Source organism: Pithys albifrons, chromosome 4, assembly GCF_047495875.1.
Source record: "Pithys albifrons albifrons isolate INPA30051 chromosome 4, PitAlb_v1, whole genome shotgun sequence".
NCBI lineage: Eukaryota > Metazoa > Chordata > Aves > Passeriformes > Thamnophilidae > Pithys > Pithys albifrons.
Genome location: NC_092461.1, coordinates 50,757,607 through 50,873,018, shown reverse-complemented (window position 1 = coordinate 50,873,018; position 115,412 = coordinate 50,757,607). Strand labels below are relative to the sequence as shown.

Genomic DNA, 115,412 nt, shown 5'->3' with positions numbered 1-115,412 from the left:
GATAGCCACGATACTTGCTTTTCATATTAAAGAATCACGGGGCTTAGGCTTTTTGCTTTAAAGAATAGAATCAAATAATGTAAGTCTGCTTAAAAAAAAATAAATGTTTTAAATACCTCTATGGAAAGCTGATTGTTTATTCTGAGAACTACTATGTTATAGCTGTAAATAAGAGAGGATTTTCCAGTTATCCTAGACTTCCTGTACCAGTAGAATATGTATTTAGATCAGAGCCATTCAACAAAAGGCCCAGATCTAAACATGTAGAGTAAAACCTACAACTGGTCTCCACCTAAAGAATCATAAAGGTAAAAGTGAATTTTAGTCCCTGGCCTTTTGCAGAATGGCACCTACTTAGTGATAAAACATTTTTAGTGGAACCAAATGTGTTCTGTCTCGTTAGCTGTGCCCAGAATGCACTTTTTTCCAGGTGGTGCAGTTACATTTCAGTCTCTCACTGTCCCTTACTGTGGAAAACAGTGATGTATCCACACTCCTCCTACCTCTGAAGTCTCCCAAAGTGTCTATAAAGTGTTTCAATCGGCCAATGCACAAGTCAGCACACAAAAAAAATATCGAAACTGCCATCTACTGTTGGGTTCGAGGTTAGCAAAGAGGCAGCACGGCACAGGTAAGACAGTGGGAAATAACGAGAGGTAAGAAGGGACAACCACAGCAATTATACAAAGCTGAACTTAGCTGATGTTCAAGACTATTGAAATCGTCTGACTTATGGTGAACTTGAACTGCTTAAACTACTACAAATAAGTGAAATAATTTCCAACAAAGTAATTATATGTGAACGAAGCTGTAACAGCTGTAACTCCAAATGTAAATTAGGAATTAAACTCAATTTAAATGGAGTTCAAATGTAACTTAATTCAATTATATTATTCTTTATTATTATTAATTGACAAAGTGAAACAACATCTGCTGTGTTTCCTAGAATGTCATATCCATATTAGTACTAACTCCTTCCTAACAAGTCTGACCATTTTTTTCTTAGGTAGGATTGCTTATTGAGTCAAAGCTGTAGAGCACAGAAGACATTAACAGTATAGCCAAGGAGTCAGAACAAGAGCAGAAGCCAAAACTAATAAAGTTTATGTGTAGGAAGCTTATTTGCAGAAAGGTCAGGTATTTTTCAAAGATGGTTTGGAAGTTCACTCTTTGAAATACTGAAAGCATTATTTTGCTTCTAATAAAAATAAGTATCTCCTATTTTGTCAAGGGAAAGCAAGATAATACTGTAAAAACCCCATACATCTGTATACACTTGCTGTGACAAACTCATAATTAATCTCTTTTCTATAAAGATATAATTTATAAGCTCAATGAAAAGCAGAAATGGCTGCTTCACATCACACCCAGAAGCGGTAAATAGGGCTGACTGTTCTCACAACTTTCCAATGGCCTTTCTGGTGTATGGTAAAGTGAGACCAGGAATGCATGAAAAATACAAAATATTCTTACTCCAACAGTGCAACTGAAGTAACAAGATCTGGAAAGCAGAGCTGGTGAGCAGGAAGATAAGAAACCAGAAGTGGGACACTTACAGTTTATCCAAGGATGCAAGTGTGGCTGTGGTATGGAGTGCAGGGAGATTTTTAGACAAGGCAACATCTGCATGTGCCATGGCAAGATTGACAGCAACATGATGCTGCCAGATTGGATTCTTCTTGCATGCTGACCATATGAAAATCATTAGCCTGGTACAAGAATGCAAGAGGAACATCAGTAGGCCTTCTGCACAGAAGTGCACACACAGGAGAAATGAAGTTTGGGTTTACACTGTTGGAGAGCTAAATGCACAGTGGTGACTTGACCTGTGGCAAACCAGCATTATGCCTTCTCCTCACTATATTACTGATTTCGTGGCTTACCAATATTGAGTGTGACCACACATGATGGGACTAGAAATAGGTTTAGTCACGGCACTCTGGCATACAAACAGCTGCCTCTGGAAGGAGCAGCCTACAGGATTGCCTCTTGCAGTACATTGGATAAAGGAGGCACATGTATAGCTATTCTTATTTTGTACACAAAGGCAGTGAAGACACAGAGACAGTAGCATCCATACACAATCTGATAGCCATCTTCACAGAGGAGAGCAAAACAAGGTGTTGAGGTGGACTCAGACTATAACAGGGAAGAACTGCTGCTCATTTCCCCCCAGATAAACTAACTGTGTTTAGTTGTATGGCTGTGGCGAAGACAGGGAATCAACTCTGTCAGGAGGCTGTTGACTTTCAAAAAGATATTTAAAAACACAATATCCATTTCTGCTTGGTTAGAAGGTCAGTATGGATGGGATAACTCACTAGTAGCACCAGGTGAACTTCTCAATATGGCTTAATCACCCCATCAGACTCATGATTCTGATCTTAACGGCAGAGAAAAAAAATGACAAGAACTGTAATGCACCAGTACCTGAAAGCTTCCTGTCTTGGAGAATTCCATCCTTAGCTATTAGGAGAGAGTTAATAAGCCTGTTCTTCTGGTTCAAATTACTTCTTATCGAATAAGCAAGATGGAGACTTTTCTTGTAATGGAGTATCAAAGCACAATCAGGAAAAGAAGTTTGATCCCAGAATAGACAGGCACATTTTTGCAGTTGCAATTATATTTTATTCTCATTAAACTTTTTTTTTGTTGATTTTTGCTGAGTTTTTTTAAATCAAAACATAGTCAAAGTTGAATTGCTATGAAAAAGATTATGAAAAAAGTTACAGGTAGATATTAATTTACAGCTGATTTATAAAGTTAGCACTTTACTACAGAGAAGCAAAATTTTCTTCTTTCTGAAATTAATATTAACTTTCTCAAACAATTGCTTACATATGAAAAAAGGTGAGTCCCACAGTAATCCATTAAACAAAGAAAGAGGTTAAGACAGTTCAGAAACAGAGTATAGTTCCCTAAAAGTGAAGATATATGCTAACCAATTCGAGTATTCTGTTTTCTCATTTCTGTCATTTTTCTTGTTTAAACTTGATACTTACAAATCATTATAGTTTTCTATGTTCAGATCATCCATAGTATAACTGCCATACGTTCACCCAAATGTATCCCCTAATACTTGAATATCCAGTCACCATCACAAAGGGTGGGCCCTGTCCTGCAATCAAGCCAAACTGATTTTAGCAGGACTCCCACAGGTTTCAGGGTCTGCTGGCAGAGAACTCACTATAAGCTCATATTTTGAGAATCCAAGGCCCCAGTCCAGAAGAAAGCATCTCTCCTCAGTAAATTTACTGATTTCAACTGTATGTAACCACTGTTAGTCAACTGTAGGTATTGGATGTAAGGAAGAAATATTAATTAAATCTAAATCTCCCATTGTAGGATATCCAGTCTCTATTTATAGTCAGGCTGAAGCATCTTGAAGGGGTCCCTGAATGGCAATAGCTTCAATCTCAACACGGGCACCCTGTGACAAAACAATGAAGAAACACATTAGGAATTTAATACATCTATTTTGTGAAGCGATTGGATATACAGCACAGCCTTGTCAGGACAGAGTGGCATTTGAGAGAGATTATATTTCTGAGAGTTGTCTTTCTGATTTAGCAATGTTAAGTAATACTGAAAATTCACTTTATGCTTACTCAAGTATCATAACCCCTTATTTCTAGTATTGAGCCATCTTCCACCATAAAGAAATGTATATATCTCATACTCAGATCTCTGATAAAGTGTGGGAATAACATCTGGTATACTTAGAAAAATACGAATTTAATTAGGAGTCTTCATTAAAATAATTGTGATTCAAGCTATTCCAGAATAAGAAGAGCTGTCAGAATGCTTCAGAGGTAAGGTATTTCAGAAATTCTGGGTTTTTTTGTAGGCAGAAAAGTGACATTTACCTTGGGCAAAGCAGCAACTTGGTAGGCTGCTCTGGCAGGGAAGTTTGCCTTGAAAACTGTAATTAAAAAGAATCATCCACCAATCACTAAACTTTGCTTAATAAAACACAGTTCAAAGTAATACGTATAAAATGCAGTCAATTTGAACAATTCAAGGCTACAAGATAAATAGCCTTCTGTGCCAGCCCTCGTTTCCCCCTCACTTTGCTTTGGTCACTGACTGCTCTCATGTCTCAGCAAGCCCCCACTCCTCACCAAGAAGCCAACTGCAGTTGTGATCTGGTGATATTTGAACTCTGCTGACACTGCTTTAACACCAGCTTGGCTAGAAATGAAAGATTAAGTCAGAATGGTGGTCATACAACTGCAAGCACAGAAGGAGCAAGAGAGAGAAACAGGTCCCTGCCAAAAGTCATGAGCAATGACCCCAGATTTATGTAAAGTCAACGGAAGTCCAACCTTATTCACCCCAAATGAAGACAGAGAAAACATAGGCCCTTGACCTACTCCTCCATGCTCACTTAGACCTGGCACTCACAGCAATTAGAACAGAGTGTGAGGCAGGAGGAGGAAAGGTGCTGGTAAAGATAGGACAGCTGAATTTATATATCCATAGAATAGTTCAGACTAGGGTTGGAAGGAACCTTTAAAGATCACATAATCCAATCTATCCCCTTGTCATGGCCAAACCCATATTTCATTAGATCAGGTTGCTCAAAGGCCCATCCAACCTGAATTTGAACACCTCAAAGGAACTTGCATAGTTGAATGTAAGTTTTACTAGTGGGACTTATCACAAAGCTATTAATAATGGTAATTTTGGGGTCTTGCACTGAGCTAAATAACATACAACCAAAGAACAGCAACAATTGCTTTATTGAACTACATGTAGGAGGCAACATGTACTAAGCATCCAGCTGTTTTTTTTATCCTGCTGAAGCACACACACCATTCCATTTTGACATGCAGAAGACTGTGTTGATCACTCATCAGTAAAAGACTTCATTCATACCAGTTGTTGCTATCTAATTTAAACCAAAGGAACATAAAGAATCATGTACATATTGGCTCATTCTTTGGCACAATATGGCTCTATTTCAGTTTATGTTCAGTTTTGTTAACCAAGCATTGTCCATTTTTCCTCAAGTGGAGCTGCATGGCTCATCTTTGTATAAAAAGTCAGCCCTGTCCCATAACAATAACCCACAAATTGTTCAAATATATAAACAGACTTTAAAGAAAAGGAGATATAAAATCTGAAGTTAAGCATTTGAAGGCTTCCTACAGTAGAATTATATCAGAGACAATAGAGTATGTATCAGGATAAAGAGACATGGAAGGTCAACCTGGAGGGACAGCAGGAGTTGATCCTCCCATGACAGTGAGTTAGTGGGATGGCAGGACACAAACCTACAGGAGATTAGGCTCTTGATCTGATGCTTGCAAATGAATTTTTTTTTAATTTTTACTGAGATTTCAAACAATATGGAACCACAGCATCTGAGTCATTAAAACGCTTTGAATACCATGAATATTATTTGTTATATAAGCCATACTGGAAAAACAGAAACAAAATATCTACTTACATTGTTTATAAACATCATTAATATCATTGTAGTCCTTCATATCTGCCATCAAAACCGTAGTCTTCACAACTAGAAATTATATAACTGCAGTTATTTTAGACCTCTGACATGTATACAAAAGTTGAAAAACTTTAGACCATTTCTTGCTTTTATTTAATAAAATTTCTTTGAGTATTCTAAACATTTTGAAAAGTTTTGGAAATACTGACTGTGCTACAATTTTTTGCCCATGACTGTCTAAGCCAGCATTAATCCTGGTTTGGCTGCACTATTGGAACCCTCCCTGCAAAAAGTACTGAAAGTGTCTAGAATATTAACACCATAGATACAAACCTGCTTTTACCTGGAGCAAAACCTAAGACGATTAAAATACCTGTAGGCAGATGCAGCTGTGTCTATACCTGAGCTTTCCCAGTTGGAGTTAAAGTATTAGTACCATGGGCAGAAACTTCTGGTGAGAAGTAGTGTTCCATTGATACCCATTGCAAAGACTTGCATGTAGATTTAATTCTTTTATTTTTTAACCCAAACTCAGGATTTCTTATATTTCTTCCAGCTATTGAGAACAACTGAGTGTTCAGTAAACAGCTTTTTTTTTTAAAAGTCACTTGATTTTTTTCTATTTTTCTGTTAAAAATAACCACTTGTTTGCCACTATGATAGCACCACTTACCATTGCCATAGTCACAGCCTGCAGCTTTCAGGATTTCGCCCATGTTTTTTAGAGCCTAATGAAAAATTAAACAAAAATCTTTTAACCATCAGCTGGATTGTATTTATGTAAGTATGTAAATATGACTTGCAACTTGGCTGCATCCATGTTATACTGTAAGTTCACCCAGCAAAACCTCAACTGTCAAAACTGATCAAGATAAAGTTAATGAAAGGGAGCTTCTAATAAACCAAAAGTATTAAACTATCCATTCATTAGATACAGCTCCATTTCATCCTATTACCTCAGCCTCTTTGTTTCTGGGGAATAAATTTTTCCCTGACTGAAGACAGGGTTTTTACTGGGGTGTGAACCTTTGTTACAAACATTGATTCTTTCTTACTTTCTTATGTGAAACTTTGATTCCTCCCTTGGCCTCCAAGTTGTTCAAATGGAAAAAAGGGTTAGGATGGAATGACTTTTTCTTGCTTTCCCCTTATCTGAAGGATGTAAAATGTGCTTTCTTGTCTCCTCAATTTCTCATAACTCCACATTTAACTAAACACAGGCCAACTACAGTACAAGTTCATTGCTACAGGACTTACCTGCTTAGCTTCCTCCTTTGCCCCTCCAGAGACAAGCTGCCCAGTGGAAGGTTCTAGGCCTATCTGTCCTGCAATGTACATTGTCCTGTCCACCAGCACAGCTTGGCTGAAAACACAAGTCACATTTTAGGTTTAATGTTTCCCCATGAAAACACGTAAATATCTGAAATTTCAAATTTTCTGCAGTAGTTTATAATATCTCAGGAAGAGGACTGAGGTTATGCACACACAAGTCTATACAGGTTATGCACACACAGTCACACACTCAGTTTGGTGTATGCTTTTGGACGAGCTGGGATTAGACCATCTGTGCAAGTGCATAGATCTGTTTTTGAGGAAACAAACCCCAGTTCTTGCGAGGGCTCAAATTATGAATATAGCAACGTAACACTAAACTGACCAATAGATTCCTGCACAGAAGCAAGGCTAAGTAAATCAATGTTTATTTTTTGCATGTCCCCAGATAAATACTCCATCCTAGTTTTTGAGGCAGACAGTAACTTTTATGGACTTCTCAGCTGCAGAGCAATGAGGGGAATGAAGAACGAAAAAAAAAGGAAAAATCAAAAGAGGGCTGCTTAGAAAACTTAATACTTTTCTTCTCAAACAGACATCATGATAATAAGTTACAGCTGTGAGGTCATACCCTGCACACTAGTTCCCTGCCAGTATTCCTCCAGAGTTAGGAATTTGGTCAGTCAGCAAAACACCTTGATCACTCCATCCCCAGAACAATCACTCTCCTCTCACAAAATGACCTGAGTGATCTGTTGGCTGGGTTAATTCAGAAGAATGCAGAATTCAAGCTATTTACAAAACATTTTTACATAAATGTCAGGTGTATCTTTGCTGAAGTAGAATTGGCAATTATTAATGTCTCCAGTTACCACAAAGAGATTAAAAGATTAAAACAAAAAATTGAACTACCCAGGAAACATTATGCAAGAGACATGATTTCATTCTTTTCAACCAGTAATTAAAAATATTTTGCAAACAAATTGGTGAAAGATTTTCTTGAAAGAGTTTGTGGTGTGTCAACACTGTTTTTCTTCTCTCTCCCCATTCCACTAGAAAATGCATTGTTTTGACCATTCAACAAGTCTCTCAAGCTACATAAACTAGAGTCAAGCACCTTCCTGCAGTATCTGAATTAGGAGGTTAGCCTCCCTTTAATGTCAATGGCAAAAGAAAGGGACAATTCCAGTGAACATTTTTATTACATCTCTTCTCTAAGTTGAGATTGACTCAGTTGGATTATCTCAATCCATTCATTTCGCAGGGGACCAACCTGATTTAGGTACTCAGTAAAATGAATAGTGATAGGCAGTTCAACCAGGGCTGCCATTCCCATCTTTCCTTTCATGCCTGTCCTACAGGCAGTTCAACCAGGGCCGTCATTCCCATCTTTCCTTTCATGCCTGTCCTACAGGCAGTTCAACCAGGGCCGTCATTCCCATCTTTCCTTTCATGCCTGTCCTACAGGCAGTTCAACCAGGGCCATCATTCCCATCTTTCCTTTCATGCCTGTCCTACAGGCAGTTCAAACAGGGCCATCATTCCCATCTCTCCTTTCATGCCTGTCCTCCAGGTAGTCCAAACAGGGCCATCATTCCCATCTTTCCTTTCATGCCTGTCCTACATTCTCCTGTAACTTCATAAGGGGAAAAAATAGACAGTAACTTACAGGATATGGAAAAATATCTTACGTGTCAATTGTTTTTTCTCTCATCAACTAACAAAACTAGAGGAAATCAAAAAACTACACCATTTAATGAGAAACTAGTGAACAAAGTAGTTTTCTAGCTGACACACTCTTGATAGAAAATGTGTGTATGTATACACATGCTTCTTTAATTTTCCTTCCTACCATGTCCTGCTTTGATTGAGGCACAAGTCCTCAGAGCACAAACTTCTGTTCTGTCTGAAGCACAAAGAACAATGCAACAAGAAGATAGGAGCTGTCTCAAAAAAAGAGATTGTCTTATACAGCTTATTATAAAACAAATGATGTGACAAAATGTTTATCTCAACAGAGGCCTTTGGGCAGTCCTAAATCACAAATAACCAGGGAAAAAACAAGCTGAAGCCTTCTAACACCACCAGCAGATCAACATCTGCAACAGCCTTATTGGGTGCCCTTCCCTGCTCCTGAACTTCCTTCTCTTGGTATGGTTACTGATGGAATCCTCCTTTCACTGAGACTAGTAACAATTTACCAACCACGGGGTACAGTCCTACTGCAGTCAAATGCATGAGTGAGCCTCAGAGAAACTTCAAGCACACAAATCCCAAGCACTCTTTACTGCAGATCTACCCTGTAACCAGGGTCAACCACCGGTACTCATTAATCTCAACGAGCAGAGATCTGAGTGTGTGTCTGAAGTCATTCAGCTTTCAGTGTACCTAAATGCATAACTGGACAGACACTGTGACCTTGGAAGAACATTGCCCGTCAGACAGATGGTGCTTAAAGACAAGGACTGCAAAGTTAAACAGTAACAGTAATGATTTTCTGCAGTGTCTTTTAAAAGATTAATAACAGTAATGAGATATATGTACAACAACGACATACACAGATATGTCTTTTTATCTATCTATCTATCTATCTATCTATCTATCTATCTATCTATCTATCTATCTATCTATCTGTCCATCCATCCGTCCATCCATCCGTCCGTCCGTCCGTCCATCCGTCCGTCCGTCCATCCATCCATCCATCCATCCATCCATCCGTCTATCCATCTATCCATCTATCCATCTATCCATCTATCCATCTATCTATCCATCTATCTATCTATCTATCTATCTATCTATCTATCTATCTATCTATCTATCTATCTATCTATCTATCTATCTATCTATCTCAAGGCACTGACAAATGGATGCAGTAAAGGAAATAGAAAAATACAGTAAAAATATCAGGAATGCATCCTGCACATCCCAATTCTTCATTTCATATTAAGCCCACATTCCTGTGTGACCATGCTCAAAATTCACAGCAGAGATGTGGCAGTTATTTCTTATGCAACTTCTGCTCACTGGACTTTGACAAGTTTACTGAAATCTGATAAACTAAGTTAGTGATAAACTTATTGATGTTAGACCTGCCATACAATTAACAGGCAGCATAATAAGCAGTATTTCATCAGGAACTACCAGTAAGCACAAAATGTTGGAGTGCAGTTAAACCACAAGAGGAGAGCTATGTTGAAGGCTGGGCCAATGTACGTGTATACAGCCAAAGAATTGTCACCTTCCCGTGTCTTCAATGTTCTCCTAATGCCAGGCAATGCCAGGTCCCTGGCTGCAATCCAACAACAGGTTATTGTTTACAGAAGTTAACCTTCATGCCATGTCTCTCAGCTTCTACAATTTGTATTTTTCAATCTTTATAATGCCTGTAAGGAGCACTTAGTTTGAAGTTCAGAAAGTTCTGGAGACAAAAATGCACCTGAAGGCACTAAGGTGCTATTTGGAATACAAAGCTTGAATGTAGAATTAAAAATTCTTAGAAAATGCCCTCGTAAAAATTCCTCAATACCTTAGCTATGAGTCTACTATAGTGATCGAATATTTTTTTTACATCCAAGTAGTAAAGAGAAGTCCTTCTCTAATTAAAACTGTGATTTTTCTTTTTTTTTAAATTACATGCAGATCTGCTGCATCAACATACTTGTCATGAAAATGTTGAACAACATCTTACGCATTTTTACAGCAGTTAGTATTTAAACCAAAAAGCATTTATATACATTCAAAATAAGAAAAGATTTGCAATTCCCAGGCACTCTGCCCAAGCTTGCCCTGGCTCAGGCTCAGCCTTCCCTCTCCATTGCCTCCCTACTCAGCACTTTCTGTAACTTCCCTGAGCAACATACTTTTCTCTAGACAAGCACTTTTCCTGGAATAATTCTTCCTCTTGCATTTTTTATCCCGTTCACTTCTTGCCACTAATTTCAGAATTATTTTCCCAGACTGACTTTCTGAAGGACATTTTAAAATGATTAGGGGACACCCTCTGTGGACCCACTTGTGCTGCACGACTCCAGGTGTCCCTGGGGCTTACCAGGGAGGGAATCAGCCCCTGCCCAAGGTTCCTGCCGTTGCCTCAGCCCCAGGGCTGCCTGACAGAACCCACTGGAACCTGCCAAAACCCCATTGGCAAAACCTGATTCTGCTTCTCCTGAGAGACCTCTCTCTCACAGAATCACAGAATTGTTAGGCTTGGAAAAAGCCTCTGGAGGTCATCCAGTCCAACTGCTCTGCCAAGGCAATCACCTAGAGCAGGGTACACGGGAATACATCTAGGGTAATTTTGAATGTCTCCAGAGAGGGACATTCCACAACCTCCCTGGGCAGCCTGTTCCAGTGCTCTGCCAGCCTCAAATAAAGATCTTTCTCAGGTAGAAGTGAAACTTCATGTGGTTTAGTTTATGGCTATTACTCCTCATCTTGTTGCTGGACATCACCAAAAAGTCTGGCATCATCCTCTTGACACCTACCTCTGAGATACTTACATGTACTGATGAGATCCCCTCTCAGTCTTCTCTTCTCCAAACTAAACAGGCCCAGCTCCCGCAGTTTCTCCTCATAAGAGAGATGCTCCAGACCCCTCATCATCTCTGTGGCCCTCTGCTGTGACCCTCTGCTGTGACCCTCTCCAGCAGTTCCTTATCTTTCTCATACCAAGGAACCCACAACAGGACACAGCACTCCAGATGTGGCCTCACCAGGGCGAGGGGGAGGATCACCTCCCTCAGCCTGCTGGCCACACTCCTCCCGATGCACGCCAGGATCCATCGCCTCCCTACTCAGAATTCGTGGGCCCTCCTGCCTGCAAGGGCATTGACGGCTCACGACTCGTCATCCACCAAGACTCCCAGGTCCTTCTCAGCTAAGGCATTACCTGTAGGGACCCAGTGCAGGAGCCTTAGTAGTGCTGATTATTTTCTTTACGAGCGAGGCCATAGCTGGTGTTGGCGTTGGCGTTGGCGTTGGCGTTGGCGTTGGCGTTGGCGTTGGCGTTGGCGTTCGCGTTGGCGCTCGCGTTCGCGTTCGTGTTCGTGTTCGTGCCGGTGTTGGGATCCGCCCCTTCTGCCCTTTTGCCCTCCCTTCCTTCAGGGTCCCTCCAGGGCACGCGCCGTCCGCCACAGCCCGCTGGGATTCCTGGGAAATGTAGTCCCTTGGGGCTGCTCGGAGCAGACTGCGCATGCGCGGTACGGGCGCGCAGGCAGCCGCGTGTGCCGGTGGAGGCCGCGTCGCGAGTGAGCGCCCGGTCAGTGTCGGTGCCTGAGGCAGCTCCGTCCGCGGCTGCACCGCCCGCCAGCACCTCCCCGCCTTCCCCCGTCACGGAGAGGCTCGTCAGCCCCCGCCGGAGATGTCTGGGGCGCGGGAGAAGAAGCGGGCCAAGAAGATGAGGAACCAGCCGGCCAGCGTCACGCTGCCTGCAGAGCCGGGGCCCTTCGCCGGCGGCGGGGGCAGAGCCTGCCCGTCCCCAGGTACGGCCGGCCGGGGACCCCCTGGGGCGGGTGTCCCGGACTCCTCAGCCCCCGGTGTGTCCGCCGTGGGAGTACTCAGGGCTTCGTAGGCTCCCTTAGTCCTGGTGCTGCCATAAGTCCTGTTAATATGGGAGATTCGTGTAGTCTCCGTCTCTGGGGTCTTTCGAGATCCATTTGGGCGCATTCCTATGTATCGTGCTATGGGTGACCGTACCTTGACTGCGGGGTTGGAGTAGGTGATCTCCAGAGCAGCTTTCCAGTCCTATCGATACCGTGACTCTGGCAATACGTGCTTCTCTGTGCCATCCATTCGATTACACAACAAATCACTGCGGTTCCTAGTCTTGAAGTGAATTTGGATGTTATACGCCATCCAGTGGCCCCCTTTCTTTTTCTGTCAGACCGCGGAGCTGCAGAAGGGGCTGGTTTAGCCTTCTGGCGCTGTGATAAATGCACTGGTTTTCCCTCAGATCAGCGTGCCCAGCCAGTTTGCCTCTTGGGGCGTGTGGCTCCTGTGTCTGTGGAAGGGTTTTGGCAGGAAGCAGCAGCGCCACTAAAATTGCAGTGTCGCTGCAGCGTTTTGTACACAGGTAACCTTTGCTGCTGAAGACTGAAGGATCCTGTCAGCTTTTATGCCAGACGCTTTCTCGTCTGTGCGCTTTGACCTCCCTCTTGTATGCTTTACTAGGACCTCAGTTTCCACCCCCCACGCTCCCATTTAGATATTTTGTTTCCGATAAATGCCACACATAAAAGGGCTTGTTACTGTGAGGCCTTAAGAAGTTGACAATTTGCATCTTTGTGGTTGAACAAAAACTGCTTAAGAGTCACTGGGTGTTTAGGTGACAAGAGTTCCTAAGCAGACAGAATGACATAACAAAATGCTCAGCCATGTCTGAGGATTTTGAAATATCATTACAGGAGTACTGCCAGATTAAACACATTTTTCTAATTTTATTTATATTGGGGATCTTCTAAGTTTATGTGATTATGATTTTCTGTTCTGTTAAATAGCGTGGATTTTCATCCCATGTAATGTTCTCTAATGTTAGTTCTCTGTTTTACAGGGCTATTTCGTAGAAAAAGGAAAGTAAAATTCTAAGTAAGAGTTATAAAACTATGGATCTCCATAGTAGCTGAAATAATTTAAAATTTATTTAGATATTAAGCCAGTCGCTGTTTTTCAAAATACTCTTCCATCTTCTGATTAAAATTTTTAGTTCCTCCATTGAGATGGTCTGTTTGTGATACGAGTTAATTTGGGACTGTAGGCCTACAAAGGTTTGTTGACCGAGGCAGTTCCATCCCTCTTTCCCAGCTATTTCCTTCTCATCTTCACCCCAGTGCCTGGACAGTGCTGCTCTCAGCCATTTCAAAAACTCAGGTCAAGGAGTTGCCACATAAAAGCTGATTCCTGTTTGCACACCAAATGGCTTTTTCAGCTGTAGTACTGCAGTTCTGCATGATGTGTAGTTGCAGCAGGCTGCAACAGAATTGCTGCTGAACATAAAGCTTTTTGCTTATTTGAAATGAAAAAAGGAGTTTCTTTGCCATTTTTTGTTCACATAAGTTGGTGCTGGAGGTGAAACTGCTCCTGGCTATTCTTCATGCCAATGGTAGCATTTTTGGGACATAGGGACAGGCTTGTTTAAGAAGCTGATCAACCTGCAAACTTACTTTTTAGTCTCTCACCCCATTCCTCTGGACACACAAGCTGATTTTCACTAGAAAAGCTCACTGAACTGTGTGGCCCCGTGTTCATCAAGCACTCATCTTGGTGCAGTGGGTGGGGTGGTGGGAATGGCTGTCTGGACCCTTTTTAGTCGGGCTGTCCAGCTTGAACTACCAGAGAGCCACACCTAAAGTTGTACTAGAAATCCTAACCAAAACTTAACTAATATATGATGTTAGGCTGAATATACATTAGAGATTGAATATGGTCTTCAAGACCCTCTTAAACTTTAAGGACTGCTAGGTGTTCTTGATGTATAGTGCTAGACAAAAATACATTTGCTTATAGGAAAAAATATCAAGGGGCAAGAGAAAAAAATAACTGCTGGTTTGGTACTAAATCCCTCACTGGAAAATAATTAAAATCACTACTGTGTTGAATGGACCAATTTCATTCCGGCTCTCAGAGGCAAAGTCTGGATTGGGAACCATCTTCACAATGTGCAAAAGTTACTTAATCTACTGCAGGAATGCTGCAGGACAGCGTAAAATTCTTATTTATTCCTCTAAGAACTTAATTCTTCTGATTTCTGATGACTTTTTCAGTTACATGTATTAAATATAATAGGAGGAATCTGTGATGTAGTTTTATGAGGAAAGAATGTAAAGTTATCAGTTAGTCAGACTGCTTTGTGTTTCTCTAACCTCTTTTCATCTTTAAACCTTCCAGGAGATGTTTGTTCTGAGCAACAGCATCAGCAGCAGAAATTTTCAAATCAGTCATCTGGGCCTTCTTACAGGAAAGACCAATATTTTTCCAAAGGTCAAAGTAGAGGAGAGAGAGGCAGAGGAAGAGGAGGATGGCAAGGAGGACGCCAGAGTGTTTCTGAGGAAATGCCAAAATACATAACGGGTTTGTATATATGAAAAGGTCATAATTTATGTGTCCAAAGGAATTTGCTGGTGATTAAGCTTGCTGTCTGTCTTTGTTTTGTGCAAGAGCAAAAATTAGAACTGATGCTACATTCTTCTGTTTTTCCTGATTTTCTCCAAAACACAGAAGTAGTTGTGAGCTGGAATGAATGACCAGCTGTTGTTCAATAGGTCCTTTCAGACTTCTGAGTTGAAAAGTTGCTCCAGCTTGTAGTGAGTGATATACATTTTGGTTTCTGTTTGCCAGCAAAATAAGTACTGACAGTCATCTCCTTTTAATGTAGCCAGTGAAACTGATTTTACCCATAATGTAAGTTAGAGACAGCTTAGCTTTGCAAAATGTGGCAGCACTCTGATAATAAATACATCTCCTTAAACTGAAACAAGATCAAGCTCTGGATTTTAACTTGATAATTTTAAAACAGTCCATAATATGATTACTGCTTCCTTTGTTTTTTCATGCTGAACTTCTTTTCACCTCTCTGAATACCATCTGAAAAGATTGCTATTCTAATGTATCAAAGAACTGTTCAATGCAAATAGGACTTGTTGATTCTACCACAGTTTTCAGATTCATTCATGTATAAATATTTGCTTGACTGCATCTGTAAGCTTCAGGATATCTAGATAATTGAAATTTCTTGTAATAATGTCCAGTACTTTTATGTTCAAGAAGAAGGTGTTGGACTGATGTACTTGGAGTAATTCCATAATTTACGTACAGTATCCTCGTCTTTGATTTTTGCTGTTTATCATGCTCTGATGCAGTTCTTTTCATTCCAGCGTCTACCTTTGCTCAAGCTCGTGCTGCAGAGATCAGTGCCATGTTGAAAGCAGTTTCGCAGAAGTCTTCAAACTCTCTGGTTTTCCAGACTCTACCAAGGCACATGCGAAGGCGAGCAATGAGTCACAACATTAAACGCCTACCCAGGCGGCTCCAAGAGATGGCCAGGAAAGAGGTACAAGTGCGTTTTACAGTATTTGATGTAGTGGGCATAGCTAATGCACAGTGTTCAGCTGTATATTTATTAATGTTAAGGACTGAAATCTGCAAAGCTTCCCTGGGTACCCTAAACTTTGACTGACATTTGGATACAAAATGAAGGAACGCCTCAGTTCTAGGTGGTAGCTCAAATAGGTCTGACTAACGCATTGGCTTTGCAATTGCTGAACATCTTGAAAAGTTCTTAGAGTAGTGATAAAAGAGTCCACCACAGGAGGGCTTTTTCAGGCAGTGCGTTGGTCTCAGGTGGTCCAGGAGTCTGCAGTAAGACCTGTCTGCCTTTTACCACCACAGCTTTGGGCTGTGCCCACGCTGGCTCAAGCCAGCACACTGACTCAATGATTCACGTATGGGAGGTACACTGGGGTTATTGGCAGGCTGTGTGCAGCTTAAGACTTACTTACTAACTGTTCCTGGTAGCTCATGAAACTCATTTTGTGGCAGTATTTCACCATTAAGTCAGAATATGCCTGTGGAGTTACTTGCTCCTTACCCACTGTGGCCTTCCTGTGTGTATAAAATTCAAATTAAAGAATTGGTTCAGGAGGATTTTATTGGGAAATGATCTTTCTCATGTTTGGCATTGACCACTTTACCATCTCTAGAGATTTCTTAAAGTGATCAATTCAGCTTGCTTGGTAAATTGTCTGTGTATTGAGGCTGACTGATAAATGTATTTATTGTGTTCTTTTTTGACCTTGCGTTGTCTTTTTCTTAAGTTCTTTGAGACCTTACCCTCTCCACCCTGAGTTCCTGAAGATAATTGTTTGTGGTTCAGAAATTGCTTTGAGTACTTCCCTGCCACACACCGACTGCATTTTAATTAGGGTGTGTTTTATTGGATCTTCCTAACGTGTATCTCTTATTTTTCTGTCTTGGTTAGCATTCATTTTGCTTTGTCAGTCATGACAAGAGGTGCAGTTCGGCCTGTTTTCTGAGAACTGAGGGCGGAAGGCATGGGCTATTTTGCATAGTTAGTCTTGTGCTCCATCCTTGTTAAATGTAGCTTTCTTTAATGTTTATGTTCTTTCGTGTCCTGCCTTTTTAATTTGTTTCATATGGTAACCTGTCTAACTTCTCTGTCTGTGCTCACATTTACTCTACCATCCTTGTTTCTACGCCGTATATGACTCATGGATTTTTGAGGTTGTTTAATTGATCCTGGTGCAACTTTATTTCCTCTGCTGTGTTTTCTGTCTTCAGGTCTTTTGGTGTAGTTTGTGTGTTTGCACGGTCTGTTTTGTTTCGTGCTTTCTTGCAGCTTGTCTTACCTCCATTATTTGCTTTTGTAAAGATTCTGTCTATTACTTTTCAGTGTTTGAAGTCTGCATCTTCAAAGTTATCTGTTTCAGTTCTGCTGCATTTTCTTCATTTGTTTTAGATCCCTTATCATGACCATTTTAATTCAAACATTTACCCAGATTATCTCTTATCTCTTCAATAAGCTTAAAGTTGTGCATTTTTCAACTACAAAACCCCATCCCTTCTCCATCTGCCTTTCAGAACCAGTCACCTGCCATTCATTCAGTGGCTTGTATTGCCACCTCTGTGGTGAATGATGGGTCTGATGGGAAGATACTTTCTTTTTTTTTCAGTTTTATTTTGATTTCATGTGTTGCTTCAGTGTTTTCACTGTTCTTGGTACCAATCTTCTAGCATTCTCTTTCCTTTGCTGTTCTTGTAACCAATGGTCTGTTATCAGATGTTTCTTGGTGAGCTTACAAAGGATATCCTAAAAATCTTTTTGTATGCCTTATAGTCCCTATTTCTTTCTATCACTTCTCTTCACAAAAAGGCAAATCAAACATTGATCGAGTCAAGCTTTCCTCACCAGCCATGCATTCACTCATAATAATTCAGATCTTGACTGGGTTTGGTTATCAAAAACTTGGTCAATACACCACTACAGTCCTTTCTTGCCTGCATCTATATATTGTAGTACCCGTAGGGTCCTACGTGGCAGTCTGAAGGTCTGTACTGCTTCTGTATGAATTCAAATCTCCAGATGTTTTTAATGTCACGTGGATTTGTGATATTCACATGAATATACTGATGTGTGGGAAAAACTTTACACAGGAAGTAGAAGATCTTAGTGTTCACTCTTAAGTGTCTGAATGCGTGGAGATTTTGTTTTATGTACGGTTTGCAGTCAAACCTTGACACACTTTGTGGATGTGGCTTGTGTAGAAAGTTTCAAAGCGTTAGTTACCCTCAAGAATTATCCAACATCAGAATAAAGTATACAATAATGTTAATGCTTCCTGTATCATTATATTTCAGCCTTTTTCTTTTCAGAATTTTGTTCTTGAGATTTACCTCAATATCCTTTTTACAAAAAACAGGCAGAGAAGGCCGTACACCAGAAAAAAGAACAATCAAAGACTAAATGCCGCAAAGCGAGAAGGCGCCACATCAATTTGATAGCAGAGTTTAATCACAGGCAAAGGAAGAGTATTTGGCTGGAAACACACATCTGGCATGCAAAGAGATTTCATATGGTAAAGAAATGGGGGTACTGTTTAGGAAACAGCCCTACAGAGAAGAGCTACAGGGCTTGTTACCGAGCCATGACAAAACACTGCCTTCTTCAGGTACCATGTTTACATCTATTTTCTGTATTGTTTTGCCAGGATGAAGTAATCAGCTGTTCAATTGTAATGAGTATTTCTGTCTCTGAACTACTGTTGTGTCAACTGTTAATAAAACTGCTAAGTATGAAATGAAAGATTTTATAATTGTAATTAGGGGTGGTGAGTAACAGAGAGAACAAGATGAGCCTTTAAAAGACTCTTATGGTAACTGTGACTGAAACACTACATTTTCAGTCTTCTCAAAAGTTAAGAGGTTAAGTGAAATCCTGTATCATCTTCCTGAGCAGGATGCTATTGAAGAGACACACTTTGTGCCATGTCCTTTTTGGTCTCTTGGTTTGAGAGGCAGGTTGGCCCTCAAATGAGAAATACCTGACAGCTCTCCTATAACTAACAATTTTAGAGAATGAAAAATTACTACTTCAGTGTAAATTGTGAAGTCCTGTCTGGTCCTTTCTCACCAGGCTCACTTTCGAGAGTTATTCTCACTTTACCACTATCCTGTTGTTTCAGGACTTATCATATTATTGTTGCCTGGAACTGACTGGTAAAGAGAATGAGCTTCTGAAGCAACTTGCTCGAATATGTAGCATTGACACAGGTAAAATTTATGTAGCTCAAAGGAAAGATTCTGAATAGACTGAAGGATGACCCATCATTTTCATTTTTTAATAATGTACAGAGTTGATACTGAGTTTTGATTTTGGGTGGAAAACTAATTAGAATGTGTCATAGTAGGGCTAGACATTTTTATTTTCTTATTAGGTTGCTTATTAATGAGCTAATTATGGTACAACATTAGCAACTCAGGTGCCAGACTGAATTTCAATTTTATTTTGTTTATTGAACAAGAGATTATTTTGTTTGTCAGTAAAGATCTTCTCTTTTAGGATTAACATTTCAAGAGTCTTGTTGTTTATCTGGAAGATTTGAGGGTTCCCTGAATCTTTACCGAGCAGATCGCTATCCTGAGGATATGCTTGGTCCTGTGACATTTATTTGGAAACCCAGGGATGGGTCTGAACACAGACAGTTGTGGATATGGGTGCATCCAGCTCTCAAGCAGGTGTTCTTCTATATAATTGAACTCTTATTTATTTATGCATAGTACAGTATTAATGCTGAAGGTGTCATCTGAAAAGTATGGAAGAGGTGAATATAATACATGACTTTAGGAATTAAAAGTTGGAAAACTGTTTCCACTGTAACAATATTCATGTTCTGCAGCTTGTTTTAATCAAACTGGTACGGACAGTGGATGCTGCTGAGGTGTTTAGTGTTTGAGCTTGTTAAAAGTCTTGTAGTGTCATTTCTTCAGGCTGCATGTGCAGTATGATGTTCGTGATTCACATCCTTTCCATTGACAGCTCCACTAGGCTAAGTTTAGTATCATCAGAGATAAACTTAATTTTTTACTTAGCTATCAGGTTTTAAACAAAAAAAAGTAAAATGTTGTGTGGGAGCAATTTTTCTTTTTTTAATTTGCATGAGAACAAATTCTTTGTAACATTCAATATTACTTTCAGCTTTTGTTAGCAAGCTCTTAACTTCAGCAGAATTAAGTTTATTCCTTTAAATCCAAGTAGGAAAATTAAATAATGGAGTGTAATTTTTAAAAGTGTACTTAAGCTTTGCAGTGCACTATATAGCATCCTAATCCAAACTTTATTTTTCTTAAGGACATACTGAAGGAGTTAAAAGCTATTTTTCAGTGTTCAGAGCCTAAAGAAATCTGTATTATGGAGCCTGTTACAACATCAATTCAAGAGGAAAAACAAATGGAGGTTGTTATGAGACCTGGCAAGAAAAGAAAGAAGGAGGATAAAGAAGGAGAGAAAGCTGTGCCAGTGAAAAAAATAATTGGTGACGGCACTAGAGATCCATTCCAGTCCTATTCTTGGATCTCTCACACTACTGGCATTGTGATCAGGTTTGTTCATAGTAGAGTCAGAAACTGTGGCCCATTAGTGCATAACACAGCTGAATTCTGGCTTAACACTATACTGGGGGGAAAAAAATATGTGTTGCAGGATTGTATATTCACCCGAAGTTTTTCTATTTCAGTGACAGAAGCATGGAAATTCTCAGATATCGACTGATTGGCCCCTTATCACACTCTGTCCTTACAGAGACCCTGAAAGCTGCTTCTGTCCAAACAGTAAGGAAGTTGGCAGTTTGGATGTTAGTGTAGTTTTGGTTCTTAGGATGCGCAAGCTTGTTTTTGTCAGAAAGGACCATAAATTAGCCTTTATAACAAGTAAGACTAGATAACCTATGTATTCCTCTGTTCGCTTCTTGTATTAGGCCTCTTGACCAATGCTGGTCTCAGGACAAAGTCCTATCTGAATTTTAAGTGGGGGTAGGAAGAAAATAACAATGATGCTGTTGAGCAGGCTGTATAGTTTCTGCTGTAGTGTTGTATTGTGCTGAGAGGTCCAGAATAATTCATGTTTTCTTTGACAAACTCTAGATCATGTTTCTCAAGCAATGTGCTAGAGCACCTAGAAGTAAAGGCCAAGATGTGTAAAGTGTAGAAAACTTTCATATTTTTAATCAAATATGCAGTTCCTCCAGGATTTAGGGGTTTTGTCCACCTCTTGGCACACAGTATCACTGTGATTTTAATGGGGCATCTTTTGTCTCTTGCAGCAAACCTGATGGGGCCATGAAATCTCTGACTTTCTATAAGAAATAATGACAGATTAGGAAATGTTGTGGAGTGCTTTGTTTATTTTTTTGAACACAGGCTAAATTGAAGAGCTTATTAGGGATTACTGGAAAGTATAGGACTACAGTGCATCAGAAAATTATTTTGGTTTAAAACATGAAGAGGAAGAAAGCGCCCATAGTAGTTAATGAAAACTGAGAGCAAATTCATACTGATAGAAAATAATAACCATTTGAATGTAATTAATGTGTTGTCTTCCAGGAGATGGCAGATTCAGAGACAGAACTGAATAACTGGTGGGTGGAAAACTGCAAGGACTCTGAAAAAGTATCTCTTCATCAATGCCAAAGTGCTATCTTTGAGCTGTTACAAGGTATTTGGGCATGTGGGTGCTATGGGAGGAAGGGGAAACTCTTAAAATCTAGTGGTCAAAAACTGGCATGTTAATGAGTTGACTTCAGTGTGGACATGCTTATTTTTTGCATGATAAAGACAGTGAAGCCTTTGAGAATGTGCTTAGATAATTACCATGCCATGGCAAAGAATTGAGAAATGTTACATTGAGGTTTTTTAAGGGAATTTAAATCCTCTGTGTAGTCCAAACTCTTAATAGATAAACTGAATCTTGTTTGTTGTCTTTGTAAACTTATATTTGAGATTTCTGATGGGATACACAGTCTGATGTATGCTCTCTCTCCCCCCATATGCCTCAAATGAAGACAATACCTACCCAGATAAGATAGTAGTCTTCTACCCGGAGTCAAAGTCTTATACCTTGCTTTATGAATGTTTGTTTCTAATTGACAGTTGTGCATTTGGCTGAATTGTAAAGTATCATAAAGTTAACAACATCTCCACTTTCTAGCAGTGAAGCAGGTAAGGAACTGGCTTTGGTAGATCTCACATTATACTCAAGTTATCTATTCACTGTGAGGCACTGAAGCAGAAATGAGATAAAACTTTTAGAAAACATTTTAAAATTTCCTTTCTTTGGAAGACAAGGATAAAACAAAACTTGTTGATTCTTTGATATGTGCCAAGTGCAAAAGATGAATTGACTCTGTGAGCATGACCTCACTTTTGTGCTAAGCATAAAATTAATTGCAAACCAAGTCTTGCATTGCTCTTGTTGACTTTCTTGGTCTTGGACATTTAACAAGCATTGGGGAGTTTTCAAAGCATTAGATAGAGTACTTTGGATTGCTTTGCTGGCTTACAGTGGTGTCACATCCCTGCAGGCAAAAACGCATGAAATAGTAGCGCAGAAAAAGATAACAACTTAATTGGTGATTTCATGGCATTGTTCATCTGTGTGTTTTAAAGGGATGAGTTCACCATCAGAAATGCCACCAGGTACAATACTTGGCCTCACTGTTGGAGATCCTCGAGTCAATTTGCCAAAAAAGAAGACAAAAGCCATGCCAGACTTTGAAAAATACCAAGGTAAAACGCCTTGCTTATGTTATGGTTCTTGTGGAACTGACAAAGGCAAGAGGTCCAGTTTCTCTCTACACTTTTGTTTTCATCTACTGTCATCTTCTGTGGATTGTCTCTTGCTGTTTTCCTTTAGCTTTTGATTTCAGAATGTTTCCTTCCCCTTTCCACAGCCCCTGGCAGAACAGAAACAGCTGGAAAGTTGCATAGGTTTTAGAACAGCAGTTGTGAGGGAGGGACATGCACCAAAGCTGGTCTTGTGCTCAGTGGAAGCCTCTGTCTGACCATACAGATGATCCAGGTTCGAATCCTGGCGAGGCCAACCAGGTGCTAAAAGCTGCTTAGTAAGTTTTGTTTGGTGCTTAGTCTTCCTGTTGCTCTTTATCTCTCCAATGAGATATCTGCCATTTCTGGTTTAGTCCTACAATGATGAAAGTTCCCATTCTACTGGGAAAAAGAGATTACTGTTGCAGAATTAATATTTCAGATGGCCAGGATGCTGGTTATGCTAAAAAGTGAAAGACACAAGCATGACTTCTGAAATTTTCATTTCAGTGCTGACTTACACGACATTTCAGTGCAAAATTCAAATTCAGCTGTATGTGAATGTTCTTGAAAACTGCAAGAGTATGTAAGTGTGTTTGTGCACAGTCCTGTGTAGGCATTCCCACTTAGGTTGACTGGACGTAGGTTGTCTAACCTGAGAAACATACTAGCCAGCTGGCAGGCAATAGCACACAGGATAAGTTGAACCTTTTAGAGACTTAAAAATAATACTTAATTTCCTTGATGATGTGTCTAGTGCAAGACGTTGGAATAATCTAGTCTTACCTTTCACTTAAATCATCTTGAACACCTACTTCAGTTACTGTTTTTTAGCTCTCTGCACAACTCTGTTATTTTCATTTTCTTACATCCTCTTGTTCTACACTATGTATCCAGAACAGCCTTTCTGTTAATTAGTTCTGCTAAGCTAACTTTCTCATCATTAGTGTTCCTGTTGGAAATGCTGTAGCACACATGATCACTACTTTGGTTCCTTCCTTCTGAGAAGTAAGGTGAGCTGTGCAGCACTTGTTTACAGGTACTGGCTTGAGCTGATAGAGGAGTTAGCAACTGCAAAAAGTAATTTGGCTCCCTTCATTCTGCTTGCCGTGACTGAAGATTTGTTCAAGGAGGCAGGATCAAGAGAACACATCTAGGTATTGGAAATGTCTAACAGTAGTGTCTCTCCCACTACCAAAGCTGGTTTTCCCTCAGGATGGATGGCCATGGTAAGGCGGTAATGATATAAGGTAGGAAGTCAAGAGGACTTACGTGTTTTTTTCCTGTGGCTGGCTAGAAATGTCCATCTTCAAGATCTTTCTAGCTGGGGTTATCCTTCGCTTGCAAAAAATCTTTCAAACCACAAGTACTCAGAAAACCTGGTGTTGCTTTCTGGTTTCTTTCCCAGTCTTTTTTTTTTTCCCATGGAATTTAAACTGCTTCTGTCCTCTGACTTTTATTCAGCAGAGGGAGGAGGTCCTTGTTCAGCTAGCAAGGGAAGGTAAACTGCCCAATACCTTCCAATTTAGGTTCTGCTAATTGACTTAAATGTTACACATGACTAAAAAGTTCAGAAGGCAGAAGATTGAAAGAAGACAGACAATACAGCTGTCTTCCAGTGGAAAATCAAAAGGACATCGTGGTAAGGGAGTAAAAAAGGAGTTGACAGCCCTTTTACATTTTTGTAGTTAGGGAGAGAATAGGAGGGACTGAAGGTCCAAGCAACTTCCTGATGCTTTGTGGGAAGAGTTACAGAATCATTCACAATTTTTGCATACCTTTTACATGTGCAGTGGGGGAATCCTATGGCATGAAAGTTCACATCTCGGGACTGGAGTCTAACTGCCACTCTCCTGTTTCCCTCCATATTAGTTGGAAAGAGAAGCTATTGTTACTCTCCAAAGACTATTGTTCCTAACCTAATTTTGTAGTTGACTTTGTGTCAGCTAATACCTATGATTTATTTCTGCCTTAATGGGTCTCTTTCTTGAAGCAGTTAAAAGCAGAGAATTTATATTGTTTTAAAATACTTCTAGAAAATTAATCAGTTTTTGGATATTAAACTCAGATACTTAGATAATTTTCTGATCAGGAGAAAGCATTCAAGTGCATTTGTTTTTGAAAGAAAAAGTAAAATTGTATATGTGTTAATAAAAGGAAGCCTAGACATGATCAATTACTGTGCAGAATCCACTTTATGTCCAATCTGTTCTCTATGCAATCATTATTCTTCTTGCCACTATTCACTGTTTCAGGACCCATTTATAAGATCTTCCCAAATTCAGGCTAGTTTGTAATCTCATTGGAGCATGGGCTCTTGTTGCATGTTTCACTGCCTTTATACACCAGTTAGAATCATAGAATCCTCTAGGTTGGAAAAGACTTCAAAGATTGAGCCCAGCCATTAACCCAGCACTGCCAAGTCCATCACTTTTATTTATTCATTTTTCTTATAAGCTTCCTTGGTTGGCTGGCAGGTTTACAGAAGTTAAAATCAGTTAAATATATGAAGGAGAACCTATTGAGGGCCACTCAGTGCAAAAGAGTCACCTCTAACTGAAGAAGTTTGTAATCCACAAGTGGCAAGAAACTAGCAGAGTGAAGAAATGCGACACAGTGTACTGATTCTAGTGTTTTACTCTTCCCTAGGACCCTGTTATTGGCCACACTTGGAGTCAGATTAGTGAAATACCCAGCAAGAATTACATCAAAAACAACATATTCCTAAAGATTATTCTAGTTTGCCTTAGCATTTTCACCAACATTTTTCTAATCAGTTTTGTGCCCTCATTCCACTCATTCTTCTGCTAAGAGTAACCTGGATATGGAGACTGTCCTCTTCACTTTTCTGAAGGGCAATTTGTTCAGCTGAAAAAGGAAGGAATTTAATCATGGCACATAGCATACATCACTATAGCAATAGTATCATCAACATTTCTGCAGTAACACCCACCCCAAAAAACTTACACTTCTCTAAGATCTGTAATTCCATTTCAGTGGTATTAGTTTTCCCCTTCCGTAAGAAAAAAAAATTATGATCCTTAGAACTGCATAAACTTTCTGAGCCTTGATTGTGTTGTAGCCTTACTCAGATGTGGTAATATTTTGAGATAATCTCAATTTAAAATATGGTAGCAGTCATTAGTTTGCCTTAATGGCATGTCATGTTTGTTGAGCAATAAAAAGGCACCATTTCTGTATTACACACTTTTTTCCCTTTTTTGCTTCCTGGACATTCAAATGCTATTAGGATTAGTATTAGTAAGATTGAAATGCCGCTGCATATGTTACCAGATTCTGTATGTAGATTAGCCTTTCTTGTTCTTCAGTGTGTATAAAAGCCAACTGATTTTCTTAGAAAATCTTTACTAACTTGCATTTGTTTGTCAAATGAGTGAATAGTTTAGGTAAGTTACAGCCACACCTTTGCTTGTGGATTGTCATATGTGCAGTCTGTGAAACTGATACACATCTGTCCATATCACCTTTTTTAACAAAATGCTGTTCTAAGGTATGCCTGAGTAGTTCTGCCCTGTGAGTGACATGCGAACAAATCAAATGTAATTTCAGTCTTTCGCAGTCAATCTCACTTTTGAATGCATATGTGTGTGTGCAAGCTGTGTGTTATGGACAGGTGCTGATGGGATTTAATCAAAGAACTGTCCTCATTTCTTCAGGCTGGAGGATAAATCATTTTCCTCAGCAGCTTTATGCCTTCTGGAAATCAAGGCTCCCAGTAAGCAGCCAGTGCTTACTGCCAGTTAGTGCTGTTCTTTTCTCCAGTTTAAAGTCCACTTCTGGCATTTTGATGTGTATTTACTTTCTTCTATGGGAGAAAGCAAATTCCACTGCCTTAAAAACCAGTCATCATGGAGTATGGTGAAGCTTTTAAATGATGCATCAGTGAGATGCATAGAAGGAAAATACACCATGAAAGATACATGAACTGAAGTTCCTTCTGCAGACACAGAGCCTGGGTCCTTGCTGGTAAACGCACCTCTTACCAAGGTTTAGGTGTCTGTTCTCACTGATGCTGATACACACACCCCTATGTACATAGGACTCTGAAACTGCTTCCTAGTTTTTTTTTTTTTTTGCAAAAGGAAAGAAAATTTACAACTCTTAGACCTGTCTTCTAAGACTGTTCAGATGCAAATCAGATTAACAGCTTGAAATGGAGCAAAACGTCCCTCTGTCTGTAGTGCCCCTCTGCCTGTAGTGCGTAACCACCAGCCACTTAACACCAGCAGGAGTAGCTTGTCACTGAGCTTTCTGTGCTTAGTAATGGAACTTCCTATTTCCTGTACTAGCCCTAACATCTTTCACTGTCATCAGCAATTTATTCATTGGTAGGATTATTTCCCCAGCAATCTTAAAATGTGGACTGAAGAAAATGGGAAAGAGGTAAGAAATGAGTTGGTGTGAGGATTTGGGATTATGATATGCATTACAGTATGCTTACTAGAAAGAGTAAATTCTCCAAGGTCAGTGGGGAACAAAGAGAAAGAATGTACCAAGTTAGAGAAGAGTATTTTAGGCTAGTAAGGAGGATATTGGGAGGGTGGTGGTGATGGAGAGAGACTGATTTAAAAGGGCTTTCTATAGATTCATGCCATTATAGTATATAGGAATTGTGTAGGACTCCGAGAGTATAACAAGAGTAAGACTGCCTGAACTGTGGTAATAAAAATAAATGTTTAAAAAAAAGCAGAGAAAGTTACAGTGAATAATTTACATTGAAGGAATTAGATAAGTTTAAATAATTTAACATAAAGTGATTCTGATGTTCACAAGTGCTTTCTGCACAGAAGATGAGAAAATTTTGTTCCTTACCTTCTGTTTGCTTGTAATTATGTGCCTTTTCCCTTGGTCATCTCTAAGAGTCAAGAAGAATTCACCAACACCACCAACATCACCACACAGTTTTGTTGCTGTCTTTTCTCCCTCTGAGGCATTGATATTTGCTCTATCTCCAGACAAAATGGGCTTTTCCTCTATGAGTGTTGAGGTCTCTTAGGTTCCTGCTCAAGTTCCTATCCTTAATTTTTGGTCTGAGAAGGAATTTTTCCAGCTTAATTGACAAGGATTTCCTTTTTAGTTGTATTGCTTTAAATTTGAAGGAATGCCACCCTAATCTGATAATTTCTCTAGTATTTATTCTCACATAAATCTAACTCATTAGCAAGAATGCATAACAACTTGATAACACCATGAAACTGTCATAAGTGCTGCCCTAGTTAATATTTCTTGTAAATGATGTTGCAACTTTTAGCAATGGTGACATCTTAAAGGTATGGATTTAAAATAAATAGTTATTGCAGTTATGTTTGGCAGTACCTATTGTATTGTTATTACGACCGTATAGTCTGTATCGTCTGTGCTTGAAGTCTTTGTCAACATTAACTGGAAAAATTTGCAGAACTTTTTAAAAAATACTTAAGTAATTTAAAAAAGGTTTTTAAAACAAACCCTGACATATTATGTTCTTTTAATATATAAGACTTGAGTAAGAAATGAGGAGCAGTCCCTCTTAAGTTTTAATCACAGAACTATTAATAGGTTCATTGTATGATATGTTGGTAAGAATTATTTTACTTAAAATACGGATCAGCATGCATTGCATGGAGGCTTTTAATCCGTAGGTCACTAAAGGTAGGTATACATTTCCTTTGCTTAGACTGCAAAACTGAAGAAGAGATACGTTATTTAATACTTCAACAATCAGTTTTAAAGCTGGAAGTGTTATTTATCTTCAGGGATGTACTCAATTGTTACTTGTGCTGACATAAGCAAGAACAATCCCTTCCTTGATGCACAGAGTCTGAAAAGATCCAGAGTGGGAAAATAGTGCTAAATAAGTAGTTGCATGCTAGTCATATCCATACAAATATTTCATCTATGTACATTTCTTAAAGGTAATCCTTGGTTCTCTTACAAGTTTACTTAAATTTATTTCAGGCTTTTTAATGTTGCTGTTTCTGATTTTTGCCAAACCTGTTGAGTTTCACACTCTGTGTGAAAGGTCAAATTCCAGAACATTAAAGTTGGCATGTGAAGATCTAATTTAGATTGCCATGTCATTTGTAATAAGAAATGTGGTAAGAAAATGCCAGGTTAGTGCTTCTAACACTAACAGTTTATTTCATATTTGGTATTTGGAAAAATGTGTGATAGTAACATGCTCCAGAAGAAGTGATACTTGTTAAGCTTTTAATAATCTTTCCTTGGCTGTCTGCTCATTGTACTTACGATAGTGAAGTGGTTTTGGAAATTCGGTATTTAAACCACCAAAATTGTTTGAATTTTTTTTAAAGGTTCTCTTCTTTTCTAGATAATGCTAAAGTTAGGCAGCTGTACCTGAAGGGTGTACCTGTAGACTGTGCTCACAGCTTTATCTGGAACCAGGACATCTGTAAGAACGTCACTGAAAATAAAATCTCAGAGCAGGTAACTAAGTAGGTGAATTGCCACAGAGGAAATGGCTAATGGTCTGTAGAGCCCATAGAAAGAGGCTCTTGTCAAACTTATATAAATTCAGGGTCTATCAGTGTCATAATACCCAGTTGCTGAGTTGAAATGGTTTGTTGTAGCCTTTGCATAATGTTCTTGCACAACCATTGTCCATGACTCGAAAGATTTACTGGATTGTCTACAGGACTCAATAGTTACAGATTTATGCATCAGAAGGGCTTGGAATGGGATTTCCCTACATCACATTGACTCACATGCAGCAGGTAAGAAGAATGAATGACAGAGGTTCTGGCCTTTCACTTGTAGCCAGGATGATTCTTCTGACAAAAGAACCGTGGAAGCTGCAAGGAAATAAATCATCTGGTTCTGAACTGCAGCACATTATGCTGTGGGCATTCTGGCCAATAATTTGTAATTTGTAGAGAACTTTAAATTTGCTGTGGCAGGTTTGAAATCTATCTTGGCATTTTCATTGACAATGAAGGAGCAGCCCATAAAGTGCATGGGTAAATTGCACTTTATATAGTGGTCTAGTCACAAGAGGTGATAAACTTTTGGCACCATTGTATCAGAAAGAATAAACACTTGTATCACAGAAACATCTTTATAAATATTCTGTTTTAGTTTTGTGCTCTTTCAAAGTGGCTGACATAGTGTAAAAAAAGCAGAGTACTTAGAAAATATGACACTAGCACATGACAGTTAATCAGCACAATCTTTTTGTAGATGACAGTGTTTCTTCATGCTATCATGAAATATAATGTTTACCTTATAAAGCAGAGCATCTGATGGTCTATTTTTTTATAAATGTATTCTTAATGTTGTACAATGGAATATAACAACTGGTGATTGACAAAGCCTTAGTGCCAGCATGCTTTATGTGAAAGTGTTTCATGACCAAATGTTCTTCCCATCTTCTTGGACGTTGTTCAGATTTGCTCTATGTATTGACAAACTGTCTGAAAACACCTGTTCAGTCTAGTCTTGTGCACAAATCTGTAATATGAAATTGCAAAATGTGTTTTTCCTACTTCATCTGTATTGTACTTTTTTTTTTTGCCCTGAGTTTCAGTACCTGCTCTCCATCATGGACTGTGAAAGTAAGAAGGGGGAAAAAAAAGTACTTAATACTATTGAAATAATTTTTCATATCTTCATGAAATTCTGTTCAATTATATAGTGTATTACTAGTATATTTTTCCTAGCTGTAACCTCAATTTCTCTGTGTCTTGGAAGGGTATCTAGAAGAGGGAAGAATGGTTACTAACTTACAGGAAATGTCTCCTCCTTCACAGGACTTAAACCATTTGAGAGCTCAGTTACTGGTACCTGGATCACACCTTGATTTGGGTCCTTGTGAATCTAAGATTCCCATACTGTTGGTGCAGCAGCCAGGGAAAATGGCTGGAGAAGATCGACCAGGATGGGGGAGTGGCTGGGATATCTATCTCCCAAAGGGCTGGGGCATGGCTTTCTGGATTCCTTTTGTAAGTGACTTTGATGCCAAAGTGCAAGTAAATATGACCATTTATATAATTTAGTTTAAATTAATTTATTTTAGAGCATTGTATGAGCAATTCATAATTACAGGATCAAAATCCCCCTGTAAAATAGGGTATATGAACTGGTTGATGACTGCAGCTTGGCCTTGAAACCTTAAAAATAAACAATAGCTTTGCTGTTGGGTATAACTGCCTACATGGCAGTCTAAAGGCAGCAAATCAGTGGGGCATCAGGAGAGAAAGCTGAAGCTGTAGCTTCTGATTTTGTGGTTCTACAGGCATGTGCCCCTAAAAGGGAAATCACTTGGTGCCTGCTGCTAACCTGTTTCCAGCTTGGCTATCTCCACCTCTGTCAACAGCCTCGTTGCCTCTGATTTGGGAGAGAGTTTGAAACACAAAGTTTGAGTTGAGCTTGAATACTTTTCTGATGCTGTTTGGGGAATCCTGCTTTGAATACTTAGGTGGCAGTTTTAATACCTTTCTGCAGTTAAATTTATGCTTTTTGAATGTGCAGGGGTATTAAATGCAATGATAACTTGTATGGTTAAAATAAATTAGGCAGTGATTGTCAAAGTAATACAACATTCCTGGCAACGTACAAGATCAGAACTTGCGAAATTCTCTTCAGTTTTATTGATAGTTTTTCAGAATTAAAGAGCATGACTAACATTTTGTTGAAATGAGCAGGTAGAACTGTAGAAACCATACTTAACCTTAATTTTTGAAAACTAAAGTGTTAGACTTTCAATTTTCTAAGGTAGTACCTTCTGGAGAATTAATATTTTGTTTCGGTTAGGAACCCAGAATCAGTACAAATATTGCTTTTTGGGTATTTGCTTTTTATAACAGATATATCGAGGTGTACGAGTCGGTGGCTTGCAAGAAGCATTAAAGCATTCTGAATATCAAAGAATACCTCACACTCCAAATGATTTCCCAGACTGCCAGGCAGGAATGCAGTTTGCCAAAGAACTGAAAACCAGTCTTCTTGAAAAATTCAAACGGTAATGTTAACTTAAACATCAATTGCAAGAATGACAAAAGTGAATCCTGCTTAAAATATTTCCTTAATTATCTGTTGTGTTCACTTAAACTTGGACTTAATATTGAGAACTTTCACTAATGTTTTATATCTTAATATTATAAAAAAGAATCCTAGATATATTTAACTCTGCTAAACAGGGCATATGAATTAAAACCTTCTGTTCCTAGAGACATGTGCAGTTATAGGGCTGTAACAAGGCTGCAAAACTATAAAATAAACAAAGCTATTTCCAGTTCCCGAAGCAGCAAATGAGGGAGGAGGTAAGAGAATGGAAAGGCAGAATACCAAAGTACATGCTGAGTGTTAAAGAATAACTTAAGAATTAATTGAGGTACCTCTCAGTGTCTGCTCTTAAAATAAAAGGGATTCTGAAGTTTTCCTTCATTTTCACTGCAACAAACACAGAACTTAGCCATGAGTATGGCGTAGTTGGAAGTGTCATCTGCACCAACTGGTGTTGGTTCCCCTTCCAGCTAGGAGAGAAAAGTAGTTCAGAGGGAAAGGTGGTGGTGTCAGTCACAGCACAGACATTTCCAGCATGGCTCAAAGGATATGGTCATCAAAGATATAGCAGGGTTGTCTAGATTGTAACTTTAAAATTCTTGTTCAGTGAGATTACAAAGGGAATGCACAGGTAACTTTTTGCTCTAAAGACTTGATTTTGAAAACAGAAAACAATATTAGACTAGCAAAGAAGTAGAAATCTTTTTGAAGTGTTAAGTACCAAATAAGGGTGCAGGAAAGAAACATTCTTACCTACTTACTTGATTTATCGTTTAGACGTCCACCTGCAAAAAGGGCAAATTATGTCAAGCTGGGCACTCTGTCTCCTTTCATCTGTCCTTGGGGGCAGCTGACAAAGAACTGGGAAGGAAGAATGAAAGCTTCAGGAGGATTTGTACAGCCTTCTTCACATCCTGAGTGCTGCACAACTGAAGGGCATAATTTTTGTGACCCCAAAACAGAAGTGGTCACAGAAGCTTCCCCAGAGACTGGTGAGGTAGAGGAGACCATGGAAATAAGTTCTGAAGGTGCCCTAAAGACAGAGAATGTTATGAGCACCCAAGTCTTTGGTGAAAGAGATGAAACTAAGACAAGTGACTTTATTGTTCTCAGGTATTGCAAAATAATACACATATTTTTAATTGGGAATTGTTGAATTAGGAAAAGAAGAGCCCAGGCTTGATTATTAAGAAGAATTATTAAGGGAATTATTTGATCCAAATACAGTGAGATTAAATAGTTTTGCATGGTTCAGAATTTAGTGTGAGTGGAAGTCCTTCTGCTTTTCCCTAGCAAACCTTGTGACTAGATAAAAGTAAATTCTTGAAATTATCTTAGATTTAACACTCTGGAGTTTACTGTATTCTTAGACTTGCCATATTCTGGCTGCTTCCAGGTGGATGGAGCTTTTAGAGGCTCATGTTTTTGATTTTAAAACTGTTGCTGTGAACGTCGTCTTGCATTCTCTTCTCTAATACATCATCACAGGTGATTCTTGCACTGTAAAGAAAATAGAGAATCTCCTGCAACACATGAGGGCAGCAACAGTGTTTGGAAAGTGTTTGAATGCAAGTCTTTCATTTTTGTGCAGTTACTGGGGAAAAAACATTGGAAGTTCTGGACTGCATTAATGTCACTGAGGGTTTTATATTATTTGTGGTTGAACAAGTGTGGGGGTTTTAACAAGTGATGTTACCTTCCTTCTGAAGATGACACATGAATTCCACTCACCCATGTTCTTTTTGTGCTAAGACTCAAACGAAAACCCTAGGGCTTTTTTTAATCTTGCTCTTGCAAATATGTGGGCTGCTGGATTATTGTTGTACTCCTTGTTAATAAGTATCCATGATGTTTATTTTTGAAAATTTTTAATAGGAGTGAGAAACTATTGATGCAGTTATCAGCCTGGTGCTATCCCACTGCTGGAAAAGATCGGCGAATCCGCCTTATTTCTCGACTGGGGCAGAAGGAAATGACTGAAGATGTTTTTTTGCCAATCCTGATGAGCTACCCAAGGGCTCTTGTCTGGGTCAATTTGTCACTCTTGAGAAAGGGGAACCCTGAATTGCATGCCATGATTTGCATCCCAACAGAAGACGATTTGCTGCATCTAAGCAAAGACAAACTCTTCTGTGGTCCTCAAGAACCCAAACATCGTGACATATTCAAGGACAAGGTACAGAAACAAAAAGAGGAGAAGAAGAAGAAGAAAAAGCATAGCATGAAGGCTCTAGAAGGTGCCCCTCTAAGCTTTCCAGATGGAGAAACAACTGAGGACCATGATGACCTCATTCTTGGCCTTTGGTCAGATGCCCTTCCAGATGTTACTTCCCACTGCTCCAGGACTGTCTTGGGATATGTCACTCAAGGGGATTTTTCATTGGCTACAGGGTGTGGAGAAGCTCTGGGTTTTGTTAGCTTGACAGGATTAATTTATATGTTATACTACCAGCCAGCAGATAAAAAAGGGCTTGTTTTGCTGAGGACTCCAACATCTTTACAGTACAGATTTGCAAGACTTAATATTGAGGTTTAAGTATCATTGCAATGCAGTAGAATGCCAAAAATACCAAAGAATGTCTGTTTTATGCTCTGTGGCCTTCCTAATTTGTCTCAAATTTGAGGTTATTCTGAGCCCATACCTCTCTAAGATTATGAAATAAATAAAAGGCTTTTCAGCATTATTCAAGAAAATAACTAATGCATAAAAATAGTATTACTTTTGATGTCTGCACTGCTAAGGATTTCTAACAGATCATTATCATGATCCCGTGTGTCTCGAAAAAAGCATATTCTTCATTTTTCTCCTTAAAGCAGTGGATGGTATAACAATATACAGAAAGCCACCATTTTCATTTTAGAAATCTTAAGTCAGGTGGACTGTAACTTTTCAGTGCACTTTCACATGTAACTGCATGCAATCTGATCCCATATATTTAGCAAGTGGCATTCCTGGTTCCTCATACCTGAATACATGTGGCTGCAGTGCAAAGCAGCTGAGTAGAGAAACAGCACAGAAAGCTGAATGCTTAAATGAAATGCAAATAAAATATAGCCCAGCTGTATAATTTTTATTTACAGTAACTAGAGCTTTTAAATTGGAAAGCAAATCAGTCTATCTCTCTAGTCTGAAAGGTAATAAGCCTTTCAGATGTAAATTGCTGGTGGTGGGTCAGCATACATTTTGTGTTAATAATAGGGGATATTTTTGTTCCTTAAAACAGATTATTTTTGTATGGAATGTGCCAGGAATGAAGGTTTCTTCATGTTACAGTATGGTTCATAAATGTTCAAACAGTCATGAAACTTATAAAATATGCTGGGGGATGAAGGGAGAAAGGTGTTTGATTTGGCTGGGGCAGTATGGGTAGGTTGTTTGGGTTTGGTGTTTTGTTGGGGTTTTTCAATGATAACCTTAAGCATCTAGCCATTCTTGACTTAAGCAGCTTAAAAAGAAATTTACAGTCACTGTAGTTTAGTAACAGCATGATACAAATATATACCAATTGGTAAAACTACTCTGATATTATCATGTACAAATAAAAATGTAATCTATTCTTGAGTCAGCAGTCTATTGACTAAGCCTGATTCTTAGAGAAATTAAACATGGATTAGTAATGATTTGTCTTTCTAAGGATCAGTCTACAAATTAATTCCCTTTCTTGCAGTTTTGTTTGAAAGTCTTAGGCAAACAGACTCATGTTGGCTGGAGCTGTGGGAGGAAGGATTTAGTGTGCCTTACCCCCAAAGTTATTAAAATTTAGGACCATTTTTGGATTAAATATAGCACACACATAGGGGAGTGGGGAGAACATCTCTGATCACAAGGAAAGTATTGGAAGTGGGACTGGATTTTTTTTTTCTTACTAAAGTCTTCAGAAGACAGACTGTAGAGTGAGCTCCACTGGTGGGACTTAGGGGGACATGTGGGAGAGAAAGATGCAGCCTCCATCACAGCTTGGACCACAGCTCTGTGAGAAATCATGCTGGATGGCCCCAGCAGCACTCACCTTTGATGCACCTGATAAAGCAATCATCATCCCAGAAGGGCCCTGAGAAGCATCTGCAGGAAAGCCAGCAGATGGCCCCAGAGGAAAAAGCTTGGTGCTGGCAGCTGGGATGGATTCACACGCTCCTGGCCGTGTAAGTGCTGCAGCCTGTAGGTATGTGTGAATAAGGAGCGCCTGAAACATTACAGCCTGGCTGCTCTGATCACATTCTCTCGTGGTAATAATCCTGGATTTAATGAACCTTTTGAATAGTGAGCTCGATTGAAATATTTCTAGGATCACAGTTTCCAAAGCTCTGCTTCATGGGAAGAAAGGAGGAAAGGTGATATTTATATGGTTTTTATCTTTGTTGCCTCCCTCATAATCTTAGTAGATGCATATTTTTTTGCCTCTTTAGACCCAGCTTGTGTGTGAGAAAGAAAGAGAAGCCTCCCACCCAAGCTATCATTTTTCTTTTCTGCTTGTAGATCTTTTGTTCACTGAATCTTTCCCAGATTTTTATTTTTTAAAAAAACATCTGGAGTCTTTTTTCTTTTCCTCCTATTGGTAATTTCTGCCAGGTTTTCATTCTGACACTTCCTGTTACTTTTCTTTGATTTCCATTCTTTAATTTTGATTTATGATCCTTGTCTCTGGTGAGCCAGTGAACAGAAACTGGAATCGAAGCGCATCCTGTTCTGTGTATCTTGTAATATTGTTACACAGTTGTTTTTCTTTAAGTCAATGATTTATGCCTTAAGACTTCACTCCTTGTAAAAATGCACTGCAAACCCGATAAGTTAAAAATGCTCAAAACTCCCAGCCAAAATTTGTCAGAAAAGTACTGTGACTTTATGTAGCTGCAAGGAAATTTTTATCTGTGGTTGCAATTTCCAGATTCAGAGTGTCTCAAGGGTAACTTAGTCATAAAAACCATGTCAACACCGGATAATCAGATGGTGGATAATTAAACCTGTGTTATCTGTGCATCAGCCATACAGTATGTCTGTGCTCATCATGTTGAATCAGGTGTAGTTTACAGCACACATCTGCTCTTACTGCAGTTGCTACACATTGGTTAACTACCTCGGAGCATCTGGATCAGCTCCTGTGGGCTGTGATACATGAGCATTTTTGGGAACCTAGGAAGCTCATGCCTAGTGAAAGCAGCTCTTACAAGCTCTGGCTCCCATGCTGTGCTCCAGATAACTTGCTCAAAATGGATGCCAGCACAAATCCTTAGCTCTCATTCCGTGCTTGGCAAGAGCTTTTGGAAGCTAAAATGAAACACAGAAGGTAATTTTGGCATTCTCTGTAGCACTGTGAAGAGCTTGAATGGTAACATACTGCTCCTGTAGCTCTTTCTACAGCTCAGAGCAGCTGCATAGATGCTGCATTTGACTCACCTGGTGAAGGGTCTTCTCCTGGTCTGAACCATGACTTTTACATGGTGGTTGCCTCTATGTTGACAGCACAGTGACTGATGTACCTACCAAGCTCAGGGTCCCCAAGATACACATTCTTTAGCATTGCAAATCCAGAAAATGAGGTTGCAAAGGAGGGTGGCGGTTAGTCTGTGGGACGAGGTGAGGTGTGACTGGGTCCAGATTGTGTGTTTGTTCAAGATGTTCAGGCCGCTCTGTTTAGCAGCCTGCAAGTAATGGAAGAAGTTACCTGGCAGAAAGGCAGTTCGGGTTGTTGAAACAAATCTGGGAAAATAATTGATAGGGTGACAGGCAGCTCAGTGGAGGTAGAAGCCTCAGGGGATCATGGCATATGCAGCCAGAGTTGTCTAATGCACCATGACAGTTTTCCTTCAGTGCTCTAAATCTGGAAGAGCAAGATATGTCAAACATGATCCATTCAATGTCCATGTGAGGTAGGTGGTAGGAACAGAGTTCACAGGAGTAAACTACCAAAGGCAGGTTTCTGAAGCACTAAGGCTGAGAAAAGCAGAAAAGCTTGTTCTATTTTCCAAGAATGTAACATGCAGAAAAGCCCCACCCAAAATCCCATGCTTCTAAATGATCTTCCCAGAGGTCAACAATGTAAACAGCATCCACAGGTTGGGGTTTTTTTGCTCTTGCAAATTCAACTCAGCTGTGCTACAGTTCTTGGTGAACACAATCTCATCAAATCCCTGCAAGAGCAAGTAAACTTGTACAGAATAATGAGAACCCAGAAAGGACAGAGGATATAGGCTGAAATAATTTTGTGGCAGCTTTAAATGTCAGAGCCAGCTTCACACTGGACAAAATAAAATTAGAGAGTTCAAGGTAGGTTGCAAAGTAGGTAGAATGACCAAAACCAAAACACAGCTTTCATTTATTACATTAGGTCTCTTCTTAAAGAAATACAGTTTCTTCTACAGTAGGAAAAATGCCTGCACAGAATTATTTTTTTAAATTTTGTTGTAGACACTCCAAGATGTGCCTACCATCTACCAACATCAGTTTGCTTGACACATTTCATCTATCTCTTCATCATGGGCCTACAGCAATGCTGCTATTCTGACAGCCTTGCACAGCTAAGCCCAGTTCTTAAGAAGTAGAATCAAAAAGATATCCAGGACACAGCAAGAGTAAAGCAGAAAATGAAGAAGCAGGCTAAAGGAAGAGAGCGACTCAAATTTCTTGATCCAAATATGTGAAGATTTGCTGTAATTTCTAGAAAGGATGGTGCAAGTCAGTATTTAATTTCATCTTGAGATCAAATAAATACCCAGGATGAGAAAGCTTTTTCATCTCAGTTCTCTCAGCATCCTGTTTCTTAGCCCAGAAAATGTGTAGGGTTTTTTTTTTAAATAATAAAATTATTGTAATGGATGGGATAGCTCTAGCATCCAGAACCCCATGTGCCCATGAGGGCTTACTCTCACACATCACTTCAAATCATTTATGGATTTGGGTTTTTTTTTCATATTTAGTAATATGAAAGGCGCTTTTTTTTGTCTTTTAACAAAAGGATGAAATGAAAGCAAACTTGGACTGGCAAAACTGGAGTTATTTAGCACTTTATCACTCAGAAATGAGTTTAAATGCCACTTCAGGAGCAAGTCCCCTTCTCCCACCCATCTGAGACACCCAAGTTGTTTTAACTGTGACTCTAGTGACGAATCCTGTGTATCTGCAGTCATAATTATTTATAAATACCACATGTGTACTTTTGAAAAATCTTACCTAGGTTGTACCAGGCGTTGTCTAAGGCAGCTTCACCCCCAGGAAAAGCCAGTTGCTCAGAATTAGTTGGGTTGGTTGAGAAAGAGGAATCACACACATGGAAGTCTGTTACTGTTCCTTAGCATTCAAAACAATCCAGAGTACGTGCACAGAATAACAACTTGTAAATCTCCAATTAATAAAATACAGTTTTCAGATGGGCAGCTGTTTAAAGCAGTGATTTTTATTTTTTTTTAACTTGCATGTGGAAGTAGTTGTCATACAGACCAGCAGGGATTAAAGGGTTAACAATAAATAATTCATTTTCCTGTAGAACAAAATAGCTTATAGGAATCAATTGCATCCAGGTTTTCTGAATATTTTTGCAATGCAATCATTCTTTTAAATTAGTTGGCAGATATATGAAGTGTGTTGCAAATGATGGCACAAAAATGTATGAAATTGGCTGAGAACTGTAACCAGTTGGTTTTGGTTTTTTCAAAGAGAAGCAGATGAAAATAAACACTAGTGCATAGTAGTCCAAGTCTTAAAAAAGAATTAATTGTAGTTTCCATTAGTCTTTTCAAGGCTTTCACTGAGCTACTGTATTTTGAGGCATTAAATATTTGTATTCATTAGAAATTTTTTAATTTTTTTAATTTGGGTGTTGTTTCTGTTAGTGTCTTTAAGTACTTTTATGCCTGTAGGGAGCACACAGTGGCACAACTTCTAAAATGGTGACCCCAAACTACAGATGCCTGTGGCCCCTGAAGGTTCCTCAAACCTGATGCTGCGACAGAGGAGGTTTCCAAGGTGTTGTGCATGTCCAGCAGCAGCCAGCTGGGACAGGTGCCGAACCCTGAGAAAACAACCTCAGTAGAACTTGCTCCTGGAGCAATGTGACAGCAACCTCTGTTAAAAGCTGTGGAAGCCAGTCCTTCCTGTGCTGGTGATAAAACTCTGGAGTTCTTCGGTAAAAAAACCTTTCTTTTTTTCGGTTAGTAGACACACAGAAGACTAGAATAATTTTACTTCCTTTTGGATTATCCACAATCCCCAGAAATATCACAAAATGGCAATTCCCTGCCTGAAGGCTTGTTTCTCACATCATATGCAATCAACCTCTTCTTTATTGTACAACGCGTTGGTGTAAACCTCGAGCTCACCAGTGTAACAAGATGTAGCTGTGCAAATGTTTGCACATGGTCAAACGTGACACAGCCTAAGAGGCTTCCTAATGAACATGTATTTAAATCTCTGCTGCCCTTGGAGCAAATAATTTTCTTTGCCTGAGGAGCCAAAGAGGCTCGACACAACTTTAAAATCATCAAAACATAAAATGATTGGAGTTGAAAGCGACCTTAAAGATCATCTAGTTCCAACGGCCCTTACATGGGCAAGTACACCTTCCACTAGACCAGGTTGCTGAAAGCCCCATCCAACCTGGTGTGAAGAACAGATAAAAAACAATATATGTTTCACAATTGCCTCAGATGTGAAGCAAAAAGACTTAATTGAAAAACTGTAAAAGGCAAGTTACTTTAATTGTAAAGCAGTCAAAGACAAGTTGCTCTAATTTAAAAATAGTCTCCTTAATTAAAAACTATTACATGGGAAGGGCTTCAAGTAACAACATCCTTCCAAGTAAGGTATACCAGGTGAATTTCTCTTGGATACCAATGGACCAGGTAATGGGCACCCACAGAGCTGTAACCGTGGGGAGGCGGGTTTTTGGACCTGAGAGACGACTTCACAGAAGTTAGCAGCAACAGGCTCCTTTATTCATACGCACACACACTAATATACATCTTTAAGACTGTAACCTTCCGCAGGTGATGACACTTTGGCACTGATTATTGGCTAACAATGTTGTTTACATTACAAAGCTTCTCATAATTGGCTGACCATGCACATCTGCTGAGAAAGTCGGCAGCAGCCATTTCTGATTTCATTAATTAGTTCTTAAGGCTACAGCACTAATTTACATAGGCAGTTCAGCATATGGCTTGCTTTTTAGGTGAAATACCATATAAAATTCCAACATATGCCCTCCTTTTTTTTTGAACTGCCTATGTCCGGTTACTGCTTACAGAATGGCTTGTCTAATACACTTAAACATCCTAATAGCATAATATTAACACACACAGCAATAATACTAATAAGACTTGCTTAATTAAATTACGAAGCTACTTATTAATTCTAAGGAATTAAACTAAGAATTTGAAAGAGAACTATTATCTACACCAGCTGCTAAAACAGATAAAATACTGGCATCATTAATGCTATAAGGCACTGATTAGCTATTGAACTTAGAATGCTACTTAAGCATGTTTAAGAGGGTTTCTTACTTGCTATCAGCTAACACAAAGCTCTTGCTATTTGGTTACATTGACAAAGGTAAACTAAATGTCTTGAATTGGCAGTAGATTAAAGCTAACTTCATTCATAACAGCAGAACCACAAACAACATTTACAGTTCCATTGCTTTTGCAGATGACAACTTATGTGACCTAAATTTTTTTTTCCTTAAGATTTATTTAATCATTTACTTAGTTTTCCTCCCCTTTTTTTTTTTATAAGCACTAGTAACTTAAATGCTGCTGTTATGTAATGTAGCAAGCTTAATGTAGGAAGGGTACTAGCTAACAATAAGCTATAATGTAACTTAATTTTAATGACTTAAACTTGGACTAATGAACATTACTTAGATAACTTCATTAATACTTTAACTTATTTTGCTTGATATTTTAACTTTTTAACAAATTAAAAACACTATTTAACTTTACTTAAAACCCTTATTTGCTTAACAAATTAAAAATGTAATTTTATTAGCTTAACAACTTAATTTTCTTAACAAATGAAAAAACATTCCTGCAGGCATTGTCATTGGTGCACCAAAAGAAACTCAAAACCTTAACAGAAATATAACAATACTACACAACAGTTTTTCTATAAACTACATTTTTTAATTGAAAAGAACATAACTAACTTAATGCTGTATAACTAATATCATTATGTGTTTTAGTTTACTTTGGTAGTTTTAAAAGAGCTTTTGGAAAATGCTTAACACTAACAAATGGAAACACATCAATTACTATCAGGTGTTCTGAATTTTGAATTTGAGGGATCAAATTAAAAGCTTCAACTAGTTGCTCAAATGTTCTGGTAACTGATCTTGATTCAGTCAGAGGAAATTGGTTGTTCTTATCCATTGCTGACTTCAACCTGTGGAAAGAAAAATAGAGACTTTTCCCTAGATTATTAAATGCTTACAACACTCTATAAGTATTTAACAAAAGCTAAATTAACAGAGAATCAGTTCAACAAATTTCTTTTAGACTTCTTTGCTGCTCTCTGAATTGCTGGAGAAAGACACTGCATTCTGTCTTGCATGCGGTACTATAAAGCTGTGACTGGAAGGCATCAGGTGCTTGAGGTTCGTTGTCTCAAAAGGAAGCTGAGCTGATGGTTGTTAAAGTGAGTTCGTTGCGGCTACTTGCTGTTTGCAACACTGACGGCTTGCAGTTCATCGGGGGTGTATGCTAGAACTACAATTCTCAAGGCTCTTTGCGAGATCACTACATTTCCCATACGACTTTGCAAGGAGCCGATGACGTAATGCAAAGCTTTGCCTGTCCAAACTACAACTCCCAGAATGCCTTGCGAGACTTGCGCATGGCAGAAAGAGCCGATGATCTAATGTGAGAAGCTCTCCCCCCTTTCTTTAGAGCCGGGGGGGGACTTTTCCTCCCCGCTGGAGAAGAAGCGCCATGTTTGAATTGCGAAGCACAAAATTCTTTTATAACGCAAGTTGGAATGCGGCTGGAAAAAACACTTTTGCAGCGTTAGAGATGGAAACGAAGCAAAACAGAGTCAAGACAACAGTTTTCGGCAACTTTACAACACTTTGCTGGCTGAAAAGGAACACGCAGAGCTCAGAGATGGTACAAACAAGGCCCACGTGGTGCGATGGGACTATACTATTTTACTAATACAGAGCTTTTCTTTTTACTTCTCGTTCTGTGCTGTTTTTCCTTTTTGCGCCAATGCTGGGACCCTTGGTAGGGCAGCAGGGCGAGCGGGAGCGGTGGGGGGGGCAGCGAATCCCGAAAGCGGTGGAGTTGGACTCGTGCGGCGGCGGCCAGGGCTGAGGGGCTGGGAACAGGGTCGCTGTCAGAGTTTTCAGATGACTGCGAAGTTTCTTTCCTCCCCCGAGCCAGAGGCGATGGCTGAAAAGATGTTGCGGCTTTTTGCGTCTATGTAACAGCTGCCAAGCCGCGACTGTTACTATCTTCGCCACTTTATACTGCTTAAGGCAGTTTATGACTTTTTGGTAGATTGGCTTTAAGTCCTTTGCCTCTTGGCTTTCATTAACAGTTTGTTTTTCTGTTCTTTTTTCAAGTTTATTGCTTGCTTTCCGCCTTTTTTGCCACTTCTAAGAGCAACGAGGCAATTCTGCTTTTTTAGTCCACTTAAGCCATACACCAGCCTTTCGGTGGACTCGGCAGCTCTCGCATAGCGAGGAATTCTAAAACTTACTTTCGAGCTGCTTCGTTCTCCATTATGCGAGTTTGCAGCTTACTGCACGTCCGGGGTGCCGGCCAGCCCTTCGACGGCAAACGACCTTTCCTCCCAACTTCTTCCTCCTCCAAGGGCACTCACACGTCCAGCCGGGGCTGGATTCTGTGGGTCAGCGTCCTGCACATCTGAATTCTTCAGATTTTGCGGACTGAAATCGCACGTCTGGTCCAGCCAGATTTTGCGAAAGGCTAGCTACCTGTTTCGGGCGCCAGTTGTAACCGTGGGGAGGCGGGTTTTTGGACCTGAGAGACGACTTCACAGAAGTTAGCAGCAACAGGCTCCTTTATTCATACGCACACACACTAATATACATCTTTAAGACTGTAACCTTCCGCAGGTGATGACACTTTGGCACTGATTATTGGCTAACAATGTTGTTTACATTACAAAGCTTCTCATAATTGGCTGACCATGCACATCTGCTGAGAAAGTCGGCAGCAGCCATTTCTGATTTCATTAATTAGTTCTTAAGGCTACAGCACTAATTTACATAGGCAGTTCAGCATATGGCTTGCTTTTTAGGTGAAATACCATATAAAATTCCAACACAGAGCCTTCTGCTTCTATGGAAATCAACATCTTGTGAGACCTGCAGTTCCTACAGGGGCATGTAAGTAAGTGCCCAACACATCCCAGAGATAGATCACAAGACAAGAGATCATGAGAGAAGACAAGAGAAGATCAGCAGGGGCAAGAGACAGCAGGAGACCGGGAGAAGACCGGGGATAGAAGACAGAAGAGCAAAGATCAGAGCCAGACGGAGATTTCCCCCACCACAGAGGACCAAATCTACAAGCCAGCACTGAGCCCATGGCGATGATAACCCTTTTTTTGTGCTTCTAGTAATTTCTCTTGGCTTTTCCTACTTTTTCTTTCTTTCCCTCTTTTTATTCTAAAAAATTAAGTTGAACTATTGTTTTGGAATGCAATATCTTGCCTCATTTGTGCCTTAACCTCCCTTTTGAGTATATTAGAACCTAATTCCTTTCCACATCCACGGATCAAGACAAACTTTGCCTCTTCACATCTAAGTGGATTGGAACACCCAGTTTCTCCCACAAGTTCATACTTAGTATCCTCCCCATTTGGTGTGGAATGGTTTATTTTCAGATACTTTCCTGTATAAGTGTAGTGAAGACCACAGAAGAAGGAAAGGCTACATCTATGCTGTATGTGTTTTAAATGCCACTTTGATCCCATTCTGTGTAAATCTTGGCCTTTGTTTTTATCCAGATTTCCTTCTGTAAAAGGCCACCAAAAGCTGAAAGATTGCTGTCCCACAGTACAAAGAGGGATGCTGTTAGTCTGGCCAAGCAGCTATCAAAAATATGCAGGAAATACAACATAAATTCATTTTTCTCCAAATGTTTTCTGCAGTCAAGATCCCAGGCTATTAGGTTAACTCTAGGGACTATAAAGACAGTAACTTGAACTCCAAGTCCCAGGACAGTAGCCAGGTTTCATGTGGTCTTCAGGGATGGGAACATAAATCCCATCAAAAGTAATAACTTCCCTTTCATCATTGAAACAGTGAACTCCACATGTCAGCTGGATTTTGAAGTCTGTTAAGCAGTAAGAGAGGTCACCTCTTCTATCTGCAAAGTCATGAAACTGATGACCATTAAAAATTGATTCTTATCCAGATCCATTTGTAAAATTCATTTGCATATTTTCAAGGACCTAAATTGCTCTGTGGGGACCTAGCTTGGAGAAAAACATACAAGTTGCGGAATCTGTTTCCTCCTTTTCAGTTCTCAAAATGCTGAGACCACTGAGTATTGAAAAATAATAAAAGTTTCAGCCAACCTCCTGACTGACATTTGAGACTCCTCAAACAGGAGCTAAATAGGGTTTCTGACCTCACAGACAGGACATATTTCTATACCATAACATAAAATTGTAGAAAGCCCTTAAAAGATTCTCCTTTAAACTTTATCATTAAAATTTCTTTCCTTTAGTGTAACACCTGTCTTGTTTCAGAGACTGCAGTAGGCAACCTTCTATTATCTGGGCCTTCTTCTGTATGTACCTTCTTTTTTTGCCATGGTAACATTTTTTCAAGTGAAAAATACAAGGGGAAGGAGTGAAAAGCAGACATTTTTCTGAGCTTTTAGACATCTGGGTATTTTTTCCCAAATATGAAGCAATATATCCTAAAGGAAACTCTATAAAAGTATGAGTTTTCCAATTAAAATATTAATTTAAATAAAAATATTTTTAATGAGTTTTCTGTTTTCACTTTCAAGACCTGAAGTACAATTGAATAAACTGACAGAGCATTTCTCTTCCCTAAGCCACTTTTGGGCACCAGCATGCACTCTGAATTGATTTCTTTCCTCTAAAGAATAAAACCATCAATCTCTATATCCTGCTGCTTCAAATTTGAGCTGAATGCTGAAAGGAAAAAATAGTGATTGGCAGAGCTTGGACAGGGAGACAGGAGTGCCAACTCATCCTGCAGAAAATTTCATGCGAAACAATTCCTGGTCCAAGGAAACCAGACCAAAACTCTCACTGTAACATCCATCATTGATGGAAACAAAAGCTGTTGTGTTTCTGAGTGTGTTCCAGCTCAATGAAATGACAAGGAAAAAAAAGAGGAACCCCCAACTGTGACAGCACATATGAACAACATCTCTTCACAAGGGAAATAAAGCACTAAATTAAAACTTATGGCTTCCCAGTAGCATTACATACCCTGGGAACAGTGAATGTTTTGTTCCTTCCCAAAATGACAAGTGTTAAGATCATAAAATCAAACTCAACTGGAGTGGCAAATTGATTCTAGACTATCTAGTTCTTGCAGGCTGTGTCATGCTGACTGGAGTTGATGGTTGGTTGCCTAGGGTAGCAAAATACTGGGAATAACAGACAATTTAGTGGCTGTTCCTTACGAGCGTGCCTCTGAGAGGGGAGGGAGGTGTGTTCATGTGTTAGTGTGCTTAGCACAGCAGAAACCCTAGAACTGAGTCAGTTCTGAGTGTTGCCTTTCTAGCCAACTTTCCAACAGCAATGAACTAATAGCATTTCCAAAGGTTAACATTTCTGTAACTTTGCCAAATGGTAGGGTCATGCCCTGTTTTTCTGCTAATGCAATTTACTTCCCTCATTTTTTTTTCTCATGACCTTTCCCCCACTATTTGCCACTGTCCATTTTGGCCCTTTCCCATATTGCTCTAGACCTCTAACATACTTTATATTTGTGTTTTGCTCTGCCTGCAAGGAAGGGCTGCAGAGCAGCTGTAGATAGAACAACTCTGCTTGAGCCTTAGCTGCTAACTATGCAATAAACAAGGTAGCCTCTTAACTTCACAAGTGGCCAGGTTACTCGTGTGTTAAGTGTGATCAGGGCTTAAATCTGGCCCTTGTGTTTATCCTTAAAATTTGGCAGAACATCCTCCTGCCATTTTGTGTTTCAATGAGACAGTACTGCATCCATCCTAGAAGAATGTGTTTGTAGAAACCTTGTCTCTTGGTAAGGAGACCATCAACACATCACAGTTACAGGATACAGGCACTCTACACTCTGCTATAGCACCATCTGGTTATGGCCAGAGACAGTATAATAGTCTGGGTGTTATTTGGTGTTACCTGATGTTGGAGATCTTTTATAATTTTGGTAGTTCTTCAGCAGTGTTGCAGGATATCAAATGTGTGGTTCTCAGCCTCAGAGACTCTTCCCACTGGGTCTGAAACTTTTTCTTAACCACATTTTTCACAAGTGTGGTGTTTTAGTCTTTTCCCCTTGGATGTTATATGCTATTTCCGATACAGCTGATGTGATGTCTCAGAGGCCCTAAAGAGATTCTGGCTCTCAGTTCTGTCTCCTGTCTCAATAAAGGCATTTAGTAGCATAAAATGCACTAATAAGGCATCTACTAAGTGGAGATGCCACTCCTAGTCAAAAGAAAGTAAGAAACATGAATAATAGGTGATCCCTGTCCAAAGATGTCAGCTTTCTCTGCAGGTTCCTCTGAAGAGATGGACAGCATTTACTGTACCCTTATGTTGTTCATTGAGGTCTATTTTTCCCTAGTTCTCAGAGAAATGGATCTTCCAAACCAAGTCCTCTGTGACCATGTTCTGTAGTCAGATGTCCAACTTGTTTGCATTTTTGGAGCATACTGCATTTTTTTTGTAGCCCAGCAGCCTCTGCAGGTGACATAGGCAAAAGAAGTTACACAGGGAGCAGGATATAGCCCACGAGCTTTGGTGAGGCTCTCATGTGCAACAAACAGACAGGCAAATGTGCCAGGCTTGAGGCTTATAGGGCAGACCACTACTGCACAACTTTGTGATTGCAAGAGCTCACCGTGGGCATGGGGTTTGTCCTTTTCTCCAGGCCCTTGGCTTCCTCAGACTCTTTATTTCTGGAGATGGCAGTCTGGCATGTGCTGCTTGTTGGTTGCACAGAAATGCACCAGGATGCACCAGGTGCAGGTTTAATGAGAGACTGAGACAGTAACACCTTACCTCCCTTGCTGCTCAGGTGATTTCCAAATCCTTGTAACTATCCAATCAACAACAAAATTTTCCTAGAAATTCTGACCTTGTATTGCACTCCATGAACACACTTCCATAGCTAGTAATCATTGCCTGGTATAGCCCTCTACTTGAAGTCCTGCTTGGACAGTGAGGAAGGCAGGGAAAAGGTCTGAGTATAATTTTTTAATGAGGTGAGGGTTTTATTTCTTTACTTCCCACTCATGCAGTAATGGCTGAACTTTGCTTTCTTCTTGTGAAGAAAATTTTCCAGAATAAACAAAACCACTGAGTTGCCAGCAGCTGCAACACTGGGAAATCTGGAAACAGGAGGCAGCAGTTTCTTAAAGTTAGGGACTGAATGTGAGGTTACAACTAAAGCCTTTTCACTATGTCAGCCTCTGTTCTTACCCTGGATTTTCATATAAATCATTGCCTAAATAACTTATGTGAAGCCAGCATGAGGAGAAGCAACAGGAGAAGATATGTTGGCAAAAAAAAGGAGTATTTCAGATATCCCAACAGTGGACCGGGGCGGGGGGGGGGGGGCGGGTGGTGAGGAGGGGTGGGGGGTGGTGGTCCACAGAAGATGCAGGAGAGGCAGAGGAGCTGTGCATCATAATAATCCATGGGTGCTAAAGGATGGAGAAACCAAAAGGGAGAAACAAACTGAGAAGATAAAGGTGCTATGGTGGGTTAATAGGAAGCTTCATGTGAGGAGAGACTGTAAGATAGCTGGCAGAGGATGTGCCTCTGAGACCAGGGGAATGTTCCAGAGGAAGGAGGTCGCTGCCCACCTCCTCCCAGGACCATCCCAGCTGACTCGCTGGCCCTGGTCCCACCGGCGTAGTGCTCCCAGCCTGGCCCACCTACCTCCCACTGCGCATCAACTCCTTGCCAGGGCCAATGATTTTTCAATTGCTTTTCAAACTCAGGCTTGGGACTTGTATTTTAGCTTGAAGATAAACATTTTGAAAGTTGTCTTCTTTCTCACAGTGCCGGTACAAGTTGTTTTAATTATCTTAGGAAAGCTTTCCTTGTCCAGGCCAATTTGTTCACTGTTTGTCTTGTGGAGCTGGCCTATAAACCAGCTCTTTGGGGTTTATTGTATAACATTATCAAGAAAGTAATCTTTGCAAAAAGCTTAAATCACTTATAACAACCTTTTCTTTTTCCTTTGTAAATAACTTCATAGAAGCCAAATGATCACAGTTGACCACCCAAATCTGCTGGAAAATCTTGTTCAAATGAAAAGGTTTAGGTTTAGTCATGTTTTAATCCTAAAAGGTTTTAAGTGATGATTTAGGCAGGAAAAAGAAAGTTCATCCTGTAGGGGGAAGATATGGAAAAAACAAGACTTCTTCATTTTTCAGAATTAAATATTTTTGAGTCAGCAGTGCATGATAAATGCAGACAAAAGCAAGTCCTGCTCTTTGCTAGATTTATGTTGTTTTATGCACACACAGACACAAACACGTGCACTTGTTTAAAGAAACGAATGAGGAGAGAAAAGAGCAACCTCCTGGTTTTATAATTGGTTTTGCTCTGCGGACTCTGAACCACATGGGTGTCAATGGTTGACTTTTTAAGACACTTAATGAAGGCTACCTTTGGAAATTTTGATATTCATAATAAATGGGCCACTAAGAGGAATTCAGATATCTTAGATTGTAACAAAAATTTAATTGTTTTTTTCTTTGACATAATTCTTCATTGTCTTTTTTCAGAGCTAATGCCAGTATTTTTCAGATGACTAATTTTATTGTTTTCCCACAGAGTAAGGGAAAAGAGATCTTTCTTAAATGCTCCTCAAAAAGAACAGACAATCAGTACCATTGTAAGTAGAGGACACTTCAATATTTACATTTTATTAGCATTTGAAAGGAAATTTAATGGAGGAGGGAGTTCTTCGTTTAGTCAGACTATCCTTTGATGTCTCATTTCTGAGACACCTCTTATGCACTGAGGAATTATTTCCAGGCTCTGATAAGGCTACTACTCAATCCAGAAAGTTAAAGAAACCTATCGGAGACCTGGCTCTTTGCAGGGATCTGCACGTTTACTGTTTGTGTCTTCCAGAGCCAACCCACCTTTTTCCCTTGTGATGCTTTTAATTTGTGACTGCTGATGCAACTTTCATTTAAGGTCTATACTCCCTCTCAGTTCTTGAGTGTTTTGATGGTCACAGACATCAGTCAGACGGTACAAGGTGTTCAACGTATCAGCGTATCAGCTCTGATTTTATACTCTACTTCATGGGAATACCCAGATTTTCCATTTCTGACGTTCCACACATACTTGCAGCAGAACACAATGGGTTACATTTGTGTTAGGTTTAAACATTTTGTTTGCTGTGACAACAATTAGTGTGCTATTTTCTATTCTGCTGTGAAAATCAGTGGAGAGGTAAACTATCTCCCGCTCTCCAAGCCCTCCCCAACAAACTTGGCAGCTTTAGGGAACAACGCATTTCTGCTCTCAGATGTTACTGTGTCCATGGGAGAGTATTTCTCAACCTGTGCTCAGGGGACCACTCCTGGTTGGCAGGACTTCAGAGAATGGTTTCTGAAATCACTCTAAAACAAAGCAACTCTCCCCACTATTTCCCCCATCCCAGACTGCCCAAACCCTCACACATATGCTGCCACAATATTCAAAGGGCTGCCTGTTATAGGCAGCTAGGCGTTGGCTAGAATATCAGCATTTATTTTATTTAATAAGGATAAAATAAGTAATATTATTTATTAAGAAAAAATAACTAACAGAAATTGATTTTAATAAGTGATATCAGTGTCCAGCTCAGTTAACCCCAGTCTCAGTAATTTCAGCTCTTTGTGAAGGCAAGAGAGGAGCAATACAGTGCTTGCAGCGTGGCAGAGCACTGGACAACCCAGGAGACCAGCTCCCAAAAGGTTCGTCCTGGACCTGGGCCAAAACTTCGTTTATATTCACTTTTCTGGTGTAGGCCATGCCCCCTTGCACAGATGCAGTTCATGCATTTCACAAGAGTTGTGCAACCTGTTGCTCTTTTGCGCATGCCCAGTTCCTGTATTTTGTAAGAGTTACGCAAACTGTGTCCCTTCTGTGCATGCTCAGTTCTGTGGTGCAACATTCTGCGTTGTGTAAGCTTGAGGTATTGCGCAAGAGTTGCCGTTCGGCGACTGCTGGGCTGGTCTCGTGACCCTCCATGCGGCAAGCTGAAGATGGTGGTAATGGAGTTTCCAAGATGACCGGGCTGCTCCAAGCAGGGGTCTGGTCACAGCGCTGCGGTGGTGGTTCACCCTGATGCGGCCACGGGGCTGAGGTGGCTCTGGGAGCGACGTGAGTGGTGGCAGCAGATGTCTTGATGCAGCGTGGAGGGGTCCGCAGACATGGCGGCCACTCCAGGCGGTGGCTGACCTGTCTCATATGCTGAACCAGCAGCGGGCTTGGCAGGAGACCGGAATTTTATTTATTAAAAAAACCAGTGAACTGGAGTGTGGATAAACCAGGATGGGGAGAGTGGACACGGCGCCGGTTCCAAGGGAGAAGGGCAGTTGGGGGGGGAGACCCCGGGATGGACCAAGGTGGGGAGGGGGACAGGGGCCGGGAGCTCAACAGAAGTTTTCTGGCTTGTGGAGCTTTGGTGCGGCACGGAGCTGCGCCAGGGCTGTGCAGGGCCAGGGAGGAACAGCACGGCTTGGCAGCCGTGGGCAGAGCCAGGCAGGCACAAGCCGGTGGCTGGCACGAGCAGCCTTGGGGCTGGGGTCAGCACCGGCAGCAGCGCCAGCTGGGTGAAGAAACCGGGACAGACTGGGGGAGAAAAGGGGGGGACCAGCGGGGCTAGAAAAACTGGGCTGGGGTTACGGGATTTGGTTCCCAGCAGGGCGGCTGGCAAGTGTCTGTCAGACAAGACTCCGGCACTGTGCTGGGAACGGGGTTATGGGGTGTGGAGGGTGCTTTAGCCGGCATGGGGCCGCACAGATCTGGTGCGGGGAACGTTTGGGGAGACGGTGGGCAGCATGGGTTTGGAGAAGGGCTTTGCCAGATTTGGGGAGACCAGCAGGACCGAGACAGAGCACAGGGTTGGGGGGGTTGTCCGGGCGCTGGCTTGGGAAGGGGGGGAAAGGGCACTATAGCGAAACTCATGTCCGAGGGTGGGGGAGGCTCGATAAGGGAAAAACTGGGGGGGGAGAAGGGGGTAGGCGCCGGGCTGAGAACTACCGAAACCAGGATGGACCAGGGGGGAAGGGGGAGAGGGGGGCACGGGAATGCAGACTCCAGGGATCCAAGCCAGAGGTAGGCTTCTCCCATCCCCCTGCAGTGGGGCTCTGGCAAGTTGTGGTTTTGGTTCTTTTGTTCGTTAATCAAGGTTTCTTATCTTTGGGGCTCCTGCAAAAGAAGTCTGTCCCGCACTGGGTTTCAACAGATTTTTAAACATATATATATACTTCTACATCCAAATAAAAATCATCAAATACAATTTCAATTTGAGTTTAGCAAATTAATAAATTTCATCTATCGCACTGCCTAATGTTCAGTTGATTTTTCATGAAGACTGCTGCATGAAGGCTGCTCAATAAGTCTGCAGCTTAATCCTTCAAAAAGTTTGTGGAACTTTGGATTAAGGAGCATAAAGAAACACTGCTTTGGAGAAGTGTGCCCACTATTTCATTTATTTGTGAAGACACAAAATATCTGCCTCATGTATTGTCTGTACTCTAGAAGAGTCAATGATGGATTGCTGCATCAGGCTTCCATCTTCCACCAGCTGCTCAATACTGATGAATGAAGCATACTACATGCAACAGTGTTAATAAGAAAACCAGCCAGTTAATATGATTTTATTTCACTCCTTTTGTCTGGACACCCCCACAGATGTTGTTGAAGCACTTACTGCCACTGTTGAAGCAGGCCAGGTTGACCTTTCCAGTATAAATATCGCTCCTGGAATACCACAGCCTCCGTTCACATGCAAGTCTTTTCCCTTCCTCACAGCTCCACTATACAGAGAGGAGGTGCTTGCTGCTGTAAACAGAAGGTCACTTTGCAGCTGTATTGCTGCAGGAAGCCAAGGCTGAGTCTAACAGTTACATCAGCTTGTGGAGCATAGGACAGGGAGTGACCTCCACATCAGGGGCTCCTGCACTGTTGCAGACAAACACATCATACGTTTTGCAGGCTCCGTCCTAAGACTAGTTAGATTTCCTGCTCCTACTCTTTCTGCTGTAAAGCTTTTTGGAACCTTGTTCCATCGCTTACTTCTGTCAGAGCTTGTTGGAGACTTGGTGATTCCAGATACGGTTTTGTTATAGGTGTAAGCTTATTTATTCTTGTGTTTATGCTGCTGTGGTACCCCACCTTAAGAGGAAGATTCATAGATGCCTGTGATGAAAAAGAAATAGCCCAGGAGCTAAATTTATCATTTTTTATGCAAATCAGTTACCATGTGCAGTCCATTCTTTCAGACCTTTCTGGAAATGAGTCACAGCCCTTCAGGGGTCTTGGCTGGTCTTGATCCCCTTCTACTGGGTCAAACTTTGGTCAACAGTCAGTGCCTGGTTCTTGACCTCATTGCTGTGCTTGCACTGTACTGTGTTGCACTTATTTTCAGGAGCCAGAACAAGGATGTTTGTCCCAGAAAAGTGCTGCCCTACCTCCACATGGTTCCCTTCTCCAGCCACAACCTGTTCTTTCTCACAAGAATGGTTATTACCAACGATCCTTGGCTGGCTCTACAGCTATCAGGCTATCAGAATGTTAAGCCATACACATTAGCCACTTATCTTCTGGACTTCTACAGCTGACTTTCATCTAAGTGAATTATTTGCACTGCACACACCCCCATGGGCCTTACCCAGATGCTGCTGAGCACTTAAAAATGCTGTATATGGAGCTGACCCAAAAGGATTCAGGACAAGACTCTAAGCAGCAGATGTAAAACACAAAATATGTGCAGAGGAGTCAACCTGGTGACCTGACTGCTGGTAGCTCTGGTGCCATCACAGGGAACAGAGAAATACCCCCAAGTCCTGCTGTGAAAGGCAAATGGAGGGAATGTGAAAGAGTCGACAGGAGTGGTTGCTCCAGAAAGGAGGGAGCCACGTTTTAGAGCTATACCTACTTTTCCTGATTTTGATTCTTCAGAAAAAAGAACCAAAACATTGCCCTACACATAAGCACCCAGGAATTCAGGATTCCTGTCTCTTACCTGTGCTGGGACACAGTATGTTGTAAGTGCAGACTCCAGGTAAGAGTCTGAATGCCTCCTAGTAAGCCTCCAGCTCACCCCAGCAGTTTAGTTAGTTATTAGGAAGCTGATGGAAAGAACGAGGACTCTGTTATCTGCTGTGGCTTCTGCAGTCCATGAGCACCAGCATTTGTTGAAACAGAGTTGGGATTGGATTGTTCCTGTAATTATTTTAGCACTCTATTCTTAGGCTGATGTTGAAACTACCTTAACCACTGCTTTACTGAAGTAAAGCACATTTTACCCTGTTTCATGCAGTCCCAGCTGCAGCCTCACTCTGCCAGTGCCTTGGTGTGTTTAAAGCTGCAATTTAGTATAATCAAACAAATTAACATAAGCTTGAGTTTTGGCCAGACAAACATGACACAGTTTTAAGCTATGATTTTGTTTTGACTAGTGGCTAATTACATGTGTAAAGGTGTGATACCATTTTGCATTAGAAAACTTATTTATGCACAGTAAATAACTGTTTCCCCCCCCCCCCCAGTTTTAGTGATATTTACTGCATGTTGCACAACTTCATTTTTAAAAAGGAAATAACAAAAAGGTGCACTCTGAGCACCAAGTGGCACAGAGTGTTGTGTGCTAGCAAACATATGATGGGGCTGGTACCAGTGATATATCAATCTCTGCCATATAAGTTAACCATGCATACCCACAAAAAATTTTTCCTCCAAATAACACTATTTCAAGAAGGCTTCATTCTCTTCTGTAAGATCCCATTTTAAGATGATCACATAACTCTGCCAAATTTCTACCATCTGAGTGGGAATTTTTCATATGAGGCATTTACCTCAGAGTGCTGCTGGTGGTTATTTATAGTCAAAGAATTTAATAATACTGTTTAACTTCAGAGAGAAAGGTAATGAAAACTGTTCATTTCTTAGCAAAACAACAGCACTGGATATAATTTTTTTTAATGTAGGAGGAAAGAAGCATCTTGTCTTGACAGCCATATGGAGTGCCACCACAGCACCCTTTGGACTACAGCAGCAGGGTCATGACTGAGCAGATGTCCTAGTTCAGCAGGAGGGACCAGTTAACACTGTGTGTGGGTGATCAAAGCTGTGTATTCTACCCCCTCTATTCATTCCCCAAGGACAATGGGCCATTAGCAGCAGCTGCCCAGGGAGTCATTATCACCTTCACACCCAGCCTGAGGGGGTGTGGCTGCTAAGGGGCCATAAACGGTTCAGCAATACCCCCTGACTCCCAGAGTTAATCACCCATTGTGTGAGTCCCCGCCCAGGGGGAGGGACTGGGTGCTCCCTGAGGGTACATAAGTGGTGGGTAAGAAGACCTTGAGAACCTCTTGTCGGATCCAGAGCAGCAGCAGGACCTCAACAGGAGGAGATCACCGCTCTCAACCAGACTACAGCCATCATCTGCACCAACAGGTTTCTCACTTCTTTTTGCTTTGGACTTGGGGGAAACCAGGCGGGTCTCAGCACAAGGGCAAACAAACCCCTTTGGGTTTGTGCCCCAGGACACTGGGTTATACTGCTAGGTTTTGTAAGTTGAAAGCAATTTCTCTTTGTGTCACTGTATTTATTGTAATATTATTATTAAATTTTAGCCTCTGACTCATAATCTCTCTCTCATGGTGAGTTCATTTTCCCTGCTGGTTCACCTTTAAACCAGCACAGCAGAAATCCTCTTTTCCCAATAGCTCAGTTCTTCCAGTTCCCAAAGACATAGCTAATGGTCTTTAGTTCAGACTGGGAAAGAATTTCAATTCATACTTTTAAACTTCACGTTAATGTCTTGACCACTAAAGGGTACCCAGAGCTGCTTGTACACTGACCTCAGTTAGGCCATAGAAAGCCAGTTATTTTGTGAAGTGCTGCATGATTTGAAGCCATGGCCAGGGCCCAGGCCTTCAGGGTACCCTACTACGGAGGCTGGTGGATGGAGATATGCAGATAGTCCCTAATCTGCTTTGCACAGTGAACAAGATTAAAGGAGGCCTTCACCAGCAGTGAAGGCAATGGGAGGATGCTCAGCATGTGCTGTGTAATGGTGCTGGCTTTGGTCTGTTCGGCTGCCAGAGCTATGCAGCTTGATGGCAAGCAGCTGGGGGAAATGCCAGTTTTGACTCAGCACAGTCTTCGCAAAATTACAGTTTATCTGTGCTATAAGTGTTAAGGAAGTGTGTCTAGGAAGTACACGTCCAGGATGCTTCTGGAATTCATGAGTGCTTGTTTGACACAAGTGGGATACAAGAAAGGCTCAGCTCAGTTAAGCATCTGCAGCATCAGACCTTGAATCAGGCAGGAGGGGGCTGATGTTCTCATCGCTCCTTGGCAAAATTGCCCCAAGACTTCTGAACTTTGCCTTCCCTTTCAAGGGTGCCCTTTTGGGTTCCCAAATGAAGACTTTGCTGACTGCAACTAGGGATTAAGGGAGTGCAACAGACAGGAAGGTAAGAGTCTATTTATCTCTGGCACAGCCTGCCTTTTTCTACTCTGAATGGAAAAGAAGACGAAAGTCCATGGAGCACTTGAGTGAACAACAAATGGCATAAGAACAAATGCAGCAAGAGGGAATGCCAAGGTTGTCATCCCCCATCATCAGTTTGGATGAGTTTCCTCCTCGGAGAAGCCTGGGGAGGCTCGAGGCGGGACCTCATGCAGGAAGCAGGTGGTTTGCTTTACCCAGAGCCACATGTAATGGTCAGGGAGCTGTGCTGCATGCCGGCCAAGCTACAGCAGATGGGTTGCAGTTTGCTTTGCTCAAGGATATTTTTCATGTTATGTGTGGAAAAGAGCAGTAACCCTTGTTTGTTATATGAGGCCTTGTAGGATTTTATTTGGAAAAAAGCCATTTCTGAGATTAAAAAAAAAGCCATTAAAAATGTGAGTCACTGTAATCACATTCAAAGTCCTCCGACATGGTCTTTTTTTTTGCAAAGCCTTCAGTATTAAAAGCAGCCTTTTTTTTTTCAAATTAAGAACTCCACCACAAATTATCGCAAGCTAATTGAGGTGACATTAGGGATATGTTCACTTTACATTACCAAGAAGAATCACCCCAAACATCTCAGAGCACTGGATTCAAACTATTCACAATGCAAGGCTACTGGCAAAATAGCTGTGCCTGCTCTGTGGTGTAACAGGGAACCTTGGGCTGTAAAAGCACGACAACATTCCCTCCAACACAAACGAATTTCAAATCTGGGCTGAACTCAAATCTCTCAAGAGCTGAAGAGAGAGCAGGTCAGTAGTGTTGCTTACTACAACTGCCAGGTGCCACCACGTCTGTGTCAGACCCTGGGCCAGAGGGTTTCAAGGTCTCCTGCTGTGATGGACCTCCTGCAGATCTCTGAGCAGGGATACCTACTCTTTGGACCACCACCGAACTCAGCAATGAATCAGTCTGCAAATCACTGAAAATAATTGATGCTGCTGCATCTCTGGGCATGCAAAACAGCCAATGTTAAATCACAGTGTCAAAACAAAGCATGGGCACCTCCTGGGAGAGGTGGCAGGGCTGCAGCTGTGGGAAGAGGGGGAGCCAAGCACTCAATCATGGTGTGCTGGGTCTGGTCCAGTTCTGTGCTGCTTCCTCAGTGCTGCTAGGATCTTATTTTTACTTTGTGTTTGGCCAAATTCAGACATTGAAAAATGGAGAGAAATCAGAAAACAATTTGAGGGCTTACAGAAAGATCTGATGGTGAGAGACTTAAAAGGTTCTTCCCTTTGGCTTAGCAAATAGTCCAAGTCATCATACTGTATTTTACTAGAGGGACTTACTGAGTGCTTTAAATCACTGGCAAAAGACAAATAGTGCAAGATAATTCCAAACAAGTTAAAATAGACACAAGGCAGAGTTCAAAAGCAAACAATGACTCATTGGTAGCAAAATGTACTAATGGCATTGGTGGTTCCTCTATTTTGATTAGTAGGAGAGGATGGGTTGCTTTCTTCTATAGATGGGCCAAGAGGTTCACACAGAAGTGCTTGGAAAAGGTTGCCCGACTTGAACTGCAAAAGAGGACAGGTCAGATGACATAAAGCTGCCTTCTTATATCAGCAACCTCTGTTATTCACACCACTGAATCAAATCCTGCAGCACATCCATGCACCCAGAATCCAATCAGTATTGTTAGAACATGCAGTTAGCTCACTGTTAAATATTGTCTAGAAAAAATAAATACACGGGTAACTGTGATGCTTAGTAAAAGTAAACCATATTCCTCAGCTCTTTTCCCTTGTAAAACACAGAATAGCCATTTTTGGAAAACAGAATAGAAGCTCACGTAGTGTGTTGTTGTATTATATTACTGAGCTATGTGTTACCAGAAGTGACCTTCAGTGACAGGTAAGAACTGCCCAACTGGCAGACTGTGTGCCATGCAAGCTTTCTCTCTCACTTTTGGCTGAGGGCATTGGAGAGCATTAGACAGTGTAAAGCTTTGGGCCTGGTACACATGCTTTTGAAACTGAAGAAAAATGTCAAAATTATTTTTCAAATGGAGAGAAAACTCCTGATCTTGTATTCATGCTGTTCTGGATTTACACCCACAAGCTATCAAGTGGAAGACAAATGACAGAGCTGTTATTTCAACCAGTTTAATGATTTTGGCAAAAGACAGGGCAGCTGACTCCAAAGATTTGATCTAGGCAAGGCAATGCCTATTCCAAGAGTGGAAATTTCCAACTGGAGTGCTGACAAGCGCATGTTTGTGTTGGAGGCTTAAATCAATCACTTCTATTTTCCCCAATGTGGTTTAGCAAAGTATAAAAGCTGGCTCCTTCATCAATGGTCACAGGCCACTTTTCATGTTTAAGGTATTAGTGCCATGGACTACAGCGATATATTTATGTAAAGCAGCCAGTGTTAGAACCACCTGTTCAATCATTCCTTTACAGTAGCTCTACTTTAAAAACTGTCAACAAATTCTTTGTTGATGGTATCAACAAGGAGTCCAGGAGACCACTGCGTTGTGGACCCCTCTGTGTTCATGCAAAACTCTTCTGCCACCACGACAAATTTCTGAGTCTGCTGCCAAACATTGTTGCCCTCATTGTTACCTTGTGAACTGAACTGACACCAATTCCCCTGGTACTGATGCCTGAATTCATTAGCAAACAAAATGCTGCTGCAGATTTGTACTATGAAAAGCACTTTGAAAGACTTGGACAAGCTTTAGGGGCCTAACAGCAATACTGGGATTTAGATTAAATAAGAAACCCACTCAGCAGCCACCTAACCTTTATTTAGGCCTGGAAGTTCCTGAGGTGCTAATAATACTGCTTCTGTGGATATCCAAAACTGTCCTCACTTACTCTGGTGAGAATCAGAAAGTAAAGGTGATGTAATCTAAGACTGTACGTTTACACAATTTCCTTCTAAGGCAGTACTCTATAAACACTTCCCAGGTCGTGGGAATATCCTGGCAATACTGTATCTTCTTATCAGAGTAATCCTGTGGTGTATGCCCACCACATCGTCTAATTTCCCTACAGGGAGGACCCAGCAAGAGCTCTGCATGCCCAAGAGGCATCAATATCATGCTCAAGGCATCAAAAAGATGTTTCTGTGCAGCCTAAGGGGCCAGATCAGCTACAAGTGCTTTGAACAGAATTAGCACATGGCAAGAGGACTAGATCCTTTCTAAATGGTCATGAGTGCTTAATATTAGTGATGTATTTGCCAGTGCTGACTCCTTGTAGGTTGTAACTCAATGGTTACTTCAGCCAGGCCTTGGAAGGTGTCTCAATGCATCTCGCATCTTCAAAACATTGAAACATCTGCCCAGGGAATATTGTATTTCCTCTCTCCTTCCCTAGGCAGAGAATAGTCATCCTTCACTCCCAAATCAGTAAGAAAAAGAAAAAAAGCCAAGCTAAAAACACATAAAAAAACATAGAGAATCACTATTTAATCACTGATAACCCTGATTCTATCCCAGAACCCAGAAATACTACAAACACAGGATTTCTCAAACTCCTGAAAATCAGGAGCCCTAAACATTTCTCTGTCTTTTGCTCCTGAAGTGGTTCCTGTTTGGAAATCTTCCACCTTGGCTCTCCAATAATTATTATGGTAGCTGCTGTCTCCTTTGGGCTCTTTGCTAACACACTCTGGCTGATTTCTTTAGAAGGAATGAACAAATAAATTTGAACAAGAAAAATGCCAAGCCTCCGAGGACAGTAATAAAAGAGCAGATTGAAAGACAGTTCAGTCCAATTATCTACACCCCAGTGTTATGGGAGGCAATATTTTGTTCTGTAAGCAACCAATGATCCTGCATAAAGTGGGTTGAAAGGAGACATCACAAGAGTGAGACCATTTCGAGTTCAGAAGACTTTTTAGTCCATCCTTTCAGCACTGTTTATACACCTGAGACCAAACAGTCATTTGAAATAGAAAAATTAGTCCTTAGAATCATTTGTAGTCAGACATGTCCCAGCTTCTAGTTGACCTTGGCCACTGCTGGTGCTACAGGTTGCCTATCTCAGCCCCATTTGAGGCCAGACATCACTCACTATGACCATCTTTCCTTTGGTTTTAGGTGACCAGTGCCCTTACATGCAAAACATGATGCTGCCAAAAGCTGGACTGTAGTGAGGAGTAGGCAATCAGCCTGCCAGGTGAACACCAGGCCCCGGCCATGGGCAGATAGTCTAATCTAGTCCAAAGATCACTTATTTTTCACCAGCTGAAAACATTTGGTAAATGCATCCTGAAATTTTACAGCAAAAATTAAACAGTCTTGCTCTACTCCAGAGCTCCCATTTCCAGGCCCATGGCCAGTTAATACTTCATCTCTTGCTGCAGTGTGATCAGCAGTGGAACAAGCACTAAACGAGTCCTCCTGGTTCTGCTCTGTCAAAAACCCCAGGCTGGACCCTCAGGGACCACATGAGATGCTGCCTGCCCACCACACCTCCCCCGGGTTGATTTCTGCAGATCCCATGGAGGACCTGCTCAGGAAAATTCAGTCTGCAGGTGCAATCTTTGCACCTTCTCTGCCCACATTTTTAATGTCAGAAAAAACATTGCAAGAAAGTAACTCATTATTGAAGAGAAGAACTCCAGAGATGGTTTTGTATTCCAGTGCAAAGACTTTTCTTTTAGCAGGCATTTGTCTGTAGTGTTTGCAACGTAAGTATGGCAAGCAGAATCCAAAAATAGCATTGATTAAACACTGATTCTTGAAACAAGTCATGTACCTTTCTTGGCAGAGCAGTAACAAATTCTCATCACTGAGTTTTTCCAATCTTGCAATACATTAATTAGTTGTAACATACTTGAGTCACAAAGATCATGTCAAATCACAACTTTTAATTGCACATAATTCCTCCCAGTGTTTTTCTCCATAAATTACTTTCAAATATGTTAGAGTTTAAAGAAAATATTTTAACCCTTATTTTTGTGTAAACCCAGAGGAAGAAAATAAAAGCATTGTTAAAAAAGAAATCCAGTAATATAAAATTAATAATAAATTTTGCCACAGATTTTACATTTGATTTCTTGATTTAAGGAGAAAATTCTATACCTGGTAACCTTTATTTCCTCCTTCAGCCCTCCTGAGTCAGTCATGGAAACAGATTTTGGAAAGATGCCCAAGGCCAATCATTTAAAAAAACAACAAAACCAAATCCTTTCAAACATTTGTTTCCCAGGTCACAGAATAAGAACCTGTAGGGCTCCTATTTCCATCTTTAGAACATACTCTCACTTGAGACTTAGAAAGCAGCTTAAATTTGACTTGCAAAAGAAAGAGAGAGGCATGCCCTTGCTCCCTGAAGAAAGCATGTGAAAATAATCTGGGTTTTTTTAATTATTGTTTTAAGCTTTAGAAACTTAAACTCAAGCTGTAAGAGGGGAGAGAAAGGCCAAGCCAGGCAGCTGGTACAAGTAAGATACAGACACAGAGCCTTGTCCTGTGTCAGATGGGAAAGGTCCATTTTGAAAACCAGCTTCACAAGTTCCCACACATTCTACTGCCTGGGACATTGCTACACAGGAAAAACTGCATCTCTGTGTGTTCTTTGTACCATTTGAAATGAAACTGTCTGAGGGATCTGCAGCTGTACCTATTTTAAAGTTAGATAAAAAATTATATATAAAAAAGAAACCTCATTTCCTCTTACCCCAGGGGAACAAAATACACATTGTCTATGACCCTTAGCCATTACTGCAGATTAATTTAAACCTAAACCAAGACACAAACACTTTTCAAGAGCACTTTCACTTGTTAGGCAGAGGATGTGTCAGTGCTGGCTGAGGAGGATCAGTACTAGCAGGCAGGGATAAGTGGGCCCATAATGAATGCCCAGAAGCAGCTTTTTTGCTGGGAGTCTGGGACTGAGGCACACCCAGACCCCTCAAATCTGAACACAGAGCCTGCATTGCCCTCTTTCCCATCCCTGCTGGCTCTTCAAACCAGTGTTACAATACAATAACAGTATCGTACAGTTATTTTTTCAAAATACATCAAAAGGGGGAGCCTGGCTACCCCACTTTCCCCAAAGAACTATGTATTTTCTTCACTAAAACCTTCTTTTGCTGAAAAAGAACTTAAACTCATTCCAAACTATGCTAACAAGTCATAGAACCCAGCCCAGTGCACAGGACTCTTCTTGAAGGATCTTAATTGTCAAGCGTAGTTCCCTAGACCTGCCTTGGCCAGGCACCCTAAATGTGTGTGTGTGCTCATGTGCCTTTGTTTATGGCAAATACTCCCTTCCCCCTACTCACACAAGTGTTTATTTCCTTGGAAGATAAGAGAATTAATCTGATGGTAGGGGATAATCAGGCTTGTCCCTCTACACATAATACAAAATTCTTTGTGTGTACCTATTTGTGTGTACTATATATAGGCCCACAGTTTTGACTTCTGAACAGGAAGGAACAGATTTAAAAAGCATTGTACATATAGCAGAATACTGTGAAGTCACTTATGAAAATTCTCATTTCCCACCATTATCTTTAAGCATCTACACAAATCTGAGGGGTCTCAAAGGGGAATTTTTATAATCCTGTTCTGTGCCTATTTGCATTTCAAGACAATTAAAACTGTAAAAGTATCACCAGGAGGCACTCATACTAGGAGAATATTCTGTTTCATTAATGGTTATTATGGTTATTTAGTTTTTCTTAAGGCTTCTTTCGAACACATTTGGTAGAATCATGGCATAAATTAATTAGGATTAAATAATACTATGGGTCATCAGAATACAGGAGTTCAATGCATACTTGAATATGTTTGAGAAAAAAGGTGCTGCTGCTCCTTGTTTCAGTGGTGTTCCTCTTGATAATTGGCATGTAGGTGCTTTCTTCTGTCAGCTTTGACTTTCCACCAAGTCATCTTGACTTTCCACCAAGTCATGTGCCATAGCATGAACTGTGACAATCTGGTTGTATTTTCCCTGTTACTTTGTGTCCTAAGGAAATGTGGTGAGAGAAGGGAAAAACAAGAATTCTATAAGGAATTTTATTAAAACAAATACCCCACCAATCCATCATTTAAACATTCTTTGCTCCAGTAATCATCGGTTTCATTTGACTGGTTGTAACAATAGCTTGAAAAAACTCTGAAAAAATCTTGAAAAATCTTTTGGGAACAGGAATAGAAACTAAGGGAACAGTGTATTTATTAAATATGACTAGAGCACATTTGTGACTCAATTCTCCTAGGTCATCCCATTATCTGATACCTCATTTAAACAGAGACAGAAAAAAAACCCTACTTACCAGGAATATGTCCACATTCAATAAAAGGAATTTGTAAATGCTTCTCTTTTTCATTTCTTGCAATTATAAATACACCAAGGAAAGACAGGAGACACCTGCACAATAACAGTGGCATAGTCTCATTAGAAACAGTTCACTGCATCTGAGATGAGAATTTCTTTCCATGTTTCTTTTTCAAGGACTTCCAAACCCAAGTTGCTGAGTTTATAAAGAAACATTTCTTCCTGGCAGCTCTATAAGTTCATTTTGGGCTTTCTTTCAGTCTAGTTTTTGCCTCCTGAAGCTTTATTATCAGTTCCAAAAGCTCCACAGCCAAAATTACACTTTCAGCAATATACACCTAATCAAACGCCTGTGAGTGTGAGACCACAACATTTGAATCCCCAAGCAAACCTTCACGAGCATCCAAGCTAGGATTCTAGCATGTGCAATTTCATTAACAACTCAAGTCTAGCTGCAGACAATCAACATCTCTGTTGTTTTTCTCATTTGACTTTGTGTCTCGGGGGCAAGCTGCAGGCCAGAAGCAATGAAAAACTGCTATGGTTGAACAAATCTTCTATCCACTCTGTGTTGGACACATAACCCCTAATTCCTATCTGCCAAATACATGGTTGCTCATCTCCACTTTTTGTCTCTTCTCCAGCACTCTGACACGTTGTGTGCACCTACTCCAGCCCAACTGCAAAAGATGAAGATGTCTGCAGCTATCAGCCCCATTTATTAGACAGCACTGTGGCAAGTCACCTCCAGCAGTGCTGTGAGATGCTTTTAAACATCTCACACCCGTTATCAAGTAACTGTCACCTGTCCCAAGAGTTGTTATGGTGCTGAGAGACAGCAGAAGATTCCTGCTCTCATGACACCCAGGCCATTCTTCAAAAATTTATTTAGCTTGCTCTGAATTTTTCTGCAGGCACACTGTGTCTTTCTTGACACAAGAAGATGGTGCAGAGTCATTATAGTACTCTCCAATAGGCAAGCATCTCATATAGTTGCCAATGCCTAGCAGCAGCAAAGACCAGCCAGACACACAAATACAAGGTAACATGGGAAGAAATGTCTCACAACTGTAACAGCACTCCCTATAACTTGCTGTTTGGTGGAGAGCAGTGATTTCTCCCTCCTGCTGGAGAAACACGTGCTGCTGGTTTTTCATTCCATCACGAGATTAGTAGTTCATAAGTGTCTCACATTTTCACATATTTGGATTCAAAACCAGGCTCCAAACTCCCAAAGAACGGACATCAATCTTTTTTTTAGTGTTTTTTTTTAATCCTACTAAATGGCTATTCCATAATACTTTAATAACAGGATGGGTTTCTTCTTACTGAGAAAAGAAGAGATTTCACAAGACAATGCTGTTTCAATACAAATGTTAGTGAAGACTTTAGGCTGATACACTTACCCGAACAGAAACATGAACACACTCAGTAAAGATGCACTTAGGAATTCCCGATAAAATATGACCCCTGGAATGTGATAGAAACAAGAATTGTAGATCTTGACTGACTTCCAAGTGATATGAATTACAGCTGGGAGGGTCAGAAGCAGTGTCATGCTTAAATGGAGCAAAAAAATCCCAAATAAGGTATTACTACCCATTGTGATGTGTTCACTTTATGTGCTTATATTCTATAATCTAGGCTTTCACAAGATGCTGCATGGGACTGGTGAAGATTTAGTCAGTCAGATTGGAACATGTGCTGGGTTAGTAACTGCACAGATGCATTTATTTTTTGCATTGTCATCAACAGTTTTTATGCAGGTCAAACTCAAGGTCTTACTCACAAGAAGAGACATACCAATACAGCTAAATGGTTCTTCATGGATTTCATTAAGCTACTCCAATAGACCATGTGGACATCTTAACTCCAATTGGGAACAGATTTTCAATAACTAACTGTGTCCCTGATGTTTATACCAAGTTAAGGGCTCCAGCAGCCAAGTTTGCCAAATCTTTCTAACTGAAGGGATCACTAGCTCTTTCTGGTTACCCCTCTTCCAGGAATTAGCACCTCTGTAGCAGAGGTGACAGAACCAGATGTGTATCTGGATCTCAGCTGCCGATTAACAGCCGAGTATATTAGCTTTGAGCACAGTTCTGCTTAGAAATGCCAGGGTGTGAACCAGTGCAGCTGAAGTGTGACTGCGCCTTCAAAGTCTGTAACAGGGGATGGGGGAGCCATGAGACAAGGTATCTTCTGTGAGCATCCCAGCAAGATTCTCCAGAGGTTGTTCTTCTAAGCCATGCGCTGGTTTAACTAACCTGGTGCAAATGCATGTGTATCCAGTATCAAGGCTATTAAGCCATTCCTGAATAGGTACTCAATCTCTTAAGAAGGCACCAGGCCAAACTCCCCATATGGTCATAGGAATGCAACCCCTTTTTGGCACAAATCTCCTCAGTCACAAAGTGTAGGTCTCTTCTAACACAGGTGCTGTGGCAATCTGTGTATGAAGCTAACTCCCCTTCTCATTAATGGCAGCTCTGCATGAGAAACTCTGCACAGCAATGACAGGAAAGCCCCCAGTGTGCGCTAAAATGAGTCATAAATGTTCTAACAACATGATCATTTTGGCTCATTGCTGATACAGCACTTATTTGTCCTCCCTGCTCATGTTCTGACTCTGCACACCATTTCCAAGATTTGCAATCCCTCTTTAACAACGCTGAGTTCAAAGTTCTCACCCAGAGTAAGATGTTAAATGCTTAAAAAGTCTTTGGAGTCATTTTATTTCCTTCACTTAACCCAGAATTCCACCTTCTGAAATGGAATATATGCTAACTACTATGAAGCACAGCTGGTTGTCATTTGAGTAGTTTGCCAGGCCATTGAAATGACTCTACCAGTTCATATACACAGGGGCTGGTGTGCACATGGGAAACGCATTTACTCCATGTCAGGATGAGGCCAGGATAAATGCAGGTACTTCTAGTAAGCCAGCAAGACAGGTAAATCACACTATCTATTCTGGAAAACTAGAATTTGATTGTTTTTCATAGAAAATAGTTTTGGGATGGAAGGGACCTTAAAGATAATCTAGTTCCAACATCCCTGCCATTTTATTCACAGCTTCAGAAGCTGTGAACTTATTTATTTTTCAGAACTTAAACTCCTGTGACTTAAGAAAAACTTCTTTTTGTGCAGATAATAACCATAACTGACTTGGGTTTAGAAAATCATTCTGTAGAGGGAGAAGGCCAGAAACAAACCTGAAAGGATGGCACTGGTGGTGAAGAACACAAAATTAATGGGCACAATTGCTGTTGCTTCATACAGATGCATTGCTTGATTCAAGAACCTACAAGACAAGCATTATTACACCTCATGCCTATAGGAGATTCCTTGCACTTTAAGTCAGGTTAAGGCACTTTATGTCAGTTTAACAATAAGTGTGAGCATTTCTTACCATAATAGCACATAACCCTGAACAGCATACGTGTATTGAATCCACTTTATGGTTTTGACTGCAGGGTATAAATGAATAGGAAAAAGCAAGATGATTGGCATGGATTCTTCTGGTCATAGCCTGTCAATGGACAGTTTTTTGAAGTATTCTTTTGGAAAAATTTTGTCTACCAAAGATAAGAGAGGAATGCTAGGGTATTATTGCTTACAGTCTGCATCAGTTCTTGGAAGCAGTGCTGCTGCAAGTAGCCAGGGACAAGTTGCTCTAATTTAAACAGGTTGTGTAAGGGTATTCTTACAGCACAGACACCAACATGAGTTCTTGTAGGAACTGTTTCACTTTGCTGAAGTCGACATAGCTACTGCTCAATCCAGCTTTGCTGAAACATGTATTTGTATGTTTATCCATGCAATTACACCCCAAGAAACATTCTGTCCTGCCGGAAAAGTCCAGGAAGATAACTCCAAGCCTGCGCTCCTTGGGTAGGAAACTCTGCTGTCTTCTTCAGAAAGGCAACAGGACTGCTCACCAGAATGATGAGCAGGAGTGTGCAGGAGCACAGGAGCATACACTGCACATAGACCTGCAGGACCAAGACACTGGCCATGGGTAGCCTGCACAATCTGCATCAGCAGATGAAAAAGGCTAAGCAATTAACCCACTTGTACAGAGGCCACATCTGTCAACATTGACTGATAGAGCGTAGAGTGATGAATCATGAGTGTGAACTTGTGGATGCACCAGCAGATACTCTGTTACATGAAAGTGTATTTCAGACCAAAAATGAGAAATCAGGACCTGCAGAGTATATTCAAAACTATATAAAGAACTACACTTAAATGTTTCATTGTTACAATCTATGTGCACAGTAAAAATCCAGGCTTGGATCTGTTTTAGCCATTAAAGCAATTGCATGGTTATTTTAGCAACTGTTGAACAGTCTCCATGGTGCTTTAAAAATAAAGAAATCCTGCATATCCACAGGATAGTCAGGATTTTGAAGTCATTGAAAACACCTCATTATTTTCTCCCATTTGCAACAAACTTGGTCACAGGGACTAAAACAGTGATACCAAGGCCCAGCATCGGATCCAGGAGATTGTTCCAGCACAGGCTGTTCTGAGCTAACACATAACAGTCAAATAAAACAAGAGAGGAAACAAATAAAATGAAAAATTTAGACTGACAGTGCAGTTTCCATTAGAAAATGTGTCCAAGAGAGAAGAGAGAAAGGGACACTGAACCCTGGGAATGAAATAGGCACATTTCACTTCTGTTTTAATTTTGGCCCAGCAAAAGAAAGAAAGAAAGAAAAACTGGCAAGATGGAGAGGTTAATTCAGCAGCTTCCTATTTACCAAGCTCTTATTTCCTGTTTTAAATGCTCAGAGCTGTTCTCCTGGTGAAGACAAGCTGGATGTAAATCACTCTATAATCTGTTACAGGGGAGTTCCTGAGTCAGCCATGGAGAGTCACTGCATAATAATGCATGGACTTTCTGATTCCACATGGGAATGGTATTGTCTGCCATGAAAAAGCTGTGTTGGCTTTTCTATCGGAAAATAATCATGCAAGTAAATACTCAGGCTGACACCAGAGCAGCCTAGATGAGATTACTCAACGATGCTATCAGCACCTGAAGCAGAGGGACAGGCACAAAGGGAACAGACTCGCTATTCAGCTGCATGACACATTTTACCACACTGCCATCCCCAGCAATCTGCAAAGGCAGCATAACCCAACCACTTAACAGACCAGAGGCCTGAAGGGAGAACTGAGATGTCCCCTGCACATCAAAAGTTAACTGTTTCCCAGAAAGCTACAGACAGCAAAGTGCCATGTGCAGATTTAACAGAGGCAGGGAGAAAGCTGGGATAAACTCTCTTCTTCAGTCTCACTGAAGCTGGGGAAAAGAGATGCATAATGAGGATAAACAGGGCCATTGGATTATTCAGCAATAAAGATTTCTAAAGGTAACCCCCAAAAGATTACATAAGCATAAATTTCAGTTAGGAAGTTAAGACCTGTGCCAAGTAAATTTGGGAAGACCTTGTAGAAGGTGATAAGGAGAGAAGGTAGCATCTATAACACTCAATTATAAACAAAGAAATAAAGCTATATAAATAATTCAATCAGCTGGAAGCAATTAAATGCATCAGTCAGCTCTGCCAGGAATTTGTTGCCTTAAAATGTGACTTGTATCTGGAATCATTACCAGTACCAAATAAACTGACAGATAAAATGTATATAAAGTATAGGAGACAAGTAGGAAGTCACTTACTTGACTTGGAAAGCACAAGAACTTGCCAGTAAAACAAACATGATATAGAAAATGGAATATGTTAGCTGCATTTTCCCCTTCACAGAAAGTGTTATCATGCTGGCCACAGCCTTTACAGCAATGACAGTCAGTGATGCTGAAAGGGAAAGGGATAGATTAGCAGGGCAGGATTCACAGCAGTAACCTCAGAGCCTCAGGGAAGGAGGACAAGGTTCCAGGTCAGAGCCACAGGTCTGATTACCTAAAGTAAGACTGAGGTAGGATTTAGGCACCTAAACCCAAGTGTATGATTTTATAAATGCTAAGCTACTGTCTAAACTCAGAGTGGCCTTAGGTCTCTGTGTGTGCTTCATGTTTTCCTTTCAAGTTCTTGTAGCACATGGGACTACCAGTTGAAGGTGGTACAACAGCTCCATCAACTTCCAGACATGCTTTATTTAGCTCCAGCTGCTAATTTGGAGCCCATGCTGCATTATTCAGGAGAGATCTGAGAGGTCTGGTTATCCATTCAAAGAGGTTAGGACACCTCCTAATAGCAGCCTGCATGTGACACTGGCAGACTAAAATAACTCTTCACCCTCAGGATTTCTCTGCTGAGAGAGGAGCTGGCCAAAGCTGGCCTAAACTCACTTCTGGGATTACATCCCAAAGCACCTCCCCAGGGGTTATGTATGGAGGACAGACAACCAACACAGGGGTCTGCACTTTGTTTCAGGGGTGAGGCTCTGAAGACCATTTATGGGACTTAGCCCATAAAACAGAATATTTCAGTAGTGTGTTGTCAATCCATTTAATCACTATTAATGCATCAGCACAAACAAACCTCAGATAGCAGGCAATGGATTTAATGCATGTCACCAGTTCAGAGAAGTTTTGCAAAACAGGTCTTTCAGAAAAGCAGTTCAGAGTTTTATAGCATAGAGTTACTTTAGATTTCTTATTGGAGTGTGCTCTTGGTTTGTTGAAGCTAATCCAAGTAGACTCTGATTACTGCAAATAAAATATAATACATTCAGAAGAAACTAAAAATTTTAAGAAGAGTCAGGCTGCAGAGATGACCTTTGAAGAACGGTAATTAATTGTCAGGAGCACTATCCCCCAGCTGGGATCCAGTTCCATCCTCGTGCAGAGCTGAGGAGTGTTGGATTTCAGTGGTCTGATTCATCCTCCTGTAACTGCGACATTGAGATTGGCAAGGAGACCTGCACTGTGCGAAAGGTTCAGGCCAAGGGTTGGGAGAAAAAGTGGGGGAAGAAGAGTGAATTCAGGTCTGTGGTTTTGATTGTAAGCATTTTTCTCATAGCAAGTCCAAAAGTTCAGGGAGAGTTTAAGAGTTGCATATATCTTGTGATGATCCTGTTCACCCCCATGAAACTCAGTGTTTTCATAACAACCTTTCCACCAAGTACTTCACTTCTTTCTCTGTAATGGAAACAGGTGAAATGGTTTAACAAATACAGCTGTAAAACTGAGCAGAGGTCAAATACTGACCTGCAGTGCTGCAAATGGTATGATACATGGTCAAAAATACACTCAAGCCCCAACAGGCAGCACAAATAAAAATTGAAATTTGCACTCTAACATGGGGGAGTTATTACTTTGAAAGAGGACTTGTAGGTAAAAACTAGTAGTTTGAATTCTCCAGCTAAGAGTACAGATTTCTGAAACTTTTTTAGTTTCTGATGAAAGGGCAGTTTATATGTCTTATAATTTTAATAAGGCAGAAAAGAAAGCAAAAGGGGTTCTTTGGTGATTTGGTTTGTTGGTTGGTTTGGTTTCTTTGGAAAATGGAATAATCTTTTTCATTAAAGTAGCTGTGGGGTAAGTTTTGAAACCTAAGAAATGGTTTTGCTTTCTATGTTATAACAACATCCCCTCAAGGTTAGTGTGACAAATGATGCCACTTTCCAGCTGTTAGGACAGAAAACTCTGAAATCACACTTTAATCTGAAATATTTCCCCTCAAACTTATGATAACTCTCAGTATATAGATGAGGTAAGATAATTCTCACCAAATGAATTTGCAGTTGTACTAAGCAAAGCATTTGCAGATTTTCTGATCACCTCTGTATTTATTTCATAATGAAAGTGGCTTGCATATTCGGTGTAACACAAAGGCTGCCTTCTCTTTAAAGGAACCTTTCTACAATTAATTTACATCTCTATGAAAACTCCACCAGGAATGTATCCGGAGAGAAAAAGATGAAATCCCCTTGCCTGCAATGCCAACAGGACCCCAAGCCTCATCTACTCCTCTGGAGGCAGGGCCTTCCAAGGTTACTGCACATGCCAGACAGCTGAGAGCAAAGTTACTGTGCAATTTCTCAGCCCCTCCATCACTTTGCTCAGCAGAAATGTCAGAGACAAAAAGAGAAGGTTCTAAGTGTAGCTTTGTGGGGACTGCTGGGCACCAGGACAACTGCAGGAACCAGAGTCAGATGAAATTCTGGGTTTCATCCTTAAGGGAAATGTCAGAAATTTCAGAAGTTCCCATAAACCAGGATATGTTTGTTTATGTCTTTTTTAATAGAGTAGAAATAAAGACACGTTTTTCCTCAAGCTGCATATGCTTACCAAAACCTCAGCAGCCACTTGCTGAATTGTGTCTTTTGTTGATTTCAGTCTGACCACCAAACTGTAGTTTGCCTGCCAGGGCCAGGTTTGCACTCCAGCTGTCCCTTTCACTGGCAGCAGCAGGTCAGGCAGGCTCTACAGCAAAATAAGCACGCAGGGCTACACAGGTGAACTGCCCAGGTGTCCCACAGCCACGTATTGACCTTTCCTGGAGCAGCCATCACAGTGGTCTGCCCAGAACCATGGCAGGGAAGTTTAGGAGCCCATCTGGAGATCTTCAGGCTTCCAGCTACGCAACAAGGAGGCTGAATCCACTCCTTAGGAGTGCCTAGGAGTGCACAGTGCTTCACACCCCTCACAGCAGTGCTGGAAGCTGCAGAGCAGCTCAGGTGAGCTCTGCCAAACTCCAGGCTCCGTGATAGGAGCTGGGGGATGTGTAGACTCACACTTCCCTCCTCCAAACCAAGAGCAGTGGAACAGTTGGGCTTAAGACTTTTGGAGCTCTTTCATCTCTGCCTCATACAGACAGCTTGGAAATCCTTCAATGTTTCTGGCAGAGATATAGATCCTAATGTTCCTACAACTGGGAAACCTACATGAGAAGACTGTCCCAAAGAGTTATTCTGAAAGTTTGAGCTTTTCAGCTGAGAAACCGCTCAGGGATCTGAAGGAAGGTGGTTAATAAATCTGTGACAGTTTTTCTCATTCTGTTAAATTCCAATTTTATAACTGGCAAACTTTAGTGAAATTCTGTTTTATCAAAACTCTGATGACCATCTCCATTAGAAATGTGCTTTAAGAGTTTTTGCAGACTGATACATGCACCCACTGAACTAAGTGAGAGAATAACCTTTTACTTCAATGGCACAGTTCAATTCCTTTTCACTTCAACAAAAGGCTTGTGGTGTCCCATGAGGGTTTCATGAAGAAGTGACAACAACAGGAGAATTTGTCACATGGGGTGGTGAAAATTCTTAATATAAGTGTGAAAGCAGTGGAGCTTCAGAGACAACCTCCTGACATTTACCAAAACTGATTCAAGTTTAACTTTATTGAAAACTACCTGATAAAATTATCTCCCTAATTCCCTGGTTATTGACTGTGGTAACTGTAATCACAAGGCAAACTTCAGTGGCCCACTGAGTTCTTGTTATGCTTCTGGAAAGGTGGTAAAATATTAAATGTTGCATATGCAAATAGACTTAGATAATTCAAAGAAAAGTTGTTGTACAGTCATAGTATATCACTGCATTTGGTCTTAAGCGGCTCTGTTTTAAAGAACTGATTTTCACAGCCTGTTCTCCAAAACAACATTTCAAACAGTCCACTTTCCCAGGAACTAAACCTAAAGTGTTGTATAAAAAAAGCTTCACAACACCATTCCTCAGAGCATATTAATTTCAGGGTATCTGCAAAAAGAAATACTGTCAGCAATAACATCGAAACTATGTTTCATAAGCAGCTTTTCTCTTCGAAAAGAGAACCCATTAAAACTCATGTGAAATGTTTCAAATGTTTCTCCTTCAGCACACTGCTTTGAAATGGCCGTAATCTAAACTAGCTGAGAGACTGAGTGACAAGGAATTACCAAGTAACAGACAGGAACATTAAAGTGAATAGTATGTTCTTACCCAGCAGTGATACCATCATTAGCAAAACCACGATGTGTTTCACAGCCTTTCTTTTGTAAAAATAGAGGAGAATGCAGAATATTATAATTTCTAAGATCTGAAAATAAAAGAGAAGAAAGTTAGAGCTGTGAAACGATGTAATAAATGCTTCATTCAAAGTCTGAGATGTCACATCAATTTTTGCTGCTCTAACTGTTCAAAGGAGAATTGCTTTATAAATCACATTCTGCTAAAAAATAACTTTATTGCCAGCTGACTGAGCTACCAAACAATTGTTGTCATTTATCTTTCCTATTATAAACTTGGAGCATTTCTTATTTCTTTTGTTTTTCTTTTTGCACTTCTATCTATATTATGTCATGGGTAATGAGCAATTGAGAAGACTTTTTTAATGTGACAGCAAAGGGACCCATATTTATTTTAATAATTCTTACAGAAACTCTGTTTATAATTCCTACAGAGTAGAGCATTTAGATAAATAAAAAACAGTCTCTGCTTTTAGCTATGGTATTCCCAGTGTCATTCTTTGCCATGTGCAAGTTTATTTTTGCTGCTCTTTTTTGCCCTTCTCAATTTTCCTACTAATAACTCTCCCCAAAATTTTGTTCAAATTTTCTGCCATACATCATAAAAAGGAAAGTATCTATTTCATGTGGTAGTTCTCAAATCACAGGTACCTGCCAGGAGCTTGCCTTGAAAGGCTCAGTGACACTCTAACAGACCACATTGCAGGGCACCTGCAGCTGCTGAAGCAGCTTTACTTACACCATGCATGGTCCAGTTTTGCTCTTCAATAACATGTGACAACTAAATGACAGACCGTTAAATTTACTGACTCGCTGTTAATGTGTCTCTGCAGATTCCCTCAGTAACTCTCGTCTTTTGCCATCTCAAAAGTGTAGGTATTTTCCCTCCTACCCAAAGGGTTGCCCAAATACCCCTCTATGTCTCAAGAAGACCAGAAGACTTACGAAAACAGGAGTGATGGACCTCTGCACTGAGAGATGCTCAGAATGCTGGTAGCCTTAGAGACAGCATAAAGAAAGAGCAGTTCACTTGTGCATGGTGGAAAGAAATAAAATGGGGGAAAGAAGATGGAAAATGGGATTCTCATCACCGATGAATCAGGTTATTGTTATTTTTTGCAAACAAATCATAGAGAAACCTGTCCATCTTCTTGATTTTGTCACCAGCATACTATTTCATGTTTCACAATGCCACTCCAGTCTTGAGGCATCAGTAGATTCAAGAATACCTGGGTGTTGTGCTGATGAAATTTCCAAAGGACTGAACAGTTACTAGTGTCAGTTATATAATGTAAATAGCCATTTCCCATTTTAGAGAGTGACTGCAGCCAGAAAGCAGTCATCAGCTATGTCCAGTTACTAAAAGCTTCTATCATGCTTACAGCTTCCCCAGTTCAGCAGTTTAAAAATATGAACAGAACATAATTATGCTTTAATTAAACTTTTATTACTTTCATGCTGATTCTTTGCTCACAAAGACAACCAAAAGACAATCATATTTCAGAACTTTAAGACCGCATTTTATACCACATTTTACAAAATGTCAAATATGTATCATAAGATTTAAAAATTTAAAAAAATCAAACCAAACCCAAAGTGTTTGTGGTGTTTTGTGGGGGTTTTTTTGTAAAATGTGTTGAATAAAATAAATCATTTTGTTGTGGGTTAAAAAATCCCCAAATGTTCCTGGATTAATCCTAGATTAATAATCTTCACAATCTCTTGTACAGTGTTGATCTTACCTCCCTCCAGAGTGATGTCTCTCCCCACCAGACTTGCACCCAGAGGTGAGAGCTGTAGAAAAAGAGGCTTTTGCCTGAGTCTCACACTAACTTAGCCAGCCTCCCCAGCTTTATTCAACAGTGCAACACTGGGTATATTTAAATCAGGAATCAAGGCAGAATACCTTTTAAGATCTCCAGATGCGTGAGTTCATCTTGGCCTCCCTGTGGAAAACTATGATAGACTTTTGAAGGAACTTGAGGGGAGAAGTAAAGGTAAGCAGACTTTCTCTTCATGCCACTAGCAAACACATCTTAGGGCCAGGGCAGAATATCACATTATCAGGCTGCAGCTACAGCAGTCTCCAAATAGCTTCAGTTGCTATTTTGACAGTGAAAAATTGGTAACAGAAGAAAGATGTGCTGAATAAATATTCGCCACTCAGAAAGGCACCCAGGCTAAGAAAGAAGTTCCAGGGATGTCCTAGGCATTCTTCCCATGACACATGATTTCATGACTGGCACACTGATTGGTGTGCATTTATGGGACTGGGCCATGGCACCACATGACACAACACTGTGAGATCTGCTTCCCCTGCCAGCACAAACCACAGCACCAATCACCTCTCCCAGACCCTTGTTATGGTTGCCACAGAATGTGCAGAAACCCATGAGACAACCCTACTGCAAGCAACCAGCTACACCTAGTTTGATTCATTTTATTTCCTCTAGACAATCCCAGCAGGGGAAGCATCATCATCTGCCCTGTCATTTAGACTTCAAACTATGCAAGAACAATCATCCAAACCAAGCCAAGGGACAGGCACTGGCTCAAACCATTCCACCACAGTAGCTCTGGCATTCCACTCCCTCTTCCACCTCACTCCCTGAGTGGCAGGTTTTGCCAAGCAGCAAAAGCCTTGACTGAACCAGGTCATTGTAGCTGGCTCTGTCCATCAACCTTCTGTTGGTCCTCATCCTGTCATCAGCTCTTCTCTTGCTACAGCTACCATGAAGCTCCACGGTAATCTCCTCTTGTTTAAAAGCAAGCAAACTCACTAAGACTCACTCCTGAAAGAAAACAGACAAGCAAAATGATCAAAAGGACATGAGTCCCTGATGGCAGCTCTCAAAGGGGCTCACAGGTCTGTGTGTGGCTGCTTCTGCCTCCTGAGCAAGCCCCAAGAGCAGCAGTGGTGTAGGGCCACAGATGGCTGTCCTGTGGCCAGATCTAGGGAGAAAAAACTATGTTTGCTTTTCAGGGCCACTATTTAAGCTTATGCAGCTCTGCCAAGTCTCACATACTAAGCATAAAATTAAAACAATTAGTTCTCACCTGGTGCTGCCCAGCAGCCAAACTATTCTTCCATGGTTCTCTGCCACTCAGTGACCCACCAACAGGGCATCTTTAATCACAAGACAAGGGAGAATCTATGACAATTAAGTCACACTGAAAGCAGGGTGCACGGCTCCTACCAGGACCTCACACAGACATGAGCCCTCCTGGGGTGCCTCAGCTGCTGCCTATGGTTGTTTCCTGAGAATTACCCAAAATAGTGCTCACTGTCATAGCTGTAGCTGTAGCAGTGTTAAATATGAAGTCCAGGAATGCAAAGTGTGTAGACTGTATCAGCTTCACATATTCATTTAGAGGAACTGAAGGAACTTGACCTGTTTACAGTCATCTTGGCTGTTGTAACTAATCTATACCAAAGTGGCCTCAAGCCCACATCTCAACATTTTTTTATAATCATGATGGTTTTTATGTTTCTAAGCATTATCAGAAGGCACCAGAACAAAATACCACATTGTCTGCCACAAGTGTTTTTCTGGGATAAACAGCAATGTAAGGACCAATGAACCAGGGAGGTCTAGGCACTTTGAAAAAAAAGCAGAAATTTTGCAGAGATTAAATATTAACAACCAAATACTTACTACACTTCTGTTTAGGGAAACCTAAGACCTTCCTCCATAGTTTTTTTTCTGTAGTGATTCAAAGTGCACATAAGCAAAAGAGAAAAAAACAGGCTAGGATAGTTATTCTTGCTTGGACAGGATTACGCTACTGCAAAGTCTCAGAAGGTGACTCAAAGTTGTCTTGAGGGAATTAGAGGCTATTTCTGCAGAATATGCCAGTGGAGTGCCACGTGGGGATGGTTTACCACCCAAAGAGAACATTTTGTACCACTGGGGCTTTGTGTTTCTCAGCAGACCCACTTTGGGGCTACTTTTAGAGACTGTATTGCATTACACTTCTGTACTGTCTCCTCATTATATATTTGTTCTGGAAACTCTGCAACTTCTGCTGCACTTTTTATATCTCAACAGCCAACCTATGCTAGGCATTTTACAAACAATCATGAATAGCTTGCTCCCTGCCCAAAGAATGTGTACAGCATGGTTTGGTTGATTTTCTAGCAGCATACCAGGATAATCAGGCTGGTATCTCGCAGTTTCCAGTGGAATCTTTCACTCCTCCCTCTCTTTTCCTTGGACAGAGGAAGCTCAACACAGATGAATCCAGGGAGCAGAAAGAACAAATAAAGCTTGACATATTTTTGAGTCAACAAGATTTGCTGTGTACTTTCTCCATCCTCCACCTACAACTCATGCTGTACATGTAGAATTAGATGCTGGCTGAGGCAGGGAAAAGAAGAGAAGAAAGTGCAGGGGTTACCTACCACTTCCTCATAATGTCTCCTAAGAAGAATACAGCACAGTCTTCCTAGGCATTCAATTGTGTTCTTACAAACTTTTCCAGAAATAAAGTCAAAAAGTTCTCATATTGGGAAAAGCCCTTTTCCAGGAACCTGCTGGTTTCAAGGAGGCATGAATGGCATATGACACAGAAATTTCTGGTGTCACTGGGGAGATTTTTCTTACCACCATTTCTACACAAATGGGTGAGTCAACAACTAAAAATCAGTGCCAGGCTACTTTATCATCCAAAGGTGTAACTGCATGGTTGAAAGGAATATTGAGTAAAAAAAGAGAGGGTCCTCCAGTGAGCACTGAGATCCCTTGTTCTGAACCCCCTCCTAAAGACATCACTCTCGCTTTGCTGATTGCATGGATTTGCTGAAGCTCTCACAAAGGCCGAAGCTACCCTTACTGAGCACCCCAAAATTCTTAGGCATTGCCTAAAAAGCCTCTCTACTGCCTGATTGAAAGTGCATGTTGTGATTCATATAGCACAAACATTAATTTCTTCCACTGAGCTGTATCACCATCTTTCAGGATCTTTCAAAATGCACAAAAAATTTGAAAGAGAGCATCAATGGTTTTTTATAGTAGCATGTAATTAGTGCTTAATCCATAGTCTCATGGATAGTTAGATGTATGTACAGTCTGCAGGCTGGCTGAAAGATTAAGGTCCTCACACTGTCTGCTCAGTGGCTTTCTAACTGAGCTTCCCACTGAGAAACCTCGGCACTAAGTACCTAATTCAAGTCAGTCACTTTACTGGGAAAAAAAGTAACTGCTTCTGAAGCCCCTCTATTACATCTTTCACATTCAGCTGGAGGAAAACATTTTCCACTTTCCAGAGAAGAGAGACAGAAATGCCTCCTAGTCTCTCTGGTCTTGTTCCTGATGCTAATTAAATACATCAAAGAAGATGTATGCTATTTGAAGTTTGTATACAGATTCTTTAATCAAAACGGTATTTAGAATTCTAACACAGGTTAGAGCAGGCCACCCCTTCACATCTCAACTCCATACAAAGCTCCTTTCAGTTAGGCTTAACAACATGGGCAAAAAACAGAGAGATATGAAAGGAAAAAGAAGGACAAAGAGCCTACATAGCCTGTTTTTTAAAAGCACAATTCCATCACATGCCAGAAAACTCCTGTAACTTAGACGTACATGCAGACAGAGTGGCATGAACACATATATAGGAAATACAAGTAGTACCAGTATTTAGGCTTTCTCTCAAAGATCGCCCACCCCCCAGATCTTTCCACTCTTTTTAATCCTGCAAAACTATGACTTTCTCCTGGCATGTAGCTTGAAAGACTTCTTCTGGTGCTGCAGGGGGCTGGGATAATGACCCAGGGACTTACTCTCTCTCCTATGAAAATCACACAATTTATCTTCAGGAGCAGTTTTTCTACCACTAATTCATAATATTGTAAAAGGCCCAAGAAATCCAGATTTAGGGAGTAGTATGAACCAGATACTCACAGAAAATACCAAAAAAGGCCAGCTCACTAAGTAATTCTGTATTTGTCTTGCTGTGAGCTCTTGAGGTACTTTTGGAGCAAACGTCACCGACAAGTATGCCCCTGTTACTGTCAGTGTTCCTCCTTCAAAGAAAAGGACACAATATTTTGGTCATAAAGTGTTTGGTAATCATAGTCATGCTTGCTCTCCAACTGATTTGGAAAGTTTCTCGAAGAACATTTAAGTCCCTTTAAGCAGATCTGTGTTTAGGTAATTGGATTGCCTTGCATTATCTAGTATAGTTTTTATTAAAGACTCAAAGAATTTTGTAAATGTGAAAAAAAACTGTCAGTAGAGCCTTGCAAATTAAGGTTCCAACTCAACAAAGCATTTTCAAATATTCTCAGTTCCAAACCCAAGTGTATGACAAAGGAGAATCAATCCTCTGTATTTCTCACAGGCACAAAACACATCACACAAACTTAGCCTAAACTGACAGGACAAGTTGCTTACTGGGGCAGTCAGCTACATCATTAACCAGTGTAAATAATCATAACTCTCCTGAAGTCAGTGTGGCCACAGAGATCTGCACCAGCTATCAACCTACCCTGGAAATATTAGAAGCAACACATATGTTCCAGTCCAATGCTTATATGAAGCTGTGATGAGATCAACATTTCGGTTGCTCCCTGTTGTATTGGCAGGCCAATGAACTGTTTTATAAAAGGTTGATTTGCAAAAGGCTATTCAGCCACTAGGTTGCCAGGGCCCCTTTTCAAGGCTGAACTTGCATTACTGTGCTTTTAATAAAAATCTGGAAGTTCTGCCTTGTGGACATCCAGCTGACAAACACAGATGTTCATTGAAGTATCAAGATAGAAGTGAGCCGATCCTGCGCTACATAAGCTGTATTGGATTAAGGAAGATAGTAGCTAATCAATTTTTCTTCAAGTAATCTTTAAAATTCTTGGCAAACCCATAAATCGGTGTGGGGTACAAGGCTCAGGAATATAAAACAAAGCACATCCGGAGGGTTTTGCTGGCACTGCTATCTCACACAGTTCCTTTAGAAAAGCAGAACTGTTCTATATTTATGTGCTTACAAAACCATCACCATATTTCCCATCACACAGCTCATTCTTATGGAATGTAGCAACATTGTTAAATCTTTCTTGCAAAGTCAAACTCAAAGAAATAACATAAATCAGTGCTGAACACTAGTTAAAGCAACACATAGTGTATAAGGCCATAAGGGAAACATGATCAGTGAAGGGAGAAGGGGTATTAACTGTAGCAGCTGAGCTGACAAACTTGTATTCCAAACCTAAATAAATAGTATATAGTATTCCTGGAATGATGCTGAACATATCTCTCCAAAACATTCATGAAAACAGCTGTCCTCACTCTAGTTTGGACAATCAAGCCTAGATGCTGGGAGTGCACACAAGTATCAGGTGCCCTGCATCAGGTGTGTTGTTCCACTTGAGACAGCCTGGAGTAAAGCCCAAACCCTGAAATGTGCCTGTCTCTCACTGTCTTCAAGGCGGGCAGTTTTGATACACAAAAAAATCTTGGATGCACACAAAATGTTGACACACTTTTTTATAGTGGATACCACATTTCCCAACAAAACACCTGGCAACATGATTATTTGTTCTTTGAAGTGATAAAATTTATACCTAAATGGAAGTTATCATTTTTTAATTGAGCTTGAATTGTTGTGCAAGGTTGATGCATTAAGAAAAAAAAATCTTATCTTTGAATGAGTAATTCAATAACTTCCCTGTTTTTATTAAAACTGTGTTGTACTCATAAAGATAATACTAAAGACAACCTCAGAGGCAAAAATAGAAAATGAAAATAAATTTAAGCAGTGAGGACACATAAGGAATAAGTTATGGTTGTAAGAGCAGAGGATTTGGGAATGCAGTCTTTCCTTCATGCATTGAAGTTTCTCTCTCTTTTTATCACTTCTTCCCAATTTTGAAAGTATCTGCCTTGAAACACTTGCTGGGGAAAGTGGGAGTGTGAAGGTGGGGGGCTGTGTGAGAGTTACAGCTTGCTAAGCATATGGCAGCACACATGCCCATATTAGCAAACGCTTACTTACCCAATATATCAGCACTCCTCATGGTCTTCTTTAGGAAAAAGGCAGAAATAAATGCACTACCTAGAATAGAAATATAAAGACCTTTTATATATGTGTGTGTGTTTTAATATCAAGTGCTGTAGTAAAAAGCTGCCCTGGGCCAAGTTTAAATATATCTCATGACTGTTGTTGTTGCACCATACCATGATATAAACAGCCAGGAGTCCATTCCTACAACCAACAAACGCTTAGTTTTGGTAAGATTTCAAACATATCCAGCAGGCTCTTAAGTGGTTGAATGGATGCAATACTCTTCCCATCTCCCAAGCAGACACTGCCTAAACTGCTCTGATTCAGTCATATGTGGAAATGTCAGAAAAACTGGGCACTGATCAGCCTTACTGTTTCACTCCCTGTTTTGCTACCGACTCACTATATGGACTTGCTTAAGGCAAACTACATCATAGAGCTATAAAATTCTGCTTCTTTAGAGGCTTATAACTAAAGGAACAGCAGTGCAATTGAGATGGGGAAAACCACTGCAAAAGCATAGCATTTAATATGAACTAAGACAGTGGCCATTTCTGCAAACAAATAGGTAGAAAGTCCCATAGCTACCATATGGGAGCACTGCCCAAGATCTGCCACAGCGACTTGTATGAGGAAGGAGAAACGAAAGTGAGCCCTAGAAATTATCTCCTGTTTCCTGGAAAACTCTCTCCCTTGTTCACCTCTTGCACCTGCCCTCTGCCAGCTCCTGGCCCTGACTCTTTTAGGTTGGGGAGCAGTGGGCAGGTGAGCAGCAGCAGCAGTGGTTGGGCCAGGATTTCTGCTAAGCAGCCCAGTGTGGACATGTGCTGGAGAAGAAAGAAGGGGTTTGAACTTAAAATGTTGGCCACCTGGGAGAGATGGCTCTATTTCGTCACACAACATTAGAGCATCTACCTCTAAAAAGAAACAAAAGAGGCTGGATAGCTCCTATGTAAAAGGGATGAGGAAAGTCCTTTGCATTGGTAACATTAGATTCATTTAGAAACCTCAAAGAAAATCTTTGCCCAGGAGAGACGGTGAAGGCACACACTGAATCTAAGTCATAGGATGCTGTTACAAAAGCGGTTTCTGCCCACAATTTGAAATTATTGTTTTATTCTTGAAACAACAGTCTTTGCAACTATCTTTGCATCATTATTGTTCTGACAGAAAATTTGTGTTTAACTAGTAGACGTACTCTAGATAAATCTAGAGAGGTACATACTAAGACTTAAACAGAGTACTGGAATTCAGCATCACATCTGTGTTATACAGTCAGTAGAAAATCAGATATAGCAGTAGTCATAAAGTTAAACTGCATCAAGAGTGAGGGAGGTCTGTGCAAATGAATAAGTGCAATAAAAGAATCTTAAACTGAAAATGCCTCACTAAAGGTAAGCTGCTTGACATTGTTTTCTTTATTCAATGTTTCAGTGACAAGTTTGCTGGAGCAAAGACACTGGTGGTATCCAGGCAACACTGGTAATAGCAGAGCTACCTAGGTTTACTAAAAAAAGAGACAACAAAAACCAGGAAAGAAGCAGTATCATCCAAGATAGTGAAGGAATTAATTACTGTTCTGTCTCCCTGCTCTCATATCTCTCCCAAATCCCACCTCAGCCCTCCCACCTAGGCAGTTGGTGTCACAGCAAAGGCCTGTTGCTTAAAGAACCAATACTGTAGTGACTTTTTTCTTTTTTTTTCTTTTTTTTTCTTTTTTCCCTTTTTTTTTTTTTTGAGTTCTCCATTGTCTGGGTTTTCTGCATTCAGCAGAAATCTAGTAAATGCAATCTTAGGTTCAATTTCACTGTTGGCACCCAATTTGTGGTGAGATGACTTATGCCCAGAATACCAGAGCTCAGTACTCTGGAGATGACAAACAGCGTGACCTCTGAGCCTGGCATTGGGCATAAGAAGGTACAGAAATGCAGCCAGATAATGAAGCTTGTCACTCAGCCTGTCATCTGTTTAATAATGCATTCAAATGCAGCCAGGTCTTTCTCCAGTGATAGCTGGTAATGCACTAGTGATCATGAGCTTAACAGAATGTATGTATAATTAATGCTCTTTATGATGTAGAGTAATATGTAGAGGAATCTAAAAATAGGAGAGGTTTGAAGAACATATATTAGGCCATCCAGGATTAAAGGAAAAACTGAAGTAGGAGGGGAGCTGAAACACCAAGGTGAGGAAAATGAGGCCTGGGTGATACTCTGAACACAGAAAACAGCTGTCCGTATGGATAAACTGCCAATGCTCCACATGCATTCAAGTGAAGAAGAAAAGCAAATGAGGTAAATCTAAGAGAAGCAGCAAAGAACAGTTACACAGACATGATGAGATGCATAGAAGACATAAATGACTGATTAGAAGCCTGGTAAACTCTGGCTTTTACCTCCAGGGCCGAATTTTAAGCCAGTTATGGTAGCACAGCCAAGAGAACACACTGGCTAACATGATATTTTACATTTACGTATATTGTTAATTTTCTGAGTTTTACGCTCCCAAGTTTGACTTTTGGATATTCTTTCACATTCTTCAATTTTCGAGGTGGGTATGGATTAGGTTAAAGCAAAGAAACCAAGAGCTAATTATCTTGATGCAGGTGGGCATGAAGGGATATGAAGGGAGTCTGTGAGCCCCAGGAATGCAGGCTGGTATTTGCTAGTTTTCCCTTCTGCTGGCTTTGCAGCTTTCTCTGGCTGGCAAGACAAATGGCAGACAACAAAGTGTCTCCCAGGAGCCCAGTGAGAAATGTCCTAGGAGCTGTCCCAGCTGCTCTGCTCCTCTTCTGTAAGTCCTTTGGTTCACAGCCTCAGGTGCATTCAGTTGGTAAAGACATTAACTACTCCAGAAAGGCAGTTTAAGACAATATGTGAAGTGGCCAACACGTTCTCCCTGCCATCTCCTCTCTGTTGGGTGGCCTCCAAGCTGATGCTGCTGTGAGCAGGAAGTTGGGTTAGGGACTTTCTGAGGTTCCTTCTAACCTGAATCATCTTAAGAGCCTTGAACTCATGGTAGGACAGTAAGTGGGCACCCAGAAGCTACAACAAAGCCTACCAGATATATGAATTTAAGCCCCTACTGTATCCCAAATTCAGTTCCTAAATGCAGCCCTGCTGAAACTCACCACTCCTTTCCCACCATCTCTCAGATCCCAGGTGAGGTTCCTCGCATCTTCCTGCCTTTCCTCCCCGTTACAATCCCCAACCTTTCCTCCCAGCACACTTCCCCTTCCCCTTGATTTCACCCTATCACCACAGCACGAGTCTAACTTCCTACTACCCAACCCCAATTTGCCCTTTCCCAAGGATGGGTCCTCTTGTTGTCCCTCTATCACAGAAACTGTGGGCCTCCTGCCCCTCCTCCACCATTATACTAATGTGGCAAATAAGTTATTGAACATTATATTCAACTCTATGAGTGACAGACTGAGGAACTTGGGCAACTGCTGTGCCGAAAAGTATTAATATGTCTTTGCAACTGGTTTTTTGTTTGCCGTTTTGTTTTAAGTAGCAATGGACTTAACGAGATTGAGATTTGTATCAAAGTGAGAAATAGTCTCTGTTGGTTTTTTTTCTTAATTGGTCAGCAATAGAATACAGTAATACAGAAATGCAGACATAAAACTGTGTCAAAGAGTAAGCTGACAATAGCTCAGCAACAAAGCAAACAATTTATCATTGTTCTGAAGCCTTGCTAGTTTTGAACCACTGGTTTGGGGAATACAATACATGAACAATGCTAAGCCTGGATGGTCAGTCAGCCTTTAAATCATCAAAGCAAAGACTGCATCCCTGAGCATGTGAGAAGACTTGTGTACTCTTAGGTGAATCAGAACTATTTTTAGCTTTTTAACTAATTATTAAAGTAAAACTTTGAAAACTAGGCACAAATCCAACTCCCCTTCTCACTGAGAGTGGTAGCCTGCTAGATTAAGAGAAGGGCACAAAACATGAGAGATGACCAGTTAAGGATTAAATGTTACGCAACAGACACATCCTAATATAATCCTTGAGTTTGTTTCATGCCTTGATTGTCTGCTTATAGTAATATCCATAATTTGAGAAGTAAACAGGTCCTGTAAAATGCTCCAACCTGAATGACAAAGTCTTTCTGAATGCTCATGACACTCAAATAGAAAATATGACTTGACACTACATCAAAATCATGATAAATAAAAACTTTGAGTGGGAAATGGGAAAAAATAGTTTGTTCAGGAGCTTAATTTTTATGTTGAAACAACTTCATCTTTTCATACATCAGCATGAACCAGGCTGCTTTACATTCATTATTGAATGATTATATATTCATTGTATATTGAATGATTATATATCCACATTATTGAAAGAACAAATATTCACTGCATCATGTGACTTTCAATTTAAATTGAAAAAATTGTAAAAAAAATTGAGTTTCTTCATGATGTGCAATTAAGTGCCTTGAGGGAAGGCTGTAATGGTGCTACGCATAGCTCAGTCAGCCGTTCAGTCTCTTAGGAGAGCAATCATTTACAATTATCTCCATATGTAGGTTTACTCCAGCACAAATAGCAATAAAGAGCAATGTGGTGTGTGGATTCTGCCACTAGCAGACAATGAATGGTGAGAATCCAGCTCACAAAAGAACTCCTCTGCCTCGTAGACATGAAAGCTGCAGTTAGGATTGTTTCTTGTTTGTTTCTATAAGAAAGGGATAATACACGCGAGAAGTCAAAGATAGAAAATACTGATTCACAGTGTATATTTTTTGTATTTTGTCCAATTGAGCCTTAAAAAACTCAAATAAAAGTGTCCATCATTTATTTTTCCTGCCCCAAACTATTTTACAAAAAAAGTATCTTTCATTACCAAGCTGTTTTCCTGATCCTAAGGTTATTTATGAATACGATCTTTTAACCTCTTTTTTATTGTCAAGTCTTGCACTAAATAATTCCTTTCACAATTTCTTACCATTTATAACTTCAAATATTATTTTATCCTTCCTTTGCTTTCTTCAATTCCTAGATGAGCTTTATGTATTATTTAAAAAAGGTTAGTACCCTCCTCATAAATGCATAGACTGCCTGTACTACTTCTGTCTTCTCCAATGGTTTTTTAAAAAAAAACCAAATGCACCAAATTTCATGTTTGCCTCAAATGTTCATATTGTTAAGCATAACTGAGTCAGTCAGGCAATGGCATTTAAAACTGCCCCTTAAGCACAATATTTTTGTACCCCATTTCACTGGTGGTCTGAACGAAATACCAAAGGAGAAGTACTAGCCACGATTCAAAGACTATTGCACCTCTCCCAGTTTGTACAACTATATTTCCCTTCATGTCCAAGCATTTACTCTGTTTTATGCCACTTAAGGTTATGCTTTCATCTAATCAAGCAGTTTGAATTCACCCGGTTGATTTTGCCCTAAGTCTGTTGAGCAGTGCTCAAGTTAGGAGGATTCAGTTGCTGCCAGTTACATTTCAAGATATGACCTCAAAATAAGCTTTATACAGGCAGACCCTTAGTCTACTTTTCAAGCTGAAGAGATACAGGACCATCCCAATATAGAAAAACTTGGAGATGCTTCAATCCATCCCCAAAATTAAGCTATTTTAGTCTGCCACACAGACAGGAAGATCTGCAATAATGATGAGGTAGGTAGTGCATTTCACTGCTGTAGCTCAAATGAGCAGGAGGTTAAAGGGGCAGAGAATAAAGAGCAGGTCTTCCTGGGCAAGTACCAGTATTTCCACAGGGGATCCAGAGGCTGTAACACTAAGAAGGGGGTAAGAAAAAAAGCTGAACTGGATGAGGTTGCTGGTCAAGAGAGGAATGTGGTTTAGCTTAAGGACAGAGTGAAAAAATTGTTAAAATGTGCCCAAGCATTTTATTAAGCATATTCAGAAGGAAAAGGAGCTGGTTTGGAGAAAGGAGCTGTGCTCACAGCCTTGGATCAGGCTAAAATATCTTTCTCCCACACACAGGTCTACTGATGGGGATGGAAGGACCCAGAACAACAGATGGCCCCTAAAGCCTATGCACAAAGCATGAGGACAGGCAAGTACATGTACACTTTACAGGAACTGACAGATATATCACAGCTGCTTTGGAGTGTCTGCAGCACCATCTCCACAGTGGAATCTGCATATGAAAGAATCATGCCTGAGAATCAACCTGCCCTGAGACCATTGGCATAAAACCTCCTTCATCTACCCTATCTACATCTCAGATGACTGTCTTGCTCAAGGGGAGGGCAAAAGCTTGAAGAAAACCAATCTGCTGACCTGCTGTGGCTCGTTTTGGCATAGACAGGTGAGATGATCCAGGTACAAGGATGAAAGCTGTGTGTAAGCGAGGATTAAGTGAGAAAATACCTGTATGCATAGCCAGAGTTAAACACGGAGCTGGCTCTGCCCAAGACTCCTGGGAACATGTTCACCACCTCTAACTGACTACTAAAAACCTATTGTTAGTTTATATGATGGATATTAATGCTGCACTGAATACACAGAAAGTTATTACAGAATGTGGTCAGTTGATGCATAACCTCTTGATAACAATACTGCAGACTGAATATGTAACATTTCTAACATGATTAAATGTTGGTACTGGAAAAGTGATGGACAAAACATGGAACATTTTCCCCCTAATGCAAATATCCTGATTAAAAAAAGCATTGAAAATATCAGAGGAATTGCTTACAAAAGAGACCATTAAAGTGAGCTGGAACCTGAATTATAGGATGTACACACTACAGAGAGAAGGAAGATCCCTGAAATCCTTTTCTTACATCTTCTAGAAGACTGCAAAGAAAGCACATTTAAATGAATAGTTTGGTGCATGTTTCCCAGATATCATTAGCAACAGAGTCCTCAAAATTCCAAGTTCTTGGTCCACAAAGATGTTACATTACAGTGAGTGGGAGAAATCCACTTCTACAAGAATATCTGGGAATCTACCTAAAGTACCATCAGTGTTATCAATTTTCAAAGCCTAAAGCCATTTCTTGTCCCATAGCTGTATACAAGGAGCACATAAAAATGCAAAGGAATATCAGCAATGTCACTCTAAGTGAGTTAAGTGTAAAAAAATCTCTCTACAGAATGATGAAAACTGCAGAAGAAATTATCTCCAATGCCACTGGCCTCTCCCACCCCACCCCCACATCCAAGCTATTTCTGCAGGCAAAAGCAGGATGACAAGCTAAAAACCACTGCAGCCTAAAATTACCCGAGCTACATGTAAAACATGATTTTATTATTTAAGTATAGAAAGTTTCTTAAGGATCACATCAAACATGTATTACTCCTCCACTTTTAAATTAAAATTTACTAATTTCTCCTCTTGAAGAAAACAACTGCTGTCTTCTCAAACTATTTAAAACCCTGAACAGATGTAGAGCTTGCATCATTGCAACCACACAGAGAAATACTTCCACTGTGTAAGAAGAAAAATACAGTCTTTGTAGCTAAATTCTAAGAAAAAATATTGAAATCTAATGGTGACATGCCAATTTATGGTCTGTGGAGCTGGATTCTTTTTAAAACCAGTCATTGTAAGCATCCAGCTCAAAAGAACAAGGCACAAACTTTTCACTTTTTAATTGATACCGGGTTAAGTGCAAAATTCAGTTGGATGCAGTTAAATGTGGTAGCAGAGCATAATAGACATTGGCTCCATCTATTTTAAGATGCTTCCCGTCTCAGAAGTCTGGAGATATATGATGGGTACAGCACAAATCCATTCTAGGCAGATACTCCAGTCTGCCTTATCCTCCTCCAAAACCCTGGTTTCCAAGCAAAGGAAACTTTCCATGCAGACCCAGAATGATGGAGACCTGCAGAGAATCCCCTTGATGACTGGACATGCTGCAAAGCACATTTCTCCTCAGTACAGCATATGTACTGCATTTCCAATGTCAGAGAGAGTCAGCTCTCACCATAGGGGATGTGTTGACACCGAAGCTAGGAAAAAAATGCTTCTCAGAAGCATCTGAACTTAGGGTTCAGATATACATTTGGAGTTTTTTTATCAGGTACTTAATTTCTTCATTTAAAAAATCAACTTATCAAAGACACACATTCAACTATACCTCAAAACAACTGCCAGACTTTCCAAATCCACCCTCCACCACCTAAAAGAGGTCACAACTTAATGAGAAAAATATTTCTTGATCTTTTAAATTGGAAGACCTGCTGCCTATACTACCCTTTGCCCAGTTGTTAGCAGGTGATGCACATGTGTCTTGGTCAGTTTGTAATTGGCCTAAATGATGAACTCTTGTAAAATTAAAAGGATGCTCTCTCTCTGGCTTTAATTTCAGAAGACATGAAAGTAACTTGTAGTAGAAAGTGCTACTGGGAAGTTATCACTGTAATTGGCTGTCTACATAATTTTAATTTTCTCCTTAGGAAATGTTTGCTAGACTAAATAAAATTTCAGATATCTCTGTTGTTTGGGTAATGAAATGGATACTGTCACCTGATAGATGGGAATGGAATATAAAATATTAAAATCCTTTCTGGAGTTAAAAAAAAAACCAGTGAAAAAGTGGATGAGAATTTTATGACATAACAGTTAGGAAAATGATTTCTTGGTATTTGTTATAAGTAAGGGGAAATAGAGAATGGAGGAAACATCAGATGCAATGTTTCTTCACATTTTGCAAAAATAAAGGAGGGATCTGTTTGGATAAAAAGCAACCCTAAATGTGGTCTCTTTTTTGTAGCAGTTTAGTAACCAATGGGATTTTTTCCCTTCTCATTGCTTTTCATTACTTCTTTCTAGTTTTCTATATTTGCATTTTATTCAGGTTGGGCAACAAATTAGATTTGTCAATATCCCTTTATGTGGAAATGTCTATTATTGTTAAAGATGTAACTACTGTCACCAAAAGAACACTGGGATATGCCATATTAATTTAAATTTCCATCTCAAGTAATATCACATTCCTTTCTTTGAGAAATCTTTCCTACCATGGTGAACTAACATGGCTTTTTATTTCACTCCCTGAAATTCTGCAATTGCTTAACATTAAAGGTTACAGTAAATTGCCTGGGGTTTCCTTTCCCCACTACCCCTTTGCTAAATTGCACCCACACATGGTTAGCTGCCTCCTTCCACCACAGGCCACTGGGAAGAGAATTCATCTTTTCTACCTTCCCATGCAGAATCACTCACTTCCAAGCATGAAACTGGTAGCTTGAGACAGACCATGAAGTGTTAGCACTTGCCAAGAGCAAGTAAATGAGGTGCAGCATATGCAGAACTCTTGAGGTATCTCAGCCCTGGGTGTTTCAACTGGGAATGGGAAGTGACCAGGTTAAGGGATGCAGCTGCACCCCAAATTCCTGTTTTCACAGCCTCTGTTCAATATTGCCCTGTCCACTCTGTTTAGCATTAGCACAATGTGATAGCATATTTTGAACTGTATGTTACTTTATCAAAGAAACAGACTTCTCATACCTGTCTCAATACCTTAATTACAAAAAAAAAAAAGAAGGAAAGAGTACGATCATATCACATGACTTCTGCCATGTGAAGGAACAAATAATCAGGTTTAATAATGCCCATAAATATATTAAACATTTAAGGAAATTTCTAGGCCCTTTGTGTCATATGCTGCAGAGAGTCAAGCAAGTTTGCCCATGTAAACATGAATCACAGTGATGGGCAGTGATGGGCAGCAGAAACCCCTTGGTGTGATGGTAGCACAGAAAACATGTAGGTATGCAGGATCACAGCACAGCTCTGTGCAGGCAGCAGGATGCAGCCCCCTCTGCGGGGGATTGCAGAGCTGGCGACACTGGGACAGCACTGGGTGGCCAACTGGCAGGAGCCAGCAGAGCACAAAGTGACACAAAAGAAAAAACTATGGAAAAAGAAATATATTAGAAGAGCCTCTGAGTTAAGTAGACAGTTTTTGTTAAACTGTCAGCTCATGTAATTATATGAATAATTGCTTTTCAAACCACATGAACATTTTCCTCTTGCGTTCCTGCTGCAGCTCCTGCAGTTTTATTCCTCTTGTCCCAAGAAAGCATTTGATTAAAGCATGTACCCAAGCAAGAAATGGCAAAAATCTCACCTATGACAGATACACATCCCAGTGGAGCGACAACAGCAATGGGGGCAAATCCATAGGCTAGGAAATTGCCCAGTTCTCCAAGCCCCAGGAGGGCAATCCCACACCACCATAGCTTGCTCCTGGAGTAGAGCTTCAGCTCAGTTTGGCAAACCAGTCGGAGATGAGCGCATTTCTAGAAAATTAATTATTAGGAACAGGCATGAATAGAAAGACTTCCATTGTGTTCTTATGTCTGAAAGAATTGGAATAATTAAGGGGGCTGTCAACTTCAAATTCCGGGTGCGTTGAGGTTTTCTTTTTAAGAATGAGTTTCAGATTGTTGTTGCAGAGCTCTATGTTAATTCAGTGCTGCTTTCTGAGCCGTGGTGGAAATGGCTGAAAAATTGAGACTCTGAATAAACCTGAAAAATACTAAGTGAATACCAGCTAGTGCTGCTTCTGAGCTATCACTGCACACATCTGTTCCTGTCTCAAAGCAAAAGCACAGCAGTTGTGCTCTGAATCTGCAAACACTCAAAGGCAGGAGATGGGGCAGAATCAGAACTGTGGCAACAAACTGGGAGAAGGGGAACAGACAAGGCTTCTGCCCATGAAACATATCCTTGCCAGAAATATAACTAATAAATGAAAAAGGCAGCACTTAATCACATTTTATGTAGGGAGGATTCTAAATTAATAAGACAGAATTTAGAACTTGGCTACCATTTCCTGTTTAACCTTAGAAGATCACAGGTAAAGCATTATTTTCTGAAGGAAAACCAGCTACCTGTGACAACAGGTATATCATATACTCAAGTAATACTCCATCAACACTTCCTGTCACATGAAGAAAGCATCACTGACACAGACTTTAATTGTTTTCTCTCTGGCTGTACAGTAAGAACCTATATATAACATGATAATAATTTCCCTTTGACCATGCTGATCTTCTGTAACACAGTCCAGGAAGTCTCCATCAAGAAGATGTCATAACTGGGAATGATGCAATGTTTACCACATTGGTTCTGCAGAATACCATTTCCTTTCTCAAATTACTCTCCAGCCTCTCTGCACACAGGTCAAAAAAGTTGGAAATCAAACAATACAATTATTGCAGTATAAACGGTGGGAAAAAAATTTTTTTTCTCCATCACTTCGTATTTGATTTTAGAAGTGTCTGTGCAGAGCCCTGGGGAGGTTGTAAAGAATTTTCCTCATACTTCCTTTCTACCCTGTGGGCTACTTTAGAGTATAGGCCAAACAGTAATGTCTGTGACACTCTATAGTCTCAGTCATTCCTCTTGTTGAGAGAATGCAGCACATTATTGCAGCTTCATGCTGTGGAACATATTCAGGGGATGAAATCCTAGGAAGAAGTTTAGTTCTCCAAGGAGAAAAGAAGCACAAGGAAATCAAACTTCCACAGACCTGGATGTTATTCACAGCAACAACCCACATTTTTGTGTGTTCCATTTCTATAACCACAGGAAAACAAAGGCCAAATAAAGATACAAATGAAATTAATATTTAAAATACTAAATCAAGAATGCAAATTTCTGCTGAAAACCAAATAGGACAAGTGCTTGAGCTATGTTTTGTTTTCAGATTCTTGTAGGTTTAACTCTTGAAGGCCCAGTGTGATTGAATGAACACAGGAAGGTGAGCTTAGCAACTCCTTTACAGACTTCTTTCTCCAGATGTGTGCCCTCTTTGCACAGCAAAGTATGACTGGTATTTAGGTGGAGACTGTTTCTAATTCAGCTGAAATACATTACAAATGAGGAGGTGTTCTTTAGCTGACAACCTGCTAGAGGGAAGAGAGGAAGGATAATGGATTGCATGGTGGGAAAGCTGCAGAGAACAAAAAAGTGTGGCTTGTCCTTTTAATATCAGTATGAACATAAATGTTGAGATCTAGGGGAAGTCATCATTCATATTTAGAAAATGCTGTTACCAAATGGAGAAAAAGAAATAAAAAAATCCGTTTAAACTGTTTGTCAAATGGCAATGAGAGCTATTGTGTTTTCCTAAACAGCATTTAAGAAGCTGGAAGATAGTTCAAATCCACTACATGACTACAAGTCAAAAAAAAAGAGTTTCTCTATGCCTCAGTACTTCCCATGCAAAGCATCCACTTTGGCACTCAGTGCCCTCAGCAGGCAAAGGATATGAAGTTTGAACAACCTCATTATTACGGGCTGGACTGAATTTCCACTTCACCCTTCTTCACTTCATCTTTCCACTTCAGCTTCAGTGGTTTCCCTAGAGCCTGTCCTAGCACTGTCAACACCAGCAGGTTAGAACTCCCATTGGAGAGGCAGCAGGCATCTCAATCTGCTTGCCACCTCCATCTAAACAGGTTTCCTTCTATGGGATTCTCCAACTAGAAATACTTTAAATAGGAGAGAATCACTGAGGAACCCTCTAGCACTAATAAATTCCATTATTGTGAATAGGAGATTTCATATTCCACTGCTTTCTATTTCATCTTTTACAGAAATGGCAAGAAGTAGCTTTATATGAGACATATACAACTAAAACACAAGCTAGTAAAACTACTTTTCCTGGACAACCTAGATAACGATGTCTTCTGCACTTTAAGAACTTCTTTTAGAAGACCTAAGAATACAATGAAGTCTACAAGATACAGATTTTAATGTATTATTTAACTTTTTACTATGTATTCTAACTGTTAAAAAAACAGAAAGGATTTATAAATGTCATCCTAACCTTTACCAAAGTTGTAAGGGCAGCACCTCCCATTACTTTTATCGTTTAAATAATATTTACACAATTATTTTATCCTAATTGCAGAAGGAAAACTAGTGATCAAAGCTGCTTTGGGGCCCAATATTGCAAAAAACCTCTGTCTTTATGCATTTAAGTACGTTAGTCTCTTCATTACGCAGTGTTTAATACCTCATGATCAATTCAATTTTAGATATGTACACTCTTAGACAGGTTCAGTGGGACCAGAAGGGAGTCATAGCTGGTATTTCCTTATGGCACATTACAAGGAGCATGAGTTAGAATTTTTATTCTGTTCCAGTATGATAATCACAGCACAAAAGATGTTGAGAGCTCCCAATAACTTCCAACAAGTACAGCAGGGCTTTTACAGTTTACAGTTAAATTACAGTTAAAGAGGGAGAAAGTTCATTAAATGCAACAAAATTTATATTTTGAACTTGGTCAAAACCAGACTGCAACATAAGTTACTTGCTAAATATAAACAACTCTATCTAATAAAGAGAAACAATTTCATACCTGTATGTTTAAAGAGACACTAATCAGGAAATTGGAAGCAGCAGCAAGTAAAACGCCCAACAGCTGAGTCTGCAAGATCACAAACCAACAAAATACAAAAAAACTTAAAGAAGAACAATATAATGGTGGTACATTGTAATCAAGTCAAACCCAAATTATTGCACTTTTCAATCGCTGAATTCATGCTGCCCTGAGTAAACTGATAAAAAATACTTGTGTGAGTTGACTACAGATGAAGTAGTAAACAAGCGGGAATGGAAATGACATCTCAGTGCAGGAGGTGGTTTTGCTTAATTCTCATCAAAGAAAAAGCTAGGTAGATTCCAGTTGAAAACTACACACAGGTGTTCTCTTTTTTTGCCTTAAAAAAGACCTGTTCTGTTACATAATCCAGAAGGAAAATGATCAGCGATCAAACCATTCCTATTGGAACACAATTATCTTACACATTAACACATCTGCTATTTGACAGGACAGTCAGGAACACAGGATTCCTGACAGTTTCTTCAATATATTTTGTTATTTCATGAAATAATTTCCTAATCAGTCTGTCTAATTTTCAGTAAGATTTGCAACCTTTCTATAAAGCTGATAAATTAAAAACATTCAAGTAGGATTTGTTATTTTGGAAAGCAGTCATTTAAAGATGCCATTTCAGCAAGACCAAATAACAGGCACATGACAGAGCTTCCAGTCTACTTTCAAAATGTTGAACCAACATCTTCAAGAAACACTTTGCAAGTCATCATAAGTGCATTCAAGACCCATTCAAGGTCACTGTTAAACTGCTGTGAGGAGCCCCGTTATCTTGTAGAGAAGACAAACATGCCATCAGTTTTTATAAACAAGGTCGTGGTAACATAGCTCAGCATAACTACTGCTTACAGGCTCTAAAGCAGCTTCCAAGTCTGTGTTTGCAGCCTCATCTTGCATGACTTTTACCCAAGAATGTCCCCGAGCAGCTGTGAACAGGCAGTGCCTACCAGCCACAGAGACTCTTGCCCCTCAGCATTTACAAAGAGCAACACATGGTTCAGCAAACGGTGGAGGAGAGTTTATTGCTGTGGCTAGATAATTCCCAGACTAAGAAAAGGCATCCCCAAAAGTGTGAATAAACAATAACCTTATTACAAATTTATTACAATATTCTTATTTAAGAGAGAGAGCCTAATCCAACCATTTCCAGCCCATATGTTACCGTAGTGGCTTGGAGTTGGAAGGAGAAACAGACAACAGAACTCCTGTGAGTGAAGTGCTTGTCTCACTGTCAGGTGTCACCAAGACATGACTGACAGGTACAAGGGGATGCAGAGAGCAGAATGCAGGAGACAAGAAGGCTACACAGCATCAGTGCCACAGGCTGTCTACCAGAAGGGTTCAGTGAGAAGTGTTACTGAACAGTTTAGCCCATAGCCCCCTGGTGCACGAGCCACTGGAGGTCTTTCCCATCTTGCATCCTATCCCCCCACCCCAGTATCCTCCCATGGATGTTTGTGTATTTTCCATGCTCTGGAAATACATCTCACTGGAACCAGTGGGGAGAGTGTGACAGGACATCTCATCATACACCAGCACAGAGGTCTTTGCTGAGATTAGGCACTAACTGTTACAAGGACACAAGCAGCCTTGCAGCCTCCTTCCACACCAGGTAAATGCTGTCACATGGACACCATCGGGGGTCTCGTTGGACCAGAGAGGATAGGGTTTCCTTCCTTTGGCTTTTATGCTGTAGCATCCAATTCTGAGCACTGATCTTGCACTAAGTTTGCCCGCTTGTTGTAGTTTGGGATTATTATGTAAATTCTCTCCCCTGCCACTTAACTGCCCAGGCCAGCGGTTAACAAAAGAAGCAATTAACTGTTGATCGCTGGGGTGGGGGCAGGTTTGTCTCTTTTGGGTTTTTTTTTTGATATTCTCCGGAGTCTTGGCTCGGCGGAACGGGGGAGTGGGGGCTCGAAGGAGGCAGGCTGCCCTGCTGGTTACTGCTGGGGTTTTCCTGGCTGTCTTGCCGCTGCCCACCTCGGACTACTTTTCGTGCCGTGCTGCTGCTGCTACCTGCCTTGGATTTGCTGCTGGTTGCTCGTACCTTTCTGCTTCTTGGACGGGGAACACAGGGGGAAGAGACTGAGTCCATCTGAAAGCTCACTGCTCGTCTGTCTCGCTGGAGAGGGACTGAAACTCACTCTGCAGCCAGCCGGGCTGTGACAAGGACACTTAAGTATAACCTTTTCTCCCGGAGAAAAAACCTGCTGGGTTTTGTTGTTGTTTTGTTTCTTTTGTTTTTTTTTTTTCCTCTCTTGTGGTGTTGGGGAAGTGGGTTGCACTAGTCTGTTTACATATATATATATATATAGCAGTTATCCTTCTTGTATTAAAATTCCTTTTCTTAAATTTGATAAAGAGTGGTGTGTTTATCGTGGAGGAGGCCCCTCCCCTGCTTGTGGGTAAAACATTTTGGTTTTTTTTCCCCTCAAACCGAGACACCGCTTCATCCTGCACACACTGCAGCTTCAAAAAGCAGAAGTTAAATCTAAATTGTATTTTTGCTCCCAAAGTCTTGTTCTTTTTAAATGACAACATATTCCTTTGTGAGAAGGTGGAGAAGTGGCTTTGTCAGCCTCCTCATGAAGTGTTTAAGAAAAGGGAGGCAGTAGGGAATAGAAAACAGAAACTACCACCTCATTTACCCCATCATTTTATTGCTTTCACATCAGTTATTGTAATACATCCCCACTACTCCCAGCAGAGAGCTCAGTCTCTCTGCAGCTCTTTTCATTCCAGCAGCTGATCCTATCCTTACGGCTGCATCTCTGGATAACCCCTTGTAGCTCCTTCCTCCCAGTTTCCAGCTGGGGGTCACAAACACTGCACAGAACTCGTGAGGCAGCCGGCACCCCAGCAAGGAAACACAGCTGATCTTGAGCCAGCCCTAAGGAGGGTATCCATCCAACTCTGGAGGTAAAATTTGCATGCATCTGGTGAACAGAGGATGGGGCTATGTGTTCCATCTGTCATCTAAAAAGATGGGTGAAATCAGATCCATGTATGGGTACTGATGATGACCTGAGTATGTGCCTCCAGAGGCTGTGAATCATACGCCCTTTTGATGGCTTTACACACAGCATGGACTGGGTCTCCAGCAGCAAGTTTTCCAGTGTCCTGCAGTCATTACCCTGTGACACTCCCTTGTGCCTAACTTAAGGAACCTTCTGGTCTGTACACAAGGAAAAACAATGCAAGTGAATTATCAAGGCAAAGGCGTAGTGGCAGGCTGGGCTCAAAACCTTTCCTCATGGCTCAGGTCACTCTATTGCAATGACCACATGCTTCACCTGAGCAGTGCTGTTGGCATATATACTGCCTGCCTGCTCCAGGCTGACATGTGCTAATGAGCTCTGGTTAGTATGGTGATAGCAGCACACCTCCAAACCCACGGCTCGACAGACCCCTAAAGATTAGAAACAGAGTAGGATGCCCTAAGGAGGTCAAATATCACCTGGATGCGGTCAGGGAGATGAGATGAAAGTACAGGAACACCACGCAGCTACAGCATGGCAAAGCTGTCTCATGCAGGTTCATACTCAGACATGCCTAGATTAAATAAAACAGTGGGAACAAAAATGCAGTAAAGAAGAAAATTACATCACAACACAAATCAGAGTGAATCAGCAGGCAATTTCTAATGCACAAAAGGTATCACATTCAGAGGGAAGAGGAAAAATAGGATAGCATATCTCAGGCTAGTAAAACCATGCATGAATGAAAGATGACCTAAAGATACGTCACTCTATCCAATCAAAATGGTTGCTGTACTCTCCTGAATGCCACCACAGCCCTTCTGCTCCCACCTTGTCATGTGAAAGGCTTCATTATTTGCACAGTGTCTGCCATTTAACACTTCAGAGACTAAAGGACTGGTGAAACAGCCAGTTTTATAAGTGATAAACATGATATCCAGTTGTGATATCATCTTCAGCACTGCAGAACTTCCCCCACAAGTCTTGAGACAAACCTCAGTTGAGGTTCAGATCCATGGTACTTCTTCAGATCCATGGTACACAACTTCAGATCCATGGTACTTCTTCAGTCAGCTAAAGACTTCTACAGGAAAGGCCCTTAAATATTCAAAACTGTTGGCATAAAAGGTGAGTTTCTTCTTCACTGAAACACCTGTCTGAGTATACAGTCCACTTTGTCAGACCCCAGATTTCAAACTGTTGACACATTCTTCCAGTGCCTCCAAATGCATGAGGCTTGCCACAGAAACAGCTTGCCCTTAAGTTTTCCAGAAAGTGAAAAACATTACAGAAATTTTATTTCCTCCACTTTAATATGTTTTGAAACAACCTGCCCACTTTGCAGTCCTTTGAAGACAACCCCTGAGCACACAGACCATGGACTGAGGTTGTGAATCTGCCAACATTTTCCTTGGCAGCAAAATGGGTTTGAGGAATGACTTCCTCTGGCCCCCCACTCCCTCATTTAAATGCCTGAAATAATCCTCCCCAAGTATACCCCATTAGCATTATATTCTTTATAAGTCAACTGCCAATGTTTAAAGGCGGAACAAAATTCGCAAGCCACCGCCAGGCTTTTAAAATGGTGACCATGTGCTGTTTGCCATTGGTGACACCGACTTGTGCAGGGGCTGCTGGGGGGAATGAGATCAAGAAATGGCAAATTCAGCTTGGGCACGACACCCTCAGCCCTCGTCTGGCATCCCCATCTCGGTTGCATGACGGTCCAGCACAAGCCCAGTCATGAGGAAGGTAGATTTGACCAACTGATGAGTAGATATTCATGTGCCAAGTGGAGTGGCAGCTTATTGCTGTTCCAAAGAAGTGAGTGGCAGAGTGGCATATTGCTGTGTACAGTCCTGCTTCGAGCACTCAGGTAGGGCCTGATGCTTATTTACCACAGCCCCTTTCACATCATTCTGACAGTGTTTTAAAACAACATTTTGCATGCCAAGTCAATATTTATTGTTGAAGTAAAGTAAGGGGTTTATGGCAAATGCAAGCCAGGGTGAAATCTGTATTTTTGGCACTAATTCTAATAAATTTATCCTTTGCAGACTAAAATCTGCATTGGAGATTCAGTTATGCAGTGAAATGTAATTTATCCATATTACAGGTATGTTTTCCTAAAGCACATTAAACTGCATTTGTCAGGTCTGGAAAAATGAACTTAACTTGCATTGACTAAAAGGTATATGTCATTATTTATGGAAACTTGCTAAGCCTATAAATTGAACTGATGAGCAGAAAAAAAACCAAGCACTTCAAATGTCTGTTGTCGGCTCACTCACCAAAGCTAGTTAAACTGTTCTTCCTATTTTTCTTGGTTTCTTCATTTATTTGTGATTTAAAGGTGTTCCAAATGAATTTAATGACATATACTGTTTCAAAAGCTATGAATCATTTCCAATACTTAGGATTTTGTCAGATACCAATGGATCTCAGTAGGAAAAAAAAAAGAGGGGGTGGGGAAATGCCTTCTAAACTTCCAGTTATGAGTTAACTCTGAAGCAATGAGAATTCAGAGTCCTTAACGAAAGCCATATTTTTCAAAGGGCTATGATGTGGAACTGGGAGAGGCTTATCATTTAGCTATTATTATTATTCAAAGAGCTCTGGCTGTACTCAGTGTTTTACAGATGTATAAAGAAAACAAGGTCCTTGTTTCAATGCTTTTCATAGTGCAATTCATATACTCATATATGTGTTCAGGTCCATATGAAGTACTGAAGGACAGATGAAGTAAGAGTAAAAGGGCAATTACCAGTGCGGGAACATGAAATGAAAATATATTTGATTTGTTCATTGTAACATATATTGAACGTTGTTCAATATACAAGAAGGAGAGAATTAAAATATTTAGCATCATCTTTTTTAGGAATAGAGAACGGAGACTTGCTAACTAAGTAAAGATAAATCTGAATAATGACAAGACAGTTTGTAGGTTTTACACAGGTTGCCAGGCTAGATTCCAGGCCATAGTAGATAAAGTTCCTATCCCCAAATATTACAGCATATTTGCCTTTATTAGGTTCTACCTTTCATTACCTCACAAATTTAAAATATATATTTTTCCAGAAAAGAGACAAATTGTAAAGCTGGAATGAGAGCTTGGTAAGTTATGAAATGGTGTGAGAACTTGAAGAGATAAAGCAACCACAGAAGCAGGACCCTTTCATTTATCTCCAGGCTTTAATTATTTTCCTGAGACCCTATTTATATTCATCAGTCTGATAACATAGTGGATAACAAACCTAGCTGAAAAACATGAATTGTGAAATACAGTAACTAAAGTAATTTTTATATGCTTACTAAGGTTTTATACAAATACCTCTATCCACTACACAAGCACAGAATCATAGAGTCATTTAGGTGGGAAAAGACCTTTAAGATCATTGAGTCCAACCATTAATCCAGCATTCTCAAGTCCACCACTAAGCCATATCCCTAAGCACTACATCTACATGTCTTTTAAACACCTTCAGGAAGGGTGACTCAACCTCTTTCCTGGGCAGACTCTTCTAATCCTTGAGAACCTTTTCTGTGAAGAAGTTTTTCCTAATATACTATTTAAACATTTCCTGATGCAACTTGAGGTCATTTCTTCATCTTTTTGCTTGTTACTAGGGAGACAAGACCATCACCCACCTCACTACAACCTCCTTTCAGGTAGTTGTAGGACAGTAATAATTTTTTTTACTTTTTGAAGAGTTAAAACCAAACCTCTCAAGTCCTAAATTTAAATCTCTTATTGTCAGGAAAGAAATCTCAAAATTAGAAATAAATGGGGGAATGGAGAAGGGATAGAATGAATTTTCCACCATGCCTGTGAATAGCCTATGATACTTCGGGACACTTCAGTTTCTGAGATATTTTGCTGCATAATCAAAGATCATTTCATGTTTTTAAATACTGTCTGCTGGAATGCAAATAAAAACCTCTCCCGTGACTGTACAAAAGTATCAATCATAGTTGATAACATCTTAATAGAAAGATTTTTCTCAAGTATCATCACATACCATCTCCATGGCAACTATGGAAATTACATACAAGGATAAACAAGAACAGGGTTAAAAAACTTTTGCCAGTTTCAGGTCCCACAGGAGAATCAAGAAACCAAGCCTGCACTGTCTGAGTAGCTGCTCCCACAAAATGGTCACTTGGCTCAGGGATACTCCTCTATTGCTGCCCAGGAGCAGGATTTCTGGATATTCTGTTTGACCCTGTCTAATTCCTGGTGTACGAGGAAAGGTTCAAGCCAGACCACACAAAGCCTAGGTATATTAATCCCCCAAAGTTACAGTCTGGCTTACATTGAGGAGCTGTGCTGCTTCTCTCCCTGCTTCATGTAGTTCCCTGGGCCACTAAATTGAGAACCAAGGAGGGGACACAAGGCTTATGGGAAGCTGGAGTGTACCAGCCCCTGTCCTGAGATCTCTGTCTGTGCTCAGAAAGACAGGCAAGCTCAAAAGGGAGCTGTCTGAACAACTAAGCAAATAGTGCTGTTAAGTGGTACATCAGGCAGGGCAAGGCACAGCAACTGCTGTTGCAGAGATGTCTCACTCTGCATGTACACACAAACGAGCTTCCAAACCAAGCACAGATAGCTCATTCCGTCTCGTTATTGTAGTACAAGTCTTGCTGAAGTATAAATGAGCTATTCCTGATTCCATTTAAATTAAAAACACAAAACCCTGACAGAAATGTAGTCAGTTTAATGCATTATTTACCAAATCCTCAAAAGAATTTTTATATAAAAATCTCCCTTTACCGGCTGAGAGCAGCTCATGAGAGGAATGACATGCCTCTTCCAGCATGCACCTCTCCAGCATCACTTTCCAAGAAAGGCAGGCTTGTCTCCCATCCTGACTGAATTAATCCTCTGTTAGCTGTAGCTAACCCTTCCTTTGAAGTGCACAGTAAACACTGCTCCCCAGCACAACCTGAGTGATCATGCCCACTTGTTGAAACCCAGTGTTATATGTGTTGGACAGGGGAAGACACTGGCTGGGAATGACAATGTTTCCAAGCCAGTAGCATTTCAGAAGTACTTCTAATAGGAGATAAAACAGGGGAGGGAAAAAAAAGAAAAGATTTGACTGCATTTAGAATGAATCTTGATCCATCTGTTAAAAGAATTACTTGATTTTATGGCATGGGAATGGGCAGCCCAAAGGTTGTTCCAGCCTGCTGTTCGTGCAGAGGAGGGTTGCTCTACAAAGGTTCCTTACTTTCCTTCCTGCATCTCATGTGCTTGGCTCTTCTAGTTTCATTTTCACAGAGAGTGTTAATCATTTACAGATAGTTCCTAATGCAAAAAAAAAAAAAATTACTGGACTCCAGAAGGCAGAACCTTCTGGTTAGCAGCATTATTCAGTTAAATATAAACAACTGCTAGATTATCAGTGATGATTTAAAAACAAGAGGTCTTGCACTCCCTGAAATATTCAGGCATATGTAGATGGGTGCATACACACAAACACACAACTAGCTGTTTTTAATTTGCAGATACTTATGTTCAAAACTGTAAGATGCAAATCGGAGAATAACACACTCATATGCAAATGGTCTCATATGCAAGTTTCTTGCAGGGGCCCTAGTTACAGACAATGGGCTCCTGTTTGCTCAGCTGTCTCCCTGCGACATATTACAGTTGTGCATTTTGACCCTTCACTACAAACTGTAACCTGGTTTAAAGTATTGCTCAGCATTTTGCCGTTCATGGTGAGTGCTGACATGAAGAGTACGTGTCTAGTTCACAAACCACCTACTTCATAGTTGCCTTCTGCCAGAGAAAACTAACCTATGTAGCCAAATGATCTCTTCTAGGTACTTTTAACACCTTTTTATATTCTGTACTTTAAGAGATAACAAGGTGGTGAGGTTTTTTTATCCCAGTCTGTATTATTGGTCTTTCAGCAACTGTACCTTATGTAGATTCTCCAATATAGAACTTGTTGTCTTTTTTTCTGGTATTTTAGTGTTAGTATGCAACCATAAAGCTTTCTTGACAGGAATTACTGGAGAAATGGGGCCAGGAAGATAAATTCCTTTTCATGAATTAAAAACACAAAGGAGAACTTTTAATGAGTCAGATGCTATCATCTCTCAAATGGATGCTTTTTAAACCATACTTTTTAGTTTGTCCTGGCAGTCTTTGGTGTATAGTTGTGGTTTAACTCCAGCCAGCAGATCTGCCCCAGACAGCTGGAGCCACTCCTTCAGCAAAATAGGGGAGAGCATCGGGGGGATAAAATCCAGAAAAACTCTCGGGTTAAGATAGAACAGTTTGATAGATAACGCAAAACCTGCATGTGCAAGCAAAGCTGTATTAGGAATTCACTGCTTCCCATTGGTATACAAGTGGTCAGCCATTTCTAGGAAAGGAGAGCTCTATCATGGGTAACAGTTACCTAGGAAGAACACCACCATCATTCCAGATGTTCCCCTTTTTCCTTCTTCCCACTGCTTTATGTGCTGAGCATGACACCACATGGTATGGAATATTCCTTTGGTCAGCTGAGGTCAACTATCCCCACTGTGTCTCCTACCAACCAGTAGGAGTTGGGGCAGTATGAGAAACAAAAAACCACCTTGATGCTGTGCCAACACTGTTCAGCAATAACTAACACATCCCGGTTGCTATCAATACTTTCTTCATCACAGATCCAAAACATAGCACCATATGAGTTACTATGAAGAAAATGAACTCTGGCCAAAACCAGTACTATAGTCAAGAGATGGAACTAGAGTCTTGACCAGATGAGAGCTGATATTATTTGTTTGACTGAAACTTCTGCATCACAAGCTTTGGTCTTGGTCATCTTGACATGACAACTGAGTCATTGCTGCAAGATAACTCAGACACTGAATGATGTTCATGGTGCTTTAGTCACTGCAGGGAGCAAAAGACTGTCACTGAAAGAGAGAAACAAAGGAAAGATTATAATGTAATTAGAAGTCAGTAAATACAAGAACCTTGTGAAAATTCCAAAGCAGATAAAAAACAACAAATCCAGAAAAAACCCTCCATAACAATTGAAGAGAAACATTAATTGTAAGGTAAAGTTATAAAGCAAAGTAGTTGGAGTCATGATCTATTTACTCCTATCTGGAGCTCCAAAAAATTAAACTAGGTTTCAGTTGGGAGTTAAACATTTGCATACAAGTCTGTAACGTACACAAACACCTTATTTTGGTTGTTTTTCACTGGAACAAAGGTATCCTGGCTGTTGGAGAAAAAGGCTTCAATTGCAACCCATATCAGCTGGCAAAATTGCTTTGTTTTGAGCAAGATGACACTTAAGTCATTGGACACGTTAGCTAGGACTCTGCTGGAGATTTTGGCTCCCATGAAGCTGATTTGGTTCTAGTGTAATGTCAGCAAGTGGTAAGTTTGTTTGCAAAAAGATATGTACTTCTATGTTACTCCTTCACCTCAGCCACTAGGAAGAAGGCCTGTAAAAGGAGCCAGTATTTGCTTTGCGCTGAGTCATTTCTTCCATGTGTGGAGGGATTTCCTCCAAACCTTACACTCGTCATGGTCCAGACATTGCACTCACCATAGGCCTCTGCATTACAGGGTTGCTTCTGTGAAACACAGCAGGATACAAAGGGAAATATAGCCATACAGTTACTGTGTGCTCCATCCAAGAGTTAAACTCCAACGATTCCATGATTTTTGTCATAGTTCCATAATCTCCCTTTATTTCCCCATTATGGGCAAAACAGTTCATATCACCAAACAAGGCCAAAGCCTCGAGCCCAGATGACATAAATCAATCACAAACATCATTGAGCAGAATGAAGTTATACTGGTACAACCTCAATTTAAGCAGTACACATGTGTTTAGTTTGATATTGACTATTTACTTTTGAGCATACTCTGCAAATATCACTGCCATATTTCTTAAGAGCTCTGTTCCAGGTCTGGTGTTGATTCGCAAACCAACTGGCTGTCCTTTGAAGCTGCTGGCCATATGTTTCAAAGTCCATGTTAGTCAAAGAATGGAAAGCATATCTCCCAACTGCTCACATTAATGAATGCCATTCTTCTGGGACAATCTGTGGTGACATTGTAAAAACAAGCATAACAGTTTGTACATGTCGCCAAAACTCCAAATGAAATAATCGGTCTCCTGTTAGCCAAAAATCCTCACGTCCCTTGTGACTGAAGTGCACAGTCTGCTGCTTCCTCATCTTTCTAAAGTCTTGGGGTTTTTGAGTTTGGTCAGATTTCTACTTGAGTAATTTGGTTTCTTTTGATTCCTTCAAACAGGAGTTAATCAGAACCAGCAGACTGTTGGAGACAAGCAATGATAAGATTCAGACTTCTCTTTTTTTTTTTTTTGATACCCAAAGCAAAGTTCAAGAGCATAGGAAGAAAAGATCATACTTAAAGAGCACTGAAGTCTTTGAAACACAAAATCATGAGGGGCCAGTGTTAAAGGTTGAGACTTTACAAGAAGAACAACCTTTATTTTGAAAATTATATCACTGAGTATTTTCCTGCCTCATCAAGGAGTCAAATGAGTGCTAGAGCAAATGAAGCAGAAGAACCACAAATTCAAGGTGGAAGCAACTTCACTGCTTTGGGTGACAGTGATGTCCTAGATCCACATAGCAAACTCACAAAATCTTAGGAGAAGACAAGTGTTGGTATGAGCAGCCAGACATTCACTCTACATCACCTTGCAACTCATAGAGAAGTCTGTGAGACACTAAGACCACAGTAGCCACAATCTAATTTAAAGCTCCTTATTTGTAGAGTCCTCTAGATGTAGGGGACAAGAAGAGCAAAGCACTAACACTGAGCCAGACACCCCCAAAGCAGTGTAGGGATTCAGATTCATCCCATGCCTGGTCTTTGCTACTCAATTCTGACTAAGAGAAGAGGAGAACTGCTGGCTTCATACTAAATCTGATTCTGCTGCACTGGATCATTGTGCCGTAGAGCAGTGCCTATGTTTTAAACCCCCTAGTCAATGGCTAAGCTGGATATCAGACACAGCCTGCACTACACCCCAAATCTTTCCATCAAATAACATTTTGAAGCTGTCCAAAGCAAAACTAAATTGTGCACTGTGTAACTAGTGACTCAAGTTTCTTTGCCTTTGTCTTCTGCACCCCATTTTTTGGACAAATTACAAGTATTGTAATGTTTCTTACTGCCTAGAAATTTCCTAATTAACATTCTGAAACCTCTTAAAACAGATTAGCATAATTAAAAAGCTCCTGTTTGACTCATTGTCACCTCAATCATCAATTTAAAAAAAATAAAATTCAAATGCACATCTTGTTCAACATCCTCAGAAAAAAGTGAAAGCTCATTTTAGCATAGCAGCTGCTGGGAAGGGAAGCATTGAAAACAATCTGAGGTTTGGGAAAAATAGGCCAGTGAAAATCAGGGAATAGACACTTAGACAGGCTCTAGCTGATGCTCAGCACAGCCCCAGCCTTGAGAGAGCATTTGTTTCCAGTTTCTGGATAAGGTGTCCAGGAGGTGCCACCAAGACTGCTTCAAAATGAACCGTGAGTCATCAAACTAAAGAAAGGGGCTTTCTTCATCAGCTTCTGTTGTCTGACAGGCTAGGAAACACTCATGCAAGCAGGTATGCCATAGTGCTGAAAAGATGAGTGTTCAGAATAGATGGAGTATGAACTCTCCATCAACAGCATTTGCTTTGAGTTTGTGTGCCCCAAGCTCAAAACATGGAGCTTGGTAGGTTTGCTTTCATATGCTGCCCAGCACCAAGCTGGGCTTAGTAGGGAAACTACTCCAGGCATGACTCCTTCCAGGCTCTGTAGGAGGAACCCAAGCAGGGTGGTAGAGGCCTGCCAACAACACATACTAGGAAATTCTGTTCTGGGACCCAGAGAATTGCCTGTGGAAACCAGATAAACAGGTCACTCCACAGGCTGGCTTACAAAGCTGCATAAGGTCTCCAGTTTCTGGGCTACTTTCCCAGCCTGGGCATCTGTTCAGACCTGCTGCCCCATGCCCAGCCTCCTCTATATTAAGATGTATAAACAGCTCCATGGTTTACTCCCAGTCTGCTTGCAGTGGTTGATGGCAAAACAACCCCAATCATTTACCTAAGGAATTTGAGAGCCGTGATGATACAGACTTGCAAAGGGACAGATAAGAGGTAACACTTGCCTGTACTTATAATCCTTACCTTTGGGTAGTAAGTTACCATGCAGCAGCTGATCTTTCTTTAAACTGTAGGCTGTACTTTATATAAACTGTGTGCTCATTTATTTCATACTAGACATGTGATCTTTACATCTGTAGGGACAGTTGATGATCAGCAAGGCAGAATGGATGTATGAGATTGTTAAAAAGATATGGGTGATCCTTTCTAACAAGTATTCTGTTTTGCCTTCTGACGTCAGCTTCTTGGTCACACTAAAGCTAACCAGAACATCACCCCCCAGCAGATCAGACCTACAGCTCTGGCAGAGCCTGAAAGCTTGGGTGCAACCTGGTCCAGCTGACAGTCCTGTGTTTTTGACCCAAAGCCACAAATTCTTTTCTAGCAGAAAATAATTAAATGGGCACTAACCATGGAAAGATGCAGAACAACACTGGAAGACTGTGCAATGGTTTTCCATGCTTTGTGCTGCAGTGGGCAGAAACTGGGGCATAGGAGATTCCATCTGAACATGAGAAAAAACTTCTTTACTGTGAGGCTGACAACACTGAAACACCTGTCCAGAGGGGTCACTATCTCTGGCAATATTCAAAAGCCATCTGGACAAAATCCTGAGTGACATGCTCTAGGGGACCTTGCTTGAGCAGGAAAGTTGAACTAGATGACCTCCAGTGGTCCCTTCTAAGCTTAAACATTCTGTGATTCTGTACTTCATTATAAGCTTTGCGTTTTGAAGTCTTCTGTGAGAGATTCAAAAAAGTTGTCTTTGAAAGTCTGAACAAAGTCCTCTTCCTATGTTTTGATTTTATAGGCGCTGAAAATAACATACATTTCCCTAACACATAGGAAATGGTATGCATTTTCTCCCATACACATTCCCCAATAAGATAAAGGAAACTGAAACTGCATGAACTCTGAAATCCAACAGGTAAAGGATAACACAATGAAGCAGAGTCAGTCAATGTTTTGATACTCTTGTTTGCTTTTAGTGAATAGGGGGGGGTGATGTTGAACTGGAAAAACTTTTCATCCCAGTCTTCACAGATGAGTACACCAGAAAAAAGCTGGGTGAGGACATGTTTGTCTCTCCCCATTCTTGGGGTCTGGTTTAATGATTAACCTGAAACAGCCAAGATCTGTGGAGAGCAGATTGGTGTATGAGGTATCCTGCAGAGACTGAAAACATAGATTAAGAAACTCTGCAAAACACTTGAAGTGGAAAAGAAACCAGGAGGGTTTGCCTTTACATTCAATAGCCTTTCTCTTCCTTCTTGCAGAGGAAAAGTATCCTCACTGAAACCTGTGTGTGCTGTGGCCATGCTGCTCTTTTGACTCCCACTCAGACTTCCCATGGATACCTTGACTTGCTCTAAAGCTTCTTCTAATTGAAAACCATGGTTTGAAATGTCATTATTCAAGTGTTTAAAATATTCTGGTGAATGTTTGTAAGCATGTGCCATGACCACACTTTTCTCTTATGGCAGTGCCAGTAAAGAGAACCTCACTGTTTCGGGGGTGCTTCCTCAGCCAAGGCAAATGGAGAGATAATCTTCCTTTCCATGGAGACAGCCCCCTTGCCCTCATGCACTGGGTCCCTCATAGCACAGGTGAAGCAGCTCCCACAGCGTTAGGACTGTGCTGCCAGTGGAAGAAAACAGGACCAAATCATGTTTGCACCTTGCTGAGGCTCAGGGGCACTAGACATGAAGTCCCTAGGAAAGAGGTGTGAGTGGAAGCACTGAAGACTTTCTCCTTGAACAGTATGAACTAAAAACCTTAATTGTGGCACCTTGCACAAAATCTAGATTGTATGTATATGACAGAAGGCAGCGTAGAAATACTTCTGCAAGGATGTGCTTAATCTGTGGGGTTTCTCGTCACACCTGCTCGCAGCCATCACCGCCCGCTGGTGGGACCACACAAGGGATCAGGTTTCCTGGCAGTACACACTCAGCACCTGCAGGTATGGCTTTTGACAGGCTGTGATATGTTGTCACAGGACAAGAGGCCACAAATCCATCTGAAGGAACTGTCAACATTTTCAGCTTCTAAATACAGAGCGGAAATGATTTATTACTACAACACAAAAAATGAAACAACCTTTCGAGGTGACTGCCTGGGCAGCCAGTAATAACTCAGAGTTTATTAAGACCCAGGCAAAGAAGGAAAAAGAAGCAGAAGTGAAGTATATTTCTATCCACAGCTCAGCTTCTGCACTTGAACATACAGTATCTACACACAACAGACATGAAATGCTCCATTACAGAAGAGGTATAATGGGGCTCTGAGCAACTTGGTCTAGTGGAAATTGTTCCTGCCCATGGCAAAGGGGTGGGAACTAGATGGCCTATAAGGTCCCTTCCAATCTCAACCATTTTATGATTCTATTATATCCGAACTCTCAATCACTATTCTCATCCAGCTGTTTTCTCCTTCTCTGATACAAAGTCAAACTAAGATCAATAGATAATAATTAATCTTACAAATTGATTTTGTCCATAAACAACAATATTGGAAATAAATAAAAGACCTTTGAGAAGTCCTGAGGGAAATAATAAAGCATTACACTGAGGCAATTACATACAATTCCTATTAAGCAGATGAACTCCACATGTTGTGGCCTCTTACACTCATTATTTCAGCAGATACAAAAATCTTACAATAATATTAGATTGTCAGGAAATACTTCAGGTAACTAAGTACATATTTCATCAGATTTTACTGCACCATTATACACGCTCATGTCCTATAACATACAATGCATACACAGGGAGAATGCGGGCTGTGGGAGCATGGGCTTCTGCACTGCCAGTTTCAGGGATGTGGTTCCTCAGGCAGCATCAACCAAGCTACATCCATGCTGATACCAAGGAGAAATCCTACCTCCACCTTTTGTTCTCCACGACCATATGTTCCCCCTTGTACTCTGGTGGTTAGCACCAGTTAGCCTGATCAGGGAGGGACCTGGCAGGAGAATAACTCCAATTAAAAAAAGGCAAAGAAATGTAATGCCAAGTGTAGCAATGCATTCACAATATATGGCATGGAGAATGTCCTGCCAAAAATGGGCTGACGAAGAGAATCAACCAGCCACTGATAATGCTTTATCAACTGATGTTCTTAATGTGATTTGAATGTACTGAATGTAAAAACTGCAGTGTCACTGTTTCTTCTTCCCAGAATACCCCTGTAAGCTCAGGGGGCTGGGGAAAGAATGTGACCTCATGCTCCTTGAAACTCTTTCCCATTGAATGTAAATCCCCTTACTCCTATTGGCCCAAAGCCAGATTCCCCTCTTGTCCCTTAGTGGTGAATTTGAATCCCTTCAAAGTCTATATAAACCTGTCTCCATGAATAAACTTCCACTTTGTTCTTTTCCCTCTCTGGTGGTCTCTGCATGTCCTTCTCTGGGGCTCTCAGGGACCACGTGGGAGGGGAAAAGCAAAGAGCACACTTTCTCTTAGGTTATGGACTAGCAGCTCCAGGACCAGGAGAATCACCATATCGTTGCAGAAATCATACAACACACAGCACCAACGAGGCATAAAGAAATTCAACAGGTTCAGCCAAGAGGCATTATACTCAATAACTATGTGGACCCAGGTACTTTAACTTTTTCCAGCAAGCTGCTTGTTTCCAGACATCAGTTAAGGGTTATTTTAGTGCCCTGGATTTCCCTAATGAATGTGTCAGATCTGCTGATCCCATGTGGATGTCTCTGATGCCCATGTGGCGCCAGGCAACTGCAACTGACAGCCATGCCAAGCCCCTTGTATCCAGGAGCTCTTGAAAGGGGATCTCACTCTTTTGCCTCCTGATTGATCACAGGGCTGAAGGGCCTAAAATACTTCCATAAAAGCAACTCAGCTTTCCTGGAATGTTTCCAGGCAGATAAGAAATGGTGCAGTTATGGTCTCTTGTAGAGGCAGAAAACAAAGAGCTCCTCTTCAAACCAAATTAAGAGGATGAAAAGGCCTCAAGAAGAGGGGAAGGGAAGAGCCTCTGTGTGAATACCCGAAACTGGACTGATCCACTGAATATCCTCATGGCAAGGACAGCCAGGAATGGGAGGAGGAAACGGTTTCTGAAGTTTCCAAAAGTGTAAAATGTGAAAATGGAATTTAATTGTTGGGAAAATGAGGTCTACTGATATCAACACATGACCCTTAGTTGTCCATCACCTGCTCCAAAGCCACAACCCAAGTAAATGAAAGAACAAAAACCACTCTTGCCTGCAGACACCCAAGCAGCTCTAAAAAATTACTAAGGCCTTCTGAGAAAACTGCCATGCTGATTAAACAGCAATCCTCATGCAACAATTCCAAGGAGTCCAGCAGCAGGGCTGGGAGGTTTTCCAAGCAAACAAATAACCCCACCTTGATGTGCAGGTGGGTATCCCAGTGCCAAGGGAGTCCCCTATTGCTGTCTTTTTCCGACAGCTCTGCAAGCTCAGTCTTCGAGGACTAACTCATAAACCAACAGTAAAACTGTTGGCTCCACATTCTTGTCTTCAAATAAGACATCCCAGCTCTGGTCCCAGAAAGCACTGCCACCAGCCATCAGCCAGGAGTCCTCCTGCACCAGGTACCTGAACACAGGAGTTCACAGGTTTCCTTCCCTCCGGCAACCTGGGGCTGAAAAACACCTCCTGCTCCATGGATATCCACCCAATAGCAAATGCAGAATCCAGAGGGGAAAGCTTTTGGGTCCTTCCTCAGACTATCACCTGCTACTGGACTGCTCACAGAAAGGAGAGCAGCTAGTTGCAAGTCATTTTATGCACAATTTATACCAGTACTTTGCATTGTAAAAAAGTTGTTTACCTCTTATGTAGAAAAAAACAAGAATGCTGAGCATCCTCCCATGCTTTCTAGTTTGTGAAGAAAAAAAGCAGGGGAAAAGGTAAAGGGTTTAATCAACCTCCAATTCATTTTTATTGTTAGCAGATGCTTCAACTTGCTAGTTTTCAGGGGCCACTTCAGTCTCTCTTTCGCAGTTGCCTAAATGCATTGTCAGCACTTACAGCAACAGGAACACCGATAACACAAAGCAGTGATGCTCTAGCGCAACACAGCACAGCTCTCTGCCCAGTTACTACTCAGAAAGGACTGCTTGGAGGGGGGAAGCCAGGGAGGTGCAGGGTGAAGAGAGAGCAGAAGCAGCAGCACATAAGTGCTGAAAGGAGACTCTTCAGAGGACACTGGGGAGAGGCTGAAATTACTGTCCCACTCTCCCCAAGTCCACTTGTTGCTGGGCCTCAGCATGGTGCTACACAGTGGGCACTTACCTTGTGTGTGCTGTACCAGGGGCCAGAGAGGGGCCCACTCCCGGTGCCTGCTCCCCCAAAGGATGCATTCCAAGCTGCCCACTCTGAAACCGGGATGATGCCCATGTCCCTACCGTCAGGCCCCGGCCACTGGCCACGCCATGCACTGTCACAGCAGTGGGGACGGGTGGCTGTGAGGAAAGGCGAACAGGACCTGGACGTGGCACTCACTTCCTAGTGTGGGCAAGGCTGCTGGCACGGGTCACTGCACACAGGTGTGCAGGGCTGGATAGCTCAGGGCTGCGATTGCCGATGTACGGCAGGACACCCTCAGCTGGGAAGTAGTTGCAGCATAGGAGAGGAAACGGAGCTTGACAAAAGGTTTTGCTGCTCCTTCCCAGGGTATTCAGGTGTCTTTTTTTCTCTCTCTGACTTCTCCGATGCCCCACCCTGCTCTGAAAAGGCAGCCTGGGAATTTAACTCCTTCAAATCAGTGCCTCAATCTAATGGTCTATTATTAATTCCTCACTGCTAGATTGCAAGATTTGGAAGCTTTTATTCCCAAAGGCGTATAGTCACTTGCATAAATTCTAACTTCCATCCTGTATTCTTCTCTTGCAGAGATTTCAGGCAATGGGGTTTTCCCCCCAGCCTGTGGCTTCATTGATTCATTATCTTAATTTTGATTTTATCACTTAAGTTCTCCTGAAGAAAACAAAAACTGAACAAGCTCATCAAAGGGAGAGTAGAGCCATCAAGGTAGGAGCTTGGCAGAGTTACATGGGAGACAGAAGGAAGTTTCTAGAGCAGCATAGAAAGGAATATTAAGACGCTACATCTCAGGCTCTGGACAATAAAACTGCTTGCAATCCAGAGAGCTTATACTGTACGTTGGAAGAACTAACTTATATTAATTCATCCCATTGGTTAGCTGGGCTTGAAAATGCCCGAAAGTCACGACAATTACTGTAGCAGATAAGGGTCAGCAGGAAATAACTCTGCCCCTGCTACAACAGAGTTTTCTCCCACTCTTGAGAAGAACTGTCATTGATTACTTAGTTCCAGTGAGACTGGTGGTCCTCCCATCAGCAGTACGCATCAAGAGCAGAGAGAACAAGTCAGATGCAGACTATTAGCCTGAGAACTGAGCTTTCAGTAGGCAAGCAGATATGATCCCTGATAGAAATGCAGCAAAGCTGACTGCAGAGAGACAAATGAGGATACAGCCCCTCAGTGTGATTAATTTGTTCAAAAAATGGAAGGAACACACAATTACAGGAAAGAAACTGAAGTTAAATTAACACTGTCACTTGACTAAATAATGTCTTAACCACAAGGATGTTATTTGAATCCAGACAGGAGGTGATATAGAAAAGGCAGAAATGGCAAAGTAGTTCTTCAGTTAGATGATGATATAACACCCCAAAACATAAAACATTGCCTTATAACAATAAATGTTTTGTTCATGTGTGTGGTCTAACTTGAAATACCAGTTTCTGTGATCTCAGCTCCAGTAAGTCCTCTGTAAATACTGGAATTAGGTGCAGCCATGTATACATAGGTACGCTGGAAGAAAACGGCTCCGATACTTCACGGCTCTGTAAATTGCTGCCGGCTATTTTTACTGTGTTGTGTAATTATTCTCTGCAGTTCAAGCTTATACTGAAGAAAAAAAATCGAGGCAATCCGGGTTATGGTTGCAAAAAACCCCTTTAAAGTGGAACTGGAGTGTAAACTGCTGCAATGGTATTTGTCCCGTCTAGAGAGAGCTGAAACAAAAGCTCAGAGGGAAGAGTGAATGGACCCATTCTTTTAACTCCAGGGCTAAACTGGAAGTCTGCTGACAATTTAAGTGTCAACATCAGCTACTTTAAGGCAGATCATTTTAGCAAAAACACCAGGCTAATGTTCTTCATTTGTCATCCTTAATTTGCACTTGTTGGATAGCAGATCTTGGGGCGAAGAGGAAAAGCAGCAACGATTGTCAAAGGTTGCTGGCCTGAGGAAAGTTCTCCCATTC

The 115,412-nt window shown here is 40.7% G+C and overlaps 3 protein-coding genes across 4 annotated transcripts; 1 reads left to right on the top strand and 2 right to left on the bottom strand.

The window, feature by feature from the left end:
- Positions 1-2,605: 2,605 nt before the first annotated feature.
- Positions 2,606-11,806, bottom strand: RIDA (reactive intermediate imine deaminase A homolog). The gene is made up of 6 exons (XM_071554101.1): positions 11,613-11,806; positions 6,710-6,815; positions 6,126-6,180; positions 5,453-5,521; positions 3,867-3,922; positions 2,606-3,430 (listed from the first exon to the last, which is right to left on the bottom strand). Exons 1-6 carry the CDS (start codon positions 11,672-11,674, stop codon positions 3,368-3,370), a joined length of 411 nt encoding a protein of 136 aa, XP_071410202.1. The 5' UTR covers positions 11,675-11,806; the 3' UTR covers positions 2,606-3,367.
- A 143-nt stretch (positions 11,807-11,949) lies between these two features.
- On the top strand, positions 11,950-35,485 carry POP1 (POP1 homolog, ribonuclease P/MRP subunit). Of its 2 annotated transcripts, XM_071554099.1 has the most exons (15): positions 11,950-12,204; positions 14,606-14,788; positions 15,592-15,767; positions 18,154-18,402; positions 18,916-19,003; positions 19,293-19,468; positions 20,082-20,332; positions 20,467-20,560; positions 21,332-21,443; positions 22,394-22,513; positions 28,881-28,996; positions 30,316-30,507; positions 31,372-31,526; positions 32,348-32,683; positions 33,446-35,485. In XM_071554099.1, exons 1-15 carry the CDS (start codon positions 12,084-12,086, stop codon positions 34,104-34,106), a joined length of 3,030 nt encoding a protein of 1,009 aa, XP_071410200.1. In that variant the 5' UTR covers positions 11,950-12,083; the 3' UTR covers positions 34,107-35,485. The 2 variants fall into 2 exon arrangements, with proteins under 2 accessions (XP_071410200.1, XP_071410201.1); XM_071554100.1 differs by lacking the exon at positions 32,348-32,683.
- A 25,799-nt stretch (positions 35,486-61,284) lies between these two features.
- On the bottom strand, positions 61,285-113,787 carry NIPAL2 (NIPA like domain containing 2). The gene is made up of 11 exons (XM_071553057.1): positions 113,414-113,787; positions 94,956-95,024; positions 91,710-91,881; positions 81,632-81,691; positions 79,543-79,664; positions 73,614-73,710; positions 69,409-69,544; positions 66,932-67,020; positions 65,123-65,186; positions 63,715-63,809; positions 61,285-63,404 (listed from the first exon to the last, which is right to left on the bottom strand). Exons 1-11 carry the CDS (start codon positions 113,516-113,518, stop codon positions 63,346-63,348), a joined length of 1,068 nt encoding a protein of 355 aa, XP_071409158.1. The 5' UTR covers positions 113,519-113,787; the 3' UTR covers positions 61,285-63,345.
- Positions 113,788-115,412: the final 1,625 nt, after the last annotated feature.

Bases quoted from the DNA above. Each gene is read 5' to 3' on its own strand.
- RIDA (XM_071554101.1), bottom strand. From the start codon at position 11,674: ATGGCCTCGCTCGTAAAGAAAATAATCAGCACTACTAAGGCTCCTGCA. The intron at 5,522-6,125 runs GTAAGTGGTGCT...TATAATTTCTAG, and splicing joins AGGCTGTGACTATGGCAATG to TTGTGAAGACTACGGTTTTG. The intron at 3,431-3,866 runs GTAAATGTCACT...GTTTTGTCACAG, and splicing joins AAGTTGCTGCTTTGCCCAAG to GGTGCCCGTGTTGAGATTGA.
- NIPAL2 (XM_071553057.1), bottom strand. From the start codon at position 113,518: ATGGGCATCATCCCGGTTTCAGAGTGGGCAGCTTGGAATGCATCCTTT. The intron at 63,810-65,122 runs GTAAGTGTATCA...GTTATTGTGCAG, and splicing joins GTGTTCATGTTTCTGTTCGG to GTGTCTCCTGTCTTTCCTTG. The intron at 63,405-63,714 runs GTAAGTAGGGTT...ACATTTCCTTAG, and splicing joins TGAATGTGGACATATTCCTG to GACACAAAGTAACAGGGAAA.
- POP1 (XM_071554099.1), top strand. From the start codon at position 12,084: ATGTCTGGGGCGCGGGAGAAGAAGCGGGCCAAGAAGATGAGGAACCAG. The intron at 12,205-14,605 runs GTACGGCCGGCC...TAAACCTTCCAG, and splicing joins CAGAGCCTGCCCGTCCCCAG to GAGATGTTTGTTCTGAGCAA. The intron at 18,403-18,915 runs GTACCATGTTTA...CTGTTGTTTCAG, and splicing joins CAAAACACTGCCTTCTTCAG to GACTTATCATATTATTGTTG.